We start from the raw sequence: 132,076 nt of genomic DNA, 5'->3' as shown, positions 1-132,076 counted from the left end.
GGTTATATATGATTAGATATCCACAGGAAGTCAAACATTCAAGATTAATGAAACGAGAGTGAGTGTAGTATTTGATTCAAAGAGACTCGATTGTGATTGGAAGGAATTGTGCTGTATATACTTGAGATGGCTTGGATGTTGAATAGGTTGGGCTGAGCTGGGCTGCGCTGCGCTTGCGTTTGTTTCGGTGGGAGTTAGAGGAGTCTCGAGAGCTTTGATGGGTCTGTCTAGTAAAGAGTTGGTTTGAGATTGAGATTGAGATTGAGATTGAGATTGAGATTGAGATTTGGATTTGAATTTGGATTTGGATGTTTGTGGTGGGATGGTGTGGAATCGCTGGTGAGATTGTTGGTCACTTTATTCATCTATTTTTCTTACATGTTTCAATATTTCATAGAGATCGAAATCTTTTACTTAGATCATATTGGCGATTACAATAGATTCAATCATGCAATTTCACAAATGTCGGTTCGTTGCCTTGGACCTGCTATTTATCACTATACACTCCAGCAGTTTCGAACGTCTGAGTCAATCTAGGCAGTTATAGATTTAAATCGTTTTAATAACTGAAAAATGATGGATGGAAATGTAGTTGTGGTAGTGTATGTAGTATGAACTCAAGACGGTAGTAGGAGGGTACCGAGATTAGAATTTAGAATCCTCTTTGAATGAGAGATTTTCGGTAGTGAGATGAGATATAAGAGTATTTTTTGTTATTATTTGTTTGCAATGTCGGATAGTGATGATAGTATCAATCTAGCGATTACCGTCGTTTCTTAATTCTGAGTATACATGGATTCTTCATCTGTTTTTTGTAGATTATTTTCTCGTTTTGAAGTCAGCGATACATATGTTCGAGATTGTGTTTCTCAGTCTGTTATTTTCTTATTGTCTCTATCTGTATCCATTGATTTAAAGATATTGTTTTTACATTTGTTTTGAAAGTGATTAGAAAGTTTTTTTGAAGGTGGGCTTTATATAGGTAGATGTATATGTTAAAATTCAAATCTTTGGAGAGGTAGGTAAGTAATAGGTGTTCAAGAGAGCAATTCACTCTGCTATTGGGCTATGGAAATTACTGTATCGAAGATGAGAGAAAAGAATGGAATAGGTGATTCACATTCTCGATTTGTGTTTTCGAGAAATGTGTGAATCAGAGTGATGAATCAATTAGACTGTGTAACGGGTATCCGCGGGACGGATAATGACCTTGATGGGTAACCTACGGATTATTTGTTGTAAAACAGACAATTTAAAAATCTGAATAGATAATCTATAAGATGGATATAAATTACTTATAGATATTTATTTATTTATATATTATATAATTATTTATAATCTTTTATAATATTAATATAATTTTATGATTAATATAAAAATTAATATAAATCTAAATTTAGATTACTTTTGAATTGAAAAATAATCTAGAAATAGCTTTATATTTTAAATAAAAAAGTAGAGAATCTATATATCTACAAATTATTTATAAATAACCTATATATTTGTGGATAATCTATTTATTTATAAATAAATGGATTATTTGTAGATACTTTATGAATTATTTATATAGAGTAGGTAATTTTAAAGCTTCGATAGATAATTTATAAAGTAAGTAGATTATCTGATAGATAACCTATAGAGCGGATTATTCATAAATAATCCACAAGTATAGATAATTTGTGTGCAGTCTAGAATCAATCGAACTCTTTTTGGAAAAGGTACTTAGGGAGGGTAGCTGCTTATATTCATCTATTTAAGTCATCTAAGTTCTGCTTTTGCCATATGTTAGAGATTGATACCAATGAGCAAAAGGAGTCTCAGCAGTAATTTCGATTGCCATTAGAAGCATTGATTCAGACGAGTAGTTTATAATCTCTCATCTAGCATATTTTGATTCTCATTATTGCCGTCGCTAGATATCTACGTATCGCATTTCTCTATCTCGAGATGATTTTGTTGTTATTGTCATGCATTCGGTACTTGGTGTATCTGAGATGATAGATAGATTGATTTATTGCGGATTTCCTGGCCTGCCCTTTCACTTTGAAGAGAGTCGCATTCTGATCAACATGGCTGTTTTCCCTAGAGACATTGAAACTGTAATCTTATTTGGAATGTAAAGACTTTATAGGTAGTCAGTTTGTGTTCGTTTCCTTTAATGCATAGCTTAGTAAGACATGTAAGCTAGGAGTATGGAGAGGGGTGAGATTGCCGTAGAAAGACCAAACAAAGCGCCATAGGAGAGGAGAGATGGTGATTCACACATCTACTACTCAATATTCAAAAGAGACACCATCGTGATGTTTGTTAATGACTCATGAAATCAAGACATTCGGAGAAGAGCAGGAGCGCATGTACTACTGGTCTTACTATCTCAGCAAATTTATTCTTGTAGTACTATTCTATTTTACTATCTGTTCATTGCCTAACTCTTCTTCATCTCTGCTGTTACCCCTGTTTCAAATCACAATCTCGTTGTAGTCATTTGATCTCTTGTCATCCCATGTTGAGAAGTCCTAACCAGAAAGTCGCAGAACACTCCCCTCGAAGTACCATGTTCAATCCTCGTTCACCAATGCTTTATGGTTGAGACCGATCCATTTGCTGGCAGTCTGCAGGGACCTTGAGGTTGAGGGGTCATTTCAAGGCTTTCAAATATCTCCCCTATACTTTGAAACTTTCACGTTGATAGGTACAGCGGGGCAACAGATGAGGAGTAGAAATATATATACACTAGACGGCAACTAGTGTCATTTAAAAAATTCATTCCATATCTCCTCGCCTGGTAAACCACCAATTAATCCTCTCTCCCACTCGGAAAATCACTCCAAAAAATAAATAAACATTCCCATGTAAATCCAAGGGTAAAAAAGTGCAAAAAAATCAAGCTTTGATGAAGGGAATTGAGCCCAACGGGGGGGTCGAACCCCCAACCTTGTGATTAAGAGTCACACGCTCTACCGATTGAGCTAGCCGGGCAGGCTTTGCTTGATGATTTGATGGAAACAGTCCTGGTGTTTGAAATTATATTTAAGAGATTGATAAGAAAATTCTGTAAAAACTTTTCTTAGGGGGGGTTAAGCGAGGTGAGAGTGGGGCTAGATTATGCGATGAGATTTTTGGTGGGGTTCAATGGGGGGGTATGCAAGACGGAAGAGAAGCATGATCCACTCATTATACCATTTCTGCGTGCACACTCCCGAATTTCGATTCTGCGGATTCATTGTACCTCCCCTTCCCCTGCTATTGATCTCTTTTTGGATTTGACGTCATAATGTATTTCTAGTTGCATTGAAAAGGTTTCCTTTTCATTTGTTAGTATAAACAGTACAAGTTTTGGTGTTCTTCTGATCTTTAAACTAGAGCCAACTGAAGTAGTTATCGAAGAGATGAAGGGTGGTAGATGGACTGAGGTGTAGTGGTCTTGCTTGGAGTTTGACGTTAGTTTCTTGTGAAACGGAAGGTTTTTGTTATTGGTTTCTCTTTCTTGTTGTTGGCTTAAAAATAGGATGTTCATGGTCACTTGAAAAGTACTCCTGCCGGTGAATGGTTTGATGGATAGATTCTAGGCTATAAGGTAGAGAGTTATTTACTTTCGAAATGGCTCCGGGGATGGACTTGGGATGGAATGGTATGGTCCTGTGTTCTAGGATGCCGGGATTCCTAATCCTCGTCATCTCAGTACAGCGTGCTTATGGTAGTTTAAAGTTGGAAACAAACCCCATATTATACTGTGAAGAGGGGTAAAGAGGGAGGGTTCATTCACCTAAGCAGAGTCGATCGATGAGAAGTCTGCTATGGGTGTACAGTTCGATGTCCTTTCAGAAGATACCCGGCTAGAAATCAGGCCAGTGGGTCGTTCAAAGAGGAAACCATCGCAGATGAGTTTCAACTAATTCGTGAAACCAACACAATTGGAAAGGGCCAAGAGTGCGTGTTTCTGGCTTTGCTATCCACGGGTCTTGACGTAAATATTATAAGGGTACTATTCTGTTGAACTATCTATTTATTTCTTCGCTGGTTTTTGTCTGGTGATATGTCTTCCACGAAATTTAGCGATTTTTTCGTTATGCTTCCTCTTGTCATTCGATATTAAGAAGCCCTAATCAAAGGTAAAAGAATGGTTATCTTTTGAGTATTTAACATCTTAATTGCCACACCACAATCTATGAATCATGGCCGAAACCGATCCAGTTGGAAGATAGCCTGCAAAAGGTTTGCAAAGAGTGTTCTAAAGCGTGGTCCCGGCACCGCATCAAATGGAGAGTCAAGAATCCCCGATCGATGAACCTCCTCGGAGGATTATGCGCAAATATTTGTGCTAAATGGATATCATCCAAAAAATCCATCTTCAGCTCATCGTTGCTTGAACATTGCCAAGAATTATAATGTGGACTCGCAAATATCTCGCCGCTCGTCAACCCTTACAAGGTTTAGTCAAGCGAGGTGTCTTCCAAATTTCACTGGGAAGATGCAATCGTTATGTTAAAAGTTTGAGTTTACTATGTGTACTAGGTAGTTACCTGGATTTTTATCTTTATGTCGTCGCATTTAAAGTTGGGAATAAGATTTGCGGCAGTGGACATGTTACTCGTACTAACCTAAAATTGGGTTGCCGAGAAATCATAAATTGGAATAACCAGAATGTCAAATCATTGTGAATAGAACCTCAAACTGTTATTCCATTGAGGTTACATGGAATTGCATTTTTGAGATTGATTCTAAATGACAAGCTGAAGTATGCATACTACATAGTATGAATACTTTTGATACAGTCTGGGTAGCCTCAATATACCTCATAACCTACAATGCACATTATCAAATAATTTTACTTGCAGAAATATCATCGTAGGGGGGTATTAGATGTCAGAGAGAATGAAGAAGAGCGTCTTTTGTGTTCGGTCGTATGCTGGTTCTATCGGCATCAAGCCGTGCATCAACCGTCAGCGGTGACGGGACGAGACTTTCATTCTCTCATAAATTTTATTATATAACTCCTTCACAACAAAAACAGAGATGCAGAGATCGACAGAGAGGAAGAGTTTAATGAGCCTCGAAATGCTAGACGAACGTCTATTCCACGAGGGATACGCACTAGACCTTGCTTCCTTCATAGTTAGCGCAATCCACTTAATCGCCTCCGTTACCTGCTGGGGAAGACCAGTATAGGCAATAGTATACTGTAGTAAAACGGTGGCGTGTATAAAGCTTTTGATATGATAGATAATACGTATTAGAGAAATATAAACTCACTATTATATATATCATTTAAATGAATATATATAAAGATATATGATAAAACTGAAATATAAAAACCTAAAAATAAAAATATAATATTAAAAATCAAAACTAATACTAATAAAGTTTGGATAATGAAAAAATACTTTCAAAACGTTTAAATTCGTGAAAATAATATAATAACATTAATTGTCACGAGGTGACACTAGCCCTTCCTGTCCTGTCCTGTCTTGCTATATATGTGAGAGCAAGATAGAACTTTCAGTTCTATCTCCTAGTCTTTTATGCTTTTATGACATAGCAGTAAAGCTTCTGAATACTCCCAAAGATGGTCCCGTAACATTAAATAGAATTACCCTTGATCATAAATGGAGTTATATGAAGGACTCATTTATAGCTAACAAGCCTTCATTAGTTTGAAGGCTAGCATATATGGACCCTGTCTGTCTGCCTAAATGCCTGAAGTATCATAATCCTAAAACCTCCTAGTTAAATGATGGTATGGAGACTATACCTTAAGGAGGGGGGTAATGTTATAAGGTGATACTAACCCTTCCTGTCCTGTTCTATCCTACTATATATGTAAGAGTAAGATAGAACTTTCAGTTCTATCTCCTAATCTTTTATGCTTTTATAGCATAGCAATCAAGCTTCTGAATGCTCCCAGAGGTGGTCCCGTGACATTAATGTTCATATTTAAAGACATCAATGTTACGACGGGTAACAGTGGATCACGTGACAAATGTCATGTGACAGGACGTTGGAGCCTTTGGAGCTTAGGATCCAAGGAGCCAGGAGCCTTTGGAGCTTAGGATCCAAGGGATCCAAGAAGGACAGAACCACAGGGTCCGTAGAGCAGGAAGGTCTATATAAAGGAATGGGTTTCATTACAATATAGAGCTTCGTGCTCAAGAACAATCATTAGTTTCATTACTATAGTTACGAGAATTGCAACCAGTTACCAACCTTATTGAATTCCTACTTGAAGTCTAGTCTAAACCACCTCGAGAGATCTCTAGACACTTCCACGTGACCCTAGAGGCAGCTCCCGTAACAATCAAAAAGATCAAAATATTCGATAATATTAATGGATTATTATTAATTAATAATAATTCAATTAAATATAAAATTTGATATTGTTGAAATCTAAGGATAACCTCAAATTCATATATTTTGGTTTATTCTGTATCAATCAGAGATTTGTATTCCTGTATCTTATTAGTGGTATTTAATATTAAAATAATATTGAATATCTTTTAGCGGCTTCCATAAGCCTTTAAATAACTAGGTATTACACCACTTCATTTTCGAGCAAGAACATCGATATCATCTTTTCGTGGCAGACTGGCATCAAATGAATTCGAGTACATTATCCCTACCTCCATAACCATAGCATTTTGAGTTTTTTAACGTGTAAATGAACTGGGATTCTGGTACGGTCTCATCTTGGAAGTTTGTGGCATCAAAATTGAAATATCACAATTCGATTATTCACAAAGATAACCAGAGTTGGATTTCGGAATACCAATTCGATAAAAGTATTATCATTTTCCCCAGATCCTTTGCAACCCGGCATAAAAAACTGGTGGCTCCTCCAAAATGTCTTCAACGGAAACACTTGAGATTGTAAAGCACCAAACCAGCATCTGGGCAGTAACGACTCGTATTGCAGTCGTTGACGCAGTTGTCTCAACACCTGTCGCTCTTCCATCATCTACAGAACACTGTAGTATCACTCATCACAAACATATTAATTTTTGCCCTGGTGAATACCTCGCGGTCATAATATGCCTTCTTGGGTTTGTCATTGGACTATCATAAACTTGTGCGCTTCCTATGAAGTGTTGCAGAAAGATGTCAAGGATTTGATCGATTGGTTAAAGTATCGCCCAAAAGAGGAGTGGGAAGATATTATAGATTCGCGAGCTGACGCTTTGGGCACATGGACAGAATATCCCCCCTATAAGGTGGATCATTTCAAGAAAAATAAAAGATCATTGCTTTCCATCTGTATGCTGTGCACTGTATAAGAGATTCTGAAGATATGCACTAATGGTCGTGTGGCAGTTCGAGGAGCTTCAAATGCAATCGAACGGGACAATGATGTCAAAGATTACATACGGGGCGTGAGGGGATCCAGCAAGAGTATAAAGGTAGATGACGATGGAAAGATCTCGCCGGATACCATAGATGACCTGTTCTTGAACGTGTACCCCTTGCGGAAGGAGTAAATGTTGGACGACATTCAAAAACTGCATACCCAATGCACTTTATCCTACGACAATTTTTCTGAAACATAGAATCTCCTCCTATGTGTGTTCGTATTCTCAAGATTTATAAAAAAAGGCATTTCATATGAAGAGAGCCATTGAGAATGGTCAGAGCAAATCCTTTCCTCACACACCAGATAAGCCTTCTCTTCATTATGAATAGAAAGAACTTTCTATTATTGAGATATCAAACACGTTACATAGGTATGAGAGCCGGACAATCCAGGTGTTCTGAGCGTTTTGCTCGCAAAAAGAGGATGTATATACTCTGAGTTACTTTTAATTTCTCGTCAATGTTTGGATTATTGTCAACTTAGACTTTATAGTGATTGAGAATGCTGCCGGTATAATGGATGGTGAATATCGATCATAGCTAAATCGACGATGATTATATGAAAAATGAATAATAGACAGTGAAAATATACTCTCGTCTCACCCCGCTCATACAACCGCAAATTCAAACCTCCAAAATCCAAGTCCCTTAAATCTCAACACCATACCATCATCCCCACACCACACCACACCGAGCGCCCCATACCAATGTTGTCCGTCTCGGAAGATCCTTTGAAGATTGAAACTCTAGAACAGATATCAAGCTTTATATACCTAGCGTTCTATGCCACACAATTACCCTCATAAACTACCTTCCTACCTTCCAAATCAGATCTCCAACTCATTGTGTGCCGTAAAAGCAACTGAATATACATCCACCCTCGCTTCACTCTCGTCTAATCCCCTCCTCTTTTCTCCACCTTACCTTACCTCACCTCACCCCCACCCATCATCACTTCCCCGCTCTCCCTCTTCCCCTCCCCAAAGTTCAAACACAATTTAAAAACACCCTCCCCCATCCCAAAAAGTAATAGTCATCATCATACGAGTATACTAACGAAGAACAATAGAGCGTCTTGAGAGATTGAAGCCTTGCATTGAAATAGTAATTACATCTCCTAAAACTACACTTCTAAGTTTTCCCAGAGCGTTTTGATTTGTATGCTGGGAGATTTTTTGATATAGTAAGATAGATAAATAGATAAATAAATAGATAAATAAATAGATAAATAAATAGATAAATAAATAGATAAATAAATAGATAAATAAATAGATAAATAAATAGATAAATAAATATAAGATCATTCATGAGAGGCTATCTTACTAATAATAACAACAACAGTAAAGATAACAATAACAGTGAAAAAAAACAACAGTAAAGATAATCCCTACACCAATAATAAAGAAATAAGCAACAAGAATGAAAGACGACACCAATCAAAATCAACACCAACACCACCCCAATCCATCCATCCTTCCCTAGCAATCCCACCCAAACTCTATACTCTTATACATCCCCAACCCCTCGTCCCCTCAAATCCACCCCCAGGTGCAACCACAGAAAACTCTTTCCCTAGCATTCTCGTAAAGGGATTGATCCAAACACCATCTACAGAAGAAAGTCCCCTCACAAAGTTAATGCTTTCTATACCCTATTTTCCTAATTTCTGTCCCACATTCACCTTCTTCTCTTAACCCCTCCCCTTCTTAACCCCTTCCCTTCTTCCTCTTAATCCTCTCTTCCTCTCCCCCTCTCCCCCTCTCCCCTCCTATATCCCCACTCTTCTCTACCTCAAACCATACCATACCAACTCAAACCAACTCAAACCAAACCAAGTCGACACCACAGCACAAAATCAGCATTCGCTTGACTTGACTTTTATCTCGTTTTCCCATACATAACATGTACCTGCTATCTCTAGGGCTATCTACTACACAGCAATTACCACCTATTCCCGTATCCACCTCAGCACCCACTGACCTCCTCATCTTTTCACCTATTCTCTGCTACAAAAGCAACATTTATATCAGCACTCATTCACCCATCTATTCATCTATTTATCCATCCATCATTCCAACCACTCAGACAACACAATAAACACAGACAAAATAAACATACAATCACAGCTCTCACTTGCAACCTGGAAGATGAATTTTCACATATGATTTTCACCAAATCATTCATTTCACACATATCACTCATTAGAAACCCCCAACCCGAAACCCATCTCTTATCATTTCAAAGTCATCCATTCATTCTCATTCTCATATATATCCATCCATCCATCCATGCAAGCACGCACGCACGCATGCATGCATGCAAAGTATCCATCCATCATCATTCTCGCCAGCGAGCTCTTAACAAGCTCCCCAAAATATAGAGAAGAGACTGGTCTATCCAGACTAAACGTCCATGTAAAAAATGACTACGAACTGAGGAAAGAATATCCTGCCCCCCTCCCTCACCAACCGTACCAAAGTGAAGAAGTATAGAAGAAAAGAAAAAGTGAAGAAAAAAAGAAGTATATCCACCACCTAATTCTCCAAATCTACACGAACCACATCAATCAAATATCTCCAACATTATTCCACACAAATTTCCAATCAATATCTCCCCCCAAGAATTATTAACCCAATTCAATATGACTCCATATCAAATTCATTTCTCTCAAATATGCAACCAGATCTTAATGTCCTAGCCAATTGCGCAATTATTCAATAATTGGATCTTCACCAAGGACCCCTGCCGATGCAACACCATCCTCTTTCTTTTGAGCACCTGCGCCACCAAAAGCCCATCCCATCCAACTAGCTCTTTTAGCCTTCGTTTTTGCCTCTTCTTCTTTGTCCTGAACCAATTGCAATGGTTTTGGTTTATTACCTGCAAACTTTCTCGCCTCTTTTCGTGGAGGACTATTAGTACTGGGCGGTGTACTGACCTCACCGCTATCTCCGCTTATACTACTAGTTTCGCTCTTGAGACCCGGGAAATTACCCGCTGTGGGTACTTGACCTAAGGAAGGGTGGCGAGAAGTGGGCTTACCGGCCATGGGACCAGTCCCGAAAAAGGTTTGCGAGTGTCGAGGAGTTTGGGGTCCATGGAGGGGTGGTGAGGTTTGTCCACCTCTATACATTTGATTAACAATTGATGCTCCACCGCCTGTATATTGTTCTGATTTAGGACGGACTCCTTGTCGAACACTTGATGAACGGCCAACTCCGAATGGTATACTAGGTGCTGTTTCGGGATCTTGATTGAGAGTTCCATGGCTCATTGGCATAAAAGATTGAGGTCTTGGTTTGCGACTTCCCATAGCTACAGTCTTCGCACGTTGAAGAATAGATGCGCCACTAGCTTGCTCTTTTGGTGGAGGTGGTGGAAGATCTTTATCCTTATTAACAGGACCCTTAGCATCTCCAGATTTGAAATCCGAATCAAGAATTGCTTCGAATTCCTGGTGTTGTAGTAGTCGCTCAATAATTTTGTTGATATATAATGTTAAAGCTTTATTCTGGTCCTTGGCAGATTTTAATTCGGCTTCAAGACGACGTTGTTGATCACTTTCGCCTTCATTGTCGTTAAGTTCGGAAAGTTCATCTGCGAGAGAAGCCCCTGGTGATCGTCCCTCCAAAGCATTCAGCGCATCGGCGTTGGAAGATGAACCCATGTATTCAAAATGATCCTTTGAGAAATCGCCGTTCAATGTCTTTTCTTGTAAAAGCAATTGGAAACTCTCATTGTCTTCCATCAATCTTGCATTTGTCATACGTGCTTCCAAGAGTAATTTTTCGACCTCTTGCATTCTTCCACCTCCCATGTTCTCGGATTCTACCAATTTGATTTGAGCTTCTGCCAATTCTAATCGTAAGGATTCAATAAGTCTGTCTTTCTGAAGGAGTAATTTGGAATTGTTGCGAGAATCGCTGCGATTTAAACCGGATGGAGGAGCGAATTGGCCATTTTCGACATTTGGGGAGGAATTATTTGCTTGATAAAGTTAGCATAAGGAATTGTCAAATAACTTGTCTAGTAACTTACAACGTCTAGACAATCGTGATTCTTCATCTGACGAAGATCTTTGCGATAGAGAATCCTTTAGTCGCTGAATGATTGTCTGCATTTCCTCCTCTCGATTTGCCATTTCTTCCCTCTCCTTTGTCATGGAACTTCTCTCGGCTTCATAGATAGATTCCATCTCCCTCTTTTGTCGAAGAGCATCTCTCTTTTCATTTTGTAAAGTTTCCAACTTCTCTTCATTCTCGTGTAGACGATCCTCCAATTTCCCTTGATCCTGTAGAGCTTCATCTAATCTTGACTGGAGAACTTGAGCTTGCTTTTGGAATTGCTCCGATATGGTTTCTGTTTTACGAAGTCTCTCCTTCAAATCATCCAAAAGAGCAATGTTCTCAGCCCTTGCGTCATCATCGGCAACAGATGGTACACTGTTTGAACCCAGATTGGATGTACCAGCGCCCGGTCGTTGCATGGCAGCTCGTGCGGATAATGGGGTACCACTGCGTATTGAACGACTTCGTGCGTGTGTTCCGTTTGTAGTAGGTGAGGAATCTTTTGTTGGTGAACGTGTTGCAGTTCTACTTGGAATACCGGTAGTGGAAGTATCTGATGACGTTCTGCGACCAGCTCCTAGAGATACTGGGGGTTTCTTTGTAGCTGTTGACATTGCGATTGTTGTGTATCCTGAACGAGGGTATTAGGCAAATACCGAAACGGTGATTTCGTAATGAATAATTGATTTGAAACGTATGCTCGTTAAAGAGTAATAGAGAGAATGTAGCAAGATGGTAGTAGAATCTTCAGTAATCTTAAGGATTAAGGATTAATTGTTGTGTTGCATGAATGTTAATAAGTGTCTGAATAAATTTGTATCGTATCGTTACTGATGGAGCTATTCTTGGAGATTTTGTAGGACTAGGTTGCTGTGATTGTATGGTTGTATGGCTGTATGGCTGTATGGCTGTATGGCTGTATGGTTGTTGGGTCAGATCCAAGGGTGGCTCCGTTTCTCAGTTCCTCCGTGTGTGTGATTTATATGCCGCTTCCGTTCAATCTGTGAATATGGAGGCTTTGCATGGAGGCTTTGTATGGAGGCTTTGTTTGTTGTTATCGGAGCCGTTTGTAGAGATGCGTGAGTGAAACGACAGTATATGAGGTGAAATTTAAGATTTGCGATCAAGTCGATGTTTGACTTGTGATTCAGGTGAATTTACATACAGTAAGAATGCGGTCTGGTATGGGCAAAGTAAGGGAAGATGCGGTGCGATAAGATTTCGTTATGTATCTTGTTCAACATATACCGCATGTAGTAACCGCCCTAATGTACATGTGTGAACGGTTGATGCGGTTGAAAACAAAAAAGACTGGGTAACGGGATGGGAAGTGCACCATGGGCGTGCATTGATTTTCTGATCAGGAGATACAAGTGAAGGAAGGGGACGATGTAGCTGTGCCTAGGTGAAGGGTGTGATGGAGTGAAGGGTGGTGTAGTGAAGGATGATTCCAAGGATGATGGATTTTACCACAAAGGACCTGGGAAAGGGAGGGAAGTGGTTGTTGTTTTCTATACGTGTTCAAACCCCTGGTTATGGATGATTTTGAGGTTATTATAAGTATTACGATTATTATTACTACTGCTATTATGATTATTATTATTATTATTATTGTTGTTGTTGTTGTTGTTGTTATTATTATTATTATTGTTGTTATTATTATTATTATTATCATCATCATTATCATCATTATCATTTGCCTTGTATAATCGTTGATTGTTTGTTGTATTCCAAGCAACAATAATTGATACCGGTACCTAGGTAACTCCAGTCAACTCCTATGTCTTTTTATTAATCTATAAAAGTCTGGCTTCGATATTCATTACTGTACCTGGATACGGTCTGGATTTCTCCATGACGAGCAAATCACTGGCCGTTCTCAAATTTCCATATGGTATGGTCAATTCACCAGAGATAACCATAGAAACCCGCACAAGGGACCATGCATTTTCATAGTTGCATGATCTTAAATCTCCGCTCTTTCACCGTTTTCATATTCATAAGGAAATGATACTTATTAGTACTACCTAGGTAGTATTGATTCACTTACCAGGAACTTCTTTCGGAGATCAGTTTGTTTTCATTCTTATATATAGAGAGAGTAAAGAGTGCACTTGATTGTTTACAAGTCAATTCTGATGAAAATTTCATCGTTGAAGTCATGAAAATTTCATGGTTGATCACTTGATATTGACGGTGATGGTGGTGTAGCATGTTGATCAAGGGTTATCCTCATATGTGAATGACCTGGCTCGAGCCCGGGTGAATGTTGTTGTTGTTGTTGTTGATATTGGCATGAACTCGAATATGCGGAATCTGTAAATCTGGGATTATCACTTCTCGCGGAGCAGTATGGATCTGAGTAAACCATATCTACGAAACAATCCAGGGCCATCTTTATATTTGACGTCTCCATAGCTACAAAAGTCCAGATGACAAGAACTTTCTCCTGTATCATGTAAATGGATGCCTTCTCAATTCATGTCAGGTGATCAAACCACTCATGAAGGTCACGCTTGATTTCCCAGACGTCTAGTCCACTTCTGACTTAGCGCAACCATCCTTAGCGTCCCACACTGTGAAAATATTCAGAACTTTTCGAACTTTTCATAAGTGAATCTACAACCTCAACGACAACACCAAACTTTCAAATCCAAACAGCCGGAGCGCATTATCCAATTTCAAACCCGCAGAGATGGCACCAACAACTAAGAAGGCTAAGAAGACCGCCGACTCCATCAACAGTCGTTTGGCACTTGTTATGAAGTCCGGAAAGGGTATGCAAAAAATGGTTTTCCAATTGAAATACAATTCAACAAAATACTAATTATTATCTTTTACAGTCACTCTCGGATACAAGTCTACTCTCAAGCAACTCCGATCTGGAAAGGCCAAGCTCGTCATCATTGCCGGAAACACCCCTCCTCTCCGCAAGTCTGAGCTCGAGTACTACTCCATGTTGTCCAAGACTCAAGTTCACCACTTCTCCGGTAACAACGTACGTACACAAACATTTCATTTGTCAAAACATCCGTCTATCGATCAGACCTGAGATCAGGTCTGGGAGGACATTGCCCAGCGATAAAGTCTCTCTAGACTTTGGAGGGTATTCAGTTGCTTACTTTTTATATATATAGATTGAGCTCGGTACTGCTTGCGGTAAGCTCTTCAGATGTTCCACCATGGCTGTTTTGGATGCTGGTGATTCCGATATTCTCTCTAGCCAAGCTGCATAGATTAGGAATATCAATCATTAGTATTAGTTGTCGAGGTGGAGAAATTCTAGATGAAGGAATAAGATCAGTCAAGATTGATTAATCTTTGACATGTATCAGTATGCACCTCTTGCATAGCTTTATAGCATTACAAAATGATATACCTTTATTCTAGGAAACAGTTTCCACTCTTATGTCCTATATTGTCTATGTTGATATGTGTGTTACCCGATTCATGTTCACTGTGACTCACACCGGCTTATGTTGATGTGGAAGGATTTCATCCCGAAAGCCGGACTTGATCAAAAGCCGGACACTGTATACTTAAAAATCTTGATGCTGACAATTAATGGCGACATTTATAATATATAAAGCCCAAATAAGTCTATTGTGAGACATGATGATACCTCCTACTTTCATTTGAAATCGACTTGATTTCAAATAGAAAATTGCCACTATTCCCATCTCCGGAACTCCAGTTACCTCATTTGGCAAATTATCAAGTTTGCCCTAAAGAAATTCTCGCTTATATATCCACAAGCGGATTAGTACATTTTTGCTGAGCAATCAATCCAACTTTGAAAGTTCCCTTTTGAATCCCCCGATCCCCTTGAACAAACCCATCGACATCAACACCAAAAAGACCCTCTAGAAATAATTCAAGATGGCCCGTCGCCCAGCGAGATGTTACAGATACTGTAAGAACAAGGTGTGTAAATCTCATTTTTCGCCATCAAATTATCATCGAACTATGCGAGGTGGATTTGAAGGATTTCCGACCACTCGATTGCCCGCCTTTTCGCATCAAAGATCACCAACGAATGTATCGGAATGGCGCCACATTTACGATCGCAGAATCACAATAAACAGAAGGAATTAATACTGATCCAATTCAATTTTATAGCCTTACCCAAAGTCCCGTTTCAACCGTGGTGTTCCCGACCCAAAGATTCGTATCTTCGATCTCGGTCGTAAGAAGGCAAATGTCGATGAGTTCCCTCTCTGCATTCACTTGGTCTCCAACGAGTATGAACAATTGAGTTCCGAGGCTTTGGAAGCCGCCCGTATTTGCGCCAACAAGTGAGTTCAACCCGAATCGATGACGTCGAGTGAAGGAACTTGATCAAAGTGGAGATGGAATATAGCGGATGACGGGAAGATCAAGTGGAATTATCGTGATGGATACTAACATCACATTCAACAGGTACATGGTTAAGTCCGCAGGAAAGGAATCTTTCCATCTCCGTGTCCGTGCTCACCCATACCACGTCGTCCGTATCAACAAGATGTTGTCTTGTGCTGGTGCCGATAGATTGCAAACTGGTATGCGTGGTGCTTGGGGTAAGCCAAACGGAACTGTCGCCCGTGTCAACATTGGTCAAATTATCTTGTCCATCAGAACTCGTGACTCTTGTAAGTTTACATTCAAGATTTGATATATCTACAATCATCTAACAAGTTTTTAGTCCGCCCCAACGCTCTCGAGGCCCTCCGCAGATCCCAATACAAGTTCCCAGGTCGCCAAAAGATTATTGTTTCCAAGAACTGGGGTTTCACTCCTCTCCGTCGTGAGGAATATATGGAGAAGAAGCAAAGTGGAAAGGTTTTGGTCGATGGTGCATATGTTCAATTCTTGTCCAACCACGGCAAGTTGGCCGATAACATCAGACGTTTCCCAGCTGCTTTCGAGACTGAGGCATAAATCGAGTCATTGATATCAAAGGGAATTTCGGGGTATGATCACAAAGGCGTACATTTGCAATGGCTGGATTAGCATGGTGTCACATAAAGTGGCAGACACAAATCCTAATCATTGTACCTAAGGAATTGATTCTACGACTTTCAAAAACTCAACATGTTATTCTCATATCTGACGACTCGGTGATGTGACTATCTGTGATTTTAACATGAAGATTATGCTTTTTTGAGATATCTAACATCAAAGGTCGTGTAAGGAACGACAATCAAGAGCTCGTATCAGCTTACAACGCAGCAGCCAAGATGAGAGAGGTAATCTGAAGTGGTATATCGGATCGCGCTTGCAATGAAACGCAAAACTAACAATGCAATATGACAATGACAATCACGACAATCATGACAACATTTCCAAGTCTTCTTGCCTCTTGTAAGCTTTGTTAGATCAGCAAGTTCGTGGCAATGGAGATATTTCTTCCGGATCTTTCCATCCAACAAAATGATACGCCTTACAGACTATTCCATTCATAATCTAGCCTTTTATCTCAAACAACTACATACCGAATTGATTGGCTGGCACGACTGCGGCTGCACCACTATGATATTACTATTTTGAGAGATTTTCTTTGCTTATCGCGGCTGGTTTGATGCTTGATAGGTGATGGCTGATGTCGGATGGATTAGGTTGATGATGCATATCCAACTGTGTTGGAAAAATGCGAAAAGAGTTGAGAAGGGGAAGGGGAAGGGGAAGGGGTGATGAGATAAGAACGGGATGAGTAATTACTTAATCTATGGGAGATGGCGGGAGAATCTAATTGCGTGGGATGGATGATGTGATGGATGATGGATGGATAATGGATGATGGATGATGGATGATGGATGATGGATGATGGATGATGGTTGATGGTTGATGGTTGATGAAATATTCCGGTACCTTCCAAAAGTAACTCTTAGATATCTATGCATACGGAGTAAGGTACATATGATTAGGTTATCTAATTTCAATGAAACAGAGTCAAGGGAAAAATTCTGATGTGCAGATAATCAGTTCATTACTCGCCAGTATCTCAGCTAAGCCAATTTTTATTTCTTTCTTCTTTCCTCTCATCTAGATGAACACAAACTCATTTTTCTTTCTTTTTCAGATAATCCCATTATTCCAATCGTTCCTTTTCCTTTCATCTGTCAGTGATCACCTCTACCACCTCTACCACCTCTATCATCATCACTTTGATCTGAGACATTGATATCCAAACCCCACCTCGTCCGCCCATTCCTTATCCCAAAACAAGTCTTATCCACCCGTCCACGTGTACGCGTGCTGTACAGAGTACTTATCCATTTAGTTCAGTCACGCCAGTTATTTAGTTTGAACCGTTGATCTCGCACTAGCAGACTCGACTCGTTTGTACGTATCGTCGAGTACGTACATTGATTGATATTTATTGATTTATTGGTACCACATCTCGAGGAATGAAGTTTTGATATTCGGTTTATTGGTTCTGGATTATTATTCTGTTCAAGTTTGCTTCATCAAAGGACATACCTATTAAAGACGCGGGGAATTACTAGACTATAACCATATTATCCACAGAGCGTGGTGGAATTTGCCTGTCGAATCCCGAGTCGAGAATCTAGAGAGAGATTCTAGAGATACTTAGTATACATCAAAACCATACGTCAAGACTTGAGTCTAGAAAAGTCGCCTTATTCAACTCGGGTGGCTAATACACTAGCCTGTTCGGTCGTCGTACAATTTCATGCTCGATCAAAGTCATACGAGACTCGAACCCCTCTATTGACAAAGTCACACTATTAAATACGAAACATTCAAACGCTCTCATTAATAGCCCATTCTCACCTCGATATTGTCACAACCTACTGCGATTGTTTCAATTCTATTACGAAGACACGACAAACGAGATCACGAAAGAGGTTTTAGACTAATATCTTATTGGTATTCATTGACATCTATACAACATACCACCAAAGATGGCTTTTAGACAACCTACATATCACGCCCCTCCTCGAATATTTACGCAACCGAATCGAGATGCGAATTCGCAGACGCAAAGCCAACAAAATGCACAAGAGAGAGATGGGCGTGTAGAAGCAAGTCAAGAATGGGTATTATTCTCGCCAGCTGCGCCAAGTTTTACAGAGGGTACTTATACAGCTAGTACGGGGAGAACGAGAGGAACGCGCACAGCTGGTCATTCAAGGATTAGCGATTTTGGAAGTTTAGAAACTGCGGCAAGGAGTTATGGAATTTATGATGATCATGATGTGGATGAGGATGTGGATGCGCAAACAGAGGATGATAATGAGGATGCCGAATTGGATTCCTTGGATAGTCATTTACATGAATTTCGAACGGATCCCAGTGTTTATGGGGATAGGGAAGACGAAGAGGGACCTGTTTTACCGAAACATGATGGTCTTGGGAGTTTTAGGGTAGACGGGATAGGTGAGGATGTTCAACAACATTTATATTCATTTGAGCAATACAATCCGAGGAGAGTGAAGAGGAGGAGAGAAAGTTTGGAAATTGGAGAAATGGCTTTGGAGAGTGAGAAAGCGGCGGAAATGGAAAGGACGAGAAGGATTGAAATTTGGAGGCTGGAACAGAGCAGGGCTTTGGTAGATGAGATACAACGAGAGACTAGAAGAAGGAAACAATCTATGTCAAGTGAAAAGAGGAGTATTGTTGTTGAAGATAAGGAACAAGAGGATTTGGTTACATTGAATAATGTCGAATCAGAACCAGCCCCAACGATTACACGCGAAAATGACAGTTTATGGAATAGACTCACTCGAAGAGTTATACGAGATTTAATGGGTATCGATGATGATCTCCTGTCAATTATTTTCGGCGAATCTCTGCCAATGGATGAAGAACTATCAAAAGCATCAGGAAGAGCCATACCTATTCCCGCTACTCAACCTGATGAGAGTTCCTGGGAATATAGACTGCTTGAACGAATAGCTCGCGAATTGGGATTGTTGGTCAATCAACTCTCAGATCATCCTAGTGCTTTTACAACATATCTTCAATCTCAGCAGACACCCCTTCCTTATGCAGGTTTACCCGTCATCCCAGAATCAGCATCTAGTAGCAACTCAAATATGGCTACGGGTATTCCTTTACCGGATCTGGAATTGGAACGAGAACAAGAAGAACATCTCGGCTCAACTTTAAATACCGATGACGAACTAGAATTCCATCCCACAATTCCTCGACCAATATCGATCCCGAACCAAAGTAAAGCAGAAGAATTAGAGGATTCGACACCAAGGCAATCCTATAGTGCTCCTATTACAAGAGAAGAATGGGAGAGGGATTTGGATATTAAAATGGTCTTTCGTTACTTGAAAAGTAGGTTTACGAGTCGAAGCGATAATGTACCTACTCCAACTGCTTCGAGTTCTGGTTCAGTATTATCGAAAAGTACGAGAGAAAACTTGGCTGTGGAAAACACACCAGATTCATTGGCAAGAGTGGCGAGAGTTAGGGCTCATCATCCACTTGTTAATCTCAAGGCGAATAATGGAGGAGTGAGAAAGAGAGGGGTTGTGGGAAGAAGAGGATCAAGTGAGAGTGGAGTAGGTCTAGGGTTAGGTGGATTGGGGAAAGGGATAGGATTGGGAAGTGGAGGGGTACCGATTGGTGGAACACTTAAGAGTTTGAGAATTGGAAGTGGAAGCTCGAGACATTATTGGGATATTGGAGGGAGTTTAGGAGGAAGCAGTACAAGGGGAAGTGTAGTTGTAGGGGGTGGAGGTGGTCCGGGAATGGGTGCTTGGGGGGAAGTTTGACGTGAAGGAGTAAGATGGGATAAAGTCATGATTTGATTTGATAATTGGGATGGTGAATGAGGTAAATGAGATGGATGAAATTTTATACACGAAGATATGAACGAGCGAGTATGCATGGACAAATGGAGCATTTTGGGTTGGATTTAATGAACATATCATATTATAAATATACACATAGCGGGGATATTGGGTCTCTCCTTTTGGGATTTGGGAGGGGAGCATTTAATGGGATTTTTTTCTCATTGGGAAGTTCGAAAGAGATTGGGATGGGTTTAGATATCTGTTTGGATTATCTGTAGATGGAAATATTATTATTGTGTGGGTTGGATTTGAATTCAATGAATGTAGATGATCGTTTTGATGATTGTTTTGATAATAGCTATGGTGGAGTTCTTATATTCCTAGGTATCTGATGGTTGTGAGTCTGTAGATGAGTGGATGAGCAGGTGAGTGTGAGTAGGTGAGTGGATGAGGAGCGGGGTAAGGTAATAGAGGACACGTGAGGAGGGGGGGGGAGGGGAAGGAAGGGAAAGGAAGGGGAGAGTAAGATGATGATGATGATGATGATGATGAGATCCTGAAAGAAAAGTAATAAGTAACAAGGGATTTCATAAGTTCTATTGATGATGATGATGATTTATTGTTCTTATTGAGAAGTAATCTGGTAGTGATGGGATAGCATGGGATTGCCGGGGTGGGATAAGAATAGTATGCGATGGGATGATAGTGATAGGTTGGAATGGGGATGAGAATGATTCTGAAAAGGGAAGGGGAAGAGATGTGATAATGTAGATGGGGAAGGGAGGGAGGGGAGGAAATGGAACGGATGGGAATGGGATTTTGGTATTTGTAATGTTGATTGAGATTGAGATTGAAATTCTGAAAGGTTTTGTATAAGATTTCATTTTCTTGGGGGGTTGGGATGGGATGGAAGAGGGGAAGAAAAGAAAGAGAGAAGAGAAGAGAAGAAGATGGGGAATTAGGCTTTATAGGGAAGTCTGGAGGGGAAACGAGAGGGAAGATGATGATTGAGAATTGAGATTCTGGTTTTGACTCTTGCAGATAGCAAAATTCACTGGCTAGATTGGTGAGATTGGTGAGATTGGAAATTGATTTGATGGTGATGGTGATGGTGATGGTGATGAAATTTGGAGAGAGGGAGGAGAGAAGTGAGAAGTGAGGGATGGGATTACTAGACTGGATATGAGATTGGGGAAAGGGGGTATGATGTAATATATTGTTTGAGATGAAGAAGGAAGGAGAGGGGCATGAGGGGATTTGTAGTGTGAGATATGAATTGGTATGATATAGAACTAGATTTAATGAAGTGAGAAGGTGATGAATAAGTGACTTGGTTGATTGATTGATTAACGGGTTAAAAATGAAGGGAAAGAAGACTCACAAACTTGGAATTATAATGTGGTACTTTGATAAGAGAAGGAGGGAGAGAATTGTGCTGGTGTGTATTGATGTGAAATCTGGAGGGAGATAGTGAAAGGATTCTTGATGTGATGATGATGGGGAGGGTGAAAGATAAGGAGGGAAATGACGGGCACACGTTTGTTTTGGCAGCGAAGAAATGATTTGGTATGTGAGGTTGATTGAGAGACTGGGGGCTATGGGAAGAGTTATCCAGGTATCTATACAACGGGAACTAGAATTGTGGAAATCAAGGCCCAGTTATTGAGATAACTAGGGTGATTTCATGATGGGCAGACATTTCGTGTGTGCATGATGGATACGGATTCGAGAGAGAAAGGGGGACTTTTATAGAGGAGAGTTGAGAGTTGAGAGTTGAGAAGGGAGATTTGAGATTTGGATTGGTGATGGGAGTTGTGGATCTGAGTGAATAGGAAGAAGGTGGAAAGGGGAAGGGAAGACAAGTGGGACTTCGTTGTATCAGTGGTGTATATAAGAAAATGAGATAATCGGATGGAAATCCGCAGAAAATGTATGCAGTGCAACAACAGATGAATGAGACGGAGACGGAGCATGGGAGTGAGATTTGAAGTTTAAGGGAAAGCAAAGGAAAAAAATGAGAACTTTGGTTATGAGTATGAAGACAGGGAATGAGACAAACGTGGGTGGTGATAAAATTTTACGGTGAGAATTGATGATATGAAGTAGATAGATGAGATGAGAGTGAAAAGAATAGCGAGAGTCAAAAGGAAGACAACGATAATATATAGTGAGAATCAAGAGAATAGGAGAATAGAAAGACGTTGCAAATAGGATGATTAGACTAATAGTCGAAGAATAAGAGAACATCTGTAAATTTAGTGTGATGGATTCCTTGATTTAGTAGTAGATCCGGCTGGAAATGGTTTGAGTATAGATAATCTAAACAAGAAGAAGTCTATAAATAACAGGAAATATGAAAGCTTTACAAAATGAGGAAGAGTAAGGAAATCGGGTTAGCGAATGGAGTTGCTAAGGAACCTACCTAGTCAAGAAGAGGAATGAGCGGAAGTTTTGATTTCTGGAGTTTGGAGTGCTAGGTAGGTATATAAATAATTGTTGGGCTATGAGAATTGTGTATGACTACTCGAGTCTCTCACAAGCTAATTCCAGAGGTAGTTTTGAAGACTGGCGAAAAGCTTTGGAAACTAGGTTGTAAACTGGTTAATCCTCTTGTTGAGAGGGAAAGGGGATGGGAATAGGGATTTGGGAATGAGAATATGCGGATGCAATACTGATTGATGATTGGGAATTGAATGATAGCGGAAATGATGTACGATAGTGATGAGTGATGAGAATAAATGACAACAGATGATATTGTATGCTCATCATACACTAGGATATAGTCCGAGGACTTGTACGGCGGAAGCGACCTGGAAAGTTGAGAGGAACTTCTACTCCAAGATCGGAAATGTCCAAATTCATTCCAATATCTGCTGGCTGCTTTGGTTCTTTGTATGAAGAGTGCCATGGATGGAGCTTCAATGGGTTTATAGTATGGAAATGAGTGAAGTGGATGTTTGGAAAGTGAGGTGCCTGTGTAGTAAATACAGACGAGGACAACCAAACATTGAATTTTTTTTTTTTTTTTTTTTTTTTTGGAAATGATTTATGAACTAACTTTTCTATATATCTCTAAGTACCCCTGAATTAATAAAATTCGAATATATAATTAATAATTAATTTATACTCCTATTAAATATAAAAAGGGAATAACAACTTCATTTTAAGTCCCATTTAATCTTTTTTATCTTAAATATATATATAAATTTAAAATATTTCATTAATATTATCTAATATATATATATATGTATAAAAAATGAAGATTAATCTACAAAAGACGTACGAAAAAAAATTATTAAAAATTATTGAAAATTAATTTTTGACTATATAAATAGCAACTTTAATTCTAAAAAAAATTACCTTCGATATTTAAAATACTTCCTATATAAATTATAGATTAAAAATATCATAATTAGAATACCCTAAGTGAAAACTATATAACAGTATATAGAAAAGTGATTTTATAAATCATTTCAAAAATTCAAAGAAAAATTAAATAGATTTGATATATTTAATTGTCCTCGTCTATATAAATTGAGTACTTGATGACTTTAATGAGGAGAAATAGGAGTGGAAAGTAGTGGAAATGAGGTAGATGACTGTTTTCTAGACGATATGACTGTTTGTACGAATAACTACTGAGAAATCATGATAGTGTTTCGGGAGGGTAAGGTCTTGGAGTGTGAATGGTTAAGGAGGAGTACAGCTAGATGTTTAAAAGTCGAACACACTTGCAAGTAGACGAAAAGTTTAATCAACTAAATCAGTTTGAGAACTCGAAAGCAATATTAAAATCAAGTATAAATTTAAAATTCGCTAATACATAATTCATAAACTCTTTATAATCATATCTTTTCAACTTGCTCCACCCCTCCAGCATAATCTGCCTTCCCCGACGATTCCTCGTCCAATTCACCCCGCGGTAACTTGAGCGATAAAGATACAATCTTGAGAGTCGAAGGTGCATCACGAAACAAATTATTAAGCGTTTCCAGATCCTGATTCATCGTCTCCGGATAGAAGAAATACACCGAGATAGGAATAAGCGCCGAGATAATCGTATACATGATATAGTAGCGATATCCGATGGTATCGATGGCGACCGGTGTTACCATAACCACGACAAAGTTCCATAACCAATGATTCGCAGTTGATACCGAGTTCATTGCCACGCGAAGTCGGACTGGAGCAATCTCGCTGCAGTATAGGAAATTGGCACCTAGGAATCCGATGGGATAGAAGAAGTTGAATAGAAAGATGAAAAATGCTGAAGCGATAGAGGCACTCTTGTTGGACGAAGGGAAACTAGTGCTCACAGCCAAGGAGAGCATGCAAATTGCCATGCCGGCGCCACTGATCATAAATACCGCGCGACGTCCCCATCGATCAATGGCGACAAAAGCGATGAAGCAACAAAGAAATTTCCAGGTAAGGGCGCAAGCAGCTAGGATCTTAGCCAAGCTAACTTCTAGATTGAGATTTTGCTGAAAGATGGTTGATGCGTAGACCGAAATGAGATTACCTCCACACATCTGCTGAACAAATTGTAGGAATATGCATAGAATAAATCGGTAAAGCAATCTCTCCTTATCATCTTTGGAGAAAAGTTGCAAAAGTGATGCACTATTTTCAGTTGCAAATTCAAGCGATGACTCGATCTGGGCGATTTCGAAACGAATGCGATCATCTTCGACTGAAAGATCTTTGATCACTGATAGATTCTCGGTAGCCTCGGCAGTTTTTCCTACACTAACTAACCATCTAGGAGATTCGGGAAGAAGAAATACCACACCCATCATAACGAGTGAAAGCGGTAGGGAAATAATTGCCAAGGGTAATCTCCACTGTAAATTCGTGTTTGGAAGGTGGTAAAATGCGAAGTCGATCCAATTACACACAGAATAGCCGAAGCACAAAAAGATACCTGCAGTAACAACATCTTGCCCTCTGTGAGCTGCGGGTGAACATTCCGCTAGCCAAACTGGTATCATAACGCTGATTTGTCCAACTCCCATGCCTAGGACGAGTCGACCGATGACGAATTGAATTAAGTTATAAGCCGATACTTGGAGAACTTGGCCAATGAGAGTCAAGAAAGCAGCGAGAAAGATTGTCCTTCGTCTGCCTAGAAGATCTCCCAAAAATATGCATGATAAGGCACCCATTAAAGATCCAATTTGAAAAGATGAAATTACAGCACCACTGTTGATGGAATTGTGTGATTTGAGTGCACCGGTCGTGTTGACTGTATCCAATGATGGAAATTGATGTGCCCAACTATGAAGTGTCGCCAAGGGGCCAAGACCAGCTTGGTTGTAACCAAATAATGTGAAGCCTGGTCCGACGATAAATGCAATCTGGGCAATTCTTAGGGCTCTGCCTCGCAGTCCCAAGTAAGGATTTTTAGAAGACATGACGGGTAAGAAGGGGTGGACAAGACGAGGTGGACAAGACACGTAGTAAGGGCTTAATGAGAGAGAAGCGAAACAGATCGAATGAAAGTAAAAGGCCAAGATAGGATCCTTTTATTCCTGGGGAAACAACGATTCTCCGAACAACAAATCCGGGGAGTTTTTTATTTTGTGGAGTCTCCAGAATTGTCTCCAGAATTTACCCGACTACCATGAATTATGTGGGGTCTCGTGCTTGGAAAACGACTTTCTCCGCAATTAAACTTTTGACGTTGAGAATTAAACCCCTGTCTCGGCTATTCATGAAATCGGCCACAAGCAAGGGGGTAATTTCGGTATCATAGGTGTAGTGTATTAGATGCCAAAAGCGATGAAAGATGAAGAATGCTAAGATTTGAGGCTCTAGCTAGCTAAGTTGAGAATATTATCTCCAGAAGATTCGATGGTACAAACAAAATCAAGTTGTACCACAAGCGACAGTCGCTAGACCTGCCAAAAAAATCTTGATCTTCTAGCCGCTTATTAACGGCCCCATAGGATAAGGAAAGTTCCTCGTATATCGAAACCTGTTTGATACGCGAATTGCTTGTTGTTGACCCAATTTTCTCACCAATTTCCTCTTCTCCTTCTAAAAACGAGCCTGCGTCATTATTTTGAGCTTGGTCACAGCGGAGATTTCGAACTCCGCCGCTCTGACCAACACACAAATTTATGTGCGGACGCCCCCACCCCAAGCGAGCTGTTCGTCTCAATTTGGAAGAACCAAACCAAAAATCCCAATACTTTGGAAACGGTTGCATATGAGTTCGCCTTGTTGAGAAAGTGGCCAATAGGAAGAGATGTTGATCTATAGCCTTCACGCCTCACTTGACCGCGTCACAAGCGTCAACGACTTTATGTTGCGAATTCTTTCAAGATAGAGTATCCCAGATATCATGGGATTTTCTAATCGTGCCCATTGTAGTCTGATATTGCTTTGCACTCAAAGAGATGCATGAATCAAAGTCGGTGCACTTATTGCAGCTTGTATGAATGATGAGCTCGAAGCACGCATTTATCTCGCCCCAAAATCTCTCCATTGACTGAATCGCTCGTGGTGCAAGCGAAGTTGCCGCGGATACTGTACATCGATCAGAGCCGAACTCTTATGCGCTAGTTGTTCAACAACTCACAAGTACCCACTACCTAGGTATTTAATATGAAGTTTTTGTCTTCTCTTTCTTTTTATTAATGCAAATTTGACCACGTATCCTCGATATGGGATACTTGTCATATTTGCTAGGATTACTACGCAGATTGATGTTGGTAGTGATTATCTAAGGATTAGCAAGAGTATAACAGGGATTACCATTCTGTACCAGTTTGTCACTATTGGTGACGGTTGGTGATGTTGAACAGATGGATCCTTAGCCTGACTGGCTAACAGCTATCCCGATGACTAGCCGAATAGCAGCCGACTCCCGACAACTAATGTCTTCTATCCAGAAGTCTTTCCTTATCAAAGTATTAGCTCTGCTATTGTCATTCGATTTGAGAATTATATTGCCTTGTATATATTCCCGGTAACTCTTTCAAAGAGTGCAAGAAGAATGCTCTGATCATTCTTGGCCAAGAAGAAGAGCGGAAATCTCCATATCTCATGACAGCTTCTTCTGGGGGTGGCCCATGACTGCTGTTATTACTAATGGCGGGGGTATTGGTCTCCTCCACAGTTTTATGCAGTGGGTCTGAAGACACATTCTGTACAGGCATTACCCTGAAATATAACCCAACCTCTTGCATTCTATTTGAAACGTCTTTTCTCGCTATAGAGCTAACATGACTCAAATCGAGTTACGAGAGCCAATATATTCCATAGGTTAACTTAGTTCAATCCCCACTTTAAACACTTACATTACTCGTGAATCTCTATCCGCTTATGATTATTCACAAAAACTAGCATATCTAAAAGCCTACAACGGTAAGCCCATTCATCATCATACCACGCAATGATATCGAAGAACTTGAACATGTTAGCCAGAAATCCTGCCTGGGAGTGTGCAAGTTACTTACATTGGGTTTAAGCCCGACCAAAGCCTTTGAATCAATGATTGCACTACATGAGTTGCCCAGAAAGTCTGAGCTCACTAACTCCTCATTTTCAACCTGGAGAACACCAAATAGCTCCTATTGAGCCGAAGTACGGAAGTTGATCATTATTTCCTCGAGAGATATTGACTGTACAGTTTATACAGTCATGTCCACCATAGACAAATTTGCTGTTGGCAGCCGAACTGAGATACCAGAAACTCTACCGGCCAGCTCGGGCAACACTGTTTTTATAGCCTTCGCTGCACTAGTAGTGATTGGAATGATATTTCCCATTATCAAAGCATCCTGAGCGCCCAACCTTTGTGCTATATCCATCGAGAACATGTTGAGATCGGGTCGAGGCATTTATGTTGGTCATGAAAGCTTGTTGGATCCCAAAAGACTGCTGAAGGGCTTTCGTGATGGGAGTCAAAGTATTGGCAGTACAGCTAGCGCAAAATGGCTTCTAAGTGTGAGTAGTACTACGTACACCAACTTATATAATGAAAATGAGCGACTTCAATTGAAGCAGGAATACATCGATAGATAACTATTCGCGATGTTTTTATATTGCATACCACAGTCTTCAAACTTTGAGCTAGAAATATGTTCTTTGATGCGCCCTGGCAAAGGATTCTGCAACTGTGAGTCCATCTGCGGCCATTATGCTCTCACCAACATTGTGTATTGGTGAATTTCTTTGCCAGCTTGAAAAATCGGGGATGTCGCTCTCAAACTGGAGCTGAGAGTTCACAGGGCTCTTTTGCACTTCGATTGAGTTTGAGGGCCTTGGTAGACTAGAAACTGTACTAGCCATAGTCTCCTGGGTGATTGTGTCTGTACTCTCTGGAATATTCTCATGTCTTTCATTTGTAGGCTCCCAGTCAACAGGTGGGATGTCATCAATTCCATGAGCAATATGTGTTTCGGGGGTTGAAGTCTCTTCCGTTGGACCCCACTCCCTATTGAGTGGCTGAACATATTTCGTTTTCCGAGACCACCATGTCTCTAGATCAATATCTGACTCCAAAGGTAATTCTTGCCACTGCTCCATCAATTCACCCTTCGAGACTTGTGGAAATTCTCGACTGTCTTGGAATTTAGCATCAGAATAGTTGTACAGTCTCGACAGCGCTCTGTGTAGAGCGATCTCAGTCTCAATTAGACGGTGTTCGATTCCCGCAAGATAGCCGGGGGGTAAACCTCTTGATATTAATTTGGTAAGTCATAACTTGATATGTACAGGATATGCACTTGGTACCTTTTGTTCGCTTCGGAGTAATAACATCGTTGTGGGGCTCCCAGACATTTGGAGCATGATGGGCTTTGGTCCGTCAGTTTTTTCTTCCCTGAATAACTATCGATACACATGACATACAGTGTTTTATCACACTAGCCAAGAGTATCAGCAAACGAAACAGGCTTGATTTTGGGAATCCACTTGCCTTACATTTTCTCTGGCGACAGGGCTCACATGCTAACCTAGCTACTGGTAGTGACATTCTGGGTGAAATGTCAATAGCTCTCGAGGACACGAAGTCGAGTGGGGGGTTCCGTGAAGTTTAATGTCAGGGAAATCTACAACACCGGAATAGTTCTGTCCGGATCAACACAAAGGCGGTGAGATATCTTAGCGTAGGTACTTTTGTAAATCATCACGTGAATACGCATACCCCAAATACATACCCCAAATAGCACACATTGACACATTCCCGCCCCGTATGAGTGTCCAACAATTATCTAAGCTGCGAAAACCCTTCCACGGCTTCTCCACCTCCACCACTCTCCTCGCAGAACTCAATCCTCAGCTGAAATTCAACACAACACTCTCGACCTACATGCTTCCTATTTATGAATTTCACAAGATGACGCATTGACGTGTCTTTCGTAATCGTAATGATTCCAACATCAAATGCTACCTATCTGGGCCCATACTCTCCAAACAATGACAGTCATCGCACCAAACGTAGGAGAGTCGATGATGAAAGTAGCCCTATACGAGAAGTTGGGTTAATGAGAACAGACTTTGATCAGAGCAAGCCCAGGTTTATTGGTAGTGGAAGTGGAATTCATTTCATTCGGACAGTTTATGAGCTTCTTGCAGGTAAAGCGCACTCGACGCACACAAAACCGAACACAGCTACTCCTGCTTCAGAAAACATTGTGCCAGGCGAGGATGATCAATTGCCAGAATCTACCAATAATTCTCATCTCCTCTCCTCTTCTCCTCCATTTTTCCGAGAAAGTGAGGTTCGCGAAAGTTCCCAATTAAGCTCTGATCCCATTTCCTTCCATCAACTCGTAGAATTTTCGGAAAGCTATTTTACCAATTGGCACCCTCTCTTCCCATTCCTACACGCTCCAGCAGTGCTAGGGATTTTTGAGACAATCAGTCGACATGGAATTCAAGCAGTTGCTCCTTCCGACGCCTTGATTGTGCGATCGATTATATCAATCGTAAGCAGGTCGAACATCCCCGTGCTCTGCAGTTTCGCCATGAGACGATCCTAATTCTTGATCCAGTCACTCGCCGACAGTCGCCAATCTACTAAGCGTCTTCCCCAGGTTCCTCGTCACCTCATTTTCTACAACAACGCAGAACTGGGCTCTACATTTCAGTTTACAATGGCGCTTCCAGCAACTTTTGAGAATCTACAGGCTACAATTTCTCTAGAGCTCTTTTTGATTTCTATGATGAAATTTAACTATGCCAGTCGACTAGGCGGACTAGCTGTTCGGTAAGTACCTCGTCTCTTGTCTTACTACTTCGAAATTAATAGAAGAGAAGTATGACCTATGCTCTTGGTTGCCATCGATGTCCCGCTCGGTTTGACGGATTTACTCTCACAGAATCTCAACTGAGACGACGAGTGTTTTGGTCACTTTACTGTATGGAGCGGATGGTTTCACAGTCACTTGGACTTCCATTAGATCTTCGAGATGATGACATAGACGTCTGCTATCCAGGCGAGGAGAACCATATGCGAAGTGGGGGTGATAAGCTGAATTCGGAAGAGTCTAACGGTCTGTTTGTCTTATGAGCTGCCGGATTGATCTAGTGACTGATCAGAGTAGTAGTGCATCAACTGCGTCTTCTAAGAGACCTTTCTAAACATGCTCGAATTCGTGGTCGTGTCTTGGAACTCCGCAACAAATCTTTGTCCGGCCGTGAGGAAACCTTCGAGCGTGCTATGGGAATGCAAGCTGAGCTAGCGAAATGGGTGAATGAAGCTAGCGAAGAAGATGAAGATTCTCTAGTAGCTGAGAATAGCTCTTCTCTGTCACCAGCGCATAAGTTGGTTATTCAAATGCTGCAGCATGAGTCAACCATAGCTTTAAATCGGCCGTTGATCACTTCCAATTCGACCAACACTTATTCTCAATCTGCACTTCAAAACTGCATCAGCGCATCAAGAGCAATCATTTCTCTCTTGAGGGAATTTCAACGCAATAATGCGTCGCCAGATGGATCGCTGGCTCTGAAAGTCCCAATGGTCTGGCCGCTTTTTACGTGGTCTGCATGGATGAGCTGTTTTGTCCTTGCCTATGCCGCTTTAGAAGGGCATTGCAAACTTGGACCGGCAAAAAAGTGTATCACCATTCTCCTTCCTTCTCGGCTACACATGACACTAACAGTATCAGATATGCTAAAGAAACATTGGTAATTCTAGAACATCTCTCATTACGCCAAACAGTATGGCCAGACTCATGCGCCGATGCCGTTAAGCAACTTACTTATGCGCTTGACAGGAGCCATCAAGCTTCAACAGTAATCATCGGATCCAATCCACCGAACCAAGCAACTTTCACTTCAAATTCACAGCACGCAGCTGAGTCACAACATAGGAACGAAGCATCAACACACTCTACCAATCGCACTTTCACTCTTGAAGAAGCTTATTACAATAGTCATTTGATTGGTGCAGACATTGGTAGACCTCATAATAGCAGTAGTGAGTCCCAAAGGCGCATACCACATACTCCAATTTCATTTCCACGACCATTCAGTGTGGCGCAAACCTTAACTTTCTCACAAGCAGCCACTTCAGAAAGAATTCCGGAAAACGAATGGGATCAACTGGACCTCTGCCGAGGAGGATTGTTCGATCCACTTATTGCGATGGACTTTTCAAATTTTGCTACGGGAACAACAGATCCGGTTACATCTTCTGAAATACGTTGACTAATGACTCGGATAGTCAGTTTAAGTATTCAAGAGTACGAAAAACATTTACAGCTGAAACTAAAGGTGATACAACATCATAAAGTGGCACTATATTTAAGCAGAGTTCTTTCCCTTGAAAAATTTCTGTATCTCGGCACAAACCGCATCAGTCACCTCTGCCGTCCTTGCATTTCCTCCAAGATCCTGAGTTACGATTCCCTAAAGTTATTAGTATCTTTACAAGCTATTTAGATGACTTCACTTACCTGTTCGCACACCTTTTCAACACAATCTAGAAGGACTTTACTTGCCTTTTCCTCACCGAGCCAATTCAGCATCTCCGCGGCAGTCCAGAATGTTGCGACAGGGTTTGAAATGCCCATTCCAGCAATGTCAAATGCAGAGCCATGAATGGGCTCAAACATACTAGGATTCTTCCTACTAGGATCCAGATTCGATGTTGGAGCAATACCGATGGAGCCTGCGAGAGCAGCGGCAAGATCAGAAAGAATATCAGCGTGCTACACAATATCAGTCCAATGATTCCGAAAAATTTAGGCTATCCTGGCCATGGTAGTACTCACCAAGTTTGTTGCGACGATTGTATCCAGAGACTCTGGTTTTAACACCATCCTGCAGGTCATTGCATCTACAAGCATAAAGTCCATGTTCACATCTGGGAAATCTTTTGCAACTTCTTTCGCTACCTCATCCCAAAGAACCATACCATTACGTTGTGCATTACTCTTAGTTACCACCGTTAGCATCTTTCGTGGTCGTTTCTGCGCAGTTTCATATGCAAAACGAAGAATTCTATCAACAGCGTGTCTAGTGAATATTGCTACTTCAGTCGCAGTCTCCCATGCTTCACCACGATGCGAACGACCGCCCTGACCAGCGTATTCACCTTCACTGTTTTCACGAACGATAACCCAATCCAAGAGCTTGCAGTCTCGAAGTGGAGATTTGGTTCCACGGAAAACTTTAGTTGGCCTAACATTTGCATATTGTTGAAAAGGTTGACAGATGGCCAATCTGAGGCCCCAGAGTGAGATATGATCGGGAACGTCTGATAGTAGTTAGTACTAGTTTCTCAATTTTGACATCCTGTATCTTTTACCTGGAGCACCAACTGCACCAAAGAGAATGGCATCATACTTTCTTAACTCCTCAAGACCACCTTCGGGAATGTATTTTCCTGTCTCCTTATAGGTTTCCGAGCTCCAGTCAAAGTGTGTGAAATTGAGCTTGAATGTTCCCATTGTCGTTGCGAGATTATTGAGAGCTTGAATGCCTGCATCGATGACTTCAGGTCCGATTCCATCAGCTGGGATGGACGCGATGCTATATTCCTTTGCCGAATTGATAGTAGATGGAGACATTTTAGCTATACTGTAAGAACAATCGGCAACTCAAAATTTAATTGTGTTGTATTGAAAGATAAAATTGATCCTATTTGACTTGTATTGTATTCGTTGAGGAATGAATGACTTGATAAAAGACTTGACGTGGAGAAGAATCGATAGTAAGGAAGAAGATGATAGGGATGACATCAATAGCCGATCCTAGTCGTTTGCGGGGGTATCGGCGAAAGACAACTCCGGAACCCATGCTAATTGCAGGTGTGGTGCACGAAATCATCGGGGAAATGAAACTCCGTTGCACTCTTGACGTACGTACGATGTATGTACCCTCATGAAAGATACTGTTTCGTGACAACAACTGTTGTCGATTGAATAATCGAGCATTTCCTTTTGAGCCAAGCAAATCGCCTATAGGCATAAGCCGAAAGTCGTCAAAGGGCCGCTCTTGACTGCCCTAGCCGGTACAATGACAATTCCAAGCAATGTCATTCAGGAAATCCTGAGTTTTGTTGTCCCTCGAGTTCAAGCTCATCATGAGAAATGGCAGCATCAGCAAACAGAATTCAACCGCCCATTTCTTCTTGCCTTATCTGGCTTGCAAGGTAGTGGCAAGTCAACTTATGCCAGTCAGCTTGCATTAGCTTTGGAACACGAACACCAGTATAGGGTGATTGTATGTTCCCTCGACGACTTTTATCATGATCACGAGACTTTGGTCAAGATCAAAAATCAAAATCGGGATAACGGACTACTACAAGTACGAGGACAACCGGGCACACATGATGAAGAACTTGTGAGCCAGTTTTTTCAATCACTCACTACTGGTATCGTCAAGATTCCGGCATTTGATAAAAGCAGATTCCAGGGTGAAGGAGATCGGGTTCCAGAAGAAGATTGGAGAGTTTTCACTCCGAGTAAAGATAATGTACTGGATATTATTATCTTCGAAGGATGGTGTGTCGGATTCAAATCATTAGAAAGAGATGAGCTCGAGCGAAAATGGGAAAGTGCGCGGAAAGAACCTCAGACGGCGAGGTTGGGTGAAGATGCGACATTCCCAATAAACACAATTCAAAATCATCCCCTCAGTCATCTCAAGATGATCAATGATAATCTTCGTCGGTATAATACGACGTTTATGAATCCAGCAAACTTCGACGCTTTGATTCATCTCGATACGGAAGAGCTGGTCAATGTTTATAGGTGGAGAATAGAGCAGGAGCACAATATGTGGAAAGTAAAAGGTGCGGGTATGACTGATGCAAGTGTTGTGCAGTTTGTTCAGGGTTATATGCCTGCTTATGAATTGTATTTGCAGGAGTTGCAGAGAAAGCCATTTGTTCCACGAAAAAGTGAGATGGCCTCAAGTACACAGTTACGTCTTGTTTTACATAGAGATAGAAGTGTTCTGAAATATGAAGAATTCTGATTGATGTTATCTCTTCTCTATTACACTCAATTCTTACTTCTAGACAATTGTTGCATGGTAGTAGTATTATATATTGAAGTTGTATAATAGTATTACAATCCGTGCTACTTTCTTCTCCTTTCTTTTTCGTCTTCTCTATCAATCGAGTAAACGAAGGCGTCCTCATATCAATGTACAACTATAATGATTCTACATGATTATCCAGAGCTATAGTACGTCGGAGTGTTATAATCATCTCTCTCGTTCAGAAGACCAGAGTTGTATTTCATAGTACGTACTATCGATTTGATATCTTTACAGAGCTCGACTTCTTCTAAGATGAGACCTTGTTGAAACAAGTAAACTTGTGAATATTGGTGAAGTCTTCAGTATTTTCAATACAATTCCGTTGACGTGAATTTGAATCTATATACACGGAAATATTTGAAATCGAGGATATACTTAGGTATATTTAGTGAATCATTAGGATCTACTTCTCCGGTTTATACAAATTGGGCTTTCGCCCCCTGTCACTTTGAGAAGAACTACATATGGGCACAGACCACCCCCACCTATCTATGGCATATGTACCCCAGTTTTCATCGTGTACTTCGTAGGCAACAAGTCAGTTTATGGGACGGACGGCATAGCCAACAATTTCCCTATCTTCGCAGCTCTGATCTGCATTCGTGAGAAAAATGACTTGCTCAATCAGCGATGAATCAGAAAGAGGGGACACTTCCACAATCCGCCAGAGAACTTGTACCCGCTCTGCATGCTGTTCCCCCTCTTCACCAGAGAACAGATGCTGCGATAGTAGGTTCCTCCCGGCCCTGTAGCACTTCCAGCTAATTATCCCACTCATGCAGACAATTGCGTTATCAAAATCGCACGCCGGGATTGCAAAAATGAGCACAATCATCAAAACACGCTCCCCTCGAGCTCCCAATCTTCTCTCCCACTCCCGTCCGACGAAGAACCATGTCAGAGTCACCTTTCCAAAGCAAAGGCTGCATATAGTGAGATGTTGAATAATTTTGGATGTATTTGCAAGGTGTTGCTTTCCTTAAATTTGGAATCGTGCTGTGCTTTGGAGTCTGGGACTGCTCGGCGCAAGAGTTCGGAGAAGGAGAGATTGTTGATGGGAATGAGAAAAGCTCCTAGTGGGGGTAATTCTGTCAAGTCGGTTGGAGACACCTCGTGTGCTGAAGGATTGTACTGCTCTCCCTCGAAGAGCGAGTTGGTGAATGCGGTGACGAAAAGAAACGCCTGTTGCTCTACACCACCAGAGCAAACTGGAAGCGATATTGGAATGAATTCTGCTACAAAAGCTTTGCCGAATGATGTCAAAACTAGCCCTAAGCATAGCAAAGAGGGTTTGAACTGCTGCATTGATGAGACAAGTTTCGCTGATCAAGCTCCTGCTTCGGATTGTGGTAAAGGATGCTGTTCTGATCCGAGTGTGGGACCAGCCGTTACATCCAAATCTGTAGGCAGTTATGTCAAAGGCAGCTGTTCTAAATCAGCTGTAGATCCCATTATTGCCGCTGCACCTTTGGACGACTGTAAAAAGGGCTGCTGCTCAGAGATAACCTCGACTCCCTCAGACACCAAGCCGTCATTGGAGAAATGCTGTTTTACTGAGGTTCAGGCTGGGAATCACGCCACCCTGGAAGTGGAAGAAGCAGATGCTTGCAAAGTTGAATGCCAGGATCTGTCGGATCCGACTGGAAAACGCCTAGCCCCTAAAGAAGCTTGCTGTTCCAAAACCAAGTCTGGAGATAAAAAATGTTCGCAAGATGTTGAAATTTTACCCTGCACCTTCAACACTAGCGCCAATCAGGTAGACTTGGAAAAGGGCGTCCTTGAAGTCGAACATCTTATCATCAGTGTCCAAGGGATGACCTGTACTGGTTGCGAAAAATCACTTTTCAAAGCTCTGACTTCAATGCCAGCGGTTTCTAATATCAAAACCAGCCTTGTTTTGGGTCGAGCAGAATTTGACATTGGTGCAAGTGCGGCCGATATCAACATTGCTGAAACTATCAAGGCTCTTGAAAAAATGACTGGATTTACTTGCTCGAAGATGACATTATCTGGACACAAACTTGACCTCATTGTGGAAGACCCTGCAGTCTTTATAGGTGACAAAGACCTACCATATGGAATTTCAGGTATTGCTGTACAAGATTCTCGCACTATTCGAGTTACCTATCATCCAGAGGTTCTTGGCGCAAGAGATTTGATCGGCAATACATTCTTTGAATCAGCCAAGCTAGCCCCCATGGTAGACCCTCCTCTCATAACATCTGGTAGAGCACATCTTCGCTTGATGCTTTTCAAGACGCTGGTTTCTATAACACTGACTATTCCTGTGCTTATCATGGCATGGGCCGAGCTTCCTCCTCGAGAAATAGCTTATGGAGCTGCTTCACTAGTCCTCGCAACAGTTGTGCAGATTTACATTGCTGGTCCATGGTATTTCAGCGCTTTCAAGGCGCTGTTTTTCTCACACCTAGTTGAAGTAGACTTTCTTGTGGTTCTATCTACATCAATCGCGTACATATACTCCATCATTGCCTACGCTCTCCTGGCCTGTGAAAAGCCTCTTTCAACTGGGAGCTTCTTCGAAACCAGTACGCTATTGGTAACATTGATCATGGTGGGACGCCTCGTGACTAGTTTGGCAAGACAGCGAGCTGTGGAGTCGATTTCTATTGAATCACTTCAACCCTCAACTGCAATTCTCGTAGATTCAAAATCAGACTCTCGGAATGAGATTGATGCGCGACTCTTGCAATACGGAGATATATTTGTCGTGTCGCCTGTATGTATATATGCAAATGGTGGTTCTATAATATTTATAATTTGTTGATCTAGGATTCGTCAATCGTCACAGATGGGACTGTCATCTCTGGTATATCGGATGTCGATGAGTCTATGATCACGGGCGAGGCTACTTCAGTGGCCAAAAAGCCAGGCTCCCCGGTTGTTGCCGGATCTATAAATCACTCTGGTACCTTAAAAATTCGCCTAACTCGTCTTATGGGAAACAATACAATCAAATCGATTGGTTTAATGGTAGACGAGGCAAAATCTTCCAAAGCCAGGTTCCAAGACGTGGCAGATAGAGTAGCGGCATATTTTGTCCCAATCATTCTTGTTGTCACTGTCATTGTATTTGTTGTGAGGGTGGGAGTCGGTATAGGAATTCAAAATTATTCAACGACAACTGCATGCATCAACGCCATGACTTACGCCATTTCTGCACTCATTATGTCATGCCCATGCGCTATCGGCCTAGCTGTTCCTATGGTTCTGGTCATTGCTGGCGGAGTGGCTGCCAAAAGCGGCGTGGTCTTCAAGTCAGCAGAAACCATTGAGAAAGCGAGGAATATCTCCCATGTCGTGTTCGACAAGACGGGTACCCTCACGCAGGGGCTACTCACGGTGGAGAGAGAGTTATATCCAATTGGCGAAGGAACCACACTCGGGCCAATGATTCTTGGTTTGACAAGTAGTAGCAAGCACCCTGTGTCGTTAGCCATAGCAACTCATCTGAAGTCAACTGTCACCAAAGCAGATGAACTGAACAAAGTCACGTCGATTGTGGGCTGTGGTATTGAAGCTACCTGGGGAGAAGAGAAGATACGTGGAGGAAATCCATACTGGCTGGGAGTTGAAAACCTACCAGCGGTCACGAGTATCTTCTCCCTTGGAGTCTCTATCTTTTGCATCACTGTCAACGGAAATCTTGTTGCAGTGTATGGTCTTAAAGATAGTCTTCGACCAGATACCACGGCTGTTATTAACGAGTTGAAGCGACGGAACATCGAGATTTCTATTATTAGTGGTGACAATGAAGAGTCTGTCAAGTCTGTTTCTCGAACTCTCGACTTGCCTGAAAGTCATGTGCGCTTTAAATGTAGTCCAGCCGATAAGCAGACATACATCGAGGAGATATCCACTGCAAAAAATGTTGTCATGTTTTGCGGTGATGGAACGAATGATGCTGTGGCACTCGCTCAAGCATCTATTGGTATGCATATCAATGGAGGCACAGACATTGCTCAAAGTGCAGCCGATGCCGTTCTCATCCGACCAGCTCTGAGTGGAGTCATCGTCCTTATCGACCTTTCGAAGACCTTTTATCGACGAGTTATCTTCAACTTTACTTGGTCGTTCATCTACAATACCTTTGCGATTCTGTTAGCCGCAGGAGCATTTCCGAATGCAAGAATTCCACCTCAGTATGCTGGCTTGGGTGAGATTGTAAGCGTTTTGCCAGTCATTGCTATTGGGGTGCAATTGAGGTGGGCTAATTTTACCAGTTTCAAGGTCTGAGTTGGCTTGTAATTGGTGGTAATGGGTAGGACTTCACTTCAACGCTGCATTCGTTCACTGGCCTAGTAAACTGCCATGAAGCTCTTCCAATTTGGGCTTTCAGCAAAATCCATAATATGGACACTTGAAATAAAACTGTCTAGTATCTTCCTCTCTCGATCATTATTATTCTCCACTTTCCTCTTATTCTCTGCCCTAATCCTTGTTGTAGTTATTCTCGGACCAATCTCTACAGTAGTTTTTCTTTTGAAATGTAATTATGTATATTATTATCTTGGGTGACTGGTTATTTGTATTGAAGGAATAGCGCCTTAAACTATATGAATCACATGAAAGAGAAGAAGAGCTCGCCAATCCGTATCCACGAGCTCCGGTATGGACACAGTAAAATCACTTCCTCGTATCCACCCATTCTTCAACCCATTTATGCATCCATTCCGCTTTAACAGCATCTAGCTTTCGCATGGCAGGGCTTGCTTCGAGAGCCTTCTCCACCACCATAGGCTGGATTGGCACTTTCTCAGTATTCGAGTGTATCGCCCACAAGTCTCAAAGAAATAAAGCAACAAAACAGCCGGATCCGCCGCCACATCCTCATATCTGCCTCGCTGCTTGCTCGCAAACTAGCCAGCCATGTCGCAGGCGACACTATTTGAAGCGGCTGTAGTGCCACTATAGCATACAACAACGTGCTCCAAGGCACCAGCTGCGGATTCCGTAGATTGAACACCGTTGCAGCGTTATCGGATGTTCGTGTCGTTGCAGCCGTAGCTAGGTCGACTAGTATACGAACCGTATAAACAGCTTTATTGGTAGTAAGGACTAACGCCGAGTAGCGTACATCATCCGCACCAACATATGCCAAAACCTCAGCGTGAGCGCCATAGCTACCAGAGCTATCAAGCTGTTCCATTAGCAACCAAGCCAGATCATTAACGATATTGACCAGCTATGCATAGGTAATGGTGATTACACTAAAACTGATCACCCATTCGCCATAGTTGGCATCTAGCCTATCCCGATTCCCGAGCTAATCGGTCGACGACATGAGGCAACAAAGCATCTTGCCATTGCGCAACGCTCTCATGGTTGGATGCCATCACGTAAAAGTGGCTTCGAATCTTACTACAATGTCTTGATTTATCGTACCTTTCAAGAAGTGAAAGGTGTGGACTGCGTTGATTTTATATTGCATGTCACTATGGATTTGTTTTGATTGGAAAGCAGCACGTACATACATTGCTATAAGAATCGCTGGTTTAGGATTCATATGCATGTTACCTACTGTTTCAACGCACGTATTACTGCATCACCTCCACTTGACCAACATACAAGGTTGATGCTTAGCTGCGGCGCAGTTTCCTAAAACTAGCCCGTGATTATCTTACCTTGTGCATGTGTCTGCAAAAGTGGCTTCCACTCAAGTGAGAATGATTAATATTCGAAGTGCATAGGGTAAGAGAACACTAATCAAGGAGAATAAATATGCCCAAATCAGATCACCTTTCCGCAATATCTGCAATCAGATATGTTTTTTTACCACAAGATGCCATGCTTAGCGAGGATAATCGCTGTGTTTCTTACGCTACCTTTTGGAATCACATCTCTAAGTACGCTGATGATTACTCATCACGAGCAAGTATGCTGATACCTTCCAAGTGATGCCGCATGGCCTTTTCCAAGAGTTTGGCAGAACTGGAACCATACCATTGTAGGCAGACTTATCCGCGGCGTTCCTCTAGGCCAACCTTGTTACGGTTCCCAATTGAATATCTTGGAGTACTCGAAAATCTAAGAAGATTGAACACCACTATCACCATAGTAAGTGGAAAAATTCCCGAAAAGTAATTGTTATGTACACTAATACTCATTAAGCGAAGCCGATTCGGTTAATATCATGTCTCCCTATTGAATGAACAACTCCTGTGGTCCATTCTTCGGACCTCAGGGCTCTTGTACTTTAGGAAACCTTGCATTATATACTCTTGATATCAGTATTATTGAAAATATCATTGCGAGTATCTGGTTTGTATAGAGCAATAATATGCAACTCATTATCAAGAATACAGGACATGATTACCTAGGAAAATTGGCAGGAGCAGGCTCGCTAGGCTCATAGATGCGTGATCTTGATGAGATTGACTTCATTAATTATAATAGTTTCTTTTGCACTGGGCCTGCAGTTCATATCGGTGCTGGAGTTGGCTATACTGATTTATATCAAGTGACCAGCGTAAAAGGTTATCGCGTCGTCGGTGGTTCATGTTCAAAAGTGGGAATAACAGACTGAGCTTCAACAGATCTTATGCGATCTTTCAAAGGACCACAGTGCAGCTGCCATCGTTGCCCGTCGGATCAGTACTATCAACTTATTGATAGCACTTTCCCATCGCCGAGAAGTACAAAACCGAAAGCCTCGTAAAGGAACACCCTCAACTTATGTCCTATCCCCTAGACTGCCAACTTAGGACACATTAAGTAATCCGTACACTCTCACAATCATTAATAAAAAAATAAGTAATATTATAAATAAAAGCCTTTCAAATAAGATTAAAGATTGAAATTTATTGAAAAAGCAATAATAAATATTATAAATACACTTCACTGTTTTTTAATTGAGAATAATAATATTCGAAGATTTTAAATGTATTATGATATTTCATCTCTTAGAGTAAGAAAAATTCATGTGATAATTCTCAATTCCTGATGTTCTGATTGGTCAAAGATCCCTGTTTGAGCGAGGTCTCTGTTGTGAGTTTAGAGGATATGTCGCTCTAAGTCTTGAACTACTTTCTCTTATTTGAGAGAAAACCCAAGTTATAATTTTTATCGGGGATGACTATATATCTTACAGAGATCGAACCCTAAGATCTTATCGTCCATTAAAGATGATGGACCATTTCGAAAAGGATGTAAAAGGAGTGCCGAAGAATGACTAGATAAGTTGTAACCATCCAGTCTGTCAATCAAATGGTCTGGTTCTGGAAAACTTGACGCATTTCAAGAAGAATGGGCAGAAGACCCATGGAATTCGTCTTCGATTTTGACGTCTCATAGATTGTGTCATTTCGTATTTTAAAAGGCAAGCATATAATTGTAAGATGGTCGATATGAATAGGCGAAGAGCTCTCAATCAGCACCCTCATTCTCATGCGCACTGTTTTGAGTGTGAGAAATGTGATCGCTCATTTAAATTTCAACGGGCTCTCAATCAGCATCCTACATCCCCCCGTTCTCGATTTCTGAACAAATCACACATCTATTCCTTCCTAGGCACTCATAACATAGCATTAACATTTGATGAAAGCTTGCTAGTACAACTTTTAAGACTGTGGCAAAATCTTAGAGATGCATTGGCCCACTCTAAGATCAGTCTGATTGCAATAATAGACTGGCTCTGTATTGAGCATACATATATTCCAAATGATCCATAATCTTACGCTGATTCACACTAGCTTTTGGTCTCCGTTACAGACGTAGTGAGACAAGTTTCTAGCTTGTAAAAGGCTGTGTATTTATAGTAGAATAATAGTTATGTAACCGTTTCATATTGAAAACGAAGAGATAGATTTTGAAAAGCTAATCAATCAGCTTCTGTCACAAATTTGTCAACCCATTGCTTACGCCGAGCGGACACTTTTTCCGAAAAAGCATCACGAGCTATCTCACGATCATGGCGTCTGCCTCCTGCGATGTGCTCCCAAGACTCGAAGATATGGACGCATTTCCTCCCTTGCTCAGCAACAATTTCACTTTCAGTATTCTGACTAACTTTTTCGAGTCGATCTTTCCAGAATTCCCATCGTCGCATGTTGAACCCCGACTGCTGCCGTTCTCCACTAGCTTCTATTAGCTGTCCAGCTTCGGCCCACTCTCTATTGTCACTGGCGTAATCATCTTTGAAGGAAAATTCATTTCGAGCGCAAAGGCTTAGAATCTTGTAGCTGCCATACCAGAGCCAAGCTAAGACTGCGGGTAAAAACTCGGATAGCGGGATTTCATTGGCATGATCTGCTATCAAGACTGCATCGCTTTCAAGTAGCTGTCGTGGTGTCTCCAGAGCCTCTCGAAATAGCATGAGTGCACACGACATCAATTCAGAATCACAGACACCGAGAGCTGCGAGTAGGGCGGTAAAACCAGCGAGATTCTCGAGCTCAACCATGGTCATTTTCATCATCGATGTGGCCCACACATCTCGTAGATCCGTCACCAAGAAGGGGAGATCGATCCATATCCGAGCTGAGGTGCTGGTGATTGCAGATTCGACTTGAACGTTCTGCTGCTTTCCGGACTGATTTTGGTTGCTCTCTCCTGCTGGCGGCACAACTATTCGAGATATTTCTCCCAATTCACGCGCGTATATGACTTGATTGACAAGTCGGTCAGTTTCCGCTTCATTGGCGGGCGTAATTTTGGCTGTCTCGATGAAAAGGTACCATAGATCGTGAAGGTCAATTTCGAAAACATCAATGAGATGGACTGTATTTATTGAATTTACGTAGCGTTGATTAATGCTGCGAATGAACATGCGAGCTCGATTCCAGAGCTTAGGATCATTCTTACGGACAGATTCATCAACAGAGGAGCGAATTCGTTTGGTGCTAAAGGCTGCTCTTCGCTCGACAGTGATGCTGGTAAGCCCATCAGCCAGTTCATTTTCTGCTCTCTCTTTCTTTCTTACCTTTTTTGCAGCTACCTCTAATTATCATGCGAACCGCACTGGTGTGGTTATATTCGAAATGGTGAGTTAAGTTTGAAATGGTGATAAACAAGGCGAAAAGAAGGAATAGCAAGTGTCAAATAGCAGATGATAAGAGAAGTAAAATAGAGAGAGCGGAATCATATATCTTTCTATCACAGTGCAAGAGATAGGTACTAGATAAGATGTATAATATTCTACAAAAAATGAAGAAAGAGATGGAAAAATATCGATTATATAGAGAATGAATGTCTTAGGTATTTATATAATTATGTATTGAACCTATAATAGTACTCTCCCTTAAAAGTTTGTTTATACTAAGTAAACTAAATTTATTATATAACTTATTATTATATATAAATTAAATAAATAATCGAATTCATTGAATTAATAGTTTAAATATTTTATATTAATTTAACTTTTTTTTTGTAAATTGATCTTCAAGCTTCTTATTTCTTTTTTGAATATTCTAATATAGATAACAAGATTACCTTAGCTTTAGGATTATTTAATATCTATCTTAATAAACTAAACTTTTCAGAATATATATAATAATACTTTGCTAACAGTTTTTCATTCTTTTTCAAGTTTATTATTAATTACTAAATAAGAATATAATATTTCTATTTAATTAAATAATAATGATCATTTTTATTATAATTATCTATAACTTTTTTAAAGATTTATTTTTATACTAACTTACTCTCATTATTATTTTTTTCAAGAATTCTATCTTTAATAATAATTAATTCTGATTTGTTAATTATAATTTATATTAGAAAACATATTCTATTAATTATAAGAGTGAATAATAAATAATAAAAAATATTGTTTAATAATTAAACAAAATAAAAATGAAAATAAATTTTTATAATCTTATATGACTCTATCTATCGATTATTTAATTTCTTTGTTTTCCAAAAGGGTTTTATATTCTTAACATTTATAAATATCTTTTGATCTATATAATAATATAATAAGTTAATATAATATCAATTTGTATTTTCTTTATATATCATAACTATTTATTTAATAAAAGCTTATAATTATAATAGGATTCTTTTTATTTTATCCACCATCTCATTACCCTTGAAAAACTTTTATTTCTATACTATAATTATATTTCATAAATAAGATTTACTAGACTTTATATTAATATATAAATTAAATTTATAATTAATGAAGAATAATAAATAATTAATAATTTTCAAAGTTATATTATTCAATATGAATTTTATAAAAGGTAATTATTATAGTCAATCGTTTTAATAAAAATTTACGAATACTTGTAAATATTGTTCAAGAATAAAATTTATTCGTTTTATTTATTTATCTATTTATGAATAAAATATTAAAAAATACTAGAAAATTATAACTAATTGTTTAATTAATTAAAAATAAAAATAAAATACAAACTATATAACGTAACGTATGGGGAACTCGGACATATGGGGAACTCGGACACTTTTAGCCCATCACCAACTTGAAACCGCAATAACTTTTATTATGCATACCCAATCACCTTCTACATCTGCTCAAATTGAAGAGAAGCTTCAAAAGGCTATAATTTCACTTCAATTGAAAGAATTTAAATCAATTAGAAAGGCTGCAGAGCATTTTGAAGTCCCTAAGTCTACCCTAGCTGATAGGCTGGCTGGGAAGAAAACACGTTCCCAAACCCACGAAATGGCTCAAATTCTTTCAAACGCAGAAGAAAATACTCTTGTACGATGGATTTCACGACTTACCATCACTGGATTCCCTGCTACACCTATGTTGGTGAAGGAAATGGCCGACGAAATTCGTCTTCGACGCGTTCGGGTCGCGTCATCTCGAAATCCTACCTCGACAGAAATTCCACCTATAGGCCACGAATGGATCTATAGATTCCAAAAACGACATCCAGAACTTAAAACATGCTATTCACGTCAATTAGAGTCTAATCGGGCTAAAGAAGCAACTCCGGAGAATATTCAGGCTTGGTTTGACGCGTTTCGCACGCGTCTCATTGAGCGAAAGTATGAATTAGATGATATGTATAATATGGATGAAACCGGATTTGGAGTTGGAAGTACTCAAAGTACGCGCATTATAGTCGATTCTACTCAGAAATCGAATTGGAAAGTTACAGCTGGCAAGCAAGAATGGATAACTGCATTTGAATGTGTCAATGCAGCTGGAAATGCTCTATCACCTATGGTCATTTTCAAGGCTCAGAATACGAATTCTGCATGGATTCCAAAGGACACACCTCAAAGCTGGCAGTTCTCTACTAGTACAAATGGATGGACCTCAAATAGCCATGGATTAGAATGGTTAAAAAGGGTTTTCGAACCAGAATCCAAGAAAGTGTCAGGTGACCGACCTCGACTTTTGATCATGGATGGCCATTCAAGCCATATTACAGGTAGCTTTATTGCTTTCTGTATAGATAATGATATTGATTTACTTATATTACCTCCTCATTGCTCTCACTTGCTTCAGCCACTTGATATTGCGGTGTATGGGCCAATGAAACGATATCATGCTTTAGAGGTCGATCGATATTCTCGAGCTGGTGTAAAGCGAATCCAAAGAGCTGAATGGGTAGAACTCTTTCAAAATATTAGAAAAAAAGCATTGAATTCTTCTAATATTAAAGCTGGCTGGAGAGGAGCTGGTTTAGTACCTTTTGCCCCACGAAAAGTACTCGATTCATTACCATTTAACTCCTCCCAGCAACCTTCTACTCCACAAATGAGAACCCCCAATCAAGACCTAGACTTGTCTATACTCAGGAGTTCTCCTCCAGATGGAACAGAACTAAGGCAAGCAAATCAGATCTTTAATACAGCTCTAGCAAGCAGTGGTTCTCCTGCATCGCCAACTCGTCGATATGCCAAGAGAATGACTAGGCTTGTAGAATCTCAAAATGCTGAGATAGCCCTACTTCGGAAACAGCTCTCTGATGCTCAGGAGGTAATTGAGACTCGAAAGAAAAGAACTAAAGGCAAAAGAGTCAAATTACAAGGTCAATTTGTCTTTAGTACTAAGGAAGTATTGAAAATGGTACGTGAGGCGGAGGAAAAACCGAAGGAGAAAAAGCCACGAGGACGGCCACGCAAACGCCCAATTGAAGAATCAGAAGAAGAGATTGAAGAAGAAGAGCTAGAGAATAGTTCAAGTGATTCGGAATTGGAATTGGAGGATTGTGTGGCTCGTAGAACAAGATCGCGTGTAGAATAATTGAAAAAGTGTCCGAGTTCCCCATATGTCCGAGTTCCCCATACGTTACGTTAATATTTTTCGCTATTTTTTTGTTTCAAAAAGCAAACTTTAAAACTAGATTTTTTTTTAGAATTATTAACTTATAATATTTTCTTTATACAAATTAAGCATTTTCTTTTAAGATTTTTTATTATTCTTTTTCAAATTATAAATTTTTTATAAAATAAAACAATAAAAAATAATTAATAAATTTTTTAATAATCAAATATTAGAGTTAAATTCAATTTTAATTGTATTTAAAGGGAATAAAATAAGAATTCAAAAGTTGAAAATATAATCATTTTTAATATAAAATCGCTTAGTGTGTGGTGAGTAATAGCTCAAACTCTTACATCGTAGCTTTGAGGAGGGGGATATCAGATTCAAATTCACGTGATTTTGCAAAAAAAATTACATTCCCACCACGACTCAATCCTCAGACAAGAAATAACATTCACAGACGGATTCGACGCAAAGTTGACACTGCTCTACAATTTATGGCGCAACTACTTACGAGAGGGAATCAAGTATTTATGCCTCCAGAATAATCTCTTTGGAGCAACTTCAATCAGCTTCAAGCAACCTGAATACGGGATTTGAGAAGCTTTCCAGCTGGTGATAGAGATGAAATTGAGTTCGAACAAAGCAATGTACATCTATATCTATGATATCCGGATACTCCTCCTGGAAGCTGGAATTTGATTCCGTTACTACAAGGCCAATTATCGCATACTAGCCGACAATTTAGAATCAGACATCGCGGCCGACAAAGGGCGGGAACTGGACGAACATATCACGTGGATCGGCTGCCACTTGGTTAAGTAACCATCACGTCAATATTCACTTGTTGTTTGCTCAACATTCTTTTCATTCAATAATCAAAGCCAGGGTGTCAATAGCTCAGAGCGAGCTGGGCGTAAAATATCAATCTTTTAATTATGGTCACGTGCTTTTTGTGAGATGACTACTTTCATCCATCTAGTTCGTGGAGAAGGGGATCGTCAGCGAGGCAGAGGATTTCTGACAGTAAATGATGCATACGGAAACCAAATTATACTCTATTACACTATACAATCATTGGATTATTCCCAGACCTTGGGATATGCTGGACTCGCTTGCATGGTTGTGTCAATGCCTCTTTCTTCAAGAATTGCTTGGATCCTACCCATTGGATCATTAGATCACCAATGAGCTCACCTTACTATGCTCAAACTTGTTGCAGATTGTCGAAAGTGCTATGATGATGTTGCTTTATTGTCTCACGCTGTATGACAAGTTTTCACATTGAAGATAAGTCAAGGCTGAAAAGATGTGGAAGAATTTTAATGATTTTTTTGGTGTACTGTTGCAGAGAATCTGATGGTTTTCTCTGCAAGTTACAGTTCATTTGGAGGACTAAAAGCTAATCGAAGAAACAAATAAAGAAAGCAAAAAGGCATGTGTTGCCATGTGCTTGTAAGTGAACGACCCATCAAAAATATCTTCCTTCAGACTTGTTACAAAATGGTTTTGATTGAAGTCAATTTCTGCACAAAGACCCGTCGAGGTTATATTCTGTCATCATCATTCCACCACCATAAATTTCCTGCCCTCAAAACTCCCCGAGCCAACACCAGCCCGATCCCACCCACAGCCATCCACCAACAGCCATCCACCAGCAGCCATCCACCGAAAACAGAATCTATTTTTGTTGAATTTTGTTCGGCTTGGGTTGAGTTGAAACCGATTGGGTAGAAACCGATTGAGTTGACTCGGATTTGGTCACCTTCGGTAGGTTCAAGTATTCTCTCTTGTAGACTCCAGCCAATCTGCGGCCGAATTCCGAACCATCGGTGACTTTGACATAATCACACTCGTATCCTTGGACCTCATAGGCCAACTTCCAATACTTGCGCTTTAAACCCCACAAGCCAGCCGCCAATTTCATTTGTGGGAAATTGTATGTATCAAGGAAGACGTTGACGTCGAGGTTGGCCCACTTGAATTTATTGATGATGTTGTAGAATCCCTTCATCATCTCCAGTCGATCCGCGACCTTTTCACGGGATTCGAAGTGGGGGGGAGGCGTATGGATCTCAATGGCGATCTTCTTGACGTGTGCCTCGTAGTTTGGTAGGACTGTAAGGAGTGCCGGCATATTTGTGTCCTTGGTGATGCGAACCCCAATCTCGCTGTCGCCAAGGATTACGATGGCAGGGTGAGCAGGTAATGTGCTCATGTCGAAGGGTGCAGCAGCAAGTGCCTGAGCGGCATCAGTTGCGATCTGTTGCTTACGAGCAAGCTCTGCGAACATGGCAGTGGATGGGCGTGCTTGAGCAGCGCTGCCGCGGGCGTTTTTGTTTCCCATTTTGATGATGAGAAAAACCGAAATGTTGAGTTCAGTGTGGTATGTTGTAAAAGTTTGATTGAGTGTTGATGTTGAATGATTTCGTGTCTTTGTGTATCAAAGCTAAATAGAGTGGTAGTCTATCAGAAGAAGATGTTGTAAGTAAGAAGGGATTTTGGGGGTAGAAATCCAGTTGCTTAAGTACTGAAGTTTCCTCCGTACGGTCAGACACTAGTGCCTAGTGGCTGTATGTAGCTGTATTGTAGCACATCTAGCGAAACGAAGTGAATGCAATTGATTAGTGGTCTAGAAAAGGAGGTACGACCAGAAGATCGGACATTAGATCTGATCGAATATACCTGGAGGCGAATTCACTCTGTGCAAAAGAATATGGGTACATCATAAATTTCGATGAGATCTGGTAATTCACTTAGCAGCAATCTAGTATCCATATGCTCTTTACATCTTTACGCAATTGCATGAGTGATGGTAGTCATTTCATCTACCTTGCTAAAGCAGGTCACAATGCAACATTGTCCAATGTTAGTAGAAGATATACCCTTTCTCAGTGATATCTTTATATATATATTTACGTTTATTCAGGTAGTTACTTGAGCTCGCAACCCTAGTTTTCTTTGTTTTAGTCTTTTTTGTGCATGTTTGTTAGTAGTTTGCTTTGGTAGAAATGCTTGTTGACTTAAAGATTTTCTTAAGCCATGAAGAGCAGTTTGTTGAACTTAGAGATAGATTATGGGCTGTAGTTGATGTAGCTCATTTGGATGATAAGCTACTTACTTTGGGATACTTCAGCACTTGTACACTAAATTAAGCGGTCACATCGATCATATTGGGGTAGGCACTCAACATTCAAACCATGTAACTGAGCAATTAAATAAAAACGCATGCAATGTGGCAGTGAAATGATACATTCTCGGTACATGATAAAGACACAATGGTTTTTGTGATATAGATTCATGAGTAGTTTGGGACTAAAGCAACCATACCGCACCATGATATAATCGCTATACAAGTCGGGGACAAATAGGATTGTGCTATGTGGGAATTCCAGAAAGCAATCACAATATCATGGTGGTTCTACATACATGATGGACTTCAAAATTCACTCCTCACAGGTAGATCAGGTATTGTGGTTACATTTAGAATAGGCTTATTCATTATATCTTGCTTAGCTACAGAAAATTGATTACTGTTGACCCTTATGGCTCTGTGTGAAAGAACAGGCAGTATAAATCCAGTCTCCAGATGCGCAGCAAACAATCATAAGAAAAAGAACCCTGCAAAAAGCACATCGCAACTACCCCTTTATCATACCACAAGCATCTCTAAACTATGGTCATTTCTCCTCACTACCTGCCGCAATTGCTGACTCCGAATAACTGCCCCCCCGTCATAATTATACAACCAAGCTTCTACTCAAGCTTGGGTCAGGAACTCCTTCTTCCAGACTCCTCGAAGTCTGGAGTCATATTCGCTACCGCGGAATATCTTGATTGGATCTCCCTCGGACTTCGTAGCCTCGTCATAAACCTGATAGTATAGCTGCCACTTCTCTGTATTTGTGTTAGAAACATCCTATTAATATTTGCTTGGGAAAACTTACTAAACTTCAATCCGTGGATTGCAGCTGCTAACTTCATCTGAGGGAAGTTACATCCATCAATAGACATTGTAACCTTGAGCTTATACAACTCAAATGTGTCGATGATGGCGAACAGCTTCTTTGTGCAGCTAAGACGACTGTTGTGCCATTCTTTAGGCTCTGTATGGGGCCAGGGTGCATGGACCTTAATCGCCAACTTCTTGATCGACTTGTATTCTGGCAAGATGGCTAGAAGAGCCAAAATATCAGTTGGTTTACTCTCTGCAAAGGCACACCACTCAATGAAAATTGAGATCTCCTTGTTGTCGATAATTGTGATGGAGGGGTGTTGTGTCAATGTATTTAAGTCGACAAGTGGCTTTGGCTTGTACTTGTGCTTGGGTGCAGTGATGCCCATGGAGCCATTAGTCTTGTTCATCTGAAAAAAGGCTGCCGCAGAAGGGCGCATGGCCAGAGTAGGCGTAGATATAGTCGCACTCGAAGACTTGACAGCCTCCTCCTTCTGGAGAGGTGCAGTGTTTAGTTGACTCATGACTGGAGCTGAGTTACCGCCAGTGTTCTTGATCTGCATGGTGAATTGTAAAATTTGTAGATAGTTGGTTGTAAAGATGAATTCAATAAGATTTGAAATGAATGAAGTGGAGAATCGAAGATCAAGTCTAAAGAGAATATTTTATTTTGTTGTCTGATGGACTCGACTTTATGTTGGTTAAAGTATGATGTTGTAATGAAGAAGGAATCATTTCTCCAGAACAGAAGAACCCTTAAGTAGCCATTCTCCAAAACAGTCGACTACGACTAGTGTCTAGTGCCATCTGTACATACAGTATTACGGCCAAAATATGATGGTATATAGCAGAGTTTCCCACTATCACTCAAGGGATTGGATGTTGTATGGTGAATGATTAATTCGCTTAATTAAATATTGTTTACAGTACGGCAGAGGGTTTCTAGTGAATTATACTAGACAATTCTATAAGCGAGCCGATATTTACTCAGTACTTTCACTCAAGGAATTGAATGTGTTATAATTAATAGTGAGTTCGCTTAATCAAAAATGATTTGCAGCGAGTTTTGAGAGAAGCTCACCGTGTCTACTCAGTACCATAGTTCATCACCCTTGAGATTATACAATTCAGAGACGAAGACCAAGAGAGGGATCAATTCGTGGCTAGAATAGATTAGACAATCTAGACTTGGAGACTAATTTACAACTGTCCGGTCTCATAGAGCGTTCTACTTGCAGAGATAATGTAGATTATTTCAGAGATTTCATGGTTATAGTAAGTAAGGTATATCACGGTAATATTGAGGGTTGAAACTGATATATATTAAAGAGAAATGAAATATTATTGAAGGGTTCTAGCTAGTGTCCGATGTCTGAAGCCGAGCTAGCAATCTTATCCAAGGGTATGCAGAGCTCACGCGTACTAACTAATATCACCTGAGTAGAATTATGCTTATCTATGCGTCTCACGGCAGTGAAGCTCCAGATCCCTTGAAAATCATTCAACACAGACATGATACTCTGAATAGCCTCTCTGCGTTGATAACCCTCGTCAGTGTCTATATCTGAAAGCTCGTCGTGGAATCTGATATGAATAAAGCGTGTGAAGTTGTCATACTCTGGGAGAACTTCCATGAGAGTTGGAACGTGTGTAGACTCCTGACCAGTTTCGGGATGGAAATCGACATCAATCATCAGAAATTGGCCGAAGAGCTTGACTGCTGGGTGGGGATGGAGTGTTACTCGATCTTTGCTAGTCTGATTTCTTCTGATCAGCTTTCCCTTAGTCTTGCTGATTTGGTTGCTAATTTTCTGCTGAGATTCTGCTGTTTTCTGAAGTGGGTCGATAGATTCGATGTCTTCTCTAGTAGAGCCAATCTGGAAAGACCAACTCATTTTGAACATCGACCAATCCTTGTAGAAAGACATAATGTAGAATTGAATTGTAACTACTAACTGCACTTATAGTTGGTGATACTTGATACTGCGGAGTAGTGCTGTTTGATGATCAGAAAGGTCATGGTGATCATGAAGGTATTTGTACCATGAGTTTCTCTGGACAATACAATTGTTCAAAAGTATTACTCCCTTGTTACTTTTGGCCTTTGTTGACTGCTCAAGGAATAACGGATTGTTTAGACTATGTTCAATGCTTCTTCTATCTCATCCTAACTCTTCTTTTGTTATCGTGAAGCATTCTTTGTCAATTTACAAGTCTTTGTGAGGAACAAAACGGATAGATTCACTCATAGGAGTATTTTTGCCTTTATCGGAGAGATTGGCTTGCAAACTCTTGAGCCTTCATTATCTAGGTTTCCGTTGGTGAGAGACTCTAAGCAACCCTTGTTGGACTACGGTGGCTTTTGAACGATTACTTGTCTGGGAGAACCCGAAGAGCTGCGTAGAAAGTATTGAAGTTCACCGTCAAATAATTCATAATTTAATAACCATAAATTATCAGTGGTGATCCCGCAATCTAAGAATAAAGGAGAGTTATTAATAAGTGTGCTAATACAATGCTACATGATATGTGCTATATGCTAAGTATAAACAAACTTGCGCCAAAGAAGACACGAGACCTTCGCAATCTTCATGATAAATTGTTGAGAATTTTCCTCAATCCGTGAGAAGTTATCAATTTACCCCGCCATCCCACCGACTCTAGGAAACCAAAGCCGATGCCCAAAAGGAGATGAGCCGAGGCAAGCGACGTCTTGCTTCCAGTTCGATGGCAACCCCCATCCCTCCCCTAAATACTCAGATCCTTTCAACTAGATCCCCCTCATCATAACCATCTATAATTTACAATCTCTATGGTAGACACCGCGAAGGCGTCGCATGAGGTAGCCTTGAGTGTCGATTCTGAAAAGAACAGGTCTGTCTTCAACGTAATAGCTCAAAAACCAGTGCGTCTTGAAAGCTAAGAAGCAAGCTGCTAATTTAATTTGCTGGAAGTTAGAAAAATCTATTTCAAGTCGAACATTAATATGGCTCAGAGTGATGAAGGTGTTGTTGATTTTGTCGACTAAAGCCATCATCTCAGAAACATGCTGAATGTAGATGCTAGAGCTTTCCCAGTGGCGAATAATTCGTGGGTGAATAAGAAGATCGATTTTAGCCGCCCATGGACCGTATTCAACTACACGGTCAATCAAGATAGCCATATAAGCAGCAGTCTCTTCCTGTGTGTTGTCTTCGTTGTATGCGATGGTTATTTGTAGGGATTGTGTACCTTCTAACCAATATAGCGAATCGTGTCCTTCGAAGAATGAAGGCGGCTTGGGAAGGATTGGAGGAAGATTAGCCTTCTTAACTTGGGTATTCTTGTTGGCCATGACTTCTGAGAAGATCTCTAGCATCGTGAGACTAAGTGATATCTATTTCACAAGGGATCTGACTTGCCGGTAGGTCCACTCGAGTCAAATATTATCTCCGTGAATGTTCTTGAGACTTAAGTTCAGATCAAAGATCTAACAGATGTCAAAGATTGGTTTCAGTTGAAGGATGTACACAATTGAGGATTTGGAGTAGTGTTAGGTAGCATAAACAAAGTAGGAGAAAGTAGGATTTCACAAGCACGGAAGAAGAACTTTTATAGTCGCCAGAAAAAACTATATTAAATGAGTGAAGATAGATCAAGAGTTTATTGAACTATAGCAACAAATTGCTGCCGTAGCCGTTGAACTATTTGTTATCGAGCCACAGAATTTCCACTGTTACCTACCCTAACGAAAGAAACCCAATTACAAGTAACTCCATCAGGAAAACGATTGCGGAAACTCCAAATTCTAGAAATTTCGATAGATTACTCAGAATTGGCTGAATCCAATGAAACAATTAACCTCCCGCAGACAACAGATTCAACCAATGGAACTGTTGATCGTAAAGGCCATTGAAAGATATTCGGGACCCTCATAAAGAGGCATATAAAGATGAGACAAGATCATAAATCCAACAAAGTCTCGATGATGCTTATTTGATGAATTGTAGACATGTGATGGACCGAAGCTCTGAACTACTTAATCAATGTACCTTTGAAAGATATCTTCTGATCTGAAATAGAGTCAAACTTTATAATACGCTGCCGCCTTCAATAGTAATGATTTTAAAAGTAAGTATGCCATTAGAAATAAAAATTCCGAATTCATCAATTCGGCAACATCACTGAGTACCACAATGCACTATGTCACTCCTCAGAAAAGGGTCATTCCCATATGAGCGGCGTTGTTCTGCATGTTCGTTTCGAGAAAAAGTAGTTCTGACTAGCCTATTCTAACTCCTGAAAAACACCTGAACAACATCACAACATGCATCCCAGAATAAGTATATATACTCCTTGGATGTGTTGATTCTTTTACAATTCTTCAGCTGCTCTCACTCTCATACAAACACACCACACAAACACAACAACAAGTAAAACTCCAGCTTCCAATACACAACTCATCATCATGTCTACTTCATACACCAACACCGAGTACACGTGCGGACATATTATAGAAAAAGAAGCAGAAACCCGAGAAGCAAGCGAGGAGCCTTCGCAAGAGCCCAAGAAGCCATTGGCACGCGCTTTGACTGGGAAGTTAAAGAAAGGATTGAAGCGTGTTCTCACTTTGAGAGCTGCCAAACCCATCACGCGCTTTTCCAGATCGAAGTGTCCAGCTTGTGCCCCCCCAGCTCCAAGTCAAGACACCTCCCAGCCTGAAGAATCCGATCTCCAACCTCGCCACAGCGATGAAATCCTCAGGGAGGAGATCCTCTCGCAAGAAAAACTCGCACCTTTGGAGCCCACCAGCGACTGGCGCCGTGAGCAAGCTCGAATTCTCCTCAGGGCCGTCCACAAAGAAACCCAGCGCCGCGAAGCGACTCAACCAGTTCAAACTCGAGAGGACACACTCGCTACTCTCGAAGGCCGTCGTCCCACCATCCAGCATCGTCCCACTCTGCCCCTCGGGGGTAACTGGGATCCCAAGGAGGAGGAATCGCGACCCCAATTCGACGAGCTCGACCTCTTCGGCTACGTTTCTTCCGACCCCGACAGCGAGTGAAATCCGAGATCGAAGACCGAGGGTGAGTGTGTGAAGTGTTTCATTGACAATGACAGAATCATCCAAGTCTCTTAGAATGGAAGCATTCTGAAAGCTTGGGATCATCCAACTCTGTCAAAAGAAGATGTTATGTTCAACACAAATCATCAGACTGCTATGCTAAACGAAAACGATAAATACAGATTAATTCAACATACAATACGAACAATTCGAAGTGACTAACAATCAATGAGTAAACAACCAATCCCTTCCCCGTGAACGCAGAATACTTGAGAACTAACAAATCATTAGCAAGACTTCTGAGGGCAATACTGCAGTATCGAAACAATATTATGGAATACAAGCTAACCCATCTAGTACCCAGAAATAATATTGTCAGATCAATATCTACAGGCATTTTTGAGAACATTCTTAGAACCCGCTGAAAAGAAGAAAGGTCCTTATACTAACTACCATGGTTGAGGGATTTCTATCCCATTCTAGATTCCAACCTTTATCTATGAAACTCTCAAACAACAGAAGTAAGTATTTCATTGTCTAATCGTACAAAGGAGTCAGTCCTTCGATAACACAAAGAGATGCAGTCAGGCAACAAAGCATGTATCTCCATAAAGGGAGACTGAAACTGACAAACTAAGGAAACTAACTAACGTCTGTCCCTGTGTCCCGAGACGCACCCCGTAACGAGACAAATCTGTAGTTTTGGAATCATAACTTTTTTCTTAGCAAGTCTACAGAATTGCTATTAATGGACTATTTTCTTTAGCTATTTCTGCTTAGAGAGATCACTTAACAAATAAGAAAAAGAGCACAATTGATTATACTATCGATCATTTCAATTACACCATCGATCGCCGCTTCGGCTATTCACCCCTATTTAACCACAACTACTGAAGTCTTTTTCTCATTCGGAACACATTAGGAAAGATTCTATCCCGAAATAATATAGCTCCACATTTTGAAGATACATAGAGAGGAGAAGGATGGATTCCGGGAGTTACTCCGATATGGGGAGACAGCCTTTTGTTTTATTGCTTAGTGATACATATTAGCCGAGCTGCAGTTTACTAAATTTACGTCCAGGCTCGCTAAACTTCACCCAACCGCTATCCTCATGTGTAGTCACGTGTGTGGCGCAAGAGTGGAGCGCCGTCCGCAACGGCGAGTCTTTGCGCAAGGCGCACGTTCTGGCGTGCCTCAATTATATTGTGCTCTTATAGATTACAACACCATCCTTCATTCTGCATTCTCTCTCGTGCTTATGGATAACGCTCAATAAAAAGAAGGCTTAGAACCAATATTACCTCACTATTATAACAACTGTGTGAGGGTGCTGGAAATACAATTTTCGCAATCTTGAAGATCTAATCGTCCGAAATCCAGGTATTATAAACCCATGTCTATTTTGAGATTTAACCTTAGTCCTCAGCCACGTATGCAACCTCGTCCCAACTCGAACCTCAGCCGTACGAACAAAGATGTCTATTACACACTCTCTTCATCTGCTTTATCGCAATAACAATGGCAGAGGCTCTCGGAATTGTCTCTAGTGTTATTGCAGTTATTGATTTATCTGTCAAAGTTGCCTCACGGTGCTCCGAATACTACACAAATGTCAAGAATGCTCAAGACGATATCAAACGTCTCCAAAGTGAGGCTCAAGAATTAAAAGCAATACTTGAGAAGGTTCATTCAACATGCGACGGTTCAAATGGTGTAAGACTCCAAGATCCCCAAAGCTTGTGTAAAGGGGTCGAGGATTGCCAGAAGCAGCTCGTACAGCTGGAGGGAAAGCTTGAGCCTCGAGGAGCAAACAAATTAATGAATCGCTATGGGATACGCGCCTTGAAATGGCCTTTCAAAAGCAAAGAGGTGGATAGTCTTATAAAGAAACTCGAAAATTGCAAGGCCAATATATCTTTCAGTCTCCAAGTCGACCAAGAGTATGTAATTGTGTTCGTATTACATATAGCAGAAGCTGACGATGATACTTATAGGGTGCAAATTCTTAACATCCATCAAAATAATGTACTTGATAAACTGCGATATGTCAACAACGCCGCGTTTGACTCCCACGATGAAGAACACAATGCCCGATGCTACCAAGACACACGAGCGGAACTCCTTCGGCACATAGATAGCTGGGCTAGCGATCGAGACAGCAAATGTATATTCTGGTTAAATGGTATGGCAGGCACTGGCAAATCTACGATATCCCGTACTGTGGCCCAAAATCTTGCCCAAAAGGGAGAGCTCGGCGCCAGTTTCTTCTTTAAGAGGGGTAAAGGCGACCGTGGCCACGCAGGAATGTTTTTTGCAACAATTGTCACTCAGCTCGTCCAAAAACTACCTTCCTTAGCACCACATGTTCGAGATGCGATCGAAGCTGACCCAGGAATCTCTGGGAAGGCTTTGGGTCAACAATTCGATACACTTGTTTTGAAACCATTAATGAAGATACAAAATGATCCTCAGAAATCTTCTAGTATAGTGATTGTGGTTGATGCTCTTGACGAGTGTGATCGAGAAAAGGATGTTGAAGCTATCATTCGCCTATTTTCACAAGCGCAGCACATCGCATCGCTCAAGTTCTTCTTGACAAGCAGGCCAGAGCTTCCGATTCGCCTGGGCTTTAAGAAAATAGGAGATAGATATAAAGGATTAGTTCTCCATGAAATACCCGAGGAAATTGTTAAGGAAGATATCTCTTCATTCCTAGAACATGAACTAGCAATAATCCGAGAAGATTATAACATATCAGTCACCCAAAACCGGCAATTACCCGCGGATTGGCCAGGCTATACAATCATCCAAAGTTTAGTCGGAATGGCAATCCCATTGTTTATTTTTGCTACAACCATCTGCCGGTTCATCAATGACCGAAAATGCGGCCAACCGAAGGAGCAGCTTGCTGAGGTCCTGAAATATGAGGGTAGAAGCCAAGTGTCTAAACTTGACGCAACATATCTCCCTGTCCTAAACCAGCTAATCTTCGAAGTTAATCCTTCACAGAGAAGAGGTATATTACAAGACTCCAAGCAAGTCGTTGGATCAATCGTCATTCTTGCTAGCCCTCTTTCCGCTACTTCTCTTGATCGACTCCTTGGACTCCCTGAAGGTATAGTCGACAGTAAAACAGATCTCCTCCACTCCGTTCTAAGCATCCCCTCTCGTCCTGATCACCATATACGACTGCTCCATTTGTCGTTCCGGGACTTTCTCATTGATACTGAGAAGTGCGGAACGAATCCCTTTTGGATTGACGAGAAAGATACTCATAAGAAGTTAGCGACCCGATGCATTGAACTCTTATCGACGGGCGAAAATCTCAAAAAAGATATTTGCAATGTTCGAACACCAGAAAAGCCACGAGCAGATATTGATAAACAAACGATAGATTTTCACCTGCCATCCGAAATTCAATATGCTTGCCAGTATTGGGTATACCACTTGAAGGAAAGCGGAAGTAGTATATACGATAGCGATCAAGTCCACAATTTCCTCAAGTGTCATTTTCTCCCCTGGCTTGAATCATTAAGCTTGATTGGAAGGCTACGAGAAAGTATTGGGATGGTAGACAGCTTATTGAATATAATAGATGTATGTTACTCACTACTCTCAACTGCAAGTATCTACTAAATACAAGTTTTAAGCCAATAAAAGGCGACCAAATAGCTAGGTTCCTTCATGATGGAAAGCGCTTTATCCTCAGCTACTACTCTATAGCTGACTCATCGCCCCTCCAACTCTACTCCTCCGCACTCACCTTTGCTCCAAAGAAAAGCATCATTCGAAATACATTTCATAACTATATCCCTGATTGGATCTTACAGAAGCCAAATACAGATCTGGGATGGAATACAGTTCTTCAGACGCTCGAAGGGCATAGCGGTTCGGTCAACTCGGTCGCTTTCTCGGCCGACTCGAAGCTGCTGGCATCGGCATCGCGCGATCACACAATCAAGATCTGGGATACAGCTACAGGCACACTACAGCAGACGCTCGAAGGGCATAGCAATTCGGTCAACTCGGTCGCTTTCTCAGCCAACTCAAAGCTGCTGGCATCGGCATCGTGCGATCGCACAATCAAGATCTGGGATACAGCTACAGGCACACTACAGCAAACGCTCGAAGGGCATAGAGGTTCGGTCAACTCGGTCGCTTTCTCGACCAACTCGAAGCTGCTGGCATCGGCATCGGGCGATCACACAATCAAGATCTGGGATACAGCTACAAGCACACTGCAGCAAACGCTCGAAGGGCATAGCAATTCGGTCAACTCGGTCGCTTTCTCAGCCAACTCAAAGCTGCTGGCATCGGCATCGCGCGATTACACAATCAAGATCTGGGATACAGCTACAGGAACACTGCAGCAAACGCTCGAAGGGCATAGGTGTTCGGTCAACTCGATCGCTTTCTCAGCCAACTCAAAGCTGCTGGCATCGGCATCGCACGATTATACAATCAAGATCTGGGATACAGCTACAGGCACACTACAGCAGACGCTCGAAGGGCATAGCAATTCGGTCAACTCGGTCGCTTTCTCGACCAACTCGAAGCTGCTAGCATCGGCATCGAATGATCGCACAATCAAGATCTGGGATACAGCTACAGGCACACTGCAGCAAACGCTCGAAGGGCATAGGGGTTCGGTCAACTCGGTCGCTTTCTCAGCCAACTCAAAGCTGCTGGCATCGGCATCGTGCGATTACACAATCAAGATCTGGGATACAGCTACAGGAACACTGCAGCAAACGCTCGAAGGGCATTTCGGCGTCAGGAATTTATCATTTGGTATCACAAACTCAACCTTAATTACAGACATTGGCTGCTTTAGGTTAAATATAAACAGCAACATCCCTTTGCCTTCATCTTCTCGAGCAATAAATAGTAGAAGCCACCGTCAAGGATTAAGTATCAATGAGTCTTGGGTAATATGGAATGACCAGAATCTTCTTTGGTTACCACCCGACTTCCGGCCTGAAATCTTTACTATCTCGCATACCGGCTCGAAACTCGCCATTGCATGTCAATCTGGGAGAGTTTTTATTATCGGAATAAATGATCCATATAGTAATATTCTTTAATAAAGTTAGCTTACTTTCAGAAATAACTATTGTATATATAAACATCATCTTCTCCTTAATATTTATTTTATGACTGAGCCAGGACAGAGGCGTGGAGAGAGCTACACTTATATACTATTGTGGATTATACCAGATTCTTCTATACCTTTCTAATTTACACTGTTCTTGGCCAGTCCGGTTGTGTAATACATATTTCAGCTTTGTGGGAAGCGACTTACAGACTGTGGCTGACTGTGGCGGTAATGCGGTAAAATTAATAAGGTTAATCACGAGTCTTTTCCCTATCTGTAAAGGTTGGCTGAGTGTTAGCTATTTTTGGCAAACTACTAGTCCGTGCTTTAAGCTCTAGTCAGAGAATGTCGAGAAACATGAATTTTCTGGTAAGATGTGCGTAGCTACAAACATCGCAGCCACACATTTAGTCATTTAGTAGCCATAAATATCATTTCATCGAAATTACTATAGCCACACCGCCACAGGAAGTATCAGCCTTTGTGGCGATAGTGTATTATATAGCGTACTGTGATCACTACAATATTGAGAATAAGTTTTTAGTATTGTAGTAAAACTCGGAAACCTTTATCTAATCGTTCTACGAGTTTAAAAAGTGAAAAAGGCTTTATGGTAGTATCGCAAATCGAAAGGTTCTAATATAGTGCAAAAGGAGGCTCTCTACAAATGCAAGTGGGCAGCGATAACGCGATAATAATTTTCGGAAATGATAAGTCAGGAGTGCTCCAAAAAAGTATAAAATACAGTTGTAGACAAAACAAACAGAAATTTCAACGTGGTTGTGGATTTAAAGTCACTTAAACTCGAAGTACCTTCGATTTGTCTCGTTACGGGGTGCGTCTCGGGACACAGGGACAGACGTTAGGTAGGGATCAAAAGGTCGGAACAATTATGAATGTATCTAAAGTTACAGATGGCTCCGCACAAGCCACTTTTTCTTTTATTTATAGGATACTGGGAAGCGGGATTATATCCAGCCACAAACATTACTATCACGTGCTAGACCGCTACAGAATTTATTACAATTCTATCAAGATTACTACAACTACACCATCGCTGATTAATATCCTCAACTGCATTATCAAGAAAGTATCGTTTTTGTAACGACGCCATATGATATAGCATACTCTAGCCCGCTACAAGACTGGCATTGACTTTATAACATCGCGATAAGGCTTGAAAGTTTATATTTGATTGTCTTATAAAGTCAAAATCGAAAAAAAGAGCTAAATATTAGTGTTACGGATCAAGAGGTTCAATTGTGCTAAAATAAGAGGCTGTTTATAATTCAGACGAGCGGCGACAACAAGATGAAAATTTTCGGAAGCAAGAAGTTAGAAGTATTCTAGAGAAGCATTCAAGACATCTAGAATGATAATATATGAATTTTTTGATACTTTCATAGATTTAGAGCCGCTTGAATTCGAAGTACCTGTGATTTGTCTCGTGATGGGGTGCGTCTCGCTACGCAGGGACGGACGTTACCTTCGTATCGATCCCTCATAAGAGAATTCATAATGGATTGAGGGTATTAATATAGCGATTGATATGTTTGAACAAATTCGAGCAGCAAAACTCCCAAGGAAACATCTAATCAGCCAGAATTGCATTTATTCTAAGCTTTTGCCAGTTGCACATATAGAGTTCTGATTCAAGAAATCACAGAAGCCCAGAGAAAGCATAATTAGCTAGGGAAAAAATATGTCGAATGCTTATTATTCGATGGGCTTCGAATTTAAAAACTGTTCTGAGGGCTCCAGATGACATACTAGATTCTCATAACTAGTGCACGAATAGTACCGAAAGCTCTGAAACGGCACTATCAAACCGTTCTCCCCCCAATATAGATTTACTAATTATGATTTGTGCTCAAGAATGCGGCGGACAGAATCTTTAAGATGTGAATCCTTGAATCGGGGAGATTGGAGGAAGAGCCGAGTATAAGAAAGTGGTACGGAAACACGAACAGAAAATTGAGTTAAGCATTATGATTAATTATTGAAACTTGAGAGAAAAACTATAGTTAAAACGACTCGTTTTCCTCATGGTGGGTAAAATTTGGAAGGCTAAGCTTCATCGGTCTCCCCTCCCCTTTACTTCATGCCTCGCCTACGCAGCAGCTAGTACTAGATCCCCTAGTAACTCGCAAGACCCGCTCCTCAATATTCAACAAACATCTCACAAATATCCACCATCTACTAATACCATTAATCCAAAGCTGCTCATACATTTATCCTGATACTCTTTCTTCCGTGCACGAAAACCACCATCCAAGCTACCCCTAACTACCCATCTAGTTTGCGAAATCCTCCCTATACGCACTTTCAATTCTCTTAAAAACCGCATCCCTCTTATGAATCTCCTTGATCTTATTTCTATCACTTCTGTCGATATACGCCAAAGTCCAATTATCATTATCGAGATTGATGAATCCAGCCGCCAATCTCAACTGCGAAAAACTAAAATGATCGATGACGAATTGACAGCGAATTTGTTGAATTTGGGTCAGAGAAATATTGATTTGTCGGACCAAGTCTTTCATTTCCTGGACGTGATTGATATAAGCTCGAGGTGCTTCTTTGCGGGAAACTCCAGGATAGATGATGAGTTCGAGAATGCCGGTCCATGAAGTGTATGTTGGGCTTCGGAGCTGGCGAATAATGATAGACATGTCTGTTTGTTGATCCCCGGAGTAATTGATTGAGAGACTCAAGATCTTGTTGGATTTCGTGTACCATTCTTTATTTAGGGTTGGTCCAGGGAGTGGGGATGTCGGAATGAACCACTCTCGAGTGGCTTCATCAGGGTTGGTATTGCCGATTTGACTTCTCCATCCGACGTGGTAATTCTCATCGCTGTTGCAGAACTCGCGGGTGCGACCTTCCGGTGCTTCGTGTTTGCTGTGAACATTTTGTGTCAAAGATGGGGCATCAACTTTGTTGTGTGTAGACCAGTCTATAGGAAGACGAATGAATCGAGGCATTCTGGTGAGATTATCATGGAGAGCATGGAGGAAATTATTCATTTTTTTGATGATCTGATTAAAAGTGTGGATAGTCGACAATCTGTTCTGCTCAGCTTTGATAGAGGTGATTATAATTCGATTTATTCGATTCATTTGCCATCGGAAGCTCGAAACCGAATGTGAGAGGTAGATGATAATACGACGACCTCGTCATACAAGTTCTGGCGCAAGTTTTCCTTCCATACGGCTATTTTCAATACTGGCAGAAAAGTAATATCAGAGCTAATTCACTTCAAAGGTTTCATATTTTACAGATAGAAGAGTACTACTGCCAAACTCCCACTTCAAAGTTTCTAAGTTCATATCAGCGAGGTAGGATAAAAAAGGGAACTGTCAATTAGACAAAGGAGAGCAAAGATGAAATTGTTGAGAGTTCAGGGATTGTAGAGTCAAATACGTACGTATGTATTTTTACTTAACTCTAATGTAAAACATGCCAGTAAGATCCCATCATAGACAGTGAATAGTTTCCACAATGAAGGTACCCGGAGGATTATTTTTGGAGTGAAGTGTACAGTAGCGAATGACCAGAAAATGATACTAAGAAAGAACATAACACAAATACTGCTAGACTTTACCGTCTACTCATCAGATTTTCTTTATCGTGCTAATGTATCTTTGATCATGTACGGCTGCTACACTGTTTTAATTTCTAGATTTTTTCCTAAGAAACGATACAATCCTCGGGACCTATCGAGGGATCTCAGACGGTACTTTCTAGCGCAATAGCCAGGCTAAAAACCGTACCAGTGAAAACTTATTACGGTCATTGGAACGGCGGCATCATGAACAGTCTCTCATCTCCATGGAATAAATCATTGGGTACAAAGCTATTCTGCTCTCGTTTTCTATAGAGAAACCATCCTCCTCAAAGTTTGATACTGAAAGAATCCCCAATCAAAAGCTTTGTGGAATGAATCAGTCAATCGTTAACACGCGAAATTTACCTCTTCGTCAAATTCTCTCCAAATGAACAACGAAAATTCCCGTCCTCTAAAACCCCTCGAAATAATCCAACGTCATCCTCACATCATGTTCTGGGGTGGGGTCCTGACCGTCTCCATAGATCTCCACCCCACTCCCCTGCGAACCCCCTCGCTCATGAGAAATCTCGCCAATATCCTCCCCGACTATGCGCCCTGGACTCACCACATCAAAATCTCTATTCTTCCTCCTCCTTTCCACAAAGATCCGGACTCATGGCCCACAAAACCTTCTCATTCTCACATCTCCGACTTCAAAACTATCGTCAATATTTTGAATAAATTTGACAGAGTAAAAGAACTTCACATGACTATTTTACTTAAACCCCAGCAATCGAAATGCGAAGATTTGTGTTTTCTGGGTGGATTGTTTGGATTGGAGAGAATTAAATGGAGTTTGGCGTTTGCGGTTCAGGGACATGGGAAGTGGGAGGTTGATGATGGGTGTTGTTTTATGAGGGAGCTGTTGGACGTTTATTCGAGGCGGTTTTCGGGGTCAGGAGGGTTGGAGATGATTGTTGAGTGAGACTAATAGGCGAGGAGTTGATTGTTAGATTTAAGTATTGAGGAGTAGAATAGATGAGAATAGTTTTTATTGGTTCTGGGATATCTTCCTTTGTGATATTATATTGGGCATTGCAAGGAAGTAGTAATTTAGAACATCTCTTCTGAGGAATTCTTAGCCACAATCAATCAATACCTAGGTACTACATCTTACAGTATTACTGTTTACATGTGATTTTTATGTTCCTGTGCAAATGCTTTGTTGTTACTAATCTTAAAGGTTGAAGGTCTTTTTGAAATTGTTAGAGTTTCTTTCATATAATACAAATTAATAAATTGCCATCACTTAAGATCCTTCAAAGATTTCAAGAATCAGAATCAAATTCAATAGCAAATAAACGTGAACTAAACAACCCAATTCCAGCCCTTAGAGATCACACACAAAAGAACCTTCACCCGGCATGCTAGAAGGTCTCCTGAAAACCAAAAGACATTCAGATTGTGTTTTTGCTACTTTGATTATTAGTTAGTATATCTAATCTATTGACTCTTGCCACAAGCTTATGCACTTCACACATACACTTCACACGAAGAAGGCACAAACAAAGATATATTCACATCAAAGCATACATTTACCTAATAAGACAGACCTAGTTTATGTTGTTATTATTTCTCAGCCTTCTGGGCCAATCCATTTTTACAACTAAGGGGTATATTCCCGAGACACTTACGCCTGGTGTTAGTATCCACTTGTAGACAGTCAAGAAGATGAAGATTGATATTATTTTATATTATCATGTAAACATATTCAATAGGAGTTTGTTCCTGGACAGCCTGCTGTAAAGGTTACATGCATATTTCATAGCCCCAAGCCATGAAATATCATCATACACCAAAAGATATAGGCTGGCTTCCCAATAGCCGCCAGTTTCCTCAGAACCAACACCAAAGATCGAGAATGAGAATCTCATCTCCCAGCAATCACACCCTCCAACATCATCTCCTCATCCCCCATCAATCTCCACCTTCCCCAAACCCCCAAACCCCCAACCCCTACAAAAACTCCTTTCTCCAAACCCCATTCAATCTTCTCATCGTATCATTCTCCACTTCCACTCTAACCGGTTCCTCCCCCCTAACCACATACTGCAAAGTGCGCTGAACCTCCTGTCTAACCCCAAACATCGCAGCCGCGAGCTTCATCTGCGGGAAACTACAATAATCAACCAACATTCTTATTCTGACTTGCTCCAACTTCTTAAACTTGTTGATCTCCCCAACAATTGACTTCATGTCTGCAATGCGCGAAGTATAGATGCTGGGGGGTTCCATGTGGGGAATTCCAGCGTGGATACTAAGTTGCAGGATCTTGACATAGGGGGCGTAGTCGGGGAGGATGGTAAGGAGAGATTTCATGGAAGTGGATTTTTCGATCGGGCTGCCGGGTCCGCAGTAGTCGATTGTGAGGGTGAGGATGTTGCCGGTGAGGACCATGGCGGGGTGAGCCATGATCTCGGTAGGGTGTTTGGGGATGAATTCGCTGGGGGCGGCTTGGACTGCACGTCGGTTTTTGGATCCCATGGTTACTAAGTGGATTAGTTTGATTTGATGTGTGTATTGGTAAAGAGGTGTTGAATTATGTATTTGTTTCGTTGAAGTAATGAACTCGACTCTGAATATTCAAAGACCTCACAGAGAGTTCTCTATCGTTTGACTTGTTTGTAGATATTGTGATCCGTTATTGAGATTGAGACTGTAGTCTTGAAGTGAAGAAGATGAAGTAATGAGAATAGAAGAAGCAAATTGGGCAGTGTTCCAGCTTCCTTATATACCAAAGAAAGCTTTTTCCAATACCACAACCCCTTAAGCGAGATTACCGTAAGTAATGATGTCTCTCAGGTGTATCCGTACAGTAGCCGTAGAGTAGGTATTGACACACTTGAATTCACTAATAATAAGGCCCCCAACTGCGTAAGGTACTAATATACGGTACTTCATCCTTGCGTAGATTAAAGCATATGGACATTAAATCAACACTTGCATATGATGTTCTATTATTGTGGTCTAGGCACTCTTCTAGGCTTTGCTAGCCATCATTGGTGGAGGGCCCCAGGATCTTGATTTTTTCTTCAAGTAGTCTATCCGTATATCTACTAATATCACGGTCAATGGACATAGCCTATATCCAGCTCAAGAATCACTGAGAGATATAAGGAGTCGACAGCACGACATCGAAACCCAATTGGCGGATTCCATCCTACCACTCGTAAATCTCTAGCCACATGAAACCCTCTCCCCCCGGCCCAAGTTTACAAAACTCATAACTGACTCCAAATCCATCCACTCCTCTCGAAAATGAAGGATCTCAATATTTACTCTACAGCAGATTATCCTGTAAACCTCAAAATATTCTTAGAGTTATTGAAAGCCTATTGTTCGATCAGATTTGTTGATCAATCTATGAATCCACATACCTCACTTTCGTATCCCGATTTCACTTACCCGCACCTTGAATACACAAGAGCCCCCTTTCTCTTCTCAAGAAGAATCATATAAGTCCAACAAGCAAAATCCATCCCCATGTCCATTTTAAACATCGTTCCCATCCCATCCAACTATAAACATACAATGATATAGATCCAATAAGAACAATTCATCCCATCCCATCCCTCCCTCTCCCTCTCCCAGCCTCAAACCATACCGCAAAAACCCATAAACCTACCGGCACAATCTGGAAACCCCAAGAAGGATAAATCAATAATCCACCACCCCCACACCCCTTACATTCCAATCAACTCCCTTCCAAAACATCAAGTACCTCATTACTTCACTACCTCATTACTCCATTTGCCTCACAACTCACACACAGAGACAAATCCCATCCATCCCCATCAAATTCGCAGATCCCAATCCGTGTAGAAACAAAATCCGGAGGCCCTCCGAATGCAGGTTTCACATTTCGCATCAAAATTCAACTTATTTAAGATTTCCGAGAAGATTTGAGCCGGTCAAGAGTCATCGCCGAAATAAGATAACCTGAAACTTCATAGCACAGAAATACATAAGATGACAGCTATAAAGTTTGAATTAAGAGTTGACGTTCCCTCCTCCACCCCATCATCCCACCCCACTCCGCTTCCGCCTAAGCCCCCTCCCCTTAGCACTAAAAAACCCCACCAATTCCAATTCCACTAGCGCCCCTCAAAATTTTCGCAGATCCACACATATGAAAAATTCCCTCTCAACTCTCATCTTTCAAATTTTAAAACTATCCATTCAACAAGAATTCAAAAATAAAAGTAACATCAAAGAAATCAAATTCCTCTAAAAATGTGAAATGTTATTGATGAGAGTGGGATTCGAACCCACGCCTATTACTAGACCAGGAGATTGCAAACAATCGCTTATTAACTGTTATATACCTTAACCTGGCGCCTTAGACCAACTCGGCCATCTCACCAATTGTTGATTTGGTGGGAGAACGTGCTAGAGGAGTAAATATCACGCACAGATGTGGGGGCTGAGAGTACATATATGTAGGTAGGTATACAGAAGACTCTGCTCCACTGCGACTATTCATTGGGATGTCGAGCTCTGAAGGGTTTCCATTTCTTATCAGGGTGTGGACCTTGCCGTTGTATTGTGATGGAGGTAATGTCGTCGTTGAGGTAGTCAAGATATATGAGGGCCCAGCTCAAGCATTCACATACATATATCTAAGAAGGTAATACTTCTATGAAAGTTGTGCGGTTATCGAATCATGAGCGTTCCTGATTGAATGGACCTCAATATATGTCACTTACATATTGATCACAAATGAGAGCCTTGGGATTGGAGGGTGCTCAGGAGTCTTTTGGGGGATGGTGCATATGTGTTACTGATATGCATTTGTTACAATCAACTTATAGAGTCTTATTACTGCCATCGAATGTCCCAACTATGAGGACAAGTCGACGAAACGGCAAACGAAGGGTGATCAAAAGTGGAATAATCACTCAAAGTCATAACTATCAAGAATGCACCGGACTTTATTTTCATCACCGAGAGGGCTTTTCAAACTTTTGAGAAGATAATATCATTGATTGTGAGACGAATTTCTGGGGAAGTCGATGCTTTGGGGACGACGTACATACCCAAGAATTCCCAAGCACTAAATATTTCATTTCTTAGTCCAATTCGACCCTACCTACTACCAATTTACTCCAATCATGATCTACTCCATGCTCAATATTAGGGATAGGACCCATCGGTGTGATAGCCTTTGGATTGATGTCCGCATGACTCTTCGTGTACTAGTTATTGTCAATCTCCGGTCATCGAAAATATACGGGATTCTCACATTTTCCTTAATATGTTTGAAATCCGTGGATTCCTTAAACCCCTTGACTTCCCAATACAAATGTTTCAACCAAGCATTTAGTACCGGATAATCATGACGAATCGTTCCAAGGTTACACTTGAAATGTTGCACATACACAGCATCGAAGCGACAAATTGTTGGATACAACCTCAAATCCAATTCTGTCATTTCTGAACCCAAAACATACGGACCTCCATTCTTTTTCATGATTTCCTCAATTCGATTCAAGGCTTTGAATAATGGCACAACATTTTTGTCGTAAGTTTCTTGGTTTGGCGCGAATCCAGCCTTATATACTCCGGTATTGATCTCGTTTTGCATCCATTCTCCCATTTCATCGATTTCGACGGCCAAATTCTCAGGATAAAAATTTAAATTCTTGTATTCATCATCCAATATGCTGTCAAATCCAGTATTCAGATTCCGCAGAATCTCTAAGCTTTCATTGCATACAATTTGATTTGTCTTCTTATCCCACAGAACGGGCACAGAGAATCTCCCCTTGTAATCTCTTTGGGACCGGAAGTAAACCTGGTGGAGATATTTGTAATGGAAGAGATGATCCCCAGTTGCGCCAGGGTACGGATCGGTTTCTGTTGCGAATTTCCAGCCGGGCCATCCTTTATCGTCACCCTTTGGATAAGGTTTGACGATAGATATAGGGAGGATGGAAGTGAGACCTTTGAGATGTCGAATGAGGTTTACTCGGTGGGCAAATGGACAAAAAAGCCCTATTTAAGAATCTGTCAGATCAATCCGCAGATGAAGAGGGTCTGAGGGGTGATTTACCAATGTATAAATGGTATCGATCCGTTTCGGGAGGGAACTCCCCTCCTACTTCAATTCGGCCATGCCAATTACCATCTTTTGGTACCGATTGTTGTCTTGTAGTTGAAGACATTTTGCAATGAATAGGATAGTGTTTGTTAATAAGATATCGAATGTTTCGTGGAATTGCTACTATCATTTCAGATGTGAATCCAGATAGGATTGATTTGCCGTCCTTTCACGTATGATAACTTGTTGAAATACATATCACCACTGCGGGGGTTCTGGGTACATGCATCCATACTTCATGATATAGGTATTCTTTTCTCTCCCACAAGAGATAGCAGATATTGTCCAATGTCCAATGTCCAATGCCCAATGTCCAATGCCATAGTCAATGTCACCTGAGCAATCATTGACAATCGTGTGAGACTCACAAGGTGCTGCGCTCTAATTGGTTCATATTCAAGATTGGTGGGGCAGACGGAATTATAGTCAGCAATCGACCGGAAAGTCGGAGGGTCGGGAGATGGTTACAACTTAAGTCCGTGGGAAGATTGAAGGAGTTATATCTACCTACCTACCTATTTTCACCAAAACACATCATACAAGTAATGGTAATCAATAACTGATCATAAGGTAAATTCATTATCCACCTCACATTATAATCATCAAATCATCATTCATACCGCCGTCTCCCTTTAATTGGCAAATCTCACCTGCGGCAAGTTTTGGTCGTCAACACGGGTGCCTAACTTCACACCGCCTCCATATAAAATCACACCCAAGGCCTCAAATCTCCAAGCATCTGCAATCATCTGCAAACAACTCCCTGATGAAAATTGAATTCCATCATCAAATCTAGGTGGACCGACGAATGGTTTCTTATATTCATGAGCTGTCTAATGCGGCTCCCATACTCATTGGACTATTCACCATCCCAACTGCATGGCGATTCATTAGGAACTTCAAATCACCAAGAGTGACCAATCATGAAGTCCTCTATGAAGACAAAGATGGGGTGGCTACGGAAGAATCCATGGCAAAGTATTCCACTCAACGTCAATTCATGATCATCTTCACTTCTCTCATTGTGGGACTTTTGACTTCGTTTGGATTGGCTGTTTTTGCCACTGTCGTGAAGAACGACTTTTCGCATTGGTCTTTCACCCATATTTGGCTCCTGTTCGTATCTTGGGTAAGCTTAAATTGTTGTAGGATCACATGTCAGCCTTTTACTAATAGATGTTTAGATTTTTGTATTCGTTCAGGCATTGGAAACTTCAAGAGAGATTCATCCTGTATTGAAATTCCAGAAAGGAATTTTTAATTCTGTATCATGTGCTTTGGTAACCGTTCTCACATGTCTCGTGCTATCGGCCCATCCTCCAACTTCTGGCCGTATCCGCCTCGCATGGTTTATTCTCACAGTCGTCCAAGTCATTGCTGCCGTACTCAGTACTGTGACATTCTTTTTCGTCGAACGCCGTCCTGATGTTTTTACTCCTGATGGAAAGGTTGTGGAGAGACAATTCAAGAAATCGTTATGGAATAGATATGCCTTCGATTGGAGTTCCGAGCTCCTTGATATCGCATCGGAAAAATTGATTGAAATATCAGATCTCCCTGCTATGGATGGACATGTTCGCTCAAAAGATGTCAGAGAATACTTCAAATCCATAATATTGAAGCCAACAGTTCCATTGTGGCTCCAAATATTCTGGGCATATCGTAAACCCACCCTTACTCAATGGGGATTGGTCATGATCTCATCTGTTATTGATGCCGCGCCACAATTTGCTGTTTTGAAATTACTACAATACCTCGAAGCCCGTCAAGGGTTTGATGTAATTGATCCTCAAGCATGGGTTTGGGTGTTTGGCCTCTTCGTCGCTACAATCGCCGAAACTTTGATGGATAACCGAATCAACTGGTTGATGTGGTCCGATCTTGCAATCCCCATTAGATCGACTCTCACGTCCCTCATATTTGAGAAGATGATGAAGATGAAAGACTGCAAGGAACCTCCCAAACCGGGGGAGAGCGACGAAGCCAAGGACAAGGGAAAGGCTTCACCCAAAATTGATGTCGCCTCGAAAGCCAATGGAAATGCTAACTCAAACGACGCCCCAAAGCCGGATGCACCAAATGGCCACGGGCCTCATCCACCAGCAGCGAAGAAAGGAAAAGACGCAGACACGAAGAAAAAGCTCGAAACCGATAAAGATATTGTCAATATGTTTGCCGTGGATGCAAATCAAGTTGGTAACTTTGGCGCTGTCAATCAATTCTACATCTTGTTCTTCTGCAAATTTTTGGTTTCAGTTGTTTTCCTGTGGCTCTTGGTCGGTTGGGAGTCGATGGCTGCTGGGTAAGTTCTGCTTATTTTTTATATTTTTTACATATTGCTCTATCCCTCGTTCCCGTATTCTACTTTCCCCATCCTTAATCCCTCTCCTTGAATTATAATTCTTGGCCCCCCCACAAGTTGCTTCTCTTTGAATTATATATCTGATAGACAATTGCTGATTCTTACGCATCCAACAGTATGTTAGCAATCATAGGTATGGCACCAATTAATCAAGCTCTTGCAAAGAGATATGGAGGCTTTCAAAAAGAATTGATGAAGGCTCGAGATAAGAAGACCACTATAGTCACTGAGGCACTCAATGGTATTCGACAGATTAAGTTCTCGGCCAATGAAACTCAATGGGGTGAGAAGATATTCGAAGCTCGTGAAGAAGAAATTGTTAAACTTTGGAAAACCAAGATCAATAATTTATACATGATGGTTGGGTCAAATGTTGCTCCCGTGCTTTTAACAGTCTTGGCTCTTGCTACATACTCTTATATCCACGGTGATTTACTCCCATCGGTTGCATTCACAGCATTGGTATGTTACATATTTCCTTTTTCTGCAGTTCGCATCTCTCGAGTTCCTCACATGCCAAGAGGCATAGCATATTTGATGTTACCTTCTCGTGTCATTGATTGCCTGGCACACATCTAGAATAATTTAGCTGACTTGAGAAATAGGGTGTGTTCATGCAACTTGAAGGTGTTCTAGGAATGGTTCCTTTTCTCTTCATGATGGGAGCAAACGCCAAAGTCAGTTGCGATCGAATCGAATCTTTCCTCCAATCTCCAGAAAAGCCAGAGAATACCTACCCCGGAGATTCCATTACTTTCGAGAATGTGTCAGTCAGCTTTCCATCGAAATCTAAGATTTCAGAAGAAGAAGACCGATTTGTACTCAGAGATCTTAATCTTCACTTTCCAAATAACGCTCTAAGTGTTATCTCAGGACCTACTGGCTCCGGAAAATCTCTTCTTCTCTCCGCTATACTGGGCGAGGTTGAGGTCCTATCTGGTAATATCACTGTACCTCGACCCCCTCAGGCATCTGAGAGGCACGACAGTAAAGCCACAGCAGCAGATTGGGTCTTACCTTCCGCCATAGCATTTGTCTCCCAAACCCCATGGATAGAAAATGCTAGCATCAAAGACAATATTCTTTTCGGCCTGCCTTTCGACCCTATACGATACCAAAAGGTACTTCATGCATGTGCTCTCACGAAAGATCTGCACATGTTTGATGATGGTGACTTAACTGAAGTTGGTGCTCAAGGCATAAGCTTAAGTGGTGGTCAAAAGTGGCGTTTGACTCTAGCAAGAGCTTTCTACTCTCGCGCCGGAATATTGATACTTGATGACGTTTTCTCGGCACTCGATGCACACGTTGGGAAAGAAATTTACGACAACGCTCTCATGGGTGAGTTATCGATTGGTAGAACAAGGATTTTGGTGACACATCACGTCTCACTTTGTCTTCCACGGGCAAGTTATGCCGTTCAATTATCGAAGAATGGAGGCCTCGAGCATGCAGGTTCAATTGATGAGCTCAGGAAGACTGGTAACTTTGATGACATTATAAAAGCGGAGCAAGAAGTGGAAGCTGCAGTTGAGGAGGTGGATGCCTCTGAGGCAAATGGCGACAAGCCATCCGATAAACCAGCCACCAAACCTAAAAAGTTGATTGAAGATGAGAAACGGGAAACAGGAAGTGTAAAGGCAAGCGTGTATACGAAGTATCTCATGGCGACTGGAGGTATACCATTCTGGGGATTGGTTCTCATTTTCTATTTGGTCGCCGAAGCTTTAGTGATTGGAAGATCTTGGTGGATCAAGATATGGACATCTTCCTACGAACATTCTGAGATGAACTTGTCCAGTTTCAATTCTACTCATCTGCCTTATATCACCAACATGCAACAACAGCTTTCACCATCAGTATTTGTCTCAAAGATCAACAATCCGTTCTCAAAAGACCACACACTAGGCTACTATCTGGTGGGCTATGTCCTCATCTCGACTGTCTCGGTTTTCATTGCTACTGCCAGATATTACTTTATCTACCGGGGATCTCTATCTGCTTCAAGAAACGTTTTCAAGGAGATGACCAATATTGTTCTTCGTACTCCCTTGAGATGGTTGGATACTGTTCCTACAGGACGAATTCTGAATCGTTTCACCGCGGACTTCTCGGCCATGGATTCGCAACTCTCCACAAATTTCGCTCAAACCGCCTCTGCGTTCCTAGAAATTGTAGGAATCATGGTATCTGCGTAAGTTTTTTATTCACGGATCAATGATAGTCGCGCTAATATTTCTCTAGGTTTTTTGTCTCGCCATACATAATCGTTATCGCATTGGTTTTATTGGGTATTTGCACTTATATTGCACTCCTCTATATCAAAGGTGCACGCTCTCTCAAACGTCTTGAATCAATCCAAAAGTCACCTATGATTTCACACTTTGGATCAGCCCTTGCGGGTCTCAGCACCATCCGCGCATTTTCAAACGCACCAGTCTTCGAAGCCAGGATGCATGAGTTGGTTGATTCGTTTTCTGCCGCCACTTGGCACAATTGGCTCTTTAACAGATGGTTCGGACTACGTATGGCATTAGTGGGATCATTTTTCTCATCGTCTGTGGCCGCATTTATTGTTTCCACTCATGGTGTTGATGCTTCATTGGCCGGATTTGCTCTTTCATTTGCATTAAGTTATAGACGAGCCGTTATTCATACCATTAGATTGCTTGCTTCAGCAGAGTTAGACATGAACGCTGCTGAGCGTATTTTTGAATACACGCAATTGGATATGGAACCCCAGGGCGGAACAGAGAACATTCGCGCCTCGTGGCCAGAAGAAGGTAAATTAGAAGTAACGGACTTAGAGGTTGGGTATGCCGAAGGATTACCAGCAATTTTGAAAGGATTATCTTTCTCTGTGGATAAAAACCAACGAGTTGGAATTGTTGGAAGAACAGGTGCCGGTAAGTAAACTTTTCGAGATGTAACGTGCAAATTACTAATTGTGTCTTAGGTAAATCAACACTATCCCTAGCTCTATTCCGCTTCCTAGAGGCTAGAGCTGGTACCATTATGATCGACGGAATCGATATCTCCACTCTCAAGTTACACGATCTCCGAACTAGACTTTCAATCATTCCCCAAGATCCCGTTCTCTTCTCCGGTACTATCCGCTCTAACCTCGATCCTTTCGATGAATTCTCCGACCAACAACTCAAAGAAGCACTCCAACGCGTTCACCTTATTCCCTCCGCTAACAGCAGCCCCGCCCCCGAACTCGAAACCCCCACCGTATCCTCCACCGCTGCATCAAGCAGTTCTATAACCGCCACCATCACCGAACCTCTCAAAGAAAATACAAACGTATTCCTCGACCTCACATCCCGCATCTCCTCCGCAGGTGCCAACTTGTCTCAAGGTCAAAAGCAACTTCTCTGCCTAGCCCGCGCTATTCTCTCTAGACCCAAGGTCCTTCTCCTTGATGAAGCAACTTCTGCCGTTGATATGTCGACCGATACGCTTATTCAACGTAGTATCCGTGAAGAGTTTGCGAACACGACATTGCTGGTTGTAGCACACAGATTGAGTACAGTGGCCGATTTCGATCGTATATTAGTTATGCGAGATGGGGCTGCAGCAGAGTTTGGTAGTCCGAGGGAGTTGTTGGAGATTGAAGATGGAGTTTTCAAGGGAATGGTGGAGCAGAGTGGAGAGAATAAGGAATTGGAGAGATCGATTAGAGGAGGCATGTAATTCTTTCGAATGGTATAGATGGGGGGAGGAAGGAGAAAAGCAATGTTTCGAGGGGTGGAAAATTAATAAATGGAGAACAGACTTTTCGAAACTGTTGTATTTATTAGATAGATAGACTTTATTGATTTCATAAATATGCATGCATGATTTGTGGTTCTTGTTTTCGTGTTTTCGACCTGTGATAGAACATCTCCTTGTTTGCAGGACAACAGATAGAGCACTTTTCAAGTGGAAACTGGTTGGAGATATTGATTACGTTGCACCGCTATTACTGTAATTATTGCTATTACCATTGCATATCTCACACGAGGCTATTTTGCACGACAATGTCAAGAACGACAAGAACAAGAACAAGAAGAGGTCTGATACGTGATAAGAACGAGGTTGGAGAGGAGGGTTTGGAGGTGAGGTTTGGAGCTAAGAATCGGGGGAGAATTCTTGGGGTGTGGTTTGGGGGAATTGGTTTGGGTTTGGGTGGATGATATTGGTTGGGGTGGGGGAATTGAGGGGTGGGAAGTGGGAAGGTGGGTGAGAAGAGAAGAGAAGAGATGAGATGAGATGAGATGGGAAGGAGATAAGATGGAAAGGAGAATGAGAATGAGAATGAGAATGAGAATGTTGGGATAGTGAGAAGGGGAAGGGGGAGAGTAGCGGTACTAGTGGAAGAGATATTGAGAGATTGTATGGAAAGAGAGGATATAACAAGATATTAAAATTTTGAGAATATACCTCTTTTGTCTTTGACAACAGGTTGTATGAATACCATTTACGGAGCAGGAAATTAGAGAGAAGTTTTTATTTATTATTCTTTCTTGGAAACGTAGATTAGGTAGCTGGGTTTGGAGATGTAAGGAGGGGTGTGGTGAATATTTTGATTGTGGAGATGTTTGGATTTGTGTTTTTTGTTTTTTGTTTTTTATTATGCTTTTATTAGAGTGTTGATTTTTGAGGATTTTTTTTCCCTTTACAATTTATATTTAGCTTAATTTTGAGTGATTAGAGTGATATATAGGTAGGTAGGTAGTACTATCAATAGGGTGAGAGAGTAAAAGTAAGGGTGAAATCTGATTTTATCACATCCAGCATCCGGAGATTTTTGCTTGCACAGCGCACACTTGATGCTTTGGTTTCTTATCAGATCGCGATGAATAGTACTAATGGTTCTAGTATTGTTCTAGTATCGTGAAGAGGAGAAGATACAGATTGAATAGACCCGGTGGAGGTGGCGTGGCGTATTAAATATTACTATTACCTGATAATTTTCATCAGGTTTGGACTGGACTCCTTTTGCTGTCGTCGTATTGTTGGATGAAGGTGCTAGAAAGAGATAATAATAACTACCTAGGTAGGTAACAAATGGATGATAGTATTATGTGAATACAAAACTAGAGAGTCGGGAATAGTAAGTATTAAAACACAAATTTATTCTCCCGCTTGAAGTCATTACAACGCAAACTTTGGAAAGCATAGCTGTTTGTTTTGGGATGAATAGTAATCATTCTTTTGATCGATGAGTTGAATTTTCAGTCGCCGTTGAAGCTGCACTCAAGGCACAAATGCATGTTGTCATTTTAGTCTGACTCCATCACTCAGTTGTGTGGAATTATACACGCCCTCAAACGAAGAAAGTACCTAGCTGTAGAGGGAACCTGAATGGGCCTAAAGAAAGCACTCAAAAGAGAATCCTGATAAGAGGTTCAATGGTAAATATTCGAGTAAGAATCGGGAAACTCGATTTTGATATTGTGTGTGAATTACTAGTACCATGCTCTTGGTAAATATCAAGAGCGGTAAAACAACTGGTTGGCTGCTCTATCATTGTTAAACGGCTCATCTACTTTCGAAAAAAGCCCTCCACCAATCTGAGGTTCACTATGTACTCAATTTCTCTTCTTAGTTGGAAAGGAAAATAGAAGAACCTCCGCTAGTATGACCCCAGTCTAATTCGTGTCCCTGTCTATCATAGACTGCAATTGCTATCTTTCCTTGAGTTTCATATGCCCATTCGAAACCATTTGTGAACTAAGACTTGGAAAGTTCATCTTGCCAGACAAGTACCTGATTTACCTCCGGCAAGCGCCCATCAAGTTCAACCCCAAATTGTGGGGAAAAGACCTGTACTTTAACCATTCTGGCACGGTAATATCCAATAGGCATCTCCGCATCGTGTGGTATAATGTGATTTGTGAAAATCATAGGCTCCTCACTTCCCTCATTTTCTAGCTCGACGATCTGTCCTGCGAAGTCCTTTACCTAGGATAAGTAGGCTGCGCAACGGGTATCCGCGGAGCGGATAATGACCTCGACAGATAATCTGCGGATAATCCGTCTACAGAGTGGATAATTCAGAATCTGAATGAGTAATCTGTGGATATCCACCTACCCGTATATCATATAACTATTCATAATCTTATATAATATTGGTATAATTTTATGATTAATATAAAAATTAGTATAAATCTAAGCTTGGATTACTTTTGGGCTGGAAAATAATCTGGGAATAGCTTCATATTTTAAGCGAAAAAAGTGGAGAATCTATATATCCATAGATTATTTACAGATAATCCGCAAATTATTTATAAATAACCTATATATCCGCAAATAATCCATCTATTTGTAAATAAATAGATTATTTATAAATAATCTGCAAATTATCCATATAAAACAGGTAATTTTAAAGCCTTAATAGATAATCCATAGAACAAGTAGAACCTCTAACGAATAACCCGCGGAATAGATTATCCACAGATAATTCATAATTATAGATAATTTGTGCGCAGTCTAAGGATAAGTTAGCTCCATGTAAGATCTCAATGTGCGTAAACATACAGCTTCGACTCGAACTTTAGTGACAACATCTGCTTCCCAAGATTTAACCAAGTTAAGGGGTGGTTGTCGAACTCTCCTATCAAATTTTACGAGCGTAGGAGCAAAACCTGTATGAATGACAATGGTAGCGAGCGACAATGAATCAATGTAGAGTATTTAACAACATACCTTGACCGCTAGTATCTGAAACACCTTCCTTCGAATTTGACATCTTTGCCTGTGGTTTATCCGCTTTCAGACGCTACAGAGCCAGTAAAGTAATTATTAGCCCAAGGTTCTTGCTTGTATGAGAACCCATGTTCAATCATCTTATCTGGTTCCATCTTCAGAAAATACTCGATAAATTGTATTGTTGTTGACGATCTATCTAAAGAGATAAGAGGATAATTGACAGCAACAGATTGAACTTGAGACGAGCACCTGTATTATACCACGAGAAGAAGAAGAAGAAGAAGAAGAAGAAGAGAAAAAACACAAATTCTCAACGTACCTAGTTATGCACAGATGAAGGAAAGTAAAACGCGGCAAAAGACATTTTTCAGGCTGTTAACCTTCTCAGCTGTGAATTAAGTGTTGATACGGAGAGAAAAATCTCGAAATAGGTTGTGGGGAATGATTACTTAAGAGGGTCGAAGAAATTTCTCGAAGCGAGAGATTGAGAGTTTGGTTATTGACGGCTAGCGAATTCGGATGAGAAATAAACGATAGCAATAGAAGTGAAGTGTGAATAGACGAATGTTGGGAGTGAAGTGTGGAGTATTGAGAGATGAAAATAAGAAATGAGAAATGGTAAATCATTCAATGGAGAGGAGAACTATTAAGTGGTTGTTAATATGCGCTGGGACAATAAACACAAATTCAGTTGAATAGACATGATAACAAAATTATAACAATTTGAATGAGAGTATCTTTCAATTATTTTGTCCATTCCATTACCGTGTGTATCTACGTATATCAACCACGACCCCAGTTTTTAGTAAACAAACGCCCAATCCCATAGATATCATCCTTCATTCATCATACATCATGAATTTATTAAGTGCATACATCAAACTACCATATCCCCATTATGCTGCGGTGCAACAGGAACAATAGTCCTACTACTTCCCCTCCCCTTCCTGTCCCCATACGCATAATCGAATCCCTGATCCGTTTCCAGCTCCTTACTCATAGCAATCTCTTTAGTAAAGATCAAGCTCATGGCAAAAGCCAATCCAGCTAATGCACACATGACAATCCATACCATTTTCAAGCTCTCGACATGAGCACCAATGACTACTTGTTTCATTTCTCCCTCCGCGCCGGTATTTGACCATACTTTTACAATCTGTACAAATGCAGAGGCATCTTTTGACCATTCGTTTGCGGAGACGGCATAGGATGTTTTGAGAATTTTGTTTCGGAATGTGTTTTGGAAAATGACACCAGAGATTGCGACGCCGATTGTTTGGCCAAAGGCTCGGAAGAAAGAATACATGGCTCCGGAAAAGGGAAGATCGGCATTGGTAACTGAGGCTTGTGCTGCGAAACCTTGAGCGGAAAATAGAGTGCCCAGTCCAATACCTGGAACGATGATGATGAAGACCCAGGATACCGTTGAAGTGGATTTTTTGAGAAGAATGAGAAGACCGAGTCCTAAAGTGGAAATAGCCCATCATACCCAGATTGAAGGGCGGTAGCTACCGGTTTTGACAATGACGAGACCGACTACCACAGCAGCTGGAGCGGTGATGAAAGTCATTGGGAAAAGACCGATGCCAGATTGAATCTGAGCATAATTCTTGGCGACCTCAAAGTATAGAGGTATGTAAAACAAAATAGACCATAGGCAAATTCTAGAAACGAATGTGCCGAAGTAAGCGACTATTGCTGTCGGGGAGTTGAACAGTGATCGTCGGATCAATGGGTCTCCTTTTTGGAAGATGGAGTAGATGAGAAAGAAAATAAGACCACCAACACCAACTAGTAGTGGTACGAGTGTGCGGACAGAGTTCCAAGCATACATGACACCTGCATGGTATGGACGTTAGTATTGTCGGGATCGAAATGACACCAGAGTAATTTACCCAAGTAAGAGGAATCAAAAAACTAGTGACAGAAGCCACAAACAAGAATGATCCAAGCCAATCAAAAGCCTTAAGCTTAGTCCACATAGACCCTTGCTTGACGTTCAGCTTCAAACAAATTGGAATACCAATAGTACTGACAACGCAAAAAGGAATACTCAGCCAAAAGATCCATCTCCATGTAACCTTTTCTGCAAAAGCACCACCGATTACTGGGGCGATAACAGAATCAATGGCCCATTGAAGAGATATTATCGACATCCATTTACCGCGCTCACGAAGGGTGACCATATCTGCAAGAAACATAGGTCAAACTTACAAGACCTCCTCCTCCAATACCTTGAATACATCTTTCTACCAAGAGAAGCTCGATGTTCTTGGCGACGGAGCAAAGGATTGTGCCAATCGAGAAGAGAAATAGAGCGGCCAAAGGTAATGATTTTCGACCGATGATGTGCGAGAAAGCTGCCCATGTAGGTTGGAAGACTGTAGAGCATAGAAGAAATTATGTACCGCACCAGGAAGCTTGCATCGCAGTGGCGTGTAAACTTTTTGCAATGTTCTTGATTCACCAGTATTAGTCTTGCATCATCAATACATAAGAAAAAAGTAAAAGTATAAACCATCTTACAGGTAAAGCCACAGAAAGAATTGTGGCATCAATAGCACAAACGAGGTTGAGAATTGCCAAACATGCAAAACTTCCATATAATCTCCATCCTCTTTTCTTCGATTCCGGCTCGGTTTGAATGTCGGATTGTCCCTAGGCCTTGGTATTGGGTAGGAGTTTTGAGGTTATGTTAGCTCATTATTCGAGCGGTTCATGGAGGATTTAACTTCCATCGTAGCGCCAACTTCCACTCACCTAGAGCTGGTACTTTACATGAAATGCACTGCGGCTTGTTGATCAGAAGATGTCTTAGCATTATACACCGCTACATAGCACTAACTGCAGGCTAGCTACCCTGCAATGTGTATCCCTCATTTTGCAACACTCCCGAGGCCCATAAGTTATGCTGTCCAGATTTTCAGAGTCAAATTTCTATTCTACTAACCTGAACCTGCAATACTTGATCATTTAGTGAAGCAGTTCAAAAGATATTGTACCATAAGGCTATGTCTTGAATTCTCCCGTCCTCATGACACACGTGACCTAGAGGCTTCCGAGATAGCTTTGATACTAAAAGTCCAGAAAGAGACTGAGAAAGTCCGGTAATCAGTGTCTAATAGCAGCTCCCACGCTATTCTTAGGTACAGTAAATATTCCAAATTTGTGACGCATCGAGTAGATGATTTCCCCATATCCTATAACACGTGAGTGGCTTAACGGAAGCTAGAGATGACCTGATCTCTAAAGACTAATGAGTATTCCAAATGGATTAGCGAGTTAGTAGTTCTTGGGATTTATTTCTATGGAGCAGCACGGTCGTGATCTGTGACCTTTCAACGTTATTTCACACGTCAGTTGGCCGAAGGCAGATGATCAAGATCGGCTGTATATTCTAGGCTTTGAGCTCGACTTCTCATCTGTAAATTAGACAACTGTTGAGGAAAGTATATTGAGCAGTGCCTAGTGATGAATTGGAACTATCATTTTAGAGACACGCGACGATCTTCAATCATCTAGAACTCAATTGCTTTAGCTGGCCTCACAGGTAAAAATAATGTGGTATTCGATATTATGAAATGGGACATAAACTATATACTTCGTAGGTGGCAGATGACTTCGTAAGCGACATTCAAAATTCGTAGATATATTCTTCCATACGAAGGCTCCTTCAATCATTAAACTCCAGCTTTAATTGCACTAACGTGCCATCACTCCCTGGAAGCGATCGAAATCATTCCCAGCTTCAATCTCCAACCTAAAAAAGATAACAGGGACCATCACACATTCGAGACCTTTTTCAAGGCGTGTCTATTATCACTCTCATTATATCCTCCCCTTCGCAACCTTGAGATCTATTAGGGTAAGCTCTAAGACAAAGCAAAAGTCCCAAATCAAGAGCATGTTGCTATGAAATCCTTGTTGCCTCTGTGTTCTCATCTATAACAGCACGCACGATCCGTTACTCACGAAGAATCATATAGCACCGAGCAGAATTTCGCCTTTCGGTTTAGCCTGCAAGTCTGTGGGGGCATGTTTTTCTTCTGTCTTCGTATCTTTCGCCTTGACTTCGGGTGCTGGTTGGATTTGAGGTTGATTTGGAAGAGCGGGGTCAGCCTTGGCGGCGGGCAGGTCTTTAATTTCGGGGTTCTGGGCCGGAGGCGGAGGTGGAGCGTTTGGATTTATAGGTAGCGAGCCATCCAAATTCCTCATGATAGAACCGTCTAAGTTTCTCACAGGAGAACCATCTATATGGAATCCAGGTTGTGGGATTGGAATTGCGGCTTGAGGTATCGGATTCAAATCCTGTTGAGGCATGTTCAACGCATTGGCATCAAATTTCTGAGCACCCATCTGCGCATGAAGTGCATCATGTTCGTCCAAGGCCTTCTTTATTGCGATTTGCTGTTCTTTCTCTTCCAGTGACAGCTTTTCATACGCAGCCATGTTTTCATCCCATATCCTAACACACTCGGGCTCCCAATTGCATTTTTCCACCTCACCATATATTGGATGACTGAAACGAGGATGCAGTAGAGGCCACTCCGAGGCATGATAATGATGTTTGACCAAAGCTCCCCTCGCATTATGATTCCCAGAATCTGAATGTCCTTGTCCGGCAGCAAATGCTTCGACGGTGAGAACCAAAAATCCTCCCACCAACTTTGATTCTCGCATGCCGTGGAAGATACTCCAATCAACCTGATCTCCGGTGTTAATAGTCATTTCCTTCAAAATCGCACCAGTAAATGCAGAAGGCCCTGTGCCTGAGATTACTTCATCAAAATCGAGCTTGATCTCTGATATTGGAACATTCTGTTCTGCAGCAACATCATTCAACCACAGTAGGATATTATCGACCAGTGCCAACATGACTGGAAGTCGAGGCTTGCACATGAATGTCCATTGACAGAATGATTGCGACTTTTGACCGAGAATTGGATGGTCTTTGAAATCAGGTTGGTCGATTTCCACGCTAACAACCATATCTACATCTCCCACAGAATATCGATCTGGGATCCAGGCATCAATTGCCTTGAGCGCTTCAACATCGATGTCTGTATAGACTCCACCTTCAACGTACATTATCAAATATCGCAAAAGATCTGCCTTAATAATTTGTACTTTTAGTGAACGATACATTTCGACAATATCCGGCCTGTCCAACTCATCTGGTCCGAAGTGTGTTTCGACATAGTACACGTCATTATTATCTGTTAAAACTTCGTATCGGTGTCCTGGGTTTAATTGAGTCCAAGTCCTGGCACTTAAGAGATCTCTCTCTGCGAAGCCCAATGGATCAACTTTCCACGTCTGCCATATCTTTCTTGGAAACCCTGCGGTTGTGCTACCTTTCAAAACTTTTGGCGTCGACCGTTTTGCATGTGATACTGTAGCTGATTTTAGAGTATCGACATTTGAGATAATCAGAATAAACAGGACGAGAATGGCATAAATCGGTAAAGCTCTCTGTATCTGCTTTGGTAGCCGACCACCGAATTGAGAAGTAGTTTGCATACTTCGTGATCTGGTTCTTCGTAACTTTTCCATCATTGTATCACTGGAATCTGAACTCATTCTGCATGTGTGAGGGAGAATCGCATGAGGAAGAGTGGCATGTTAACTTTCGACGACTATACTAAGAGATAAATCAGATGAAAGAAGAAAGAGTCACTCCGGGGTTTTTTTCTCCGAAGTTTCGATAGATCGACAAATTAGATCTGGATAATTGACTTGTGTGAAAACCGGGACGGACTTCTTGTTTGTTGACTGATTGAGGTGCAGGGTGGTATTCAATTTAACCTGACGTCAAGCATGGAAAAAACTTATTGGGAAGTATCATAAAAACAACTCGGGTTTCACAAGCTTGTGATTGAAGAATTACAAGCTGATGGCTGCACTTGGCAGGGGGCTTTCGGGTAGGTCTCATTGTGCCTACTCAATAATACCTGGATATATGCACATTAATGCGATAATATGCGAAGGCTGTTGAGATAGGATCAAGTACCGTCCGCTAAAAGAACTTGAATCGTCGATCAATGTCATTACTCAGTAGACCTACTAGAGATCAGACTAAGATAAGGTGGGAAGTGCCATGTCAGTGTTCATGCAGATGCAAATGCAAATGCAGGTTACTTGAGCAAAATCCCGCAGAAAGAATGTAACTATGCAATATTAGAGTAGCGGCCGCGGCACACATGTGAAGGTTCAACTAAGAAGCTTGATTTAATGACTAGTGAAAAGTTTACGAAGATGGTGCCTTTGCCGGTCATTCGCCAATCAGATCGTTCTAACGGTTGGTTTTTACCGACGCTAAACCCTAAATCCCATGCTACCTCCGTGATTAGCTCACGACAACCTATCAACAGACAGACTTGAGGGGGTGGGTGAACACGAACAACACAATATGTTGGGGTACGAGGATACCCATGAAGATGATGGAAAGTCCGTGAGAACTTGCCGCTGATCTTTCAATATTCCTCCAATATATTCCACTTTTGATATGGGTTGAACCCCGTACACCCCGCATTATTGGACGTGCACGAACCTCGGGGAAGAAGTTCAGGAAGAAAACTAAACGTTGACAATTATTGCTTGTGATTGTATTCCACGACTCAATAGCAGCACTACTGATGTCTATGTGTGGCAAGCCGATCAATTGAGACATGCATAACTCTGGATGCTCATGGCTTTGCACAGCATGCTGGCATGACAGTTTCTTCAAGATTCATTTACAACTTTAATTTCTCCATCGATTTTGATTCTCAGCATCATTTCGCAAAATCTTCAAGCTTGTGCAGGATAAAGGTGTTTTGAAAATGCCTAGCGGGTATCAAGGTATCCTCGACAATGGATTCATGGAAGAGATCAAAACAGATAAGCCATTGTTGTCTCCAGTTGTCACCAAATTGCCTACGAAATACTGGAAACCTAAAAGGCTCTGCCCGGATTTTATAAAGCCTTCATTTCTAAGTAGGACGAGAGTGCCAGCAAAACCACTCCATGCAACTGCTTGGCTTGATGGATTGAGAGGTTATGCAGCATTTTTGGTATACGTTCTGCATCATGAACTCTGGGCCCACACCTTAGCGTATGGCAATTGGATCTTGGAGATGGGATTTGGCTATGAGAAGAAATACTATGCGATTCAATTGCCTTTTGTTCGGACGTTCTTCACCGGTGGTCATCTCGCTGTGACCACGTTTTTCGTGATTTCAGGATATGTTCTCTCCAGAAAGCCATTGATGCTCATTCAATCCGGAGATTTGGCAAAGCTTGGAGATAATCTGGCATCAGCATTATTCAGACGATGGATAAGATTATGGCTTCCAGTAATTGCCACGACGCTCATATATCTAACTGTATGGCATATGTTCAATCTCTTCCCACTGCCTAGGTCGGAACATGAAAAGAGTTGGACCAGTGAAGTATGGAAATGGTACTTGGAGACCAAAAACTTCAGCTACATTTTCAGGACTGGTGGAGACCCGTGGTATACTTATAATGTCCATGTGTGGTCAATACCAGTTGAATTGAAAGGCTCCGTTACCATTTATACGGCTCTCGTGGCATTCTCAAGATGCTCACGAAATGCGAGACTCTACCTCGAGCTCGGATTGATATACTACTTCATGTATATTGCGGATGGCGCGCACAATGCAATGTTTGTGTCTGGAATGCTTCTCTGCGACCTGGATCTGCTCGCCGAAAATGATGACTTGCCTAGTTTCTTTTCTAGATTCGATTCTTGGAAAGAGCTCATTTTCTCTAACCTCTTCGTTGCCGCTATGTACCTTGGAGGTGTGCCTACTTTCGATTTGGATGAGAAGGTATTGAGAAACACTCCAGGGTGGCACTATCTATCCTATCTGAAGCCACAAGCCGTATTCGATTACAAGTGGTTCTACCTATTCTTTGCTGCGACATTTCTCGTGGCATCCATTCCTCGAATCCCATGGCTAAAGAGCTTCTTTGAAACTCGATTTTGCCAATATATGGGCCGTATATCTTTCGCATTCTATCTTGTGCATGGACCCATCATGGCACTTCTGGGCGATAGATTATACTCCGCGGTCGGCTGGTCAAAAGAGATGTCGGATGAAATGGCACCGTGGAGAAATATATTCCCAATATCGAATGTCGGGCCATTCGGGATGGAGCTGAGCTTCTTTCTTCCCCATTTGATCCTCTTCCCTGTTACACTTTGGATTGCGGAGATTGTTACCAGATTGATCGATGAACCTAGTGTGAGGTTTGCGCAATGGCTATACAGAAGAACTCTTGCACCATCACCTCGTTTGTAGAATTATGGAGCCAGATATCGGGTATCGATGTACTTGTCAGCTCATTTAGGCGTTTTTTAATTAGATTAGATGTCATGGATTGTGCCTTGTAATGACGAAGACCGGCTCGGTCAGTTACCTTAAAATTTGTCTGACTGCAGCCCTTCGTGCGGTGCCTTTAAAATCAATACCAACAATTGGTTCATCAACATAAGTCATGCCGCTTTATTCATGTACCCCTGAAGCCACCTTATCAAAATCGCAAGTTTGCCCCATGGAGTCCGTTCGAGGTCAATAGGCAAAATGCATCTACAGGGGACGGGCTTTTGCATATGTAACTTCACAATCTTTGTTCGAGTGGGAGATAAGATTACTTGCCACCAGAATATTGCAAAACGGGCCAAAAGTTGACTATCCCACACCTCCCTAACCTTACCCCAACTTCATTTCCTTCTCAATGCCGGCCATACACCATGATTGTTCGTCCTGGAGCCCTGCTCCGATTCTTGCCATTCATTGTAATATCTTGTGTTATCTTGTATCATAGTTGGAATTCAGTGCGGCCTACCCAAAGCATATATTCCTCCGCATATATAGCGCATCCTCAAGCTGGAAGGTATTTTGAACAAGTATTTTCGGTAAACAAGCCAGCAGATTATGATTTTCCAGCTCTCGAACAACAATGCGAGGAGACAGAATGGGCGAAAAACGAGGTGTACTTAGATTGCAGTGGCATATTTGCGGGGTTGACAACAATCGTTTCTCAAGTAAAGGTTTGCTTGAAGATGGCCTTGGAGTCTGGCCATGGATTAATTCTACCATCAATTCACTATCGCGATAAAGATAACCTGCAAGAACTCAACCAGTTTAATGAAAAAGCATCTATGACTTATGGCGAATGGTTTGACGAAGCTCATTTATTAGAGCAAATGAATAAAGCTTGTCCACAGATGCGAATCATCAAGCCTCGTGAAATCGAGTCTGGTGAAGTTATTGTGCAACACCGCTGGTCGATGGAGCTCTCAGCCAAAACTGCTCCAGGGCTTTCACTATTTAAGGGATATTTCTGGAAAGGAAGGGGTTTTAAAGACTTCTTTGATGCTCAATATACTCAATTAGAACAACTTTTCTTGTTAAATCCTGGAAACAAACTTAATCATGGAGCTGGTATAATTGCCATTGAGATTAATCCTCAGTTCCTAATCTTCAGAGTCACAGACGATGCAACTGGACAAGATCTTAAGTTATGGAATGAGCTTGGATATCTCATCCGGTTTAAAGAGCCTCCTCGGCGGGTCGTCGATCGACTTTTAACTCAAATGGATCGTCCTTTCTATGGAGTTCATTTCAGAGTAGAATCTGATCAAATCTGGAGCTCCCTTGAAAGTCAGCTTCAGAAAGATCTAGATGCTTTGGACCGCGCATGGAAGAAATATGGTAGTCCTAGGGAGGAGAAAACTTTGATCTATTTGGCTTGTGGAGATCAAAATCAAGTGCTGAAATTCGTGGAGGCCGGGAAAGCCCGAGGTTGGAACGTCACACATAAGTGGAAACTAGCAGAGAAAGATGCCAATACTTTGAAGACCATCAACAAACTGAGTTTCGATTTTCAGGGTGCTATTGATATGGGAGTGATGCTCAATAGCCACTTTTTCTTGGGACTCACTGGGAGCGCGTTCTCATCCTCTGTTGCGAACGCTCGTGACTCTACTGGAAGATATCGAGGAAGTTCTTTCTCGCTCTTCGATGATGGAGGTGCAAGAACTCATCTTTTTAATGATGGGGAGTCGAATTATTATCCTTGTTGCCTGTAATGATACCATTTCTCAAAGGAAGCAAGAGCAAAGCCATATGTTTCGAGGCATCCAGAGAAGGCACGCTTGTTATTTACTCGATTTCTTAATTCTGTATACCCCTAGAAGCAAGCAAATATGAATAGAAATGTACGTTAAAAACAACTTCTTTCTGCTGCAAGACACATTGTATTTTATAAATGTTCTAATTTATCTTCTGATTGCTCTAGCTCAAATGTCCAATCGACTCCAAGTGGTTTCTTATTCCTTGTTCTAGATCTATAATCTCAATTTCAACTCAAGCGATTCGAATAGCATTACCTAAAGTCAAATTAATATGATATACAACTTCTTGTTATTGCCAGGCTGATAATCCCGAAGTGGTCATTCCGTACCCGCAATAATTTGCCGAGATTCGCCCCTTCATTCTCGTCTGAATGGTTACAGACGAATGGTACGTCCCGGTAAGCGAAGGACTTGATTACTATTATGTCACCTATTTCACGCTTTCTAATACATCACGTCGAACAGGTGCTTGGAGAAGCTTTAATATGAAGTAATTATGATGGAACTTTATTTCTGCTCTAAAGGACACCAGTGCAACACAGCATTATCAGGAGAACTTTTGATGCGCTTAGTGTCACTCAGTATCAGGTGCTCGAAGAGCATTCTCTTAATAATTGATACACTGATCTAGGCAACTGTGGAGACCACATCCTCCCACACTTGTTAAGTCCTATGTCAACTTAATTCCCACCCACTTGCGCTTTTCCTACCAAACTCCACCCAGCAAGAAGATCCGACTCCCGCAAAAAAAAAAACACATCATGTAGTATAAAGTTCGTTCCCCGTTACTCCTGAAAGGAAAGCTGATCAGACGAAATACCAACTTTCAAACCGTCCGTAACCAAAGTATCTTCCGGACCTCCACACTAATCGAGTTTAACGGTTCGGAAGATTGGTTGATGCTTGTGGTGATTTAATTGAAATCGCAGTTGTTGCATTCATAATGACCACAGCTATTACAAGAAGTGGCTCCTGGTGCACCTTTAATGAGAGAAGTGCTCTGACCACATCTGCAACAGGTCATGATGGTTGCTGCATCAACAGCTGGGCCGCCGAACTCGCCGAGGTTGGTTGGGTCATTCATCATGACAACTTCGGCAAGAGTTGGGGTGATTTGGTTTGGGAAGTAATGCTCTTGAGCTTTTGATAGCACATGGTGACATATATTATTAAGCGTTTCAATTTTGTGTTTTGCTAGAGGATGAAGCTAATTGAGGGGTTTTAAGAGCTTGTTGGTATAGGGTGATTTAGGTTGCTCGGGGGTCGATATAGGAGTTGTATGTTATCGAAGGATCGGATTTTGGACTTGCAGTGTTGCAAGATGAAAGAGATACAGAGGAAACGAAGAAGGCAGATTAAGTAGCTAGAACTTTGCAACATCGTGGCATATCATTCACAATTACAGAACGGCCGTACTGTAAAGATTCACTAACATTGTTCCAGAATAACGTTGTATGAAATGAGACTACAATAATAGTACACGAGATTGCGAATCTGAATAGCATCGAGTTCTGTTTATTTTTGGTTCTCGTGAAAAAATCATCTAGCCAGTGCAGAGATAGTGAAATTAGATGGGTCAATATCCACTTCACGTTCACTCAGAAGAGCTTTTGCGAGTGAATTCTGGTTGTGACCCTCGAGCTGTCATATCCTTCTTCACTTCATATTAACATCTGGATTTCAGGCACGAGATCAGGATAGAAGTCAGACTAAAAAATTCATTATATTCTATCACATCGTATCTAGTAGATGGTTCTAGTGTGTAAGATAGATCAAATATGACTGGTATGAGGGTATAAACGCACACGCATCATATAATGTCCATTCAGATAACAAAGAAAAGGCCAGAGAGGAATGAGTCTTTACTAGAGTGCCTGCAGTATAAAAGTCTTGATTCAAGGGTTTTGAATGTTCACGTGAAAAGTATAGTCTCCAATACATAAGAAATTGTAACTTGATTATGACTAACTCTAGCTTTGCGTCATATGACTGTACTTCAATATTTTAACGTAGAATCATGCAGGTCCCAAATCATTACTCGAAGTATTTAATACAGGAACTTCTGTGAATATTGAGCAGAAAACGATTCTTGATATGAATTTCCCGGGAAATGAGTCGAAAAACTTACTTTCAAAAGTCGATATAGTTTTCGCTGTCGGCAGTTCCGAAGCAGAGCATACAACTTTTACAACGACAACAAAAATGCAATTCGGTTACCAAACTTTACAATGACTCTCGATACTATACTCAACAATAAGATGCGTGCTCGGTACATCTCCATGCTTTGGAAATGCTGCCGCTGCGAAGCAGCTCCTGAAGCCCTGCCACTTTACCTTTGCAATGCTCTCGGTGCAGAGAACAAGTCCATTTCAGGGAATTGGAGGTATCCAATTTTAACTTGTGGCGATACATCGTGCGCTATATGCTACAGACCAAAAACAAAATGTTCAAATTCAAAATGTGAACACGAAAAATGCTACGGATGTCCTTCTCATAATGGCGATATCAATTCTGACAATTCAAGAAACTCTCGAGTATCACTCACAATCATAGGAGGCGAAAGATTCGCACTTACTTTCTTAATGGGATCTAATTGTCGGTGGCAATGTACTGAAAGCAGTTTCCCAAACTTCAACGTGCTCGAGGGCCCAGAACCTTCATTTTGGGACGACGATTACAAAGATCCAGAGCCAACTGGGCAGAAAATAACACGTATAATACCGCTACCCAGGGTTATTGCCAACCGATATCTTCGAAGGGAGGAACGGCATATCAAGGACGAGACAAATTCACAATTTGAGTTGAAGGATAAGTCTATGGCAGATCCGCAACCTCCCATGTCTGGATGCAGCCCTATTTTACCAGACAGAGCCATCCAAGCCTCAGAAATAAATTCGAGACCGGCAAAAACTTCACATGAAAGTCTCCCACAAGCCCTTGAAATGACTGATATCGGTAACAATGTCAACAATAGTCTAGATAGCCTAGAAGATAGTAGTAAGTTCACTTATACCCCTATCAACAGCCGAAATCTTATAGTTGCAGGTACCAGAATCTCGGGATCGGATGAAACACAGACTAGAAGCGATTTCACCATCACAGAATCAAGCGGTCAAACGACTAGACCAGACCAGTCTAAATGTTCTGAAGTTCAGGGATCAGCATCCATATCCGTTGTGAACACACTGCCCTCTGTGCTAGCTTCCAGTGCAGATCTCCTCCCGTTGCCCCCCTCACCCCAGCCTACGGCTGTCGTGGAAACCGAGTCTTCAATCTCGGATGAACACAGCCCCCAAAATCCAATAGTCCGTACAGAAGACCGATCTGAAAAAGAAACTAGTTTGAAGGATGGCGCTACTCCAGTGGAAGAGAAAGAATCCTATTGTATGAGTGGAATTGCCGGTCAAGCAGTAGATCTTCCACGTCCACTTTCAACTGCGAACCCTACTGATTTTGTATCCGGTGGAAAAAAGTTTTCATCATATTCGGGATCCGCAAATTTCAGATCAATTAGACCGGCATCTCCACTCATAAGAGCTCCGACAAGAACACCAAAGCTTTTAAGGCGTATGCATCTAAAGCATCCGGCCCACAACCCACCTTTAACTCCCCCACCCAATTCTCCGATACCACCACCGATCCCGCCTCCAGAACATCAGCAAGGTCGGATATTCAACCCTATTCTTAGTGAAAGGCCAACTAGGCCTCACAGAATCTCACAAGATTCCCCATCGGGCAGATGGACCCCACTATTTCAAGAAAGTTCACCACAATCCGGGACGCCAAATCTTTCGACTTCTGCAGTGATACCACAGAAAAGGCCACCATCCCCAGCGATCAGGCCCGCCAAGATTATACGTCGACAAAGAAGACTGTAGCTTGTTTGAACACATGTCGGCGCTACATAATTGCAGATCTCAGCATCCGAGACAGCATGGTATGGGAATTTCATGAGATGGATTGATAGGGTGGGTATTTTGGACCCAGAACTTGTTTCCTTTGTCTTCCCTTTCACTTTCTTTGGTTTCCTTGAGGTTCAATTTTCTTCTTCTTTTTTGGATCGAGGTTTTGATGAGTTGAAGCTGAGTTGTGCTACGTTGAGTTGCGAGATACTGTAATGTGGATGATGAGAGTGTCGTGGTATGAGAGTGTTTTGGAAAGGTTGCTTGATATTTGTTTTTCTTCTTAGGGGTCAAGTCAATAGATATTTGCAATTTTATTTCGATTCAAAATGCAGCACTCATTTCATGACACCATATAGTGAGTCTCTCTCAGCCGGACTTAAGATATCCCGAAGCCATTTTGTGCAGCCGCATTACTTGGTTTTAAATTATCCCTCCAATATGCTGAATTCTTACCATGCTTCCTATCAAGTAATCCCCAAGGGCCTCATATTAGTAAAGGGGTATCTAGGTGGGTTCACGAACTTCATACATCACGAAATAAAGAAACATGTGATAGAAATATTGTTTAGACTCAACGACTAATTGACAAGCGAAACAACTATCCAGGGGACTGTTTCATGCATGTACGACTTTCACTGCTGTATGGGTTCAAAATTAAAAAACGCCTCTCGTTTTCTATAGTATCTTCCGATTGTTCAAGTTCTTCAATCAGTTGGACTCTTGAAGGGCATTGGCCACTAAAACTTCAGTCGGTCGATTCTACTATACACTGCGTTCAAACCTTTGAATAATACACACCTATATCATATCGAGTATTTCACCATTTCTTGAAGCACCCCGTCTTTATCCTCTTCCAAATAATAGTGGCGTAGCAGATCCTCGCTCGGTCCCCGTGGACTATGATACCGAATATAGCTCGTCAGGGGCACTCTGTACCCCTTTTTGCAATCCCGCTTCTGCAAGACCTTCTCCTTGCTGCAATGAATACATATTCTGCCATCTAGTAAAACGCAACTATGATTGCAAACGCGACAGTTAATTGTATATTTCTCTTCGCCCATGTTCTCGTCATCCATCTTCGTCCAAAGACGAGGATTATGCTTACAGCACCCCATGTAAGTTGCAATAGTTCCATGATTTTCGTCCTCGATCAATTGCTTGACATATTTGTAATACTCGGGGGTCCGATTCTCTGGTACCAAAAGTACCCCGTTGTGGTGACCGAGTTGATCTGTTTGATTGGGGGCGTGAAGCATTTCGAAGAGCTCAGTATACTCGCGGCAAGGATGAACAAAATCTATCTTGAAATCGCTGTTCTTGATCGAATTATGATGAAGAAAGTCGGACGAGTCTTAGATAGGTCTCTGGATGGCCGCCGGGCCCTCAGAATAGATGATACATTCCAGTGTGTTTCCCATACAGTCATGCGGGGAAATACACTTGTAAATGAGATGACTATGGACGGGCTCATGCACATTCATGGGTTCATTGGATTGCTTGGGCTCGACAGGCAAGCTGCTACTACTTACAGCTTTTAGGACTAGTACTAATGCTTTCACCGATATCTTTTCGAGTGTTGAAGGTATCGAAAAAGTCTCGTCAAAGAAAAGCTTCGTATGAAGAGCGCGTTTAATGTTGGTGGATTGAACTTCGGCTTCCGTGAGTGACGCAAAAGCATGCTCGAGCAGCTCTAATACTGGTGGGATCACAGATGTAGGCGATTTAGAAGGATCTGAAGGCTCAAAAAGAGAGACTAGATCTGGATGCTCGAGAATGTATCTCTCGCCACATGTACGTTCCACATACTCCTTGAATGTTCTGCGGGCCTCTAATCTGTCTTCTAGACTTGATTTTGAGATATTGGACCAGGAAGTGTCTTTATCAAGGCTTGGAGATGGCATAATTAAGCTTTTCGTTGTTGGCTGCAGGTTTTTCTTGCGATGTTTCTGATGCATCCAGATACAAATTAGAGAAAAAGAAATCTAAGACATAGGGTCCTTTTGAATCTGTGGGACTTAACAATTTGTCACAGGCATCCATAGATTGTGACTCTCAAGATATTTATGAATCATTTTTAAGCATTTCGACATTAGTTATGGCAAATTATGAGTAGGCAGTGTCTTAGTGACTCTCCGATCAAGCTTACCTTGACTAGGAGGAAAATCTAGCCCCAGTGAGAAATCACAGAAAGCCAAATTACCTCGTCGATACTCGTGGCTAGGTAGGTACTCATACGTACAGCCCGATATGCAAAACTCATACCACCCATCCGCTTGAATATGAAAGGTTTCCAGTGGTCAGGTCATCATCTTGGAAGGAATCTCAGAATAGATAAATAAGTGATCTCTTCATTATTGAGAGACTTGTTACGAAGAGGCTGACATCGAAATGGGCTACAACAGAGGTAGCGTGCAAATTTTCTCCAATTCGGTGGTTCAGGAGCTAGATCCATACCACCAATTCGCTATGAGTCTGTTCAACAAGAAAATCAATGAAGGAATGGTTCCGGGAAGAGGGTAGTCAGAAGTAAGGAAAAAGTGGGAATGTTTTCGAATCTCCTGATGTATATGAATCATTCTCAAAACATTCGATAAGTGTCCTCAATTCACTAACGTAAAATCGTTCGTCAATCCCATTAATCTGAAAGTGATCTAAGATGTGTGAAGAAGCGAATTGCTGTGTGTAAACTTCATGACCATACACCCTCGGCCAACTTTCAAAGCCAAAACTAAGTCATCGAAGGACCTCATTTTATACAAACTCTTTTCCCGGGGCCACCGATAATACCGTGAATATTTGTTTAAATTCTTGACATTAAATGTGTCTGCTAACAATAGATCATTTCAATAGCAACTTCGCCTAAATCTCGACCTAAAATATCTACAGAATAAACCTTCACACTGTGGAAGAAGGAAGGGTAAAAATTTTAACCATCAAAGTCATTCGTTAGTATGAAGGTACTTTATCTACACAAGTGATCTAGAAGAATCACTGTTATTTCATTAAGATAACTACCTAGGTAGTTTGTGTTGAAATCAATCTTGTCTTTTATCTCCATCTAGCATGATTCAACTATTCTCCAAAGATACACAGATTGTAACCTATCTATTTCTCCATATCTCAGTCATAGAAATGATGATTGCTCCCGCAATTTCATACTAATTGCACTCACATTAAGCCAGGACAAATCCTTAAACACTGTAGCAGTTCAGACACAAGAACCCTTCCATAAACCTGATCATGATCATCCACACCCACACTAAGAATTATCTCATCATCCAGAAACCCCACATCTTTACCCCTTACATCCTCATCTTCCCTGTTCCAGGCATACGCTATAGTTGTGGTATAGGTTAGCTTTGCCCAAAAACCACGACCTTCGGACAAAGCCTCTGGATTATCATCCCAACTTTCTTCGGCCGTCCAACCAGTGGTTGATTCATTTGCGAAGAGAATCGGATGTTGACTGATAGCCAGCATGCTAAAAGGAGACGTTGCTGCCCACATAACAAAATATCTTTCGTAACGGATCGGTAGGTCCAAGAAGTTTTTGTGTTTACGATGAATGGCTGCAATAAAAACGGTATCCGGAGCCTCTGAAATACAAGAGTTATTAGAACGAGTACAAAGAATCAGTTTTAAAGCAGGTGTGGCCTGATGCCAAGTAGCATTTGCCATGTATCTATTGAGAGCTATTTGCTCTGGCGTTGCGTCAATGAGACAAGGGATCTCGTTTGGATCGGTCAAATTAGTTGTTGTGAAGCCATTACCAATAAGTTTTGCAAAGGTGCGTTGTGAAGAAGTCAGCTCATAATGAACGTATGATGAGGATGGAGTTGGTGAAAATATGAACCAGTTCTTTTCATAAGATCTGCGGGTCTCTGGCGGATTGCGTGTCAACTCGGTCAGGACAGGATAAGACTTGAGTGGCCCTCCGAATCTCTTAGGTGGTGACGAGAAGGTTTTTTCCAGGTCGGAGTATACAGAACGAAGATCAATGGACCATATTCCGATGCAAGCATATCGCGATCTGGAAGTTCTTTAGTGAAGAGTATTTGGTAAGGAAGAAAGAAAATCATACTGAGAAGATATCATAAGTATCGGCTCCCCTCTTCCGGAATAGAAGATCCTAGGATCATGAAAGCCAGGTATATCAGCCAGTCCTTCCTGATTCCCCTGGCAACTTTCTGCTGGGGTTGGAGGAACAGTCACCTCGATAGGCGCATTTTCACATCTCATCCCTCCACTACTACCGAGAACTTCAATATCGTCGTCTGTACAAGTTCTGTCTTGGAGGTGTCCACGATTTTCAGTCTGTGGGTGACAAATATTTGCTTCACACAAAACGTTGACTCGGTAGCCACGGTCCTTCAAGTACACCATGCTCACGATCAAATACTGATTCTTTGCCCAATATGGCAGAGAGAGAATAGTTGGGTTCCAGAATGTTCTTGACTCGGGGGATCCAAGACTGGGTCTCATAGAAATGTTGTAAAGTAGATTAGGAAGTCTAATATGGTTCGTGAATTTGTTAACCGGGTCGGAGCAATGCGTAGTGAGTTGTAATAAAGCATGTGGGACAGTAACTTTCGGAGTAGGGAGCTCGTTTAGATTCCTACTACCTGAATTTGCCCATGATTGAATCTTACTTTTTGAATAATTTTTCAATGGACGAGGTATAGGAATTCGCAATGGGGCATTGTGTTTCTCGTGGTTATAAACTTGGTGTCCATATCGGGAAGGTGAGAGGTTCGAGATAATAACAGCAGCCCAGAAAAGAATTGCAAGCGGTAAGATTAGTCTTCTCGCGAATTTTCTTGCCATTGCGTACGAATTGCAGAGTAGGAAGAGAAATGATTAGGAAGAGTATACTGTAGCTTACAACTGGCAAATTCCAGTATTTGGCGCCAATCGAAACAATAAAACAGAAGATAAGGAATCGAACCAGATATTAAGTTCCTTGAACTTACTTTTGTTTGCTTGGTAATATTGAGGTTGGCGGTGATTGTGGAATACGGAAGGTGCAAGTCTGAGGTAAGAAGCTCTGAAAGTCTCTGGAAACGCTCTTGCCACCTCAGAAGTCTTTGCTATATTCTGAAATCTATCGTTGTGACATAGTTGAGCATGAACACACTCTTTACATTTTGATCACTGTAAATTTCTTTGCCTTTTGCTTTGCTACAATCTTGCTCTTTTGCTCAGTTTTGATCGATTTTGACCGATTTTTGCTCATAATGGTTTACATCTCCCCTTTATCAACTCCAACTGCGACTTCAACTGCAACAAGTGAAACACCTCTTCGACCCCCGACTAACAATACGACACCGTGGTCAGAGATCTCAATGGAAGAATGGCGGAATGGAGTGGATTTTAGAAGCCCGCCACCAGCTTATGACGAAGAGGAGCAATCCGAAATACCTCGCCGACTTTACAAAGCCAACTTGGAGCACCTTTACAAGGCTATATGGCTCACAGTATTAATAATGATTTGTTTCTGGTATTGGCTGAGTCAACAACAGCAGCGAATACATTTCTATCAATATGACACAAAGCTTTCTACAGCAGGGCCACCACTAGAAGGACTTCGTTTCATTGATGCCAGCCATCCCTACATACGTGTATGTCATCATATCAATTCACAGAACGAATTCTAACATAGAACAGTATGTGGGTCGTTGGTCTTCGACATTGGATGGCACGAGAAAAGATGGGTCATTTCCAGGTACACTCTCTCGCTAAATCATCTGTGATTTTCTAACGAAGCTTTCTCAGGCATTTATCTCGATGTCGCCTTCAACGGAAGTAGCACTATCTTAATATCACTCCATAACAAAGATCAACAAGGTCATGCTAAAAGGACAGATGCTCGAAACAAAACAACAGCGTCTGGATTTCCAGCATTATTAGACAATACAAGCGCGGAACCTATCTCTCTGCTTGCTCAAGTCGATGATGAGGAATACGTTGTACTTCCAAACGCAACATCACTTGTGGCTATACGAACGAAAGATCTCGATCCCCAATTACCCCACATTATTCGCATCATTGCACCAATGATCGGTAGGGATATAACAGAGACCTTTCAATTTCTAGGGGTCTGGATAGATGAGAATGGACAACTGATTCCAGTTCAAAATCCAATGTCGACCACAAATCTACCATTTGCTGAAAGAGATGTAGAGAATGAGGAATTGGGACTGTCTATGAATGCCGTGGACGATGGCTTAGCAGAAAATGCTTCTCGGCGCAAGATGTTGGAGATCTTGACTGATCTACCTGGTTCTATGACAGGCCTAGACAGAAGAAAGCACCAGGTAGCATCTAATGTCGCAAATGGAATATTGGGAGGAGTTATGGGGTGGGAATACCTCACTGGTGAGATGTTTGGTAGCGATCATGTAACTGTTGGGATGGATGGGATGTGCCTACTACAAGACTGTATCGGCGGCAGGGGAAGTCCAGCAGGATTGGCAGACGTCTTCTTCCAAAGGTACGTCTGGTGGTTTTCCTGAGTTTTTTGGTTGTCCGTTTTTTTGGGGCCCTCTAATGCTTGCAGTGGACCACTTGGCTCTGGGCAATATGCGCAACCATGGCTCTTCCAATCCTATGTCCCGGATGTAATGGTAATCGTTTCACTTTCCACTTCAAATATAAGCAGCTAATATGTTCAGATTCTCAATATCGGCAATGCTGACTGGGATTCGTTCCGAATATACAATGAAGATTACAATATGACGACATGGGAATTGAGTGTGATTTTCGAGGAAACCTACGTTTCGTTAATTAAAGCAATTAGAACATTGGCATATCCCAAATATTCCGGAACTATGGCCGAAGTATCACAATACGATTATCCACAACACCGAGCAGTTGATATCCCGATATTTGTAATGAGACCCTTTCGCGGGCAACTTGAACAAGCGACGTATTCTGTAGTGGATCGATTACAATTTGAGGGAGACAAATCAGTTTTCTGGCTTGATACTTCAGGCTGGCTCAATACCGATATTAATTTTGAGGGACGATCAGAAGACCATGACTTTTTCCTCGACGGTAAGAACATTCTCCGTTGTCTAAGCCGCCAACTAACAATGAACAGAGGGGAGTCCACGGAAAGAATGGCGCCTCACGGAGAGGGGAAACCAACGCGTTGCGATTCAGTTGCATATGCATGTATGCAGATATCTTGCACAAGATGCTGATAAGTGTGCATTTTTAGCACCAGAAGCATATCAAGGTGGCAATTTGGATCCGGTTGCGATGCATTTCGATGAATACATAAGGGATGAAAAAGAGAGAAGGCTGAAAAAGCTATTCTGGGTTTCCCCAGAGGATGAAGGAAGACTCCAAGTCAAATAAATACAATGATGAAGATATGAAAAATGAAGAGCTTTAAAAATTGTCATCAATACCTAATTTCTATCTGGTAGTTAGTTTTCAATGAATATGTTTAGCTTGAGGTTTTGTTGGAACACGTGAATGTCATGTGACACCATGGTAACCTTCGTTGTATATAATGTTATATCTAATGTGATACTCATTGATGATAGTATTAATGATGTTATTCATTCAGATAGTACACTTAGAGAATAGTTTTCTTCTTTTGTATAAAGGGAGATAAGATAGATTAATACTAACCCTTTTACTCATACATTTTGTGTATACACCTTTGAAAGTCTGTCCAACAGGTTTAGGTGAAGAAGGTTGTACTGTCCACAACCGGCGATCTACCTCTATGAAGGCCAATACTATGGTGATTAATAGAGCATATATATCAGAAAACCCTCCATCATTTTATTATATGGGCACGAGTATTGAAGCTGTTCGAAAGTTCAAAAATTACATGCCCAAGATAGCACTCATTCCAGCAAGGTTGAGATAAAATGCTCTGATACCGCCTCAATCGAAAATGGCTTGCTTTTCTACTATCTGAATCTCAAGATAGATTGCATGCCATCAGAACTGAAAGGATATTGTAGCCAGAGACTTCATGGATTTCAAGTTGGTCTTGCCGAATGATAAGTATGTCATTTGACGGCCACGCTGCTAGGGATGAATATTGCAGGTGCGACTTTAGTGGGTTGATATATAATCTAAATCCATGTTATTCATAATTCTACACCTCTTCAACACCTGAAAGAATGGTTCCTTTAACGCAAGCGAGCTTTCAGTTTAAAATCTTCGGAAAGATTCCGAAAAGCCTGGATTTAGTCATAGACCTGGGATCAGCGATTCTGTCGAAAAGGGTAACACTTCTGGTGTAGATCTGCGCCCAGGTATTTTTGAAATTCCTAAGATGTGAGAAGTTAAAGTTTGCAGGCTTCGAATACTTTTGGAGACTTGGGTTGAATGCAATATTGCCCATTTAGGACTGGTCAAGTCGATACAGATGGTAGATTGAGTTAAGTTGTCTTCCATAGGTGCCGACACTGTAGGTTGTTACTTACCGGAGACCACTCGTACCCTCAAACTCTGTTCATATCCGAACAAGTGTCAATCTGCAAACCAAAAGGGGCATTTTTCGCGTAATAAGTATTCGTAGATCTACTACTTTTATCTTTTCCAATACCAAAGCAATTCAATTTTTATTATGATGATCTAAAAATCCTTAGCGGCTTATAGAACCAAATATAGCGGATCGGCGTCTACGTCAAAAGCTTAAATTGAGTTCCAGACTAGCAACTGACAGATTAACGACCAAGGAACAAATCGCACTATATTCGACTTGGCGTCTTACTTGATTTTATAGGTCGTATGCACTAGAGTTGCAAACGCTACATATATGACTAATGTCTTTCTGGAAAACAACATCAATCCTACCTTTTAAGGGATTTGGATGATCATTGTAGTCGCTGGAAGTATCTTGGATTGTATCTAGGATGCCTTGATTTGATGGAGAATGAATGGGAATGTATAGGGTATAAAGAAGCGATTAGTATTATGAAAACCGGATTGTGATCAGATAGATCCGCTTAAAATGAGGAAGATTGATGGCCCAAAGGCTAGAGTTTATTGAGGGCCGCTAGTGAAGGGGTTATGAAAAATGAAGACCATAGTTTTTGCCGAGGAGTATGAGCTATAATGGTAAAGGGCAACGACTTATATTCCTTAATTATTGAGGTTTGCCGGAACAAAGGGAGTAATGGTTAGTAAAAGTTGGCAGGCTTCAAGGTTATCATGACACTGTCGTTGCAGAGTCATACCAAATCTGGTAGTTCCTCGTAGACTAGATTATAATGATTCAACCGTCGATAGTACCCAGAGTCAATAACCAAGGTCCCCAGTAAGTAGTATGCAGACAAACCAGACTTGGAAATTTCGCACGCAATTCGAGGAAACTATTATTCATGGTATGTTGAGAGGGGTATGCAGATGGCACATCAAGATATCGTGACGTCAATATTAAAGACAATAGAAGGTTAGGAATTGAGTGAGAAAACGAACTATGAAGTGTAAACTTTCCAAATAGATGACTTCTAACCTGTTCGATTACCCAGAATTATTGGGGCACCTGGTCTGATTTTGTGGTGGTACCTGACTACATCTTACATGTGATATATAAAGAGGTGTTCCACAGATTTCGTGTTCAATTCACACTTCGACGTGTAAGTTTATCAAATATATACAATTTGTGATCAGAACGTAGCTAGACAATGGAGATTATTGGCTCTAAGCCATCTAATGTGATTCCATCTGTCGATCAGTTGGTTCGCCTCAAAATCATGTGTGAACAATCTGATTAGACGAGGTGACGAAGTGGATGACTTCGCTACTCCTTGCTTTCCTTGTATTTCGGATGTTACCATGAGGGTTAAGTTCAAATTTTGAGTTCAAATTGATATGCTTTAAGCGTCTACACAAGTGACAAATTTAGTCCATGACATTGAGTTTCCTCTTCATGACATGGGGTTTTTGCTATGCTTTTGACTGTTACTAATAGTGATTTTTGAAGTCACCACATTCTATGATGTATTCAACAAGTACTCAAGCCAAGTGACCTACAACTAACATGATCGTCAACTTGGAGCTCTCCAAAAATGTAATTCCCTCAAAATCGTCGAAATTGAACTCAGACTAATCTTTAGATACAATTGTAGCGCATATACCCTAGATCATATCGAGTTGCTCGAGTTGCTCTGGCTACAATGAAAGAGAAAGTTGGCTTCGATTCATGGAAATCGTCATAGGCTGTGTCGATGTTGATTCTGCTTATATAACCTTCGTCGATTGTTCCTATATAAGTGCTACTTGTTCCCATCTATTTTCATTTTTATTAACTCCACACAGGCTATTTCACTCAATTTTCCATCTTGTATTTTCCCTATCACCTCACACGGTTATCAATCAAAATCAGATACATGTAATTGTCAAGTTCCATCCTTCACTTGCTCCCCATGAACTTGCATGAAGCTAACCTTTATGATTCATTTCTTCTTTAGATCAAGTCGCTCTCGAGTCTCAACCATGGTTTCAGTCAAGAAAGTAGTCATGGCTATCGCAGGCATCAGCGTATCAGCCGCTCTTGCCAGCAGCACATTCCCAATCAACACAATACAATTCATATCTTTCGATGATACAGACAGAGTCATCACCTTTACCTCCCATCCTCAGTGTGAGGATCTTCCGGACATTCACCACAAAGGTGGAGAGAATTTCACTATGGAAATTCCTCTTAATTGGGGAGGTACCGTAATGGCTAGAATGTATGATGCTGTGGTCCCTATCCACCGTGTTCAAGCCGAATTTCAATGGCAAGGGTTCGAAGGCAAGACCCACTACGACGCCTCTGCAATCACCAACCATACCGATAACTCTGGTATCCGTTTCATTTACCCAGCTGGTCAAGGCCATGTCCACGAGGCACGAAGTGGATGCACAGTTTATCCTTGCAACACTGCTTATCTTCAGGCTAATGACGAGCAAACCAAGGTCACCTACCAAACTGATATGGTTATCGAGATTGGTACCCTTTACTAGGGTAAGTTCCCAGCCGAATCTCATCACATATGACCCTCACTAACTTATTGTAGGCTTCCGATCGAATATGGCTTCCGCGGGCGTTTTCGTCTCGGCTAGCTTCAGTCTCGACATCATTTGATCGCCGATTTCGGTAAATCGTAAGCAAACTGCCATTTCGGGTGACTCCTTCAGTGTCAATGGGCAAGAGTCTTGGGGTTTTGAAGCTCGAGGGTATACCCTGAGATCTGATCTAGACGGAATTCGGTGGTGGTCTTGGAATTTGTTGGGCTATCTCGTGGTTAATTTCGAACATGTATGATTATCAAATGTGCTGCCTATAAAAGATGCACATGTAGGAGAAATTACATCACACATCAAACGTATATAAAAAATGATGAATTACAAATGATTAGTAAAGACGTCTGAATCAAGAACTAACAAGCCCATATACTCGAAGTCTCATCTAGAGGAATAGGAAATTTTGATATTTTTGTTCTTGATGGCCCACCAGAGTATGTGGTCAAGAAGAACGGTCATACCCTAGCCAATTTTTCTTTCCTAGATGCTTTCGGCCACGACCAAAGGGGCCACGAAATGAGCACAAGTGGGAGACATAATAAGATGCCAGTACCTTGGCCTCTACCAAGAATCATGATGGTATAGTTTCAATTTGTCGAACCACAAAGCCTGGCAGAAAGGCGGGCTGCAAGAAATTTTCATGCGAATTTTCCCAAAGGCATTCTGATGATGAGGAAAACAATATGGACCGAAGATATCACTATGATTTCTGAACTTTGGCCAAATACTCTGGAAATGCGTCACTTGATCGCTAGTGTCCAAAAATTTGTCGTTAATTGATCATAGAAATTCATCGATCCTTTGAAATCACCTTGAAAGGCATGGGTTAAGTCCAGTCACTGCTGCACTCGATTCTCTATCCTTTCGGTCTCAAGATCATTTGGATGGGCTCTTAAGAGGATCAGCTGGAGTCCGTGACTTTGTGGTCATGGCTTCGCTTGAGCAATGATTAAAAAACTGGCACTATATGCCAAACTTCGCAATGTTTGGATCTCACGCGCGACCTAATACACCCATGAGAAATTTCACATATACTTAATACCTGTCACGTTGTGTTGCCTCCCTTAAGTCTCGACTTTGCCATGATCTTGATCAACCTCACATGTTTGCTACCTTCCTCGCGGTCAAAAAGATTCATCATGGGTATACCGTCTACACGCAAACACTACGCTGGCCGGAGGCGTCTTCACTCCCGTGTGTTCTGTAGAGGCTCTAGATTCTTCGATCCGATCACTAACAATGTCAAATGTGATTGGGCACATCAAAAATGCTTTCCTCTCGTGTCGATGCCTCTACTTATTACCCTTTTCGCCCTGTCTCATATCTTCTGGCGTTTGATGTTATTGATATCAAGATGGTTGAAGATGTATGACAGATGTATGTTATCATGTATCATTAAGGGATAGAATAATATAATACGTATAAAAATATTGGCTGAAGACTGTAGTGGAGTCGTTTCTACAAACACTTGACAGACATTGAACGTTCGGAATATTTCCCCATTTTTACTGATACCAACGATCAGCCAGAAATGGCAAGTACATCCATATAGTTTCCGAGATTCTTCCGGTCCATGATTCTGGGGATTAGTCAGTAATGAGGACTTAACACTGGAGAAGTTGAAGCTCGATTTAATATTAAAATCTGTTCTAGGCATAGGGGTTTTCGACGTTTCTGACGGTAATCAAATTGAGCACTGTACTCGTAATACTTTCCACTCACGTGCCACTTATTCCTATCTTCCAAGGTTGCAACGTTCATATATCAAACCGATAGAGTTCCACTACAGACACTGATAACCTTGACAAAGTTGGAGTGAGTGACTGATTGTTGCTCGCCGATATGCAAGCTTTATCTCGGTACTCCACCAGTGCTGTTCTAGATCCACTCAAGTTTCTGATACGTTATGAACTCGATATTCCAAATAGCACAAGTTATCTTTCTGCATTAATAAACAAATTGTGAATAGAATTCCTACTTCGTACGCTCTTAACGTATATCTAGGGGCTTTTTTATATATAGAAAAGGCAACCTTTAATTATGTCAATCACGGACTATTGAATGATCCATACACGCGCTAAAATCGGCTCGTTTTCAAGAGGCTGGAGTGTGGCTGAAATGACCAAAATGGCTAGCATTGATGGATGTAAGCGAGTTGGGGTGAGAAATTGGAGAGAAACTGGTGATGATGTAGTTGCGGCTAGAGCTTCCCTCGGCTTTATAATGACAAAATTTGCTTCTGTTCTCTTCTGCTGGAAATACTACAAAAAATCAGTCGATTCATTCATTCCTTGACTTTAAAGGCGATTTTATAATCCAATGATACAGATCTACAGACTCAATTTCATTTGTTTACTTCCATTATTCTGCATGTCAAGGTAGCTACCTACCTAACCTCCATCCTCCAAATACCAGTTCGTTCTAGACCTTGGCTCACAACTCGACCTGAGCACGCGACCTCCTATAAGACCCCTCAACCAACAAGATTGATAAGAATCAAACCACTTCTGTGCTATCCTCGAATACATCAGCACGATAGCCATTTGAGATATTAATCATCATGAAAAGGGCGAGATTTCCCAGCGGGATGGAGCGTCGAAAGTCCTCTACTCCTCACTACCATACCTTCCCCACCCCACCACCCAAGTCTCGCGGCAGACCTCAAGTCGCATCAACCTTATCATCTGGTGGCGATGGATCTGCGAATTCGATTTCAAATGAAGGGGAGCCCGAAGATGAACAACACCAATCTCCTCTTCCAATAAGACAACTCGCTGTATTGGCAGTCATCGCGCTCGCCGAACAAACCGCCTTGAATTCGATATCTCCATATCTACCCCAAATGACGTCGAAATTTCCAGAAGTTGATCCAAGTCAAATAGGGTTATACGTCGGAACCATAGCGTCGAGTTTTGCGTTCGCGCAATTTACAACGAATTTTTTCTGGGGCTGGTTATCTGATAGGATAGGGAGGAAGCCGGTGGTAATGCTTGGGACGCTTTTGACATCAGCATGTTTTGTTGCTTTTGGATTCTGCAGGACGTTATGGCAGGCAGTATTGGTACAAGCGCTCATGGGTATGGTCAACGGAAATCAGGGTGTCATAAGTACATGTTTGGGAGAGATTACAGACCGCAGTAATCAGAGTAAGGCATTTGTCTATCTGCCAGTCATTTATGGAATCGGTGGCATAACAGGACCGGCTTTGGGTGGATTGTTAATCTTCGAAGAGAATCCGTTTAACAAGGGGCACCCAAATCCCTATCCATATTTACTACCGAATTTGTTTGCGGCATCAATATTACTTCTCGACTTGTTGTTGACTGGCTTTTTCTTGGAAGAAAGTCTAGCAGAGGCAAAGAATCTCCCACCTTTGAAGCACCGAATGAAGAGCCTCTTTACGTGGATGTGGCAATTCACAGGAGGAGCTCGACATCCAACCTATACAAGAACCCCTTCTCAGCGTGCACTGCTTCATGACTCTGATGAATCGGACGAAGAAGATTCTGAAGCCGAATCACTTCTCTCAATGGGCGACTTCTTCCATTCATCAAACGAAGCTCATTTGTCCTACAAGGAAGTCCTAAATCGCGATACTGTAATTCTTCTTGGTACTTATCTTATTTTTCAACTCTCCAATATTTCCTTCAACTCTCTTTATCCTATCTTCGCATCGGCTCCCGAGCATGCTGGACGAGCGCTGTCTCCTTCTGAAATTGGTCTTTCACTCTCTTTTGCAGGAATAGTTACAATTGTCTTCCAGATTGGCATTTTTGGTAAACTCAAAGAAAAGATGGGAAATAAAGCAACTTATAGATCAGGATTGTTCCTCTTCTTCATTTCCATGATGCTCATGCCATGGATTGGGTACAAAGATTCTCCTCCACCTTTCGGTATCGGAAATGGAAAATTATGGCTATGGCTTGAGCTTGGGTTCGTCTTGTTATTAAAGACAGTAGCTGCCGTGGGAGGTCTAACAAGTGCACTGTTACTTATTACAAATTCTGCTCCCAATCATGGTGTTCTTGGTACATTGAATGGCTTGGCACAAACTCTAAGTGCAGCGGGAAGAGCAGCGGGCCCTTTCTTGAGTGGAGGATTATTTACTTTAGGAACAAAGATTAAGAATGGGGGATTTCTCACATGGGGGGTTTTTAGTGGGATTGCCTTGGTGGGATTCGTGTTCAGCTGGGGAATCCGAGGAAAAGATTTGGAGAGCGGGGACTGGAGTGATGAGAGTAGTGATGATGAGAGCGAGAGTGGAAGTGATGGGGATATAGAGTCTGGGCAATCATCGTGATGACTTTGAGAAATTCATCGATTGGATGCTTGGTATTATATTGTAACAAATACTTTATACTTTGCGTTGTTCGCGTTGATGGGAATGGGATGTGTGTTTTTTATTTTGGGATAGGGTAATCATTGAGCGGTAAAGGAGTCTAGGCGCATAGAGGGAAAAGGGAGGATAGCGAGATTAGACTTTTGCATAGAGAAGTGAAACATACATGAGCAGCATGCGCATACATATTGGATTTAGAAGCTTTTGTAGCTAATACAATTTATCTCACCAAGCATTTCCATGATTTATAATATCAACCCATCGTAAAGTTTCGTGCACGGGCCAATTTATCCAATATCAAAAAACACCTACCTCACATCCAGCCCATCTCACAAAACGCGATGTTGAAATTAATTCGAATTCCACCAATTACCATGGAAACTTTTTTAACTTTTAATTCATCATGGCTTTCCTCGCTCTCCTAATCTCTATCCTCATCCTTCTCGTTTCTATACCTCTCTTCTATATCTGTCCAAAATGGTGGGGGGACGGGCTCGAGCGAGTGCGTTTCAGACGGAATTCAATCAATGCGCTATCAATATCAAGTCTCCCCTCGAACTTCTCCATGCTCTCAACTCCAGTGCTCAAAATATCTCTTTCAAGACCTATTTCTACAATGGCATTTTTCCTGAATCATTTGAAATCACACACCCTAATTACCTTACCCATTCCTGAAAAGAAGTTCACAGGGAAAACTATTATTGTTACGGGGAGTAACAGTGGATTGGGACTGGAGGCTGCGAGGTGGTTTGTATGTATTTGTTTGGATCTCTATAAAACCGTGTGCATATCATGTGGATTCTATGAATACTAATGATATCAAAGGTCCGTCTCGATGCTCAAAAAGTCATCCTCGCCGTGCGCTCCCTCTCAAAAGGTGAAGCTGCACGGCAGTCCATCATAGACAGTACCTCCTGCTCTCCAGATATCCTCGAAGTATGGAATCTCGATCTGTGTTCTCAATGTTCTGTTAAGGAATTCGCGCATCGAGCGAATGCGCTCCCGAGACTTGATATCTTGGTTTCGAATGCGGGAATCTATGTTTTTGATTTCAAAACCGTAGAGGGAAATGAAGAGTCGATTTGTGTAAATGTGATTAACACTTTCTTGTTGGCGTTGCTTTTATTGCCGAAACTGAGGGAGACGAGTATAACTTGTGATACGAAGGGGGTCATGACCTTCACGGGAAGTTTCGTGCATCATCTCACCACATTCCCGGAACGGCGAGCAGGGAATGTGTTTGAAGAATTGCGAGTGCAAGAAAGAGCGGATATGAGAGATCGATATAATGTGAGTAAACTGATCTCTCTGCTATTTTCCCGGGAACTCGCGTTTGCGCTTCGCGAATCGGAGACCCGCGGGATGGGAGGACATGTGGTTGTGAATATTGTTAATCCGGGGTTGGTGGATACGAAAATTATGAGACATGCGACGGGAGCGACGAAACATTTGGTTAGGGGGGCGATGAAGCTGATGGCAAGGAGTGTGGAGGAGGGGAGTAGGACGTTGGTACATGCTGCTGGTGGCGAGGAGGAAACGAATGGGATGTATTTGGATGATTGTAAAATTGGGAAGTTGGTACCCCTTTATCTTGGTGTCTTTGTTTTTATGATACGGATATTGTGAAGTTTGAGACTAATGAGAAAACAGGGTATCACCATGGACAATATCACTCGATGGGGTAGCGACACAAAAAGATATTTGGTTGGAGTTATCGCAGGAGTTGGAGAAAATAGAACCGGGGATTATGGGGGATGTATGAGAGGTTCAAATCGAAATTAATACTGCTTTTTATTCTCATTTTCGGTACAATTGCGTTGAGATTTTGGCCATAAATTAACATAAATACAGAGGTGACCTCGCCTGGCGAGGTTATCTCTTTTTTGACGAACGCAGTTTTGATATTTTGCGAGTTTTATCAGATATGCAACAAAACTCCTGAAGCGCGATTTGATTGATCAATGGGAACCAGACAATAGTGAGCAGGTTTTGTCCGCTCATCAATGATGCTCTACTCAAAATTCAAAAACTGAAAATTGGAGCATAGCAAATGGGAAACAGATAGCCGTACCTCCTTCAACATTAGATATCACCAGAGCAAGGTTATCCCAGAAGATCCTGATAAGTTGAGTTCGTTTGAATATAATGGGAATTGCTGGTTCGTTATATATAGATCCTTTCTCACGCCACACTTAATCACAAGCCAATCTCTCACCCTGGGTATTTCCATTCATTCAATCATACGAAGAGCCATCCGGTTCGCTCTCAAAGCCAAGTTCATATCATCGTCCAGCCCAAGACTATCATCCCGTTCCTTCGCAACACAAACAGTAAAAGTTCAACAAGGCGAAATCTCCATACTCCCCTCTTTTCCTCTCAAACCCTTTGATCTCCGGGCTCGTAGTCCCCCACTTCACATTCGATGACGCCGTCGCCTCCATCTCATACAGCTGCAAAAGAGAACCCTCCATCTCAGCCGACTCACGATGCCCAACCAATCTCATTTCCCGCGGTATATCCTCCGCCATCAACTCCGTCGTCTCGTGATATTCACCTTGCGGTAACTCTGCAACCCCACAATGTGTATCAATTGGGTTTCGTTCCGGTTTCTTTGGGGGTCTGAAAACATAGCCATGTCGTCTGTATCTTCACAGAAGTAGGCCGCAGGGTATGCATACGATGGCTGTTACTACTAGAATTACTATGCGAGTGATGTGGGTAGATGAAGCTGAGGGTGCTGTATTGGTATTTGCAGACGAGCTGGTACTAGTTGCCCTACCGGTAGGCTCTGCGAATGTCATCAATTCCGTGGTTGATCCATAGTTTATTTCAATGACTGTTGGAGATGCATCGTCATCTTGTGCTGTTTCAATCTTCAGTTAGTGACAGACTTCATAATATTTTTCAGATCGAAGACAAAGCGACTTACCAAAAACGCAGAAAGTAGCCATATCAACGCCAGAAAAAGTGATATAATATTCCCGAAATGAAAGAGAGCTTAATCAATCCAAGAGTAAGAAAAGAGGCGGAAAAGCTTAAGTTCACTATTTGAGACGTGGGGTGCCTTGCTGCGCCTCATCGTGCCGTAGATACATATATCCGTAGCATTCTCTGTAGCTCTTGTTTCAAATATTGTGATAAGTGATGCTGACAGGGGAAATCAATTGGAGAATTGACTAGATACAATGATTGTGGGGCTGGACCTGCCAATCATCATAGTAGCGATATCATCAAACTGTTGGTATCATATCACTCGTCAGCGCTGAGATTGCTGGATTGGAAAGGATTTGGATAGCCATTGAGGCGGCCAAGCAGATTTCTAGAGTTCTTTCCTGCTTTCCTATTTCCCAATTTTCCATTCGCTCGGCTCTTGATGCGATGGCTTTCTTGGTTGCACATATCGTCTTCCTCGCTTCCAACTCGCGAAAGACTTGTCAGTCTAGCCATGCACGTCGTTCCACAGACTTGGCATCTCTATAGATTAATTGACGTCAGCATCTGAAGGCTGTATGCTCATTATTCGTTTGGCTGATTGAAGTGACAGAAACGAAATGATATAAGAGCTATAGGGTTAGCTAATCGGAGTTTGGATACATTCCAAGAACGATTTTTACACGCTTGGTGAAGTATCTGACTAACTCAGAGCAACATATATGTTCCATGTTCGAGTAAATATCACTAAAGAGAACACCATGACTACCACGTATTTGAATATCCTTTAAACGACAAGCACGTCGAGATAGATAGGTCGATTTGATGTATTACAGTATTGCTAATCAATGTTTGTCATAGATCTCGAAATAGGTGGAATCAGCAATGAAATTGAGCAACGAACTGATAGTTATAGCAACAACATACACACTTTGAGATAGTACAGGATTGAGACACACGCTACCGTAGATGCTTAGGGCACCCAGAATCCCAGCCAGATAATTTGAGCTCGTGTTGACGATTTGTTAAATGAGGTAATCAGATGCTCTTGAAATCATTGTATTTCATCAAATGAAGCCTTGATCTCGGGATATCTTGAGACAATTATCACTGAACCAACAATCCTCACTCAAGAGGATATGGTAGTTGCTTCTGCCATGGTACTTATTTTCCACGTTGAAATGAAGATACAATGATATTGATTTTTGACCTAAACCTGAAATTCTCCGTTGAAAGTAAGTGTGTAGCCAACAACACTGAAGGTGGCGTTACAAATGAATAGCCTGCCTGCTAACAAACTAAGAACTGTGAAAAGAAATAAACCGTAGAGCTTGATCACTACCAACGAAAGCAGGGAATCGAGGTGAAAGGTCGCAAGGAAAATTGCACGCGTTCATTTGTTGTAAATACCTGTCAAGTCAACGGTTTATTGCTCTTTGAAGACTTTCGCTATGTAACGACGTCTCTGTGCATCACTCAGCTCGAGCTAGATGCATTATCACAGAGCTAGGAACACGCACACTGAGGTCTTATGTAGGTGGCAACATAAAAGCTGTGGCAGGCCGAGAATATTTTGTCAAACTTATGACATAAATTGGCTGTTCGACTCCAGTTCTATGTCCTTTCGTAGACCTTCCCTTGAAGTTAACAGGCCGGCACTCATTGAATGCATTCCATTTGAAGGTATGTACTAAGGCATATTCGCGAAGCATGGTCTTATTTTCCTGTGCCTTTGACGATGCTAATTGTAAGACGCGTTTGGCCTTCCTCTTCATGGTGAGTTCTAATGACTTGTTTTTTTTGTTTTTTTTGACTTGGTTTTGTCTGTCAAAGTGGCTTGTATGGAGGCTGGTAAAAACACGTGATGCAAATTCACAACCTTACTCGCCACAGTTGCCTGAAATATCTGTTCTCGACTAAACTCACTTCATTAGACGTCAACACACGAGGTATAGCTTCAATCGATCATGCTTATGTACATTATATACATATATGCATAATCAGGTCATCGAGAGAGAGGTCAAAAGACCTATTGTCCACATCTCAAATCTACCTCTTTGCTGGTCTCACCATCCATATGAACCCTTCTCCTTTCCGATCGCCGAATCTTTCTGGTATTTTTGTTTCACAATGTTTAACATATTCGAATCCCTCGGATTCATATAGTGGTCGACCAGCTACAGATGATTCTACTATGGCCTGAATTGAACTCGCGTTAGCTATAGTTGTCAATGAAGGCGGGGTGCAATCAATGCTCAGATCGACAGATTCTACATACCGCATATCCAAGTTCATCAGCGATTGCAGTTCCCCATTTGACTAAAAGACGACCTGCTCCCCGACGTTGATATGCAGGGTCAACAGCAAGGATATCCAATGCTATAATCATGGGTCAGCAAAAAACAGATAGCGACTCAAGACTCTTACAAACTAAATGGCCTTCGTATTCCTTGATGGCCGCGCGACGAGTGATCAAGAAGTCTCGGTTCAAATGCTGAGCCCACTCCTTCTCCTCCGCAGTTTCCCAATAATCGCCATCCAAATCTTTTTCGGGTGGGATCACACCTTTCCAAATGTTCCATTTGGCTTTTGCAATTATAGCGCCTGTGTCGGTATCCACGACTTTAAGAAATTTCGTGTGGGGATCGTTGTTTTTGATATCCCGAAAGCGGTTTCCACCACTAATTCGACCAGCCTCAGTATCATGATTTGGATAAACTGCCTCAATCATGGGGTGTCTATTTCCGAACGCCTGGCAAAAGATCTCAAAGATCCGATGCATATCATCATCATTACATTTCTCAACTTTGAGAACCATTGTGACGCTATGAAGAGTTTCTATTGATGTCTGATTCGGAAAATACTTGGTTGACTTGCGCACGTCTCCTCTCGAGTTTCGACTCATATATGCCAAGATTGATAAGATGACAAAGCGTGTCAAGAGTGGAGGGGCGTATTACTCCGTAGTCCACCGGATATCGGAATCGGATATACCCTTAATACAGGCTTACGCATATGCATATGCATAGTGGTTTATCCCCACTATGACAGTGATAGAATGTTTAACCGAGCAAACCACCTAACAAGTATCTCCTGATATATATCATGGCTCAGAATAACTACTCTCTTCCTTCGGGGCATATTCGCAAACGGAAAACTCTCTCTCCTGGAGCAGACATAACCTATTCTTTGGTGATTCATCCTCAAAAGGAGAGCTCTCGTTAGCTATGAAGGCATGATTCGTTCGCGTTCTTACCCTTTTTGCCGTCACTATGAAAATCTCATCAGTACATTTGCTTTGGTCCTTTGGTGCGTTGCTTTTTAGCTTGCGTTGGCCTGTCCGTCCTTGCGGCCTTTCTCTGAGTTCGTTAGGGAAAGTCTTGGTGATTTCCTACCAAGCAGACTATGAGGGATGACAACCCCAAACTTTGAATACACACAGCCATCTGGTCTTACACAATACGCATCGCGAGCCACTTGCGGAATTAGAGATGGCTCGAATGCAGTGAACGTGTCATCTATTGGTATACTAGATCATTCCGCAAAGACATTCGCATCATTTACTTTGAGGTGAGATGATGAGCGTTACTGAATTCTTCGGTTGAGATCCAAAGTTTTTGTAAGCAATTCTTCGTTATTATCATGAGATAAAATTATTTTTGCTCAGTCGTTATCTCCAGTGATTGGTTCTTGCTTGATCTCGATAAACCAGAGAATGGTGAATGCTGCCAGTGTTCGTTGACTTAAAGCCGCATTCACACTCAACAAGTTGGATGAGTGAATTATGAAAAAATAGTTGACCGCTTGTTTTTTGTTTCTTTCTTCGATCTATCAGTATATAATCAGCTTAATAAATCCACAATTTCCTTTTTGACAAAATCTTGGATATCAGAGGCGTCAATATGCCTCGCAAATACATCGTTTTACCAGCAGCATTAACAGTACTTCTCACTTTACTTACGGCGATGTTCATCGACATAGGTAAAGAGGAGAGCTTTCTATTCGACTTCCCCATCATTTCCCTTGATACTACGAAGTTGAAGGATGATATTTTTCAGAGCAATAACTACACTCTACCCATCACCGATGTATTGAATCTATATTTCCGAACTCACTGCGAGGGAGATTATGTTTCCACACGTAATATAAGCCCTAGGTTGAAGAATGTATCCTGCTCCGAACCTTCATCCGATGGTATGTTCCATTCGTCTACAAATACCACCGATTGAAGGAAGTTTCTAACATCCTCAAGTCAAGTTTCTTCCTGCCAATATTATCCATCTCCAACTCATCAAACCCAACTCTTCGGTCCAAATACAACTTCCAGACAACAACTTTGGGCATCAACTTGGCGAAATCCAGAATGCGTTCAAAAAACCATATCATGCACAACTTCATGCGGCATTCGCCATATATGCTACAGCATTCTGTCTAGAAGGCATTGTGTTGATCATAGCTTTTTTATCATTCCTGGGATTCGATGTTGCTTGGATTTTCGGAGGGTTATCTGTCGTATGTGTTATGCCTTCTCCTTTTCCTCGGCTTGAGTCACCAATCTTGGGCTAGAGTTCACGTTATGCCGCAGTACTGTATACAGAGGGACAACACTAACAGATAAAATAGTTAACGACAACCTTCATTTTGATCGGAAACAGTATCACGACAGCCTTTCAATACCATACAGTTACGACTATCAACCAATATGGTGAAGATGTTGGGATTTTGGGGTATCGTGGAACAGGGTTGCTGGTATTGATTTGGTTTGCCTTTGGAATGGCTTCTGTTGCCTCAGCTACTTGGGCATGGGGGGCGTGGATGATCAGAAGGCCTGATGACAGTAGTGAGGTTTCGGATGATGGGGGTGTATACATGAATTGCAGCAGAAATCCAGCGGAAGTTGGAATCGGCGAACCAATGATGCTGGCTATGAGAGGAAGGAAAGCCGTAAATGTATGTGAGGAAGGAATAGGTATGGAGCATGGGATTGATTATGTTAGAGAGAGCCAGATTGGGCTTGCTCTATAAACTGGGGGTTTGAACTTCAGCGGGAGACATATATACATCTTATCCGGACTGTATCTCGATATAAGTCAGAGATGAGTAAGGAAGCCTTATAGTAATATAGTTGCGAAACATTATCGTCCATACAGTTCAGAGAAGATATAATACACGCAAATCTCTCAAGTGTCAAAAATGGCTCGGTTGTGCTCTTGGCGCTCTCTTCAATTCGATTTGAATCTTCGCCTGCTCGGCGTCAAGAATTGTGATCGTGAAATGTCGCATCGAGGCTTCACTTCACTATTACTTTTACATCCCTTGATCTATTGACCGATGCAGATGTTAACTCGTTACCACAAACCGATTTCAGAAGATACAGTGAAAGATCATGGTTCAAAAATGTTGTATGAAAACAGAAAAACATGGAGTGATCTACCAAGAGTCTAGCCAACTTATACTCTGTACTCCTTGCGCGCAACTCATGAATCACTCTCTCCTAATGCCTGAAACCTAAGCTTCTCTAGCCATGCATTGTTATGGAGAGATACCATAGCATACCATGATACGCCTATCAAGATAGCCTCTCTCTTAAGCAAGGCTACTCACCATTTATCTGGATTATAAGAAGCTCTTATATAATCTCATTCATACTACTTTCAACATAAAGAATGTGTCATCGTCGCTCATTGAAATCTGGACATAGTAAAATGACATCGCTGACATGGCAAAAAGAATTCCAAACGTTGCAAGGGTAGAGAATCCAAGCATCAACCAAGACCTATACACTGGGATATACAGCTCATCAGTGCAGCGAAACTGACCTCCAAGGCCTATCAAAGCGGATACGAAAACGGCGTTCGTAATTATATGTAAGATAGCTTGAAATGATGCCTGAGTAACTGAAATTAGTATAAATATTAGAGAGAAGAAAGACATATCTACACACCATATACATCTACAGTTTCACATCTAATTCATATTCCACTTTGTTCGAAGGGCTACCAATTTTTAAAGTTTCAAGACCCACCCAGAAAACCGTGGTGTCAAATATACACACGAGGATGTAAAGAACAAAGATTCTGGTGATGTTCACGTACAGGCATCTCTTTGGATAAAACTCCATAAAGGTTAGTAGAGTATGAGTTTCGATCAATCCAGAAACTTACCAAGCCATTCAAGATGCTGCGAAACACTCACCGGTAAGTCATATCCAAAATCTTTGAGGATCATCATTCCTTCGTCTGTATGGATGATCAGTATATACATTTGCACTAGAACTGTTCTGAGACTTACCATAGTCTAAACAAATCTTCTCAATTACAAGATTCTGGGTATCTGAATTATGATAATTCCTTTTACAGACATGTGCGAAAATAAAAGTCATACTGATCAAAAGCGGATATTGGAGAGCCCGCAACTAGTTTGAAATCTCTCGCACCGAATGATACAATTGGCTTGGTCTTGAATCCCAGAAAAATGATAAGTATAATTGTGATGTTAACCAAGATAGATGGTATTCCAAACAATGCTGAATTTCTTTGACACCGGGGCGGAGGTCTCATCGTGACAGTACGCTTTTGCTTTTTCAGAGTTGGCTTGGAGTTTTGAAGGTGTAGAGTTCTTGATTTTTATAGGCTCATTCATATAATTACAGTCTCATATGCTGAAATGAAATATATTCGCCAATCTAAATCTATGATTTGGATAATTCGCCAGGTGATTGATATTTGGGTTTACCGCAGAGTATTTGATAGTCTTACCGTACTGGGCCGGAACGGCTAGTACAGATGATAGATTATTTTTGCTATGTATTAATTTAGATGGAAAGCTCGTCTAAATTTCTCGTCTAGCCTCTCAATACGCTAGCGGCTAGTCGGACTAACATCCGGATGATCATGAAGTCTAGTTGTTTAATCATCAAACACCTGCTCGTATATTACATACCGTGCAACAATAGTTTATTAGACTTGCAGGATACAGCAATGATATCAAATCGGGACATACTTGCCATTCACAAACTTGACACTCCATTTTTTTTTAGAAGCGATTCGTGTCAACTTATAATCAATACTCACATGCTTGTCCACCCTAGACTCAGGATGAAAAAAGCTTCTATAACTTCTCAATTCAAATTGCTCTCTAATGTAGTAATCGTTCGCTTCTGTGATAAGTAGTGTACGAACAGGTACACTAATCGGACTCAAATATATATCAACACACATTCGCTTACATTACAAGATAAGCGATACCAAATTGGGATATCTTATTGACAAATTGAGGCTCCATCGTTTCCCAGGAGGCAAAGCAACAGCATAGTGTTAGATGAAAATTGTATCCAGTTCCTGGCTCCATATACCAAAAACTTCTTTCGAGTCTCCAGCAATTTCTTGAGCAATTATGCTTCTAATTGCTGTCCCTGATTCAAAGATGCCATACAAGATCACAACATATTCATGAAAACAATTGAAATGAAAACTCCCACACTCAAATTGATAGATAATCTCATACCTTCTCTTCAATGTGATCTTAGATTTCGTCTGAGATTTAATTTCAAGTCAAGCAAATCCTCTGATGATAGCATGACAAATGAAGTTTTTACCCCTATCCCATGAAAAACCAACGCAACCATAGAAATTCCGACTAGACTCCAAATCGCGTGGACCGGAATGCAAATCTCAGGAGTGCATTCCAAGCCTTGAATAGCGCGTGCTAGATTCCGCACAAACACGATTTCATTCACAGTGAGTGACACGAACTCGACGATGGCCTAGTTGCCAATATTGATATAAGTTCTAGATAGGATGTGAGAGTGATCCTACACAAGTCATATCAAAGACTCCTAGTGAAGGCTCAATTATCTCTAATATGGTTGAAAAACTATGCGCTTCGGTGAAAATGGAGATGGAGCAACCCGCCGTGATGAGGTTGTAGAAGAAAATGACGTCTGACATGACCGATCCAATGAAAGCACCTGAGATTATTAAGATAGAACAGGTGAAGAATTTCGGCGTCTCGCCAAGCTTGGAAAAATGTTTCAAGGTTTCCTCTAGAATCCCGTGACTCAAACGGAGAAAGGTTTTCTCCCAGCTATGGTATGTGACTGGGGAAAGCTGTCAGCACGTTTTCTTTACACAGTTATGTTATTTCTCACGCTTTGCTCACCAAAGGTTGACAAAGCCCATTGGATGATTGATTTTCAAATCCCGCGATAAGGTCATTTCTTCCGCAAATCGTCATGAAGTATATATCGTAATGGTCACATACATTCTCTGGTGATCCGTCAGCTATCTTTAGGTCTCACATATCTAGTAATAGAATCGGAATCAATTTGCATCCTAGTATTATAGTGATAATGAAAACAGTGTCACCATAAACCCTAGAACGACTATCCACGGATAATACTGTTTATACCAAGGCATATTTATCATCATGATAATATGCTTTTGACCTTGGTAAATATTAAAGGAGTTAAATTGACTTATCGAAATGAAGTCTGAGAGCTGATATGCCTTACTGTGACACGGGTAGTTTGATGCAAAGTGCCTCAAGTTATCGTGGAAAAGATTGGGGGTAGTATGTAGGGCGGTGTATGCTTGATGGCTAATGGTGTTGTCTTAATAGCTCCAGAGTCTAAACTGACTACAAACGATGATATACTACGTTGATGCTTAATTATGCATTGCTCGCAAGTGTGAAGTATCCCACAAACTCACGACGATCTAACATCAATCCTGTCACCTGAATGAAGAAATTGCCGTATGTTGACTGCCACATATACAGATAGGCCTTAGCCATGTTTCCTCGAAAAATTGTCAATATGCTGTAATCCTTTTTAGGGGCCTTTGATGAAGATTTGATTTTCCTGCAACCGCTTTTGCGTGACTAATCTTGACGATAATAGTGAACCAAAAACAGGAATTATAAGACTGGAAGAAGATAGTAAATTCCGCTTGGAGACATGGGGCTTTACTTACCTACTCGCACCTGCCTATTCCTGCTATTCAGACCTCTTTTTTTTTCAACCCTGAGATTATATCCAGAAAGAAATCGTATATACCATTCATAACAGAGATGTTGAGGTACTCCCCAGTATCAGAATGCGCAAAGGTGAAAGCACTCCTATGACTACGCAAGCCAAGGTTACGTCCTTAAATATAAGAATTTCGACTTGCATGATGGTGTACATATTTAGTGAAAATATCCTCACTATTCTTTGGTGAAAGCTCAAGTCTTGAGAAGAGATATGGACTCTGTGTTTCAGATACTTCGTCCACTTTTCCTCCTCTTGTAGTCATTGATTGTGACCCACAGGTGACGTCTTTTGGGAGTCATAATATTTACGTGCTTCTTCAGACAGGCTATGAGAGCGGTTGTGCGGAGCCAATACATTTGGGGGTAGTTTGATATTACCTGAGACTGCAGAATTTCCAATAAGAAGAAAAGACAAAGAGTCCTAGCGCAATCTTTCCTCCCTTCCTCTGAGCTCCAGAAGTTTGAATGCTCTAGAGGTTCTCCCACTTCTCCAATTTATCTGATTTTTGAAACCGGATATAGCCTTCTCCTCCGTCGGGTTGGGAGAAGAAAAGGAGAGATTGTAAGCGCCATGAGAACGTAAGAAATAATAGATAATAGCTAAGCATAGGTAAGTTCTCACGACATCTCTATAAGTAGAATATTGAGCACACAGTCCAAAATCACAAGACAGTATTTGAAAACCCTTATCTTTCCATATGATATTTGAACAGTATTCACACAAGACATGCCAATTCATCAAAGCCAACGGAAAAACAACGAGTATAAATTCCCCAACGTCCCGAACGCAGCCAAGCTTCAAGAATATCAAACCAAACTATCTTTAACATGCTTAAACACACCACCCGCTCATTACCAAGCATTATAAATCCCCAAAGCCAGAAATTCCATCAAAATCCTACTAAACATCCGTCCAACTTCTAACGTAAGATTAGCAGGTATTGAAACCAGGTAATATACACCGCCTTGCTAATACTATCATCATAAACTTCAACCTGAGCCACGACCGTATCCTGCATACGTTGGAGGTGGCGGTCCTTGAGAGGTTGAGGTTGAGGTGGAGACCTTTGAGGTCCCCGTGCGTATACATTTGGAGACGGCGCCATTCTCGTTCCAAGAGGCATCGACATTTGCATCGAGGCCGGGTACCCTCTCGAAGTAGGCCTGAGTTGCTCTTGCCTAATATTGTGGGCCGGGACCTGTGACCGTTCAGCCTCCTCACCAGAATCAGATTGATTTGAGTCCCGTCATCTAGAGAATATCGACGTGGATCCTCACCATTTCATGCAGCAGGAACCGAAAACTCTTGAATCGCTCTCTCGTTCTTGAGTGTTCCCACAATCAGTATCTCCCTACTCACGAGACTGAAGAGCACTGCCGTGAGCCCCAACCCAATGATGGTAGTACTGATATTTACAGTGATTTCATCTTCACTAACAGACTGAATTTGCCACCGATAATCGATCAAGATCCATGGGCAGGCGATTGCAGCCGCAAGCAAGGTGAAGAAGGACATCTAAATGCATTCCATAAGAACACATTTTTCGAGAAAGAAAAAAGGCAGAGAAAGATGTACATACAAAAGCCATCGCATTTTCGATTTTGGGGTGATGTAGATGATTCAAATGAACCTTTATGCCGAAGAAGCCATGGGCGAGATGGGCGAGGCCACTCAGAAAAAATAAGGCAAAGATAATTCTAAGATTTGGAAATCCTGCGGGTAACCATATGTTAGTGGAGGATCAAGATGAAAACAGCGAATATAAACCCCAAGAATGGGTTTTACCAGCAAAGGAAGCATCATCAGAAAGAACCACCGGTAAATTCCCTAACAAAAAGTGTCAGCAGCTTCTACGTGAACAGATCGAGTATATTAAACTTACCATGACAGCCGTCGTTGATCCCATCAATCTTAGACCGGCAAACTTTGAAGAAATAAACTCTATATAAATCAAACTCCTCAGAAGGGGCGTATAACTGCAGGAGCCGGCCTGGCTCAGATACACTTCCTACAACGAGAATAGTTATGATGAACGTCACAACCAAAACGATGAGGAACATTTGAAAGTACTTTGGATATGTCTTGACCTTATCCGTGAATTTTCTATGAATCTCCATTGTGGTAAATGTTTGATAGATGGTTTGTTTGCTTGTCGTGGTATTTGTCTTCGAGGGTTGGGTATCTTGTATTGTAGTGGTTGAGAAGTTAAGAAGTTAAATATGAACTTCTTCGACTTTTGTGTTGCCTAGTGTGGAACCCAAGAGTAATAATACATTTATTTAACTTCGATGAGTAATATTTAGTCACTTGAAGTTGATTTACCAACTCTGACTCTTTACTACGCGCGAGTCACTGGAAATACACGAGCATGTGTCGCTCAAAGATGGAGAAAGTCATAAGGCTAACATTTCCTCAGCCATGAATTGGAATAATAATGACTCCCATAGCCATTTATTGACTTCTCTTACTCATTCCACACAGTCAACGTCACAGGAGCCCATCGCATCATAGCAGGCGGACTGATTGTGAACGCATCTTGCCCACCTCGAATCATTGTCAATGAAGTATATCTCGATGCCAAGAGGCTGTAGAATATGAAGTTTCAAACTCTTCAATAGAATTCAGATAAAGATATACCACGGTGCTTGCTATTACGAAAACAACTTGCCGACTGGCAGACTCACAGTGCTACTGTAGTGGGTTCTCCCAATCAGAAGATATTCACACAGATTGAGATAAAATACAGAGGGAACCAAACATCAGGAGGAAAGCAAATCTCAAGCGAGAACTATTTTAAGAACGATGAATCAAAAACGCCACCACAATTCCTCAATATTCTCCCTGCATAACCAGCTGAGACACCAGCGCAAAAGCAAAAAGACAAAGATAGGAAGGAGCCAGATAAACCATTTCATTTTCCTCAATCCGCATAAAAACACAACTAGGGTTTGCGATCTTTCTTCACCATCTCTCGAAGATGTTCTTCACTTTCCTGTCGGGAGCCCACGGTGTACCATGGAAATTTATATTTCTATGCGTCTCGGCGTTGGTTATGGTTCATTACGTGTTGGTGGATATTCCGCCTAACAATGAGGCCATACCAGAAACATCAAAGTCAATTGAAGCAACAGATATATTCCCAAGTCCGACGCCTCCGAAACATGCAGGTTCTGCAGGAACTTTTGATGAATTCAAGGCAATGCTTGGTATCTTTGGTGGGACGGAAACCTCGAATTCAGAAGACGCGAGTCTCCCAGAGCATACAACGAGTTCAGGAGCCTTGGGACCCGGTCATAGATTCAAGAAACCATTCCTTGGATCTAAGCAGGATACTCGAGACGACGAATATATTTCTGTGTGCATGGCAGTTAAAGATCAACAACAAGACTTACCCGAATTCTTCATCCACCACTACTATCACCTTGGGATAAAAAGATTCTACATCATGGATGACGGTTCTGACCCACCTTTATCGGAAATGGAGGATTTGGGTATACCTCAAGAGCATGTAACTTTCCAATACTTCAATAAATCAGAACATACCTACTATATGCAAGAACACGTCTACAAACTTTGCGTCGAAAAGTACCGGAGCAATCACACTTGGATGGCTTTCATAGATGCCGATGAATATCTGGAGATGACGGGAAAGGAAAATCTGATCGAGTTCCTAGAATCTTACGACGAAGATGATCACATCGGGGCAGTATATGTATCTTGGATGACACATTCCTCTGCTGGCCTACTGAACAGACCCAAGTCTGTGCGCCAGGCCTACATCGATTGTATATGGGACGGGGAAGGTCATAATGTGCTAGGTAAAACCATTGCCAAATTGTCACTCTATGCTGGTCCAAACACCGTCCATCAGGTGCGATGTAAAGACGGAGCGATAGTTGTTGATGAAAACGGGATCAAGGCACATGTAAGACGATATTCGCCGACAAGAGATCGAATAGCACTGCATCATTATGCGTTGAAGAGTCGAAAGGAATATCAAGAGAAAGTCGATCGAGGCAATGCGATGAGTACTCCGAAAAATTGGGGGTTTTGGGATAGCGTTGAAGGCATGGCAGGTATAGAATGTCTTTCCATGACAGAATATTATCCATGAACAAGAATCATCTAGGATGAGCTTTGGAAACATTCGAGCTGTGTATTGGTATGTTTGAGATCGACATGAAATTTGTACTTAATACAGATTTGTGTTTCCCAATTTCAAGTGCGTTTATTGTCTTTGATTGATCTCCTGGTCCAACGGGGTTGTTTTAGAGTCAGTTGATGGTAGTCCTAGGTCTTTAATCGTGTGCCAGATAGAGTTCCATGATCTTCATTCACTCCTCTGATATGATCTGTTAAGGGTGTTCGAATTCTCTCAATCCAGACTGGTGAGAACAATTTTCATAAGTAGATCAGACCAGATATTGCTATTTTCTGTATCAGAATAATATCCCGGAGACTTGGACTTCCTGATGGAGTAGTCTCTCACACAACAAAGCGTCGAGTCTAGAACAGGCGATGGGATTTTCCGGTCAAGAAAAGTCTCAATGATAGGAATACTGCATTCCATGTTCACATCGTGAAAGTCCAGGTCTTGCAGCAGCCCCAGCTCTCTGAAGGCTACTTCAAGAATCTCTAGTTTCTGCGTCTTGACGAAGGGTGTAGTAGTCAGCCTAAATGCAATGCGAAATTACACCTACATAGATACTTCCACGAAGTTGCACTGAGCATCGGTATTGAATGAGCGATACAGTATTGGTAGGTACTCGAGTAGATTTATCACCATCCTTCTTTCGTCGATATCGGCTTGTTGCCCAGACTCACGGTTCGCATGATGATGGATGGTGAAGCTGTGGACAGTTCATGAGGCAGATCTTGAGCACATTTCATCGGTTTTCAATGCCGCTCTTGAATGCTTCAGCTATCTAGGAATAAGCTTTGAGGTCAAAGCGGTGAAATTTGGTGCGCGACGAGATAAGAAATGATTTCGAACTTTAAAAGCGGCAATTAAATGAGTGAGTTTTGGTAATTTTTAAACTATATTCAGTTAGTCTGAGCGTGTTTGAGCACTTTATTTATCCACCTTGGCACCTTTTCCACACCACCACCTTCTTCTGAACTGGTTAAAACGACGATGAATAATAATTTGAGCAAGATAGAGCAAAAAGGGTAAAAATAGTAAAAAGAGTAAAAAGAGTAAAAGCAAGGTAGGGAAACAAGGTAAATATGCAGGCCATGATTCTTTTGGAGTAAACTGTGAAAGTTTTGATATCTTTCGTTTGACACTCACTTGAATATTCACTTCAAACAACAGCCTCAGTATCAAACTCAACCCAACCTTGACGACCTCACACACCCAAAGCAACAACTGCTTCTTCCTCATCTTCATCTGATCTCCCAATATCCATCAGACTGGGCATACTGAAACCTTCGCAACCAAACCGCCTGTTCGGAACATATTCCTAGGTAGTACTAGGTATCCAGAGCCTCATACCTTTCTCCCCCGGATTTTCATGCAAAGGAATCTAGAAACATACCGTACTTCGAACACTTCCAACTGCCTCAGATCCGCTTGTTTGCAAATATCTACCTCATAACTTCTCATCGTTCTTACCTCCACTATATTAAAGAGTTTCTGTCCTCTCTTCCTTCAAATCATCATTCAATCAACTCAAGTTACTACTACATTAATCCATTAATCCTTATTTGCATCAACAAACGATCCGCCGGCGGTTCATACAACATCACTACAAATATCCATACATTTATATTCTCAACAAAACTTCTACTATCACCCACTCCATCAACCTTCAGCCAAAATGGATATGTCAACATCCGACATGGATATGCCCACCATGTCCACCATGGCCAACAGAACCACAATGGACATGTCCATGATGTCAATGACCTTTTTCATCTCCAAAACTACCGCTCTCTACTCTACCATGTGGACTCCAACAACCGATGCCGGCTACGCAGGAACCTGTATCTTTCTCGTTCTCCTCGCTACCCTCTTCCGCGGACTTCTCGCCGTCAAAGCCTGGAAAGAAAGCGCATGGCTCGCCGAAGAAACCAATCGTCGCTACGTTACCGTTGCTGGAAAGGGTCCCAAATCCGAGCGTATCAGCATAGATAGCGATGCGAAGAATATGACACTCAGTGAGAATGGTATGGAGGAGAATGTAATGGTTGTTAAGACACGTTCTATGGGTGTTCGACCATGGAGATTGAGTGTCGACCCTGTGAGAGCGGTTATGGATACTATTATTGCTGGTGTTGGATGGTTACTGTAAGTCTTTCTTCACATAATCTCTTTGGCTTTATAGAATATGGACTAATTGGGAAATAGTATGCTCGCAATTATGACTATGAATCTTGGATATTTCCTATCTGTCTTGGGTGGTACGTTCCTTGGAAGTTTGGCATTAGGTCGTTATGTCATTGCTTTTGAGCATTAGACATATCAAATAATAACAAACGACCTATAAATGTACTGCGGCAGGCAAGCGGCTTTATAGGATTTAATTTAATGATTATGATCATGGGATGGGATGGGATGGGGATGGAGAATTGAAGGAGTTTAGGATGACAAAGCGCACATCATTTCAAAGAGAGAAATGGTTGATGTTTTGACTGAGGGGGGGATTTGGGTATTATGACTCGTTAATGAAGCATGATTGTTAAATTACCTGATGGATCAATACGATGTGATAATTGTTTGTCTGGATTTGGGAGTTTTAAAAGGGAGTTGGGGATTAAAGAGATGGCATCAATATTGCTTATTAGCATGAGCATCAGCATGAGCATAGCGTGAGCATGGGAGGAGCACCATGGGAGGATAAAGAAGATGAGAGCTTGTATAGATTCATACAGATCATATATACCAAGAAAGAGAAAAAAAAACACTTCAAAATAAGCTCTTTTCCCATCTCGAGCGATGACATCAAAAAAAACATGAATTTCCTCACATTCCTATCCAATCCAACCCCATCAAACCCACCATCTAAAAAACGAATCCAAACTCCAAATACACAACCTCCCGTTTTAAATCCCAAGCACAACCATATCATATCATTTTTTTTATCTTTTTATCACACCACATACTAAATACTGAATACCAAATAGTTACTGCGTCTACTCGAGTACCCGTTCAATTGCAGTATGTATGCACGTATGTATGTACGACCTCACCTCGCACAAACTCCTGTCCTGGATATACCTCGCTTGGAGGTTGTGTTGCGGTTTTTTGTGGGGTTTTTATTTTTATAGGGTGTGTGTGTGTGTGTGTGTGTGTGACAGGAGGGGAGAGCCTAGGACTTGAGTAAGGAGTTCTGTATGTTGTGCATGCATGTATGTGGATAGCCGGGTGTGGGACGGGGATGGGATGGATGGAGATGGAGATTTGTAATGTCAACGCTGTGTATTATACGGGATGGTACGAGGCAAAGGGAGGAGAGATGGAGATATATAGAAGTGGATGTGGAAAGGCGATGCGTATGTGGAGATTGGATTGGGAGGTGAGGGAGGGAGAAGATTAGGAGATTTGAAGCAGGCTTGAGCACTCATACCCTACCCAGCGTTTTTAACCTCATTAGGTATTTACTCTACCCTATAAATATATAATAGGATAATTACCTTAAAAAAATCAAAAAAAATCACTAAATATCCGAAATATTCGGACTAAATATTATATAATTGTTTTGTAATTATTATCTATAAAAAAAAGATTATTTTTAATTTATTTAATAATTTAAATCTATAAAATAATCATATTAAGATTATAATAATAAATATAATCCTTTATTCTATATAGAAGTTTTCTTTATAATAAGTTTAAATTATAAAAAAGTTAAATAATATAGTTACTATGAATAGATAATAACCGATCGTCTAAATCATACTAAAATTCATTCTTAAAACGAATGAATTTGAATATAATTATATCTGAATTAGTTATGTATACTTATTAAATTCTATTAGGTTCTAATTATAGATTTCAAAAAAATGAATAATTTATTTTTAAGATTTTTATTGATTGTATTATATAGCTTTGAAATATAGTAGTTTGAAAATTCTAGGATTTACTAGTAAAATAAGCGAAATTTAAAGAACTTTTATAAGGTTTTATTTCAATGATAAAATATCAATTCTATAATTCATATTAAAACTGAAAAACTAAAAATTTAAGTCTTTATTATATAACATAGTTTATCAGTGGGTCGGTTATATCAATGGATCGACTACTTTTACCTTGAATTATTATTCTATATTCAATACGCGTTTTCTTTATAATTAATTATGAAAATTCATTCTAAAGAAGTACGCATAATCTTAACTATTCAAGCTATTAAATCAAATAAAAAATTATCAATTCGAAAGGCAGCTTAGTTTTATTATATACTTCAACTATATTGGGTGATAGAATTCAAGATAAACCTAATATAACTGAGAATCGATCAAAAAGTTATAATTTAATTGAATTAGAAGAGGAAATACTTATTCAATATATTCTTGATATGGATTTGAGAGGTTTTCCATTTAAACTTAAGAATGTGGAAAATATGGCGAATTATATTCTTGAATTGAAAAGTGCGAAACACATCGAGAAGCTTTAGGTATATTGATTTGTAAAGCATTGAATCGAATTAAAGATACATTTTAATCGTATTTATAACTTTTAAAGAGTTCTTTACAAGAATCCCAAGCTTATTAAAGAGTGATTTCAATTAATTGCAAATATGCGAGTGAAATATAGCATTTTGGACAGAGATTTCTATAATTTCGATGAAATAGACTTTATGATGGGAATTATATGCACAGTAATGATTGTTATTAGTACTGAGAGATGTAGTAGAAGTAAATCTATACAATTAGGTAATCAAGAATGGGCTATAGTAATAATATATGGAAATGAAGAGGGCGAAACTATTTCCTTATTTCTAATGGTTTAGGAATAGGTCCATCTCTTCAATTGATATATCGAAACTGATCTTTTTGTGGAATAAGCTATTAAATCTATATCTAATAGGTGAACAAATAATAAAACAAGTTTAGAATGATTAAAACATTTCGATAAGTATATTAAGAATTGAAAAAAGGACAAATATCGAATGTTAATATTAAATGAACATGAAAATTACAAATCAATAGCTTTTCAAATATACTATAAAGAGAACAATATTATATGTTTATGTTTATCATTATATTTAAATCATTTAATTCAATTATTTAATATTAATTGTTTTAGTAATCTAAAATGTTTATATAATGATCAAATTGATAAATTTATCAAAACATATATTAATTATATTTCAAAGATTGAATTCTTTATAGCTTTTAAAACTATATATAAGAAATCAATCACTTCTCAGAATATGAAATCAGAATTTCGAAGAATAGGTTTAATCCCATTTAATTCTAAAGCTGTACTCTCGAAATTAGATATTCGAATTCGTATACCTACCCCCCCCTTTTTCGATCTAAATCAATGAATCTCTTAAACCCCTTGCAACCTAATTAAAGCTCTTTTTTAATTAACATTAATTAAATCTCGAATAACTTATTATCAAGTAAGCTTCCTTATATTTATATTTAAAACTGTATTAACTCTAGTTAAAGGTACAAAAAGATTAACTCATAAAAATACATTTTTAAATATAAAGAATCGTATACTTTAGGTAGCAAATGAAGCATTAAGTAAGTATTAATACACGAAAAAACCCCAATTATATTAAGGAGGAATGCTTATTGAACAAAAAGCTCTTAATATATTATTTCAGTAAAAGGTTGATATTTAAATTCAATGTGATAAGTGTTACGGGAGCTGCCTCTAGGGTCACGTGGAAGTGGCTAGAGATCTCTCGAGGTGGTTTAGACTAGACTTCAAGTAGGAATTCAATAAGGTTGTAACTGGTTGCAATTCTCGTAACTATAGTAATGAAACTAATGATTGTTCTTGAGCACGAAGCTCTACATGTAAAGAAACCCTTTCCCTTATATAGACCTTTGCACTCTGCGATCCCATCGATCCCACTCACTGAGAGTAGTGGGCGTAGTGGGATCCCACTGATCCCATTGATAATAATCGGTGGGACTGATGGGATGGTCCATCACGTGATACTAGTCCCGTGAGTCTTGTCGTCCTGTCTTATTTCCTGTCCTAGGGCTAATCCCTTGGGAGCTTACTAATCCTAGCAAAACCTCTCTTGCTTACTGTGTCCTGTATTGCTTATTCTTCTTAGGACCCTACTGTCCTAGGAACCATGTCCTATGATTCAGTGTATTCTATAACTAATACTATATACATGCCTGAGGCTTTCCTTGGGTGCTTAGTGTCCCCCGGTATACTGCAGCTGAATCACTGAGGCCTATAATACCATTATAGCCTATAAGTCAGTGATTCTACAGCCTGTTACTAATCCGTTGTAACAATAAGTATCAAAAAGAGGGAAATTCTAATGGGGAAGTATCTTTTAATTAATGTTGTAGTAAATACAAAAAGACAGATTATAATACAAGAATCTATCAAAATAATGTAATAGATCCTAGATTATTAGACTCTTAATAGTTTTAATTAATTGATTTAGTTATTGTTGAATAATATAGCTTTGAAGTGACAATTCGAGGTAAAAGTGGCCGATCCACTGATATGACCGACCCACTGATAAACTACGTTAAATAATTCATCTGAAAATTTTTAATTAAAAAGTATAATAATAAATATTAATAAATCATTATATAAGAGATATAAAATCGCTATTTTTTAGTGTAATTAAGACAAGCGGTCATTATCTGCATCCTAGTAATATATATATATATTTCTTACTATTATTTAAATCCTTTAAAAGAATTATAACTATAAATATTAATTGATAATTAACTATTCAGATTAGAATTTACAAATTATTATAAAGAAATAGATTTTTATCTTATTAATTGAAAACCTAGTAATTTAAG

General features: G+C 41.0%; 40 protein-coding genes across 40 annotated transcripts; 21 read left to right on the top strand and 19 right to left on the bottom strand.

The window, feature by feature from the left end:
• Nucleotides 1-6,837: 6,837 nt before the first annotated feature.
• EAF01_004012 (uncharacterized protein) lies at nucleotides 6,838-7,469 on the top strand (the record flags this gene model as incomplete). Its single annotated transcript, XM_038912266.1, has 2 exons — nucleotides 6,838-6,964; nucleotides 7,306-7,469. 2 exons carry the CDS (start codon nucleotides 6,838-6,840, stop codon nucleotides 7,467-7,469), a joined length of 291 nt encoding a protein of 96 aa, XP_038771950.1.
• A 2,582-nt stretch (nucleotides 7,470-10,051) lies between these two features.
• EAF01_004011 (uncharacterized protein) lies at nucleotides 10,052-12,022 on the bottom strand (the record flags this gene model as incomplete). Its single annotated transcript, XM_038912265.1, has 2 exons — nucleotides 10,052-11,328; nucleotides 11,380-12,022. The coding sequence occupies 2 exons, from the start codon at nucleotides 12,020-12,022 to the stop codon at nucleotides 10,052-10,054; spliced, it is 1,920 nt and encodes a 639-aa protein (XP_038771949.1).
• A 1,866-nt stretch (nucleotides 12,023-13,888) lies between these two features.
• Nucleotides 13,889-14,883, top strand: EAF01_004010 (uncharacterized protein). The gene is made up of 3 exons (XM_038912264.1): nucleotides 13,889-14,185; nucleotides 14,252-14,406; nucleotides 14,546-14,883. Exons 1-3 carry the CDS (start codon nucleotides 14,104-14,106, stop codon nucleotides 14,642-14,644), a joined length of 336 nt encoding a protein of 111 aa, XP_038771948.1. The 5' UTR covers nucleotides 13,889-14,103; the 3' UTR covers nucleotides 14,645-14,883.
• Nucleotides 14,884-15,287: 404 nt separating this feature from the next.
• Nucleotides 15,288-16,325, top strand: EAF01_004009 (uncharacterized protein; the record flags this gene model as incomplete). Its single annotated transcript, XM_038912263.1, has 4 exons — nucleotides 15,288-15,332; nucleotides 15,528-15,703; nucleotides 15,828-16,036; nucleotides 16,090-16,325. The coding sequence occupies 4 exons, from the start codon at nucleotides 15,288-15,290 to the stop codon at nucleotides 16,323-16,325; spliced, it is 666 nt and encodes a 221-aa protein (XP_038771947.1).
• Nucleotides 16,326-18,313: 1,988 nt separating this feature from the next.
• EAF01_004008 (uncharacterized protein) lies at nucleotides 18,314-20,137 on the top strand (the record flags this gene model as incomplete). Its single annotated transcript, XM_038912262.1, has 1 exon — nucleotides 18,314-20,137. One exon carries the CDS (start codon nucleotides 18,314-18,316, stop codon nucleotides 20,135-20,137), a length of 1,824 nt encoding a protein of 607 aa, XP_038771946.1.
• Nucleotides 20,138-24,003: 3,866 nt separating this feature from the next.
• Nucleotides 24,004-25,572, bottom strand: EAF01_004007 (uncharacterized protein; the record flags this gene model as incomplete). The annotated part of the gene is made up of 1 exon (XM_038912261.1): nucleotides 24,004-25,572. The coding sequence occupies one exon, from the start codon at nucleotides 25,570-25,572 to the stop codon at nucleotides 24,004-24,006; it is 1,569 nt and encodes a 522-aa protein (XP_038771945.1).
• Nucleotides 25,573-27,463: 1,891 nt separating this feature from the next.
• Nucleotides 27,464-28,005, bottom strand: EAF01_004006 (uncharacterized protein; the record flags this gene model as incomplete). The annotated part of the gene is made up of 3 exons (XM_038912260.1): nucleotides 27,464-27,571; nucleotides 27,622-27,735; nucleotides 27,802-28,005. The coding sequence occupies 3 exons, from the start codon at nucleotides 28,003-28,005 to the stop codon at nucleotides 27,464-27,466; spliced, it is 426 nt and encodes a 141-aa protein (XP_038771944.1).
• Nucleotides 28,006-28,237: 232 nt separating this feature from the next.
• Nucleotides 28,238-29,141, bottom strand: EAF01_004005 (uncharacterized protein; the record flags this gene model as incomplete). The annotated part of the gene is made up of 4 exons (XM_038912259.1): nucleotides 28,238-28,844; nucleotides 28,901-28,963; nucleotides 29,018-29,031; nucleotides 29,085-29,141. The coding sequence occupies 4 exons, from the start codon at nucleotides 29,139-29,141 to the stop codon at nucleotides 28,238-28,240; spliced, it is 741 nt and encodes a 246-aa protein (XP_038771943.1).
• Nucleotides 29,142-29,418: 277 nt separating this feature from the next.
• On the top strand, nucleotides 29,419-31,822 carry EAF01_004004 (uncharacterized protein; the record flags this gene model as incomplete). Its single annotated transcript, XM_038912258.1, has 5 exons — nucleotides 29,419-30,096; nucleotides 30,163-30,377; nucleotides 30,428-30,663; nucleotides 30,718-31,228; nucleotides 31,282-31,822. The coding sequence occupies exons 1-5, from the start codon at nucleotides 29,536-29,538 to the stop codon at nucleotides 31,820-31,822; spliced, it is 2,064 nt and encodes a 687-aa protein (XP_038771942.1). The 5' UTR covers nucleotides 29,419-29,535.
• Nucleotides 31,823-31,918: 96 nt separating this feature from the next.
• EAF01_004003 (uncharacterized protein) lies at nucleotides 31,919-33,186 on the bottom strand (the record flags this gene model as incomplete). Its single annotated transcript, XM_038912257.1, has 4 exons — nucleotides 31,919-32,023; nucleotides 32,071-32,325; nucleotides 32,389-32,873; nucleotides 32,925-33,186. The coding sequence occupies 4 exons, from the start codon at nucleotides 33,184-33,186 to the stop codon at nucleotides 31,919-31,921; spliced, it is 1,107 nt and encodes a 368-aa protein (XP_038771941.1).
• A 448-nt stretch (nucleotides 33,187-33,634) lies between these two features.
• EAF01_004002 (uncharacterized protein) lies at nucleotides 33,635-34,597 on the top strand (the record flags this gene model as incomplete). Its single annotated transcript, XM_038912256.1, has 1 exon — nucleotides 33,635-34,597. One exon carries the CDS (start codon nucleotides 33,635-33,637, stop codon nucleotides 34,595-34,597), a length of 963 nt encoding a protein of 320 aa, XP_038771940.1.
• A 677-nt stretch (nucleotides 34,598-35,274) lies between these two features.
• Nucleotides 35,275-38,920, top strand: EAF01_004001 (uncharacterized protein; the record flags this gene model as incomplete). Its single annotated transcript, XM_038912255.1, has 3 exons — nucleotides 35,275-35,392; nucleotides 35,446-37,403; nucleotides 37,457-38,920. 3 exons carry the CDS (start codon nucleotides 35,275-35,277, stop codon nucleotides 38,918-38,920), a joined length of 3,540 nt encoding a protein of 1,179 aa, XP_038771939.1.
• A 3,583-nt stretch (nucleotides 38,921-42,503) lies between these two features.
• Nucleotides 42,504-43,632, bottom strand: EAF01_004000 (uncharacterized protein; the record flags this gene model as incomplete). Its single annotated transcript, XM_038912254.1, is given in 2 exon segments — nucleotides 42,504-43,591; nucleotides 43,605-43,632. The coding sequence occupies 2 exon segments, from the start codon at nucleotides 43,630-43,632 to the stop codon at nucleotides 42,504-42,506; spliced, it is 1,116 nt and encodes a 371-aa protein (XP_038771938.1).
• A 4,917-nt stretch (nucleotides 43,633-48,549) lies between these two features.
• On the bottom strand, nucleotides 48,550-49,215 carry EAF01_003999 (uncharacterized protein; the record flags this gene model as incomplete). The annotated part of the gene is made up of 1 exon (XM_038912253.1): nucleotides 48,550-49,215. One exon carries the CDS (start codon nucleotides 49,213-49,215, stop codon nucleotides 48,550-48,552), a length of 666 nt encoding a protein of 221 aa, XP_038771937.1.
• Nucleotides 49,216-50,628: 1,413 nt separating this feature from the next.
• On the bottom strand, nucleotides 50,629-51,386 carry EAF01_003998 (uncharacterized protein; the record flags this gene model as incomplete). Its single annotated transcript, XM_038912252.1, has 2 exons — nucleotides 50,629-50,765; nucleotides 50,816-51,386. 2 exons carry the CDS (start codon nucleotides 51,384-51,386, stop codon nucleotides 50,629-50,631), a joined length of 708 nt encoding a protein of 235 aa, XP_038771936.1.
• Nucleotides 51,387-52,181: 795 nt separating this feature from the next.
• On the bottom strand, nucleotides 52,182-52,751 carry EAF01_003997 (uncharacterized protein; the record flags this gene model as incomplete). The annotated part of the gene is made up of 1 exon (XM_038912251.1): nucleotides 52,182-52,751. One exon carries the CDS (start codon nucleotides 52,749-52,751, stop codon nucleotides 52,182-52,184), a length of 570 nt encoding a protein of 189 aa, XP_038771935.1.
• Nucleotides 52,752-53,617: 866 nt separating this feature from the next.
• EAF01_003996 (uncharacterized protein) lies at nucleotides 53,618-54,181 on the bottom strand (the record flags this gene model as incomplete). The annotated part of the gene is made up of 1 exon (XM_038912250.1): nucleotides 53,618-54,181. One exon carries the CDS (start codon nucleotides 54,179-54,181, stop codon nucleotides 53,618-53,620), a length of 564 nt encoding a protein of 187 aa, XP_038771934.1.
• A 1,089-nt stretch (nucleotides 54,182-55,270) lies between these two features.
• Nucleotides 55,271-55,867, top strand: EAF01_003995 (uncharacterized protein; the record flags this gene model as incomplete). The annotated part of the gene is made up of 1 exon (XM_038912249.1): nucleotides 55,271-55,867. The coding sequence occupies one exon, from the start codon at nucleotides 55,271-55,273 to the stop codon at nucleotides 55,865-55,867; it is 597 nt and encodes a 198-aa protein (XP_038771933.1).
• Nucleotides 55,868-57,101: 1,234 nt separating this feature from the next.
• On the top strand, nucleotides 57,102-60,954 carry EAF01_003994 (uncharacterized protein; the record flags this gene model as incomplete). The annotated part of the gene is made up of 3 exons (XM_038912248.1): nucleotides 57,102-57,810; nucleotides 57,865-59,467; nucleotides 59,521-60,954. Exons 1-3 carry the CDS (start codon nucleotides 57,389-57,391, stop codon nucleotides 60,952-60,954), a joined length of 3,459 nt encoding a protein of 1,152 aa, XP_038771932.1. The 5' UTR covers nucleotides 57,102-57,388.
• Nucleotides 60,955-63,259: 2,305 nt separating this feature from the next.
• Nucleotides 63,260-63,949, bottom strand: EAF01_003993 (uncharacterized protein; the record flags this gene model as incomplete). The annotated part of the gene is made up of 1 exon (XM_038912247.1): nucleotides 63,260-63,949. One exon carries the CDS (start codon nucleotides 63,947-63,949, stop codon nucleotides 63,260-63,262), a length of 690 nt encoding a protein of 229 aa, XP_038771931.1.
• Nucleotides 63,950-65,023: 1,074 nt separating this feature from the next.
• Nucleotides 65,024-65,500, top strand: EAF01_003992 (uncharacterized protein; the record flags this gene model as incomplete). Its single annotated transcript, XM_038912246.1, has 1 exon — nucleotides 65,024-65,500. The coding sequence occupies one exon, from the start codon at nucleotides 65,024-65,026 to the stop codon at nucleotides 65,498-65,500; it is 477 nt and encodes a 158-aa protein (XP_038771930.1).
• Nucleotides 65,501-66,531: 1,031 nt separating this feature from the next.
• EAF01_003991 (uncharacterized protein) lies at nucleotides 66,532-67,059 on the bottom strand (the record flags this gene model as incomplete). Its single annotated transcript, XM_038912245.1, has 1 exon — nucleotides 66,532-67,059. The coding sequence occupies one exon, from the start codon at nucleotides 67,057-67,059 to the stop codon at nucleotides 66,532-66,534; it is 528 nt and encodes a 175-aa protein (XP_038771929.1).
• A 2,585-nt stretch (nucleotides 67,060-69,644) lies between these two features.
• EAF01_003990 (uncharacterized protein) lies at nucleotides 69,645-70,739 on the bottom strand (the record flags this gene model as incomplete). Its single annotated transcript, XM_038912244.1, has 3 exons — nucleotides 69,645-69,770; nucleotides 69,818-70,569; nucleotides 70,628-70,739. 3 exons carry the CDS (start codon nucleotides 70,737-70,739, stop codon nucleotides 69,645-69,647), a joined length of 990 nt encoding a protein of 329 aa, XP_038771928.1.
• Nucleotides 70,740-71,213: 474 nt separating this feature from the next.
• On the top strand, nucleotides 71,214-76,877 carry EAF01_003989 (uncharacterized protein). The gene is made up of 6 exons (XM_038912243.1): nucleotides 71,214-71,804; nucleotides 71,860-72,977; nucleotides 73,154-73,499; nucleotides 73,643-75,231; nucleotides 75,282-75,943; nucleotides 75,994-76,877. The coding sequence occupies exons 1-6, from the start codon at nucleotides 71,484-71,486 to the stop codon at nucleotides 76,731-76,733; spliced, it is 4,776 nt and encodes a 1,591-aa protein (XP_038771927.1). The 5' UTR covers nucleotides 71,214-71,483; the 3' UTR covers nucleotides 76,734-76,877.
• A 6,834-nt stretch (nucleotides 76,878-83,711) lies between these two features.
• EAF01_003988 (uncharacterized protein) lies at nucleotides 83,712-85,313 on the bottom strand (the record flags this gene model as incomplete). The annotated part of the gene is made up of 1 exon (XM_038912242.1): nucleotides 83,712-85,313. The coding sequence occupies one exon, from the start codon at nucleotides 85,311-85,313 to the stop codon at nucleotides 83,712-83,714; it is 1,602 nt and encodes a 533-aa protein (XP_038771926.1).
• Nucleotides 85,314-86,554: 1,241 nt separating this feature from the next.
• Nucleotides 86,555-88,039, top strand: EAF01_003987 (uncharacterized protein; the record flags this gene model as incomplete). Its single annotated transcript, XM_038912241.1, has 1 exon — nucleotides 86,555-88,039. The coding sequence occupies one exon, from the start codon at nucleotides 86,555-86,557 to the stop codon at nucleotides 88,037-88,039; it is 1,485 nt and encodes a 494-aa protein (XP_038771925.1).
• Nucleotides 88,040-88,491: 452 nt separating this feature from the next.
• On the top strand, nucleotides 88,492-89,832 carry EAF01_003986 (uncharacterized protein; the record flags this gene model as incomplete). The annotated part of the gene is made up of 1 exon (XM_038912240.1): nucleotides 88,492-89,832. The coding sequence occupies one exon, from the start codon at nucleotides 88,492-88,494 to the stop codon at nucleotides 89,830-89,832; it is 1,341 nt and encodes a 446-aa protein (XP_038771924.1).
• A 2,273-nt stretch (nucleotides 89,833-92,105) lies between these two features.
• On the top strand, nucleotides 92,106-93,755 carry EAF01_003985 (uncharacterized protein; the record flags this gene model as incomplete). Its single annotated transcript, XM_038912239.1, has 1 exon — nucleotides 92,106-93,755. One exon carries the CDS (start codon nucleotides 92,106-92,108, stop codon nucleotides 93,753-93,755), a length of 1,650 nt encoding a protein of 549 aa, XP_038771923.1.
• Nucleotides 93,756-95,134: 1,379 nt separating this feature from the next.
• On the bottom strand, nucleotides 95,135-95,683 carry EAF01_003984 (uncharacterized protein; the record flags this gene model as incomplete). Its single annotated transcript, XM_038912238.1, has 1 exon — nucleotides 95,135-95,683. One exon carries the CDS (start codon nucleotides 95,681-95,683, stop codon nucleotides 95,135-95,137), a length of 549 nt encoding a protein of 182 aa, XP_038771922.1.
• Nucleotides 95,684-96,950: 1,267 nt separating this feature from the next.
• Nucleotides 96,951-98,606, bottom strand: EAF01_003983 (uncharacterized protein; the record flags this gene model as incomplete). The annotated part of the gene is made up of 2 exons (XM_038912237.1): nucleotides 96,951-97,812; nucleotides 97,864-98,606. 2 exons carry the CDS (start codon nucleotides 98,604-98,606, stop codon nucleotides 96,951-96,953), a joined length of 1,605 nt encoding a protein of 534 aa, XP_038771921.1.
• Nucleotides 98,607-99,016: 410 nt separating this feature from the next.
• Nucleotides 99,017-101,141, top strand: EAF01_003982 (uncharacterized protein; the record flags this gene model as incomplete). Its single annotated transcript, XM_038912236.1, has 6 exons — nucleotides 99,017-99,400; nucleotides 99,447-99,504; nucleotides 99,555-100,272; nucleotides 100,339-100,405; nucleotides 100,454-100,835; nucleotides 100,882-101,141. 6 exons carry the CDS (start codon nucleotides 99,017-99,019, stop codon nucleotides 101,139-101,141), a joined length of 1,869 nt encoding a protein of 622 aa, XP_038771920.1.
• Nucleotides 101,142-104,246: 3,105 nt separating this feature from the next.
• Nucleotides 104,247-104,759, top strand: EAF01_003981 (uncharacterized protein; the record flags this gene model as incomplete). The annotated part of the gene is made up of 1 exon (XM_038912235.1): nucleotides 104,247-104,759. One exon carries the CDS (start codon nucleotides 104,247-104,249, stop codon nucleotides 104,757-104,759), a length of 513 nt encoding a protein of 170 aa, XP_038771919.1.
• A 2,620-nt stretch (nucleotides 104,760-107,379) lies between these two features.
• EAF01_003980 (uncharacterized protein) lies at nucleotides 107,380-109,119 on the top strand (the record flags this gene model as incomplete). The annotated part of the gene is made up of 1 exon (XM_038912234.1): nucleotides 107,380-109,119. The coding sequence occupies one exon, from the start codon at nucleotides 107,380-107,382 to the stop codon at nucleotides 109,117-109,119; it is 1,740 nt and encodes a 579-aa protein (XP_038771918.1).
• Nucleotides 109,120-109,561: 442 nt separating this feature from the next.
• Nucleotides 109,562-110,920, top strand: EAF01_003979 (uncharacterized protein; the record flags this gene model as incomplete). Its single annotated transcript, XM_038912233.1, has 3 exons — nucleotides 109,562-109,909; nucleotides 109,984-110,732; nucleotides 110,809-110,920. 3 exons carry the CDS (start codon nucleotides 109,562-109,564, stop codon nucleotides 110,918-110,920), a joined length of 1,209 nt encoding a protein of 402 aa, XP_038771917.1.
• Nucleotides 110,921-111,389: 469 nt separating this feature from the next.
• On the bottom strand, nucleotides 111,390-112,109 carry EAF01_003978 (uncharacterized protein; the record flags this gene model as incomplete). Its single annotated transcript, XM_038912232.1, has 2 exons — nucleotides 111,390-112,021; nucleotides 112,088-112,109. The coding sequence occupies 2 exons, from the start codon at nucleotides 112,107-112,109 to the stop codon at nucleotides 111,807-111,809; spliced, it is 237 nt and encodes a 78-aa protein (XP_038771916.1). The 3' UTR covers nucleotides 111,390-111,806.
• A 1,873-nt stretch (nucleotides 112,110-113,982) lies between these two features.
• On the bottom strand, nucleotides 113,983-114,994 carry EAF01_003977 (uncharacterized protein; the record flags this gene model as incomplete). The annotated part of the gene is made up of 3 exons (XM_038912231.1): nucleotides 113,983-114,288; nucleotides 114,368-114,468; nucleotides 114,517-114,994. The coding sequence occupies 3 exons, from the start codon at nucleotides 114,992-114,994 to the stop codon at nucleotides 114,139-114,141; spliced, it is 729 nt and encodes a 242-aa protein (XP_038771915.1). The 3' UTR covers nucleotides 113,983-114,138.
• Nucleotides 114,995-115,991: 997 nt separating this feature from the next.
• EAF01_003976 (uncharacterized protein) lies at nucleotides 115,992-117,114 on the top strand (the record flags this gene model as incomplete). Its single annotated transcript, XM_038912230.1, has 3 exons — nucleotides 115,992-116,283; nucleotides 116,342-116,601; nucleotides 116,713-117,114. 3 exons carry the CDS (start codon nucleotides 115,992-115,994, stop codon nucleotides 117,112-117,114), a joined length of 954 nt encoding a protein of 317 aa, XP_038771914.1.
• Nucleotides 117,115-122,109: 4,995 nt separating this feature from the next.
• On the bottom strand, nucleotides 122,110-123,237 carry EAF01_003975 (uncharacterized protein; the record flags this gene model as incomplete). The annotated part of the gene is made up of 5 exons (XM_038912229.1): nucleotides 122,110-122,298; nucleotides 122,417-122,635; nucleotides 122,700-122,833; nucleotides 122,906-122,947; nucleotides 123,003-123,237. The coding sequence occupies 5 exons, from the start codon at nucleotides 123,235-123,237 to the stop codon at nucleotides 122,110-122,112; spliced, it is 819 nt and encodes a 272-aa protein (XP_038771913.1).
• An 860-nt stretch (nucleotides 123,238-124,097) lies between these two features.
• Nucleotides 124,098-125,234, top strand: EAF01_003974 (uncharacterized protein; the record flags this gene model as incomplete). Its single annotated transcript, XM_038912228.1, has 1 exon — nucleotides 124,098-125,234. One exon carries the CDS (start codon nucleotides 124,098-124,100, stop codon nucleotides 125,232-125,234), a length of 1,137 nt encoding a protein of 378 aa, XP_038771912.1.
• Nucleotides 125,235-126,939: 1,705 nt separating this feature from the next.
• Nucleotides 126,940-127,578, top strand: EAF01_003973 (uncharacterized protein; the record flags this gene model as incomplete). Its single annotated transcript, XM_038912227.1, has 2 exons — nucleotides 126,940-127,409; nucleotides 127,470-127,578. The coding sequence occupies 2 exons, from the start codon at nucleotides 126,940-126,942 to the stop codon at nucleotides 127,576-127,578; spliced, it is 579 nt and encodes a 192-aa protein (XP_038771911.1).
• Between the last annotated feature and the right edge of the window lie 4,498 nt (nucleotides 127,579-132,076).

This window comes from Botrytis porri (assembly GCF_014898465.1).
Source record: "Botrytis porri strain MUCL 3234 chromosome Unknown BPOR_005, whole genome shotgun sequence".
Taxonomy (NCBI): Eukaryota; Fungi; Ascomycota; class Leotiomycetes; order Helotiales; family Sclerotiniaceae; genus Botrytis; species Botrytis porri.
The sequence above is the reverse complement of the archived record's forward strand: the minus strand, read 5'-3'. Positions and strand labels throughout refer to the sequence as shown.

Coding starts and splice junctions, on each gene's coding strand:
- EAF01_004010 (XM_038912264.1), top strand. CDS start 14,104: ATGGCACCAACAACTAAGAAGGCTAAGAAGACCGCCGACTCCATCAAC. Junction 14,186..14,251: donor TGTTATGAAGTCCGGAAAGG/GTATGCAAAAAA, acceptor TATCTTTTACAG/TCACTCTCGGATACAAGTCT. Junction 14,407..14,545: donor ACCACTTCTCCGGTAACAAC/GTACGTACACAA, acceptor TTATATATATAG/ATTGAGCTCGGTACTGCTTG.
- EAF01_003989 (XM_038912243.1), top strand. CDS start 71,484: ATGGTTTCTTATATTCATGAGCTGTCTAATGCGGCTCCCATACTCATT. Junction 72,978..73,153: donor TGGGAGTCGATGGCTGCTGG/GTAAGTTCTGCT, acceptor CGCATCCAACAG/TATGTTAGCAATCATAGGTA. Junction 75,232..75,281: donor GTAGGAATCATGGTATCTGC/GTAAGTTTTTTA, acceptor ATATTTCTCTAG/GTTTTTTGTCTCGCCATACA.